This window comes from Thermobia domestica, chromosome 15, assembly GCF_964235325.1.
Source record: "Thermobia domestica chromosome 15, izTheDome1.hap1.1, whole genome shotgun sequence".
NCBI lineage: Eukaryota > Metazoa > Arthropoda > Insecta > Zygentoma > Lepismatidae > Thermobia > Thermobia domestica.
In genome coordinates this window covers 70,688,436-70,809,288 of record NC_137468.1, presented here as the reverse complement: position 1 = coordinate 70,809,288, position 120,853 = coordinate 70,688,436, and the positions used below count along the sequence as shown (strand labels likewise).

At 35.3% G+C, this 120,853-nt stretch overlaps 1 protein-coding gene across 1 annotated transcript; it reads left to right on the top strand.

Moving 5' to 3' along the window:
• Positions 1 to 23,260: 23,260 nt before the first annotated feature.
• Positions 23,261 to 110,078, top strand: Myo31DF (Unconventional myosin ID). Its single transcript, XM_081739810.1, has 18 exons — positions 23,261 to 23,463; positions 37,094 to 37,200; positions 40,276 to 40,471; positions 46,036 to 46,255; positions 51,851 to 52,066; positions 53,561 to 53,764; positions 58,949 to 59,147; positions 63,716 to 63,885; positions 68,055 to 68,164; positions 76,669 to 76,819; positions 79,825 to 80,069; positions 82,084 to 82,246; positions 86,733 to 86,899; positions 87,539 to 87,704; positions 96,513 to 96,668; positions 100,430 to 100,570; positions 101,881 to 102,029; positions 104,706 to 110,078. The coding sequence occupies exons 1-18, from the start codon at positions 23,375 to 23,377 to the stop codon at positions 104,893 to 104,895; spliced, it is 3,039 nt and encodes a 1,012-aa protein (XP_081595936.1). The 5' UTR covers positions 23,261 to 23,374; the 3' UTR covers positions 104,896 to 110,078.
• The last annotated feature ends 10,775 nt before the right edge of the window (positions 110,079 to 120,853 follow it).

Here is a 120,853-nt window from a genome sequence, read left to right as displayed (position 1 = left end):
GTTTACGGTATATTACAAACTATCAAGTAGTGATCAGGAATCAGAAAATTGTAATCCATCTACGCTATTATAACAATATATAAGAACTTGTTGATGCAATTAATACACATAATAAAGAAAATAATTTATTTATATCCCATGATACAACTAATAATATATGTCTAACAAGATATCCCGAAATTTAAATCCATACTTCTATACAGTTCTCACAAAGTGTTAATTTAATGCTTGGATTTGAACCGAAAAGTGATTTAAAAGATATGCAAATAGAACAATATAAACCTGAGGTACGATTAGGTTTACCGAATAGTTGAAAACCGTCTAAAATTTGATGGTTAACTGTGAAACGTTAAGTGCAATCTGATTAGTTGATCACTTTCATTTTAAAATTTGTTTGAAACTTTTTAGCTTTGGAATTTGCTTTGAAATTGTTTTGTTTGAAAAAAAAATGGTTGAAAATTTTAGTTAAAACTTTCAATTTGAAAATTTCTCGTTTTAATATTTTGTTTTTAAATTTTATTGTTTGACAAAAACTCGATTAAAATTTTTAATTTGATTTTTTTTTTTTAATTATGATTTGGGAATTTTTCGTTTGAAAATTATTTAGTGTGAAAAACTTTCGTTTAAAATTTTATTTTGAAAATTTATTCATTCATTGAAAACAAAATTTTTGTTTGAATGTCATGAACCTTTTAGTACAATGTTTACAATTTTCACCTGACGAATAACAAATCTCCTAGAGAACATTGATGAACTATTGTTTTTTTAACAATTTCTATTTTTTGTACAGGGGTGGTCCTAGGTACGCCTCCCAAAAATGTGTATCAATGACCCATGTCTTGGATTCCAATCGGCACACTTAGAATAAGGTCAATAACCTACTTGTAATATAAAATATTAGTTAAATTTTGGTAATTTTTAACTGCGGAAAGAAAATAAGTAGGATCAATCAAAATTTACAGTGGGTCCTAGAGAACATTTTACCAATTATTGCTTTTTGACCAGGTGTGATCCTAGGTACTCCTCTCAAAATTTACAATTATACAATATACCCAAGTCGTATATAAAAAGAATGAATCCCTATACTAGACCACGATAATAAAGACTTATCAAAGAGTATAAATTAGGTCAATCACCAACCACGTGACCGTAATAAAGTTTGACAATTTTTATACCCATAAAAGGGAACAAGATGAACCACCAAAATTTACAATGGGTCTTAGAGGTTATTTACCAATTCTTATATTTTGACAATTCCCAAATTGATGGGGTGGTCCTAAGTACCCCTCCCAAATTTTCAAAGGGATGCATGAATGTACCCATATCTTATGAAAGGGGATGTACTCCTATACACACTCATATAAGCACATAAGGTAAATACGACTTCATCAAAGAAGATAAATTAGGTCAAATCCTCCGAAATTTGCAATTTTTAACCCATTCAAGGGAACGATATGGATCACCCAAACTTACAGAGATACATACCCCGGTCCTATACTACCATACCAAATTTTCAATTTTTTTAATTTCCAAAATTTAATGGGATGGGTCAATGTGCCCCTCTCGAAATTCAGTGGGGAGCCAAGATACCCATATCTTATGAAAGGGAATTACCTCTATACAATCCATATAACCATATGAGGTAATAAGGCCTCATCAAAAGAATAAATTAGGTCAAAAAAAACTCCGAAATTTGGATATTTGACAATTTTTTATCCACGAAAGGGAATGAGATGGACCACCCAAACTTAGAGGTACATGCCGTAGTCCTATAGTACCATACCAAATTTTAAGTTTTGGCAATTTCCAAAATTTAATAGGGTTACTTCTACGTACCCCTGCGAAAATTCAGGAGGTAGGCCAAGGTATCCCTGCCAAAATTTAGAGGGGATGGTTCTATGCACTCCTGGCCATGGCACCTGGACCTGGGATTCAGGGACACAAAAGTTCGCCAGGGTGTATCAATTTCTACTGTCCCCAGGATCTAGAAGGTAAAGATGGGGGGAGGGGGCAGCCAGTACGCAGACTATGATAGTTATATATAAACTTTAAGAAATATATAAATAATAGCTTAAATTGTTTTGTCACTGAAAAAACTGGGGGCTTAGGCCTCCCGCCACTGACTGTCCCCATCTTGTTTTTTCCTGAAGTTCTTATTAAGTATAGGAAAGGTGCCGAATATCGGATACTGTTTGAAAAAAAAAAGAATAAAAACTTTACCAACACCAACAAATATGTTGATATAGCCTCTTCTAAATGTTCTGTTATCTTTGTAGATTACAATTTGGAAGTTGCGAAGGAATAAGGAAATATTAAAAGAACAATACACACACTTTAGTAGAAAGTGACATTTTTCTCAGTTCGAAAAAAGGTTGCCCAATATCGGGTAGTAAGAGATCTTAATATCGGACGGAAATTAAATGAGATGGATTTAAGGAAAACCACAATTGAAGAAGACTGTGCATTATTTTGAGTATATTACATGGTGTAAACATATACAAAACATAAAGTTGCAAAACATGTAGATTTAACTAAACGTTGTTCTACAAAATAGACTACTTTCTAAATATGTATGTACCTATGTAAATTTGTCTTAACTAAATATTGTTCTATGAAAACAGACAACTTTGTAAATATGCAGATTTACTGGTACTTAAACATTGTTCAACAAAAGACGCTACTTTCTAATAATGTAGATTTATTTGTAACTAAACGTTGTTCGAGTCATCTGTAGTAGGATCTAAAAAGAAGTTAAATTACTGGCAATAGTCACAAACAACACGTTTTTAAATCAGTGCTTGCACATAGTTTGTGTGTAGGGTGTGTGGCGAATTCGAGTCGAGTCAAAGGTAATTTTCTCGAGTCGAGTCCCGACCCGAGTCACTGTTTTTGAGGTCGAGTTTCGAGTCAAGTCGAGTTTGACATATAGCTCGCTTATTCAGCATGTTTTTAGCTCGTTTTGAAATCATGGCGTGAATAGACCGGAAAGCAAAAGCCATGAGAAATATAAGAAGTAATGTGGAATATTTTTGTTGTTGCTCACGAGAGGGGACACTGTTCGCATTTCGTCTCGTCTCGATAACGTGATGACAATAGGTTTTTATAACGAGACAGCCTCAAATGTCCTGAGCACTAATATAAGTCTATACTGTAGTTCTTACCATCAAGGCTGAGACCTACTCGGTCGAATTTTTGAGCACAAGCAGAAGCCAAACCCGGGCAGTGATGTCTATCGGCTCAACTGAGCGAACAGTTCGAGCCGGCTCGGTTCTGATGAAACATCGGCTCGGCTCAAGTGAGTCAATGGCTCGAGCCGGCTCGGTATAAGAGAGCCATAAGCTCGGCTCGATTCGGCTCAACTGTTGGCTCTGCTCAATTCTAAGTTCGGCCGATAGTGAATGAGCTGTGAGCCGAGCTGTTCGAGTTGAGTTGAGTTGATTTTGAGTTTAACGTCCCTTTCAGCAGTGAGACTATATGAGACGGGACCTACTGATTAACTAGGAATCCGAACCACATGAGCTCCCGCCGGGAATCAAACCCGGGTCTCCCACGTCACAGGCGCGTATACTAACCGCTTAGCCACGAAGGAGCTTCCTCATTATTGTCCAAAATTATTATAAACTTAAATGATTGTTGCTTCATTACATGTATGCTTTGAAATGTCGTAAGCAATAGGAGCTAAGGGAGGTTAAGTCCTCTAAGCACTAAACAAAAGAAACATTAATCTTATTCTTAATTATTACAATAATTTGGAAATGGAATGAAAATGAAGATACCTCGTCCAAATTTATGTTTATTCGTTTATTGAAGTTTAGATACCATTTTCAGCACCAAAGCTACACGAGACGTAAACCTGCAGTTTAAAGTGTAATCCGAACCACCGTAACCCATTCAAATTTTTCAAGGCCTCTCGCCGGAAATCAAACCCGTGTTCCAGTTCACCGAAAGCACGTGCGAAAGCCATTAGAGTAGTAGGAAGGGTCCAAAATTGTATCTGATCTATTAGTCATTTCTTGTATTCCTATCGTATCTTTAAATAATGCGTGTACACAAGACTCAAAATAATATCAAGTTTGCCCCACCACTTTTGTATGGAGAAAAATAAGTAATGCCATTCGTTTGTGCTACATTAGTGCTGGTTAGTGCCCAAATTTGAGCGTTAGTGCTGTTCAAACAACGCCGTTATAACGAAATTAATTTCCGTCAAGTTGGCCCCGCTTTTTTCCCTCATTGAGATACAATTCATTTTCTAACGCCAAACGTTTGTGCGACTTAGTGATGGTTAGTGCTCAAATATGAGGGTTAGTGCTGTTAAAATAACACCGTTATAACGAAATTAATTTCCGTCAAGTTGGCCCCGCTTTTTTCCCTAATTGAGATACAATTCATTTTCTAATTTCAAACGTTAGTGCTGGTTAGTGCCCAAATTTGAGCGTTATTGCTGTCCAAATAACGCCGATGTCCGTCAAGTGGGCCGGCACGTTTTAAGATGGCACATATTAAAAACATTACTCGTTTGTGCTTAAATGTGCTCTAGTTTTAATGTTTGTGAAACAAAACTAACGACGTTATTCACATTTCAAAAATCCCGTCCAACTTGACGTCAAGTTAGCCGGGACATATTTCTAGATTTTAAGATAGCACATATTTAAAGGCATTAATCGTTTGTGCTTCGTTTGTACTGAAATGTGCTCAAGTTTTAATGTTTCTGTAACGAAACTAACGACGTTATTTACCTTTTAAAAATCCCGACCAACTTGACGTCAAGTTCGCTGGGACAATTTTCTAATAAGTAAATTTCAATATCGTGATCATTTGAGTTAGTACAGGAAAGTGCTGCAGTTTCATTGCTATCGGAGTGAATTAAATACTGTTATTAAACTTTGAAATGTCCCAGCCAACTTGAAGTCATGTTGGCCGGAACAGTTTCCGAAAGCAGTTTTCAGTATGTCAATCATTTCTTCAACGTTTATCTCCAAAGTACTTGAATTTCATCGTTTGTGCACGAAAACTAACGGCGTTATTAAATACGTAACGAGAAACAAAATTGTAACATTCATAAGCTCAGGTGCGTGAAATTGGCCCCCGACTTCAAGCACAAACGATCAAAGTAATGTCATTGGTTAGTGCATCGTTTATGCTCGTTTGTACACAAAACCCCATCGTTTGTGCTGTATTAGTTCTACAGATATAAAGGAAAAACTGGTAGGGGGCCCAAATTCACACTGGAGCCCCGACTTCAAACACAAACATTCGAAGTAGTGCCGTTCGTTAGTGCACTGTTTGTGCTTCAAAAGTTCCTGAGTTATAATCCAGAAACTGAAAATAGAGTTGGAAACCGGAAACAAGTTTTTGCTATTTGATTTGAAATAAAATACCTTCGTTTCTTCCACATGTGAAGCAGAAACGATGGGATTAGTGTCATTGGTTAGTGCGTTGTTTGTGCATGAAACCGAATCGTTTGTGCTTTATCAGTTTCGGAAATATGAGCGAAAAACTATAGGGGGCTAGCTTGAACTTGACCCCCGAGTTGAAAATAGTGTCATTCGTTTTGTGCACGAAACTCCGTTTGTGGTTCAATGGTTCCTGAGTTATAAGCCAAAAACTAAAAACAAAGTTGGAAACTAGATGTAAATTTTCATTTATTTTGAAATGAAAAGATTTATTTCCTCCCACATGTAAAACCAGTGACGTATTTAAGATTTTGTTTCCGGGGGTGCACAATACATGAACAAGCACTTATATTTTTCCTTTTGGGTACTGCAAATTTTAATGAAGTTTTGCATATAACAAATTTATTTCGGGGGGCTTAAGCCCGATAGCCACCCCCCTAAATACGCCTCTGTGTAAAACAAAGATGGGATTAGTGTCATTGGTTAGTGCATTGTTTGTGGTTTATTAGTTTCGGTGATATAAGCGAAAAACTTTTAGGGGACTAAGTTCACCGTGACTCCCCGACTTAAAGCACAAACGATCAAAGTAGTTTCGCTCGTTAGTGCATCGTTTGTGCTCATTTGTGAATGAAACCCTCGTATGTACGTGATAGAAAAATCAATAAGGCAGTTTTGATATTGAAAAGAAAGTCATGAGTCCAGAATGCGTAGTAATCCCCACAGAAAAAACAGGAAGATCACGAAAAATAGTTCGCTTCAAAAATTCCTTTGATGTTCCAACTTGTTGCAAGTGATTGTAAATAAATACAGGTAGCTGGTTTGACGCTAACTTTAGCCGACAAAATCAAATCATAAGAAATAGTGAAATTCACTGGACTCTATTGACAGCAACTGGAAAACTGGATCTGAATACCCAATTTTCAGCTCTGGAACCGGGCAACCAATTCTCGATTCTGCATCCGGATACCCAATTCTCGGTGCTCTATTGTGACGTTCGATTCTGGATACTGGACCCGGGTACCCGATTCTCGGTTCCCAGTACAGGTATCCGATTCTCATTAGATTCAGAACCAGGTATCCCAGATTCGAAATTTTCTGGCCATTCTCGTACAGGAGTCAATTATCTTTTATAAGACATTGGTTCTACAATGATGCTCCCTTTCAGAATTTAAAAAGGGTACATGCTGCAGCCTAGCGGCCGTTATCGTGGGCCATTACACACGTAAGTGGATCATTACACACTTAATTATGATATCTCTCGCTACGTGTTTATTTGTGTGATAAAGTGTTTTGTGATTTTGACCTTATGAAATATTCCCAATACTGCAGTTGATTGCGTTATGTCGTCTATAAAGATAACCTAATTATATTCACTATACTTATAATATAGGCTAAGAAGAGTAGCTTTAAATTACATGATGTTTTGGTAGTTCGTTTCTGTTTACGTGATGTATATAGTTGAAAGTTGCCACACAACCTACGTTGCCAAATATCGGTTAGTACAGAGGTTCCAAATATCGGATAATACAGTAGATATTAGGGAACGGTATTGCTGATGTCGGTTATTACAGTTGACAGAAATCGCTCAAAGGAAGAAATGGGATTCTGAGGCTATGCTCCAGGTTGTTGTTGCCATCAAGGGAAAGAACATGGGGTTTCTCAAGGCATCCAAAATCTTCATTGTTTTGTTCACAGCCATATAAACATGACAAATGTAAACTATGGATACGATGTATGCAATGTCTTAAATGGGCGCACACGAGCTATATGCAGGCACTGATTCAAAGACGTGGAAATCCATTGTGATTATTGCCAGTAATTTAACTTTTTGCTAGATCCTACTACAGACGAATCGAACAACGTTTAGTTACAAATGAGTCTACATTATTAGAAAGTAGCTTCTTCTGTTGAACAATGTTTAAGTACCAGAAAATCTGCATATTTAGAAAGTTGTCTGTTTGATAGAACAATGTTTACTGTAAAGTAAATCTACATGTTGATAACGTCTACAATTTTGTAGAACAGTGTTAAGATAAATTTACATATGCACATATTTAGAAAGTAGTGTATTTTATAGAGCAACGTTTAGTTAGATCTACATTTTTTGCAACTTTACGTTTTGTTTACACCATGTAATATAATTCAAATAATGCAGTCTTCTCCACTACTAATTGCTTTTGTTCTTTTTCGTTATTTTTTATTTTAAAGTGTGAATTTGTCGGATGTGATTCAAGTGGGCAGCATGGTCTGTTTGACCTATAGTCATGAGTTGTGTTACAAGCTTATTATCGCGAAGTTTGTGCATTCCTTCTGTGCCTTTTTGCACAATATTAATGGCTATTGCTGCTATTAATTATTTTTCTTGAATGTGTTTTCCTTTGTCGTGAGTCCTTTTTGATCAAAAGGCTCGCTTTAACAAAACTACGTTTCACTGCCGTGATTCTTTAAATCGGTCAGTAGTGTAGAAAATGCAAGTCTAAGAAGAGTCCAAAGGGTGTAAATTAATAATTTCTGGACAGGTAAACGAAAAGGAGAGAAATTTTTACGTCTCTAAAATTATGGTAAGTGACCTATTTACACTGCATGTGTTGAGGTTTAAATGTGCCTTACTGAAGAATGGGTTGTCGATTAGTCCATTCATGTTGGTCCTTTCTGCTTATCTTTTGTGATTCTTGTCATCCTGTTGCTATTTTTTAATTTTTTTTCTCTTTGGAATTCCCCCCTCCCCCAAAAAAATGGTCGAGACGCGGTTTTATGATCCAATATTCTTGTTCACCTCTTTATCTTTTAGATTTAAGAATTTTTTCCTGTATTTTTGCTACTAGTAACAAATTTGCCAGAAAAAGCGATTTAATGCTCTGAATACCAGTTTCTTTATTCAATCGTTCTGGCTTTGAGAAATTGAAAGAAAAAGTTTACAATCATAGTTTTCATTACTTATGTAAAACTAATCCGATTTTTGAATTAATGGAATGGAAATTCTTGGAATGAGTAATTCTATAATTAAATGAATATTAGGTTGAGTCGAAAGTTCGTACTAAAAATTGGAAAAATGATTTATTGCCTTATTTTGCTTCTAATTAGCTAGGAGTGCAGGATATATGACTGTTTAAGGTTGAAATTAAACACTAGTGAATTTTTTAATAATCTTTTTGAATTTTGGAGTATTAACATTTTTGAAATTGTAGAACTTTAAGAGAATAGAATTTCTTTAGTCCGGTGAATTAGTAATTTGATTGGAAGATTTCTTTCTCCAGATTAATTATATACATTTTTAGGATGATTCAAAGGTTCGCATACTTTTTTTTAATTATTGCTATTATTGTGTTAGTTTGCATTTGATTGACTAGAGATCTCAAAGTTGATATGTATATTGAATTATTGGGTCGCTGAGATAGCCTTATTGAAATTTTTCCTAAATTTCCTAATATTAACTGCAATTTTGTTATAATTAGAAGTCAAGTAGTTTTGGGATTTATGAATTGTACAGAATTTGATTTTTTCCCTGGAATTTAATTTACTATTAGTAAAAATTGAAAATTAAAGCCCGGATTCATATAGTTTTTGAATTGGCGAGATTATTGTATTTTTGAATAGTTTTTGCCTTTTTAAAATTTTTGATCGGTGTATACACGGTTTATTAGTAGTTGCTTTATCACCTTTATATATGTTTGCTTTATTGATCATTTTTGGAATACTGAAGTTTATTAAATCGAGATTTAATAATAATAATAAAAAAGAGAATCTAAATTTATTAGCTTAATGTTTTTGAAATTTTTGAATGAAAGTTTAGAACCCGGATTCATATGTTAAATTTTTACTGAACCGAATTTCTAGTTTATTGAATTTTGTCTGCTTTGTTTTAACGGTGTATATATAGTCAACTAACGATTGACTGCATATTCACTACCACTGATTTGGTTATAATAAAATTGTTATATAAACATCTGAATAGTTGTGTTTTTCTTTGTATTTATTGATAAATATTTTTTGCATATCCGAATATTGGATCATATATATATATATATATATATATATATATATATATTGAAAGAGAACTCGGGCGAGACCTGTACTTCCCTCAATGCTCCGTCTGCCATTAGTTTTCCTCGAACGAGTCCGGAGGAATTATTCGATTTTGTTAATTTTGGTTTGATTAGATTGCTTCGGATTCTTTTGCGGTGACAGGTGGATAGGGGCGTTACAGACTTCATCACCCTTGAACTATCCGATCGATCTCAATTAAATTTTTAACATAGATAAGGTTTGCACCTGGGGTGGTTTTTATCATATGATTTTGATTGTAGAACTTAAGGAAGGTGAGGGAATGGGGGATATTTAAAATAAATAAAACCTATTGGGTCTTATGCATAGTCGTTCTGACGCGTTATTAGTACCATTCTAAAGAGTTCAACTAACACGTTTCTTGCAGTAGTCATTCCTTTAGTATGACGCTAATCATACGTCAAAACGACTGTGCATAAGGCCCAATAACTCTTGAACCACCCGGCCGATCTCGATCAAATTTTCAACATAGATGTGATTCAGAACTGGAAAGCTTTTTTTATATTTTCTCTTTGACGGTAGAAACTAGGGGCAAGGTATGTGAGGGTGATTAGAGAGAGAGAGAGAATAAATATGGTTGTATTTTTCATAGGGCCATGGTGGCTTAGTGGTAGAGCATTCACCTCTGGTCCATGGGGTCCTTGTTTCGATCCCAGCTTGCACAAAGTGAGATATGTGATGGAGAAACACCGTGTGCGTGGGTTTTCTCGGCGTTTTCCCGTTTCCTTCCACTTACTTCGTTCCAGGATTTTATTCATTTCATAGCCATTATCACCGTCTCCTTTACCTAGCCGACTTAGCGTGGGACGTCAAACTTAGAGATTGAATTTCATACATTCTTATTTTTCATACGGATACATTTTTCAAAACTACTGTATTTAACACGTGTTGTTTTTGTTTTCCTGATCTGTATATTTCGCGAGATATGTGATCGTTCTGGGACTGTGAAGACACACACACTCACATATTATATATATATATATATATATATATATATATATATATATATATATATATATATATATATATATATATATATATATATATATATATATATATATATATATATATATATATATATATATAGAGAGAGAGAGAGAGAGAGAGAGAGAGAGAGAGAGAGACTATATATTACGCTTGCAATTTCCATAAAAAGTTGCAAGTGTAATTCATAATTATTTTGTCAATTTACAAAATGTTTACAAATACAAAATCCCTACTTCCCAATATGGATTTAAATTGCTATACTAACAATCAGTATAGTCAGGTTTTCTAATTTTTTCACTTATTATAGCTATATTCTGATATAACCACCAATACCAGATTTCGGATACAGAACACACGCTTGGTTTGAATCGGGCTTTGGGAGTGGATCTTTAAAATTATGATTTTCTGATGTGTTGTAATAAAATAATATACATTTGTAGAAGTGTCAAAGCAAATATAAGGCCAAGGAGCAAATATATCGAATGATTTTTTTTTTTTTTTTTTTTTTTTTAATTATTAGCATCCTCTTCTTTGGTGCGAGACATCTGAGTTTGAATCTGAAAGTAAATCCGGTTGCTGAATACTGGGAATTTTCTGGAGGAGAAATACCAACAGACTTAGACTTGTAGGGTTTAAACCGGGCCGCGGTGCTCAGTGCTAGAACGTTTATCGCTGGTGCATGGGATCCTTGGTCCGATCCCAGCTCGCGCCAAGTGAACTTTGTAGTGGACAAACACCATGTGTGTGGGTTTTCTCGGAGTTCTGCCAGTTTCTTCACTCTACCCTTTCATTCATTTCTCATCATCACCATCTCCTTTAGCCTAGCCGTGGGACGTAAAACTTAAAGATATCATTTCATTGTAGAGTTTACGTCCCTTTCAGCAGCGAGGCTATATGAGACGGGACCTGCTGATTAATGTGAAATCTGAATGTCATGAGCTCCCGCCGCGAATAGAAGGCTAACTGAGTATGTAACAAGTAGTGACTATTTTATGAATGCATGTATCATATAAAAATTTCTTAAATCCTGATACTAAAATATTATTATTATTATTATTATTATTATTATTATTATTATTATTATTTTACATATTACTTGATATGCAAATTGCCTAACTGATAATGTTTATGAGAATTATTAAGTTTCTACAGGAGTGGAACTACTCTTCCCACCCTGGAAAAGCATAAATTCCTCTTCCACGCTACAAATAAAGCACTGTTTAGCACATATAGCTCTCGAAAAAGATGTTAAATTTTAAACCGGAAAGTAGAACTTTACATATTGTTTTTTCTGTAAAACAGATGATTGTTTAGCTTTACTGGAAAATGTTATTTTTGTGAAAAAACATTGAAAGTTGCAAAAAAAAAAAAAAAAAAAAAAAAGAGCAATGGAACGAATTAATTTCTTTACACGGGCCAAATAAGTTGTCATTTCTGAAGGAAACAGGTATGGCAGAAACAGAAAATAAACAGAAATCGAAACCTATCTTGGGCCAAGAGTCACAGAACAGTATGTTACGTTAAGAACATTTCCATTGATTTTGTCTTATGGCTAGAGGTGCTTAGAAGGTCAGTACAATATTGTCTGTTAACGGGTAAAAATTAACTGAAGGAAAGCGGTGGGGTGCTGACTGCCACAGCCAATTATTGGTGCTGATTGCCACGACTGGCGCTGATTGCCAATATCAAGGTGCTGACTGCCATGATGGCGTGCTGACTGCCACGAGCCTGAGAGAAAGTTGCTAGACGTAACATTACCGGACGCCAAGAAGCATGAAAGAAACTAGATGAACCTTAGGATCGTGTTGTTCAGACCAACACCTAACAAAGGTAAACACTACGTAAACACTCTGTATGTACACTCATGTTCAAAATTATTGTCGCATGACTATAAATATGTTGTTCTAGTAATATAATTTGATAACGAATTCGCCCGGTATTTCTTATAATGTTAGTATCTGTATAATCGGCAAAGACAAGTATGTGGTAAATTTCATGTCAAAAGAGTAGTAAATAAGAACAATAAAACGAAAATAAATTGTTCTTGTCCATTAGTTACATTTTATTTTACTCATTATGATTTTCGTATTTATAATTCTTGTCCTATGAAATTTACCACAAATATACATTTCCTGATTATACACATATCAGTATTAAAAGTACTCTGCAAAATTATCAAATTATATTCTTACAAGAAGACAGTTATAGATATGCGACAATAATTTTGGACATGAGTGTACTTCAGTTTTGTCACGGAGCGGTGCGTACAAAATTGGTACGATTTATGTATTCTCACTTGAAATCCCTACGTCAGCATGAACTGTGTACAGCTGCGCAAATTGTTTCGAGCAGCTCTTGAAAGTTCCATCAAAAAAAGCACTGCTGGCTGTCCCTCACAAGGGAAGTTCAGGATAAAGCACTCGCCTGGAGAGATACTAAGCATGTCATTTAAAGTCCCAATTCATGCTGATTATAACAAGCTAATAAAATTTCTGTCGGTTGAGAATGGTTCGAGATATTCAACTTGGAAGTTTATATGAGAAAATGAGGACATACGCATTTATACGCGTTAAGTACAACATAATTAGTAACGAATATTGACATACGAATTGAAAACTATCGGAAGTAACAGAAAAAAAAAGTGTTTCGCAATAACTAACGGGTTTGTTAGATACAATTAGTCATTACATTGTTCACAATAATCATAGGTTAGAGATGAAAAATGATCACTGTTGTTCTTCTGTTTTATGAAGAAATGACGCAGGCAAAATACTCTCTTGCACCATGAACATTTTATATGTGCAATTGCGTTGCATCCGTCAAGGGAACAGTTCACAGAACCAAAGCAAAAAGCAAATTCGACAAGTGATTCAAAAGTTATAGGCCTATAATTTGTTCGTAACCTGCCTTGTAGAACGCAAACTGAAAGAATTCAATGTATAGCGGTAATCGAAAGTGATTCGTATGGACACGAACTTTATTTGATTGTTTCGTTGGTACATTATAGCGTCCAGATGAAGAAGTTTCATACTATGTACAAATCTCCTGCCATCATCTTTGATTGATCGGAATCAAAACACATCAAATGGCTGCACAAATCGTGTGCAATTCTTTGGTATCTTCTCAACCATTAGGTCTTTGCCACCCGTCATGCAACTTGTAATGGACAATTTGTCTGTGAATGGACCCCAGTGATCAAGCAATAGCAAGTTCAAACCATCAGGCTTCGCCATGTGAGAGAGTACTTAACGCATTGAAACGTGCATCCACTCATTTTCTCATATAAACTTCTAAGCTGAATATCCCGAACAGTTCTCAATGTACAGGAGTTTTATTACCTGTTGTAATCAGCATGAATTGGTCCTTCAAATGACATGCTTATTTCTCTGCAGGCGAGTGCTTCTCCCAAACTTCCCTTGTCAGCTGGCTTCAGACCTTCATATCCATTAAATAATACAATAAAACAATTAGTATAAACAATGAAATGTGCAAATTGTACATATAACAGAAAAGACAATCCCCTTATAAACATCCAAGCGTATGTCGTTCCATTTAGTGAGCAACTTTGTAACTTATAAAATGCCACATAGATTTGCTGTGATGATTACTAAATTAATCCCTAATTATTCTCTACTAAATTAATTAATAATCATAAATTTAGTATGAGGGATTAATTCCTCTCTTTCCAAATACAGTTTCTCCCAGGCTCGTGGCAGTCAGCACGCCGTCGTGGCAGTCAGCACCTTCATATTTGCAATCAGCCACAGTCGTGGCAGTCAGCACCAATAATTGGCTGTGGCAGTCAGCACCCGTGGCAATCAGCACCTATCCAGGAAAGCAGAACAGAATACTACATTAGATCTTATCACTTACTAAACACCTGTGTAGTGCTCACTTTAAGTCAACATACAATCGAAATAAGGAATGGTTCCTGCCCGTTAGCAAATAACAGCTACTATTTTGTGAGCTGTTGGAGCAACCAACTGCACATACTGATAGAAGCTACTCCTACAAATAGAAGAGATTCAAATGCTTCAGGAAAAGTGAAAATATGCTTCGTAGCAATTGATTTCCGACTACTATGAAAAATTATAGTAGATGACCGCAGCGAGATTCGAACACGGACTCCCACGTTAGTGGTCCATGACTTGCGTCTGAGCAATGACTATTTGCTTGCTTTCGTCTGGTATGTCTGTGCATTTCGGGCACCACTTTTTAACACGAACATGAACATTGAAGCGAAATAAATAGAATGATATGATTAACAGTTTGAACTGTCCACTATTAAGGTCGGTGGGGCAATACTTACAAATTACTCAAACTGTATTTAATATGCAATCATTATTATACATTTCATTTTCATAAACTTGCTCTTATGATAACAATACCGATTTCCTAATTAAATTCAATGTATAGATAATGGGTTCTCAAACTTTTTGCAGTTGAGGCTCACCTCAACTACCAAAGTCTGAACGCGCCTCCTCTGTCAAAAATGGCATGCGTCCCTAAAAGAAATACTATCAATTTAATAAACTATGTTTCATTTATTAATTACTAATGGAAATATCTCATTGACACAGGTGATCTACATTGTACACACTGACTATACCTTTTAATGTTATTAGCCGGTGTTAATAATTATAAATTGTGGTAAGTCAGATATTTGTGTTAAAATTCAAAAATACAAGAGAGGGAATATACATTTAAAAAGCGACACATTATAAATGTTGAGCAAAGTCAATGGGATGTATGAGCTTGTTTTGAGTTTCACAATTTACTAAATCTCGGCAGATATTTTGAAATGACGAGACGCATCTTCAGGAGATTTAGTTTTGACCTAATTTGGATTTGTTCACCGCCATGGCTGAAAATCCGGTTTCGCAGAGATAAAAAGTTGCAAAAGGAAGGATCACTTGCAAGACCTTCTTTTTCTTAATTCGGGATACTCATTCTTCACTGAGCTCGAAAATTCAGGCAACGATATAGAGAGAAACTTGGTCTTCAATGTACTGTCTGAAGAGAGATCAATGAGATGTTTGTCTTCTCGGCTGGTGAAATTTGGTGGGTTCGCGACCCAGTTGTGTTGTGTGTTCTCTGTAAATACTTCTCAAATTGGACATAAAGTTGTGTTAAGAGGACATACTATTCTACAGAGATAAATAGAAGATCGTTAGTGACCATCTAATGAGCATATTTTAAGCCAAAGGTGAAAGTGTCATCCCTGATCGTATATGGAACAGAGGTGATACAAAGGCTTAGTCCACTATGTATTACTAAAGGAGAAGGTTGCAGACTCAAGTAGGCGTGTTGCATTATAAATAGGATCTTTTCTAAAACTCCTCGCGCCTCCCCTTAAAGCCTTTGGCGCCTCCTCAGGGGGGGCGTGCCGCACAGTTTGAAAATCCGTGGTACAGATAATTGTTGAGTTGATCTGATTTTTAGTTTAGCGTCCCTTTCAGCAGCGAATCTATATGAGACGGGACTTACTGATTAACGTGGAATCCGAACCTCATGAGCTCCCGTCGGTAATCGAACCAGGGTCTCCCACGCCAAAGGTATAGATAATTGTGTCTTACATAGCAGCTAATACTCTTGCTAGAAAGTATAAAATAACTAAACATTTGATGTAAATAAATGAGAAACCTAAGATATTTCAGATTACTGAAATTGCGATTTAATTCAATTTTAAGCAGTATACACCTGTATGATTGTTCAAGTTGCTTTATAAAGATGCAGATTACGAATTCTACTATTTTTTTCATTGAAATGAAATTCAATCTTTAAGTTTGACGCCCCACGATTAATCAGCTAGCAGGTAAAGGAGACTGTGATAATGGCTATAAAATGAATAAAATTCTGGAACGAAGGAAGTGGAAGAAACGGGAGAACGCCGAGAAAACCCACGCACACGGTGTTTCTCCACCACATATCTCACTTTGTGCAAGCTGGGATCGAAACAAGGACCCCATGCACCAGAGGTGAACGCTCTACCACTAAGCCATTGCGGCCCTATGAAAAATACAACCATATTTATTCTCTCTCTCTCTCTCTCTCTCTCTCTCTCTCTCTCTCTCTCTATCTATCTATCTATCTATCTATCTATCTATCTATCTATATATATATATATATATATATATATATATATATATATATATATATATATATATATATATATATATATATCCCCCTCACCAACTTCGCCCCTAGCTTCTACCGTCAAAGAGAAAATTTAAAAAAAAAAAAGAACTTTCCAATTCTGTCTCATCTATGCTGAAAATTTGATCGAGATCGGTCGGGTGGTTCAAGAGTTATTAGGTTTTATTTATTTTAAATATCCCCTATTCCCTCTTGTCCCTTAAGTTCTACCGTCAAAATGATATGATAAAAACCACCCCAGGTGCAAACCCTATCTATGTTGAAAATTTGATTGAGATCGATCGGGTAGTTCAAGAGTGATGAAGTCACAAAGACAGTTACTTTTATTTTCATTTTTTTTTTACATGTATCTCCCCCTCCTCGTCCTTTACGTTGTTTCGTCAAAGTGAAGTCCCGAACCTCATCTATGTTGAAAATTTAGTCGAGATCGGTCTGGTGGTTCAAGAATTATTTATTTAATTTATTTTTTCTATCTCTCCTCCTCCCCTCCCCGACGTTCTACCGTCAAAGTGAATAGCTAAAAACACTCCCAGGCCAGAACTGCATCTACATAAAAAATTTGGTCGAGATCGGTTGGGCGGTTGAAAAGATTAAGAGTCACAAATATAGTCACTTTCAATTTTATAATATACATACACTTGTATATAGGAATAGGTATCAGAAGCATGAATAATTTTAATTTTGGACGTATGGTTCCAAGTTGGTATTTAAATCAGAAATTTGTTCTTAATGAGTTTAGTTGAGTTGATTTGAAGTTTAACGTCCTTTTCAACAGTAAAGCTATATGAGACTGGACGTATTGATTAACGTAAAAACCGAACCACGTGAGCTCCCGCCGGGAATCAAAATCTGTTCTTATTATAAGAATGTTAGCATTCCTTATTTTAACATCTTCGTATAATTCGGCGAATAAATACGACTGAGCTTTCAAACGTAAGAGTTCATCTGATTTTGTCTTTTCAAGGACTTCAAAATAGAACTTTATATTAAAAAAAAACATCCCTATATTGAAAAAAAGGTTACTATACGCAGGCTCGAATCGCTTGCTCTTTGTCTCTAGAATTTCAACAGCATTATTACATACGATTGACCACAGAGGCAACTTACAAAAATGCATTGTGATATTGCTAATGGAATCGCTCCAAGCGCAGGTTTACACTGAGAGTTTTAAATTGCCATTTTCTGTCTTTTTCAATAATTCTAACTTAAAATATTGATTGATTTCGCATATTGGACTTTTGCAGCGTGAAGTGTGAATTGTATGCTCATCTCAAAAACACACTAATTTCTGTTCTTTGAATTCTACGTATTTGTGAATGATCGTAATACATGTGCAGCGTGTGGAGTCATTTTCTCTCAAATTTTCCTCGGAATATTCTACTCGTAATTATCTGACAGACTAAAGTTTCATAAGAATCAAAGTTTTTTGCTTATAATTTTCTTTTTTCCTTATAATTCTTAAAAATCATAAATAATTATTCATTACTACACTGCTTTGTTAAATAAAGTACAAAGAAGCAATAATAAATGAAGAAAACTGTTATTTATGAAAATGTGGAAGTTACAGTATATGGGAACTTTTTTTTTTTTTTAAAGGCGGATTACAGTACAGCCTTCAGACAGGAGGACAAGGAAATACATTGTATAATTATTAAAATACAGAACAATCATGTATGTACAGGACGTCTTGTAACCCTACAATTAACCTTCTACTCTAACCGGGAGTGGTTGAAATCAGGGGCGTCATTTAGGGGAGCAGGAGGGAGCAATTTTTCCCCCCAAGAGTTTGAGGAATACATATAGTCTACTTTAATCGATTGTCTACTAACATACTAGTACAAGACGTGAAAGTCTTATATCGGTGGCGCTCTTGCCCCCCTCAAGCGAAGTCTGAAATGATGCCCCTGGTTGAAATCAACCATTTCCGGTTTCAAAGTTTATTTCTATAGAACGAAAACGGTAACAGATAGCCACTAACAATTTTTAGAATCAATTTCACGTCTCGAGTAAACGTAACATCATCACCTGCGTCACTCTACTGAAATAGGTATCAAAAAGTGGTTTCTTGCAATCGATTAAGCGTCCCGAGAATATGTTTGGTAACTCTACCGCTAACCTTCTCTTCAGACCAGAAGTGGTAGAAATCAACCATTTCCAGTTTCAACCTTTATCACTACACAACAAAAGCGATAACAGATGAAAACAAACGGTTTTTCAATCTATTCAGCATCTCAAGAGAACTTTTAATCAACACCCGCAACACTCTACCGAAAACGGAAGTGGTTTGAATTTCCTAGTACTCTTGTTTCAATACTAATTTTTATAGGGCAAACATGGAACGTTAAACTGGTAAAGCAAAGACATTAGAAGAAATTGAGATACAATATTTTTAAATCTATTCAGCGTCCCAAGAATAGGTTCCGTCTCCTCCGTTAACTCTCCATGAAAATCGGAAATGGTAGGAATTGACCTTTTCCGGATCAAAGTTAATCTCATGGAACAACAACGAACATGAATAGCGACAAATGTTTGTTTTTCAGTCGATTCAACATTTCAAGGGAGCACATTAAAACCACCCACCCTACTCTATGCACTGGAAGGCGTTAAAATTTACTAGTACTTTCGGTTTCAATTTTCATTTTCATTGTGCAAAAATGGTATGAGATATCATGAAGCAGTTTTTTGCACTAGATTTAGCGTCTCGAGAATATATTCCATCGTTCATCAACTCTCTATTCAAACCGGAAGTGACAGAAACCAGCCGTCGCCGTCTTTAACGTTGATGGTCATAAAACTAAAACGGAAATAGATAGCGATAAAAAATTTTGCGATCGACTCACTGTCTCAAGACAGCATGCCATTACCATGTAGAACACTCTACCAAAAAGAAGAGGTTAAAGTTTATTAGTACTTCCGGTTTCAATACGTACTTCCATAGAGCAAAAACAGTAAGAGATATCGAAAGGCGGGTTTTAAGTGTCGTTCACATATTACGTAACGCGATTAAGGAGGAGGGAGGGATTCGGCCTTGTGTGACGAGGGGAGGGGGGTTTATGCCTTCATTACGTAACGATTTTTTTTCGCTTTAATTTTTATTTTTATTCTTAGATTTATATGCAAGCTTTTTAAACAAATAATTTTATTCAGTTCCTTTCTTTTTTATAAAAAAATATTTCTATTGTTTTCAAAAATTGCGAACGTATATAAAATAAATCTTCCAAAAAGGAATCGAAAACGCTACTAGACATCAACATGACTAGTGATGAACTCCGCGTGTACTGCAATAGAATAAAATTCCGTTTTGTGGCTATAGCCGCATTGCATTTACGGACACAAAGCTTTTCTGGAGTTAGTTGTCAGCGATCGTAAGCTCCACTTAAAAATTCCCTCTCGTTCTCACTCGTATCGCTATTTCTGAGAATATGATTCAAAACTTTTTTTTTCGTGAAATAATATTTTCTGCGACGGAATAATCCACGATTTGCAGAGCAAAATAAGATATTAAAAACCGAATTCGTCATATATTAATTTGTACTGAAGTTTTTGCTCTTCAGATTTAAATTTTCTTTGAGAAATCGAGTTTATTTGCGTTCTGTCAGTGATTTAGGAGAAGAATAATTTGAAAAACGGTGAATTGAAAATTAAAGTCCAAAGAAGATGCTCGAAAGCTTGTTCACAAACGAGATGATTCTACTCCCCCACATGTGCAATCACATCGAATCTGTGGTCGACGAGATCTTTGCATCGTCGGCATTGTCGAACTTCAAATACAGAAAGGAAATTGGATCCCGGAGGAAGAGATCGATGTCAATTCTTTAGATCCTGTTTCACCTGAAGCTTCCGGCAGTACTTCCTCCTTGCCAACATTTGGTGACCTAAAAGAATGTGTGCGATCTCCTTGAGAAAACGACAATATGTAATATCGAAGAATTAAGACTGATTAATTAAACAACCTATGGGGTTAAAATATTATTACGCTACTACTATTATCTAATACTTTGATTTGTTGGCAAAAAATACACTACACATTTATTCAGAATACAAGCATTTTGTAATAAAAGTTTTGCCATTAAAATTAGTTTTTTTTTAAATTGTAATAATCCCCAAGATAAGCAAAATTGGTGAAAAAAGTAAAATGAACAAACATTACATGACAAAAAGGGGAATGGTTCGGCCTTTCATTACGAAGTGTGAGAAGGGGGAGGGAGGGAGCAAAAATTGCTCAAAAATAGTGTTATGTAATATGTGAACGGACCCTAGACATACTCAACATCACAAAAAAGAGTTTTTTCTCGGCTTTTATCTAACTGTTCAAACCGGACGTGGTGAAAATCTACGATTTCCGGTTACGACATTCATCCCATAATGGATAAAATGGTAATAGCTATCGACAAGCAGTTTCTTTATATCAATTCAGTGCCGCAAGAATATGTTTCACATCTTCAGAGAGCCAAAACAGTAAGAGATAGTAACTAATGGCTTTTTGGTATGGATTCAGCCACTGGCGTCGTTAGCTTTTTAAATCTGGAGGGGGTCAGATGAATCAAAATCAAAATTCTCTTTCCGACCAAAGTTATATATATACACAAAGTAGTATAGTTTATTTAAATATATTTTACTAAAATCTGGTGGGACGCGTCCCCCCGACACCCCGTTAACGACGCCGGTGATTCAGCGTCCGAGGAACGTACTCCTCTAATGCAATCGCTCGTCATAGATTTAACACTTCAATTTTAAGTTATAGAATTCGCATAGTTTGGAATCTACTGTAGTTTCGCACTCTGAAACCAAGCTCATTCGTTACTACTAATAGACCCCTATTATTAGCTGAGGGAATACGGTGGCTCAATGGTAGAGTGCTGAATTTGTGCGAGGGCTCCGTGGTTTGACCCAGGTGGTGTGAGCTTGTGGTGGACAACATATCCGTGGTTCTCTCATTTCCTCCCACTTTTTCATTCCACCACTTATTTCATAATCATTCACGTTCATTAATCATCCGTCTCTTTTAACCTACAGCGCATAGCATGGAACGTTCAATTAGAAATTTAATTTAATTTGAACAGCGAAAGGTTTGGGTCATTTTTTTAAAAAAAATAGATCTATTAACACTAAAAGAAATCCTTTAAAGTTATAGCCCACAAAGGGTGGATAACTCGTGGTCACCGCATATCAGCGATTTGCGACATGTCGAACATCACATTTCAATGAATCTAAATGTGAAAATAATGACATTTATGCATTTTAACGGTGATTCATTTAAAATAAATATTTAATACGGCTACCAAATTGTCTAGCCCTACATATCTGTTAACATAAGCCTACGTTATACTTTGACTCTTTCCTCGAAATGTAAAGTAGGATGAGTAATAGTCGACCTACAATCAAACAATGATGCATGTGTCGTCACTGGTTAAAAGTGTCATCAACTGGACAGTGTTAGCAACTAAGTATTTTCGGCTCAAGGTTTGGCTCTTTCTGTAGTTTGTAGGATCGTATTGGATTTATTTCGTGGAATACATACATGTATATATATATACATATATATATATATATATATATATATATATATATATATATATATATATATATATATATATATATATATATATATATATATACAATCATATGGGATCTATTGAAAAATGTAGGATCTGTTTCTACGATTAGCGTACCTCCTACGTTTCATATGAAACGAGAAATGATAACACATACTTATATAAGAGCTGTAGATTAGAGTTATTAGATAAAGGTATTGACGTTAGCATTCTTAAATCAGTAGAAATGAAGATTAAAAATAAGAGTAAGAATTATTATTAGGATAGTTTATTATAACAGCTGTGTTAATTTCAAATATTTTTTTCTCCTTTTTAAGCGATCAGATTTTTTAAAGACCTGGAAGAAATGTGGATTTTGAGAAATTATCTTTATTTGCATAAATGAGAATAATAAATATAAAAGTGATTTTATTTTATTAAAAAAATAGTACGAGTGTTATCTACTATATCGGATGCGTGTAATACTCGTTTTTAAGATATTTAAACACATGATATTACTTTATTAACAATTAATAAATACCTCGGATTTTTTTAGCTTGCTATGAGGTATTTTGATAAAATGTTTTTCGTAAATTATTTTATACATATAATAAATGCAACAGATTCTCTTTAGCTAAATTGGAGAGATGATTAATGACTAACCCAGTTTGAATGGTGATCCAGATATCAATCAAGAACACTCAAAAAATAATTTTTAAAGATTTTATCTACTTGTTTGTATTTTCATTAATGCACGTACCTAGATAACATTACCATGTTACCTTGAACGTTATCTTGAGTTATATCTCAATATGATTAGTTTGCAACCTTGTGATGAACATCTTCCAGGTTCATAATGTATGTAAATTCAGTATGGCAACTTTATATTGGCGTTATTATATTTTCTTCATATTATGCTTTAATTCGCACAAATTCTTACAATAATTTCATACAGAAACTTCTGTACATATTTGCAGTGGTTGTTGACAAGATAAATTTCCACGAAATGTTTCAAAGTTATTTTTATGTTACTAATTTAATAGTTTTCAGTACTAGTAAAGTGTATATACTGCATCATGAGATACTATGGACGATGATCTCATTCTCAGGGACGAGCGATGCGATTATTTCGCGTCCGCTGCCTGGCTGCAGAGGAGAGTGCACTTGCGTGTAGTGGTGGTGGTGTTTTACATGTGTAGTGCATTGTAGTTTAGAGTTATTGCACTGCACAAGTGCACAATGGCGGGACAGGATGAAGTTGGTATTAGGGATTTTGTATTATTAGACGAAGTCAATCTTGACAATTTTGTGGAAAATTTACGTGTAAGGTATGTAATATAAGAATATGAGAATTCCAGTTGTATTTATTCAAATGGTCAGATGAGAAAAGTTTATATAAAATTTTAACTAAATCGTCCCTGACAATTCAAAGATAGGCCAATGTGATAATGTAAAAGTATTTGTAACTTGGGACACTGTTGTAGGTTTAATCTAAGTTGTACATGAGTTAACCTGGTATTATTAACCTATCAACGAAAGCGGACGTGTTGCTGTCAGTTTAGATATCAAAGGAAGTAACGTCTTAAGAGGGCGTGGCATAGAAAGCGAGGAAATGAATGAAATTCTTTAGTAAATTGAATTTATTGTAAAAGAAGTGGTATTTGAACATATTCCTGCTCCCAACTTTATTCCCCAGGGAATACTAATCCTTACGTAACAAGGAGTACACTTTTCAATAAAAGAAATAATAATAATATGGATGTTATGACAGAATTAAAATTATGTAACTGATTTGAGTGAAAGTGCTTATGTATGTATTTGTTTGTGGGTGATTCGAAGCGAAGAATCAGCTGAAATCACTGGAGCGGAAGTAAAATCCTGCATGCCTTGATGATTATAGCGTGTATGAGCATACAGTCAGAAATCCTGAGTTCGAATTTGAGGAATTAATTTTTCAAGCTTTAATATATATTTTATCTGAAAAGAGATTTCAGATGCTATAAGAAAGAAAAATTGTGGGAACTATTAAACAATCTACATAACAGAAGCTCACATGTATCCAGACAGACTGCGTTTCTGTGACGTAAACAGTTAACTCAAAGGGCACTGTTCAACTATACAAGGGCCGAGATTTGAATGATAGCTAAACTGCTGCAGATGGCGGCCCCAGTAAAAACCCTGGCATTTATTCCGAAGTTGGGCGTCCGCTTTCGTCAAGTTTTTTCGCTGTTATCTCCTTTCCACACTTTTTGCAATTTGTTATTAGGTTCATTAATCCGTGCTCTTCACAAACTTTTAAAAGATTTTGCTCGTTATCAACGTATTGCTTCACAAATGTTAAAACTGTTAGTTCATTGCCCTTGTACATTCGCCATGTTGATAACATAAATGCTCATTTCTTTCCCACAATGCAACTGTTCGGTTACCTTGCGCCAAGTAGTTCCCTCCGCCCGCCATATAGTCCCATGTTTATACCCGCTTGTATATAACAAATAAACAGGTTCTTCGAGACTCTTATATATTATCAAGCACACAAACGATCAAATTATCCACATCTTTCCTGTAAATTTTAAAAATTTCGCTGGAAACGGACGCCCAACTTTGGAATTTAACCCAAAACCCTCATGAATTTGTTTGAGCGCTGTATTACAACTTACCTGTTCTTATTTTCATATATCATACCTACAATTTCCCCTGTTTCATTTCCGGCCTTCACTGTTCACTTTTAATCACAAATATTTCTTTTTCTTGCTTCTTTCGCTCTTTCCGAGACTTATATACATCAGTATAGTATTACTGCGCAAAATTAGTATCTCGGAACTGTGAAGTATTGCAAGCTACACATTACTCATTAATGACTAAAACAATGCGGCCGATTAAATATCGTGTTCCTAAAGGTGAGGGTAAATTTACATTGAAGTTCCAACATCCGAGCGTGACGTGATGCCACGTGGTGTTTGATCCACTGTGCACGCATAACTTGATTGATAAAAAAGTGATTTACTTACGTTACAAGACATAGCGGACCGAACGAAGGAGTTAAAAGCCCCGCAGGGCTCGTTTTGTCCCACCTTGACCCCCATGATAATACAATAGCGTACATATCCTAAGTTAATTAATAACAGTGGGTTTGAAACACTGTCAGATTATGCTCTACTGCCACCAGTGTTGTCAGGTGGAGGGAAATTTCCCGCAAAACGGGAAATTAGCATTGCCGGGAATGCGGGAAATTATGTTTGAAAATGGGAATTTCTGTTAACTTCCTTTTCATGTCGTCTGTTTCTCGTTTCTTTTCTTCACCTCTTTGTACAGTCACAAACATAAATAAGTGGAGGTTGGAGCTATTATTTCTTATGGCTCAAACCTCCATTTATTTATGTTCGTGACTGTACATGGAGTAATACATGGATTCGAAGCGTCTTTGAAGGTCAAAAGAACCAGAACAGAAAGAGAGGTTTATAAGCATATCCAAATGGAACTGAGTGTTACTCGCGCCAATATCCATATTCTGCGAGAATGAAGGGAGAGAGGGTTTATGGCCCTTTGCTTAGTATATTGGTTATGGCCAGTCATTCACGGAATATTAGGGCGAAGAGAGGGAAAAGAGAAAAGAATATAATGTTTGGAAGTAGCACGCACATATATACACAAACACAATTTTTATCTCTATACCAAATAAATTACTGACAGAAAATAGGATAGCCCTATAATAGATTTCACCTCCCGCAGGAAATCATTTACTTCTGATTGATTATTCATAGTTATTTGATTTTAGTTTGAAATTATTAATATAGTTATTAATTAATTAATCATTAATATTAATGAAATAATTAACGATTAATATTCTTTCATGGCGGGAAACTTTGCAAGCGATCGGGAAATTTGAGAGCTTTGGGTGAGAAGTCTGTTATTCTGGATATGACAACACTGACTGCCACTTCACCTCATATTGCATCAATCCACGAACACACAGAGTCCACAATCTAACTTCCCCTTATTAATCACCCTATAATGATGACAATTTTAATGTTTGTTACTCTCATTATCATATTTAGTCTGATTCTGTTAATTTCTGCATACATTTTATCTTTCGGGGCCGCGGTCTGCGGCAGTTAAGCCTGAATAATTTAGGGTCATTAAATTAGTTCACAAAGAAAGAATTTGTAAGGAACATTGCTATTACTGCTGTATCGCTGGATCACTCGAAGTTCGAAAACAAAAAGAATATTATTTAGTTCCTCCCCTCAAAATACCAGGTTGTCACTCTGGCTCACTTGATAGTGATTATTGTTCGAAATACGTGTGCACTAATGGCATAAAACTAGTGCATCAAACACGAATTAACTTGTGCTAAATGACCACTAAAAAGCTATTTAACCAAGTGAGGGCAGGAGCGCAGAAGGGGGGAGGGGACAAGCGGCGGCAAGGGCTGCGTCCGCATCGAGCAGGCGCGTAAGTGGTGGTGGGTATTCGCATAAACGATGATAGTGGAAAAACACTTTATATGTCATAAAATGCATGGCTTGTGTGTTGCGCAGCTTTGGGGGAGATAGTAAATGCTTTCCCTAATTTTTCATAAGATACGATCTCTTCGTACACCTCACCTTAAATTTGACAGGCATACACTTTTTTAAATTGGGAAATTGTCACAAAGTAGAAGTTGATAAATGTTTATAGGACTCATGCAAATTTAGGTGGTTCAACCTGAACAGAACATTAATACACATTTTTGTAAATCACATACCTGTGATCAAAGTAAACCTTATAAATTTAGACCTTAAAACCTGATAGATAATCAATAAAACAAATTAATATAGAATAACAGAAATTTTATTGTAGACGTACCTCATAGTCGAAGACCATAGGTCTAGTCGAATAGTTTAAAGCTAGATGAAGTTTGTCGGTAAACCGTGAAACTTTTTTCGTATCTCAATATTTCTGCTTGTTAGTATTTGTTTTGCTAAAAATGTAGATGAAATTTTATACTGAAAGTTTTTGTAGTATCTGATAGTCCAGATTTTTATCTAATATCAACCCCCTAAATATGTACATAAATACGTAACAAAAATCGCTTAAAAATGTAAGAAATATGTAATATTATATAAGAATATGTAATATTACATATGTTACATATTTATGGAAACGTAATATTAACACACGTATGAGCAGGGTGGAAAAAAATCACGATTTTTTTAAAAAAAATCATTTTTGTTGATTTTTTTGATTTAAATCGATTTTTTTGATTTAAATCAAATCTTTCTCCTCGTAAATTACAAGTCGCGAACTGAAGAAAAAGCATTAGGAATTAGTATTAAATGCTAATTATGCCATTTAAGTGAAAGTATAAGGGTTGAATTTTGAATTAATCCCCAATTGTTAACCTATATCAATCACAAACAATGTTTCTTAACCCTTTTAAATTATGTTTTTTTATAAAAAAAAGGTAAATTATAAACTTTCAGTCAAGCAGCCACATCATCATCCCTATTTATCCTAGGATCATGATTCATACCTCATTCTCTTCAGAATAGAATAGCCTTTGAAACGGTAATATTCACATTTCCCTATCATGTCTCTGAAGCGGGAAATTTTGAAAGAAAATTGGATTTTTCTGATTTTTTTTTTCAAATTTTGACCCCCTTGTGTTAACGCACATATCTCAAAATCAACTGGGAAATTCTAAGGGGTGTACTAAATGTGTGTATAAAATTTCAAGCTATCTTAAATAGTCAGGGCGGGGAAAATATTTAACAATGAGCTAAGAACATCCCCACAATGCCCCAGATAAGCCGCATGTAATATAAAAATTTCCTCAGACATAAAAATTTGCACACTATTCTCTTCAGAATAAAAAAATTTTCAATCGTTCCATTCAAATGTCTCCATCGTGTATCTGGGGCGGGAAAATCACGAAAAAAAGGGATTTTCTGTTAAAAATATCCTTTTTTTTACTTTTTACCCCTCTGGACCAACGGTAGAGATCTGAAACACTGAACGAAAATCCGGACACTTGTTTTACGGTAGAGATCTGAAACACTGAAAAATGCTAAGGGGTGCATTGAATAATTGTACAAAATTTCAATCTTCTACATGCAAAAGTAGGCCCGCGAAAAATAATATCCCCCAAATACCCTAGATTCATGTATAAAACAGGATCTCAGTTAACAGTTTCCTGAAACATCCCAATTTTTCCTCGGATCATGGTTTGTTCATCATCTTCTTCAGAATAGAACAGCCTTTCAAACGGTACAATTCATATGTCTCCATCTGAATCGCGAAAAAAAAGCTATTTTGTTAAAAATATCTTTTTCTTTTACATTTTCCTCTCTAGACCCCCCCCCCCTCCGCTTCCTGTTTTCACGCAGAGATGTGAAAAATACTAAGGGGTGCACTGAACGAGTGTACAAAATTTCAGTCTTTTGAATGCACAATGTAAGCTCGCCCAAAAATTAGAATAATTGGCATAAAAAATATCTTTTTAAATATATGATGTCATCACACAGTATGTGTCGACGCAGAAAGGTGTGAAAGCATAAGTAACATGTTCTACAATGCTTCCAGTCTTAAAAAAACGAAGTAAAAAGGTTTATTGGTACTTTTTAAATCGAATAATGAAGATTCGATTTTTAATAGAATAAAAATAGGTAATATAATTTAAAAGGTTAAACATTAAGGAAAAGTACAGCAACGTTTATCAAAATGACATTTTTTTTTCACAAAAGTTACTGATATTTGGCTAGCTTGAGGCACGGAATACATAAATTTCGCCTTAAGTTATAAATCTTAAAAACAAAATCGGAGAGGAGGGATAGGACCCCTCTAAATACGCCCTATTATCTGGGAACAAACAAGCAGACGGGCACACGAAAGAATTTTCGTCTCAAATGTCGATGGTGATTTCCCCGTTGGAATAGTTAACGATTTAAAAACCCAAACCCATTTTACGAAGAGAAGAAAGCAGGATTGCTTCATTACCCGTTCAAAACGGGATCTTCCCTAATCATCCCGTGCGTGACACTTGTTTTCATACTATGCTGTACATACTGTACATTTGAGTCTCATTGTATTATGATTATTCACTTCCGTAACCGAAATAATAGAACAGAAACGGAATTTTACTTATTTTCACTTTAAATTATTTTATTTCGGAATTTGATTTAAATCAGCGATTTTTATTTAAAAAATCAAGTGATTTAAATCTTGATTTAAATCGTGATTTAAATCAGACTGATTTAAATCAATCCACCCTGCGTATGAGTATGCAATATTTAAACGAATTATAAAAAGGAAAATCTACTACACTTTATCCTGCTTAATGCAAGTCCCCCAATGAAGTGAAATGTTTGAACAGCTGAGACAGCCATACGTCACTGACGTGACTGATTGCAGGGTAATAAAAATTAGACGCGAATGAAGGAAGATGTGAATCGGCTAGAGAGAAACAGGAAAGCCCTGAGAAAAGCAATGCATACGGAATTTGTACGTCAGAAATCTCATGTGATGTGGTGTGGTTCAGTTTCAAATGTAGAATCTTTTACACTAAATGCGCATCCGTGACCACGGTACAATCTTGAAATAAGCAATTTAAGACGAAATGTGTTGTTTTATATATATTTAAGTTGCTGAGCTAAGATTGAAGAATATTTCCATTAATGAACGTTTTTAATTTCAAATAAAGTACTTACAAAAGATGTCCCTCCAGTTCAACTATGTGTTGTTGCACAATGGGCTACATGGTACATTTTCAAATGATCAGAAGTAAACTTTTGTCTGCGATCGGATAAAATATTCTTGTATGCAGAGAATGATCTCTCCACATCACATGAGGTAACAGGAGCGTATTTCAACAGGGGGATGTAGTTGGGGGAAATATCTTTAGGGAGGTTCTTGTTTCACCACTGAGAATCTCACATACTGCCAATAGGCTGTCGTAACCCGGGTTTCTTTCCAGCACTGCATTTAGTTTCTTTCGAACTTTTTCTCCTACATCTCCACAACCTTGTAGCAGTCTCTTTGCATCCTCTATGATTTCCATGGATTTCGAAAGAGGCCGCCCAACAGTGTCTAGCTTTTTAATGTTTGTAGGTCAGTTTCTGAGCAATACCCACTGACAGCAGACTCCGTTGAAAATGAATGAACAACAGGCTTAATTTTTTGAAAATGTTCATTGTAGTAATGTACTGCCTGTATCAAGTGCACAGGCTCCGGAGGAAGTGGCACGTCTGACAGTTGATCTCTGTAAACTTGAACACGTTGTGGCGCCTGAACAAACATTTTTTTCGTGGGAGAAACTAGTTGATTTACTTCGCAAAAGTTCTCTCTTACCTCCTCAGCAACACGCTGAAGAGCATGGGCCATACAGGTAAAATGAATTAAGTGAGGGTAAAAAACTGTAAGTGTTCTAGCCGCTTTTAACATGTACGCTGCACTGTCTGTATAGAGAACAAGGACTTTTCTTCCTGAACTCCTCCCGGCCACAACACTTTAAGACCATCGTTTACAAAGCGAGCAATCGTGGAATGATTCGTGCGTTCCAGCAATTCACTCGCAATGAGGTAGATGGAGCATCTTCACTTAACTTTCCAATCACCAAATTTGCTACATAACGTCCCAAAACGTCTGTTGTTTCATCCACAGAAATCCAAATATATGAACTACCTATTTCTGGCCTAATGGTATCTATAGCTTCCCTATAACAAACTTCGAGATCACACTTTCGAAGAGTGGATTCGTCAGGAATTCGACGCCTGCAGTACTTCTCCAGAAAAGCACGGTACTTTGGCACTTGAACTTTGTTCTAAGGAATTTGCTGCTATCTTTGCTTGGCACAAGTCTTTGAAAAACTCACTCACTGAAGTATCTTGATGCATTTGTGTCAAGATTTTTTTTTTTTTTTTTTTTTTTTTTTTTTTTTTTTTTTAAACTTCGACGGTCAATACAGAACACGCACGTTTTGCAACTGCAATACTGGAGTACTGCCCTCCTGTCTTCAGTTGAGCAGGCGAAGTTCCTTGAAAGCTTAGGTTACCTGCCATTGTCACCAGCTTCTTGGAACGAAGTATTGCAGAAATTCCTGGAAGCAAACTAGCATACAATTTTAACTTGAATTGCAGGATTTGCTTTCATCTTTTTTCCCGTCCGACCTTCGATAACAATCAAATAGACTTCATTTTAGGGATTTCCTGGTCAGTCGCCTGTCAGGCACGTGATCTGTCTTCCTCCAGAGTTGAGAATAAAGGGCGCTGCTAATGTATAAAATACCCCGGAGGGAGGATTTTTATTTGTTTCTTCTTATATTTCTTTTATCGGCGAAAACTCTGCAAAACATGGTTTGACAAATAAAAAAAAAGAGACACATTTCTCTTTCGGTAAAGAAACGAAAAGATAAACATGACAAAATTGAATCTAGATGCAAGCCTTGCACAGTTGGAGAGTTTATTTTATTTTTTTTTTTTTAATTTTAAATTAAAATTTCAGTAAACGCAAAGTTTTAAAACATTTTTATGTAACAAATATGTAGAAACCATAGAAGTATGTAATATTTGTCAAAATGTGTAAAAATATGTAATACGAAACGAGTTGAAGCACCCTACAGGTGTGAATCACAAACATTTAAGGATTTGACGAACCTACATATGAAGGAAAAAATATGTAATTACTTACAAATCCAGACATTACTGACAGATAACTATTAAACCCAACTGATATGCAACAACAATTTTAAACTTTGAAATTTTCTTACAATTCAGAGTATGAAATTGGGGACAAGTTATTCTGTGTATAATCTCATTGGCTGATTACTTTCAGATCTGTTTAACTTTTTTCAAAAGGTTTTTGAAAATATTTAGTTAGAAAGTTCTTCCACTCAGTGAAAAAAAAAAAAATTTAAAACTCTAACAAAACCATTTCTAAAGCGTCGCAGCAGTTCGGTTAGAAATCTGTCAAAACTGTATATGAAACCATTGAGTTTTCCGTAAACTAAGTGCTTTGTGTGATGAGCACAGTGGAAGGAAAATAAGTGAGAAAAATACGAATCAAGCTGTACAGGGTAGTCACTACTTTGCATTACAATTGCGTAGTAATAATTAACAGTTTGTAACGTAGTTTCTATGTTTACGGGTGTATAAATAAGTTTCTTAAACATTACCAGTGCATTTAAATAACTCCTAATGTCAGCTTAAAAGGGAAATCTGCCCTGGAATTAACAATCTACAACAATAGATGACAATGGGTAAGGAGATAGGCGGGTCTGTAAATTTACTATCCAGGTATTCACTTGGTGGAAGTGAGGTAAAACCTATGAAAAGCTCAACCAGGATGACGTCTAACAAATTCAAATCTGCAACATTTGGACTGCGAAGAAAACAACCACTATACACGAGCATACACTTGCTCGACTTGTAAATTGATAAGCTTTACTTGTAAAATCCTTCCCCCCCAAAAAAGCAATTATATCCTTATTTCGCAACTTCATATATAATCGGTATGTATGCACGAGGGGAAGTGTGTAAGCAGAACTAAATTAAAATCCAATGGAGGTATGCTAGTGGCCTAAGGGTCACGACATGAAAGGGGCGGTGGCGGGTATTGTTTGCTGTTACTGTAATTTAAAATACCTGGAGAAAATGTATCGGCTGATATTTATCCACCCCAAATCTTACACATACAAGATCTCCAGTATTAGTTACTTTACTTATTGCTGAGCAAGCGAAGAGGGTTAGAAGCCCCACAGGGTCCTTTTTCTTTCTTCTACCTTTATCACAATTTAGACAAACAAGGTACTCGGTTCTGGAGCCATGAAACGAGTTGGGGGAGATACTAAATTCCATCCATAATTAGTTCTGTACTCATCGATATGATCATATGATAAAGTCTTATCTTGGGTGAGGTCAAAACACACACAAATCGGAATTTAAAAAAAATACCATGCAAAGAATATATTACCCATGCAAAGAATATATATTACCCATGCAAAGAATTAACGTGAACCATTGAAATACACAAAAGTATTATCCAAGTTCTAGATATGTCAATAACCCATCACGTTATAATTTACATTAATTACGTATATTTTTGATACTTATTTTACCCGTAGGACAGAAGCAGGACCAATAAAGTTATGAAGGTATATACTGCAGTTGTATAGGATAGTTACTTTTTTCTTTCTTTCTTTACATACCCAAATCTGAGATGGAATTATGTGCCCATGCCCTATGAAAGAGAATGAGCCTCGCTACTAAACAATATAACCGTATAATATGATAAAGCAAAGACCAAACAGATAAAAAATCTCCAGATTTTAAATTTTTGGTTATGTTTTACCCGTAAAATGGAAGAAGTAAAACCAAGGAAACTTACAAAGGTATACTAGCTGAACCTGCACTCTCTACACACCCCACCACATCACTCCCATATTAGCATGAATATTCTTGTCATTTCCCACAAAATCTGTATGTCCCTTTACAGACACAAGTGAAGGACGTCTTGATAAAAATCGACAAAGGGTACCATAAAACGGAGATTTTTTTTTTCGATTATTTTTTCAATATCGCAGTTTGCAAGATTTGAGCCTACTTCTGGTTCGAATTTCTAATTCATGTGTGATCAGAGTTTTCTTCTTGAATGCAGTATGTAATAAGCAAATACATTACATACACAATTAATTATAATGTCAGTGATATATGATCATTGAGCAAAACACTCCAAACAATAAAGATTCATTTTATACTAAAGAAATTGTTATCCTTCGTTTTTCACTAATATTTGGCCATGAAACAAACGACTGAGAGCTATACAACCCATGTATACAAATATGTGGTGTAGGAATGTATAGCTCGTATGATATGATGCTTTACTTCGTTCAAATTTCAACACTTCCATTGTATCCCTTAAAATGTAATAATAAATGCCAGCCTTTTTTAAAGATTCAATAAGAACTGAACAATTTCAACAAAATTTGGAATCGATCAGTGAAAACGGCATCTTTCTAGAACCTATGATTCCCGAGAACTCATTGTCGAAACGATTGACCACAAATATATGAACTTTTCTAGCATTTTAAAATATACACTAGCTGAACCTGCACTCTCTACACAGAGCATCACTCACATATGAGCATGAATCTCCCTGTAATTCCTCACATCTGTATATGTCCCTTTACAGACACAAGTGAAAGACGTCTTGATAGAAATCGGCAAGAGATACCATAAATTGGAGATTTTTTTTATTACTTTTTCAATATCTCGCACCATTTGCAAGATTTGAGTCTACTTCCGGTTGGAGTTTTTAATTCATATATGATCAGTGTTTTCTTTCTTCTTGCATGCAGTATGTAATAAGCAAATACATTACATACACAATTGATTATAATGAGATATATGGTGTTCATTGGGCAAAACACTCCAAACAATGAAAATTTTTCTTAGATTGAAGAAATGGTTATCTTTCGTTTTTCAATATCATTTGGGCATGAAACAAATGCCTGAGAGATATGCAACCCCTGTATACAATTATGTTGTGTTGGAATGTATAGTGCGTAGGATATGGTGCTTTAATTTGCTTTTATAATTTCAACATCTCCAGTGTACCCGTAAAAATGTAATAAAGAAATAACGGCCTTTTTTAAAATATTCAATTAGAACTGGACAATCTATGCAAAATTTGCAATCGATCAGTGAAAACGTCATCTTTCTAGAGCCTGTAGTTTCCGAGATATTGTCGAAAGAGTTGGCCACAAACATATAAACGCCCAAAAACGTATAGTTTACAAGAACTCCATAGATGACAGCACAATTCATTTGCTTTAATTTTGGAGAAGGCTTATTAAAATACAAAGGCTTTGAACAATAATTTTAGAAAATAAACTTTATGAAAAAGATCTGTTTTATAAATAATTTATTTAAAGTACACATACTTTAAAATACTTGTCTTTGTAAAACTTGAAATCACAAATACCCGTAAATCAAAGGTTTGAAATCATCAGTTAGAGGTTGGAGCTCAGGCGCTTTTATTGCTGTTGTAGCATTTTAATAGATAGATATTCGAGTTCTAGAGAACATATACCGTTTTCTTCTTGACAATTCGTAAATTTAATGGATGGGTCGATATACCCTTTACAAACTTGAAGATCAGAGCATCAATGTATCGGTCATATCGAAGAGAATAGATCCCTGTACTGAACTATAACATGATAAAACCTCATCTTAGTAAACCTTGGGGCAATAGATTCAAAATATCGCCTCATGCTAATTCAAATTCCCGCCATATTACTTACATATATTTTAAACTTCTTTTAATAGAAGGATACAATGTGAATCAACCAAATTTACAAAGGTTTGTATTTGAGTCCTAGAGAACCTTCACCTATTTGTACTTTCTGACAGTTCCCAAACTTACACTAATCTTTAGTACCCCTCCCAAAATATAAGATGAGAGCATCAGTGTACCCATATCCTATGAAATGGACCACTATACCAATCATACAACAATAGGAGGTAATGAAGCCTCATCAAGGAGGATAAAATATGTCAAAACATCCGAAATTTGAATTTTTGATAATGTTTTACCCATAAAAAGAAACAAGATATACCAACCAAACTTACAAACGTACATTATTACCCCCAGTCCTACTCTACTGTACCAATTTTTTTTGTTCGGTAATTTCCAAAATTTAAGGGGTGGTACTATGTACCCCTACTAAAATTTAGGGGTAGGCCAAAATACCCCTGTCAAAATCAAGATAGAAATGACATCTATGATCAGGTCATGTGACCATCTTTCAGCCAACCATAGCTGAATGACCGATAACGCTATTCGTGCTATTTGTCTCATGAAAACTCACAGATTTCCGACGTGCGCCTTTTTTTTTTTTTCTTTTTAAATACCGGAATACGATTAAAAGTTTCAAACAAGGAACACAAAGAGATTAAACATATGCGTCTCTATTAGCTATTACTGTTTTGATACATTTAAGAAGTATTTTCAAGTATTATACTTTTCTGCACGGTCTTCTTTTACAACACCAATAATACATTCAACAGTATTCTGGAAATATAAATCTCGAAATCTAGGTAGGTAATACTACTTGGCTACCCGCTGAGAGAAAGACTGAATCTGACAATTATAATATGGTTGTTTAAAATATCTTACGATACTGATTTTGTGTGTATGTAGGTAGGTGTGTGAGTGTGTGTGTGTTTTGTTTGTTTGTTTGTTTGTTTTGTAAAAGTCTGAATCTGATACAGATTTAGGTGAGAACTGATACCTTGACCTCCTAAAGAGGCAATTTCTCATAGGAAGTTGTTGAAGGTTATGTGCAAGGTCGACTGAGAGAGTAACGTTTCTTGAAGTACTTTAACTAAAGGTACAAGAAAATGCTTTCAAAATAAATATAAAATGGTTCTTTTTTCAAGATTTTTAAATGCGAGAGTAACATAAACATTAGTATCCTGATTAAGAATGGAGAAATGTGTATTCTTCTTGTTTGATTACATTTATTTCGTTTTGTTACATGAAAACTATTATGTTTGCTTTGTTTTAAAATAAAGTAAATTGTTTTACAAAGTCCAAATATACTTTTTTGTTTGTTTGTTTGTTTACAGGAGTAAATAATTCATCAGTAAACTCAGGTACTTACTTTTCTCCTCTGAATTCGTATAGATTGTTCAAAAAATTATATTGAACATCGAATTTTCGCTGTCAACTGTCAGCATTCCAAGACTTAAGTAACGAACAGTATTTTTGGTGGAAATAAAGAATACGGAAAATACTTTTGTTTCTTCGTTTGTTTGTTACCTAAGTCTTGGAAATGCTGGGAGATAACAGCGAAAATTTGATGTTCAATATAAGTTTCTGAACGATCTATAAGAATTTGAAAGAATAAAAGTAAGTACCTTTGAGTTTAATGTTAAGACTGCTCTTCAAGTGGTTCACATTACAATAAATAATTTTAATTTTCAGGTTCACCGGGGGTAAAATTTACACATACATCGGGGAAGTTTGTGTTTCTGTTAATCCATATAGGACAGTCAACATTTATGGTGCCGATTATGTCTCTCAGTACAAAGGTATTGTGATTTTTTTCGTTACTTTTATGAATAATCTACGATAGTTGAAGACGATTGTACGTCTAAAACTTTGTCAACAATTTTGCTCTTGGTAATTTTTAAGGAGTTTGCTTTAGCAAAACTTTGATTTTATATATATAATATATGAGGCCATTCTAGAAGTCATGTCAACTATTTTTTTTTTCTCAAAAATGACAAAGAATTAAAAAAAAATCTGAAATATGCAAATGGAAGGTTAGTTCATATGTAAACATTACATGTAGGGAGATGGATGAACACACATACCACCATAAGGATATAGCACGAGAAGAGAAAAAAATTTGTTGTTCCAAAAGTGTTTCAGTTGCAACTGTATACAATAATACATTACAAACTACGTGCATTCCATGGCAGGAGTCTCCCCAAGAATTCACAAGATAGCAGGGACTCTTAAGATGTCACAGGTACGTGTTCCTGCCCTGTGCTGTTGCAATTGACAGTAAAACACGTTTGAAACGACAAATTTTTTTCGTCTTTTTTCTCGTCCTATATTTTTATGATAGTGTGTATGTTCACCCATCTCTCTACATATAATGTTGACATATGAACCAACCTTACACTTGCGTATTTCAGAATTATTTAATTCGTTACCATTTTCGAGAAAAAAAAAATAGTTGCCATAACTTTTGCAATGACCCTCGTCCCTCGTATATATATATATTTGGCTAGGATGTGGAGAGTCAAAGGTTAGGAATAGAGTTCATATTGATGGGGTGAATTCAAGTCGAAAGTGGCAAAAGTCAACTTTTTCCGGTTTTAACGTTGATCACTATAGTAAAAACGATAATAACGAGAATGCGATTTAGCGTTCCAAGAATGTTACATATCCACTCTCTATTTCCATTAAAACCGGAAGTAGAAATATACTACCATTTCCGGTTTCAGTATTGAGAAAATTTTACACCATACATATCAAATTCCTGCACACGATGCACATGCGACATTGCTATTTGTTTACTGTAATGGTTTGAAATGATTAATTATTAATCTAAGTGCAAAAATCCATACGAACATAAGCATGGTTCCTGCAAGCTGGAAAGTCAAGAAAACACGTTGAAAGTTAAGGAGAGTCGGGGGGGAAATGTGAAGTGTCTTCGGACTGACTTGGTTTGATAAATGGAGAACACTTATAAATGATAGAAATATCTTTCACGTAAAGCCATTGTGAATCATTGATGTTGCGATGAATTGGTAGTCTGGAATATGTGTAACTTACTACGTCACTTGCAGTGCTTATTCAGTGACTCTTTGACTCGTCGAGGAAAGTTCACTAAGATCATAGGATGTACAAAATTTCTGCTAAAGTGTGGGGCATCCGCTGGTTAGAAAATACCATTTCTTTTTCAGAGGGCATTGGAAATTTGAGACTACGTAATAAAACTTTAGCAACAAAGCCGCCAATACGAGATCTATAGAAACTTTAAAGAAGGCAACAATAGATGCATCTATAAAGTGCAAGTTGGCTTTCTGCAGAATAGTAACCATTTAATAACATGCCTTTTTGCGTAGATTTCAGACTTCAAGACCAATATCCCCATTTGCTTTGATACTGTAGTAGAGATGCAAGAGCTCGGAAAAAGACCGGCTTTTTTGAAAGAAAAAAAACTGTTTTTTCTGCTTCACTTTCTTTGCTGGGGAAATTTCGGGCTATTTTCAAAATCCTGCTTTAAATTGATAAGACAAACTTTGTTTCGCTTCTCTAAAAACACGAAAACTCATTTAATTAGTGGTTGATGTAGATGATAAAATAAAACCTCGAAAATAAACCTTGAATTTCAAAAACAATACCAAACAATTTTAATCCAAAAGCATTAACCAATGATATAATAAGAATTATTTAATCTCTTACATACAAAAATAAGTACATTTTATTAAAAATACACAAATAGCTAGCAAAATTGTATGTAGTATTTGTACTTCAAAATATCCCACACCCTTTTTTTGAAACAAAATTAAAGAATTTCTGAAACAAAACGCGTAAAGGTTGCACATCAAGAGGTTCATTTTGGCTGGTTCTGTACATTTTTGAAATTTTGCAGTTGTTTTAACTTCCGTATGCATTATAGGCAACATTTTTATTCTGAATTACAAATTATGAAAACAAGGAAAAAATTGTTAGTGATATATAGAATTTATTGTGCTATGTGTGAGAGTTCAAATAACATACTGACAAGCAATAATATGTTAACTGAATAAACACACAACACAACATAATATGGTCCCGGGTTCGATTCCTGGTGGGGATATTCGGTCAGAAAAATATAAAAGCCTTTTCAGGCTACCCATCCTAAGTAATGTTTTTCCTGGATTTTCGTCATTCATACCAGGAAAATGCCTGGATGGTACCTAACAAAGGTCCCAGACTGCTTCCTTCCTTCCTATTTGCTCGGGTAGTGTGATCGCTAAGGAATACCATCCCTCATGCCTGACGAGCTGAAATGGCCATAGTTACCGAGTGGCCAGAAATATGATCCTTATTTCCCTAAATATGCTCTGATTACATCCCTAGTAATAAAACAATTGTTCCGTTTATTTATTTATTTTGTAAATGCATTTATTTAGTTAAGTGTTGTAAGATAGACATAACATAGGAACATAAAAGTTGAAACAGCATCTTATTAATGTCCAGCCACAATTAATTTGTATATATTTGTATGACTAATAATTTCTTTCCTCTGGCTGTTATTTGTAAGGTACTAAAAATCGGGCAATGTATGAAGTGATAAGATGTAAATAATTTATTTATTGGAAGTACACGAAAAAATTTTAACTTTTCTTTCTTTGAGAGGCGTCCTCTACAAGCAAGAATAATTTTTTTCTAGATTATTCATCATTTAAGTCTGGCTTTTGGATGTCATTGAATATTTATTCACATTATTTTGAGTTAAATTTTGGTGCATTTTTCGCTTTTTTTTTTTTTTTTTTTTTTTTTTTTTTTTTTTTTTTTTTAACTTATGAGTGCCTCATTTACTTATTTCGCTGTTAAGTGCGTTAGATTTTCCTTATCCTTTTTCTAATTATTGTTTCTTCTTACAGGACGTGAGATTTTTGAAAATCCACCGCACATTTTTGCCATAGCAGATTCTGCGTATAAGGTAATGAAACAACAAGGAAAAGACACTTGTATCGTTATCAGCGGTGAGTCGGGAAGTGGGAAGACGGAAGCTTCCAAAATAATTATGAAATACATAGCTGCTGTCACGAACGTAGGTGGGCAACAGGAAATAGAAAGGTTGGTATTCTATGTAGCTTTATGTAAATGTTCACTTCAATGATATTCATATTAAAAAAAATAGTGTTTTACCGTAATTTGGTTCACTCTCTGTAGGTTTGTGTGTAGAAGAAAATATACCGTAAGTTTATAAGCAAGGTTTATGAATTCGTAATACACAGCTCTTCTGTACATTATCTAGGTAATAGATGACTTAAAAAAACTGAGCACACTTCATAGGAGAGTAGAATATCAACACAGTGCTAAAGAAAAACAAGAAGAAACTACGATATTATAAAAATGTTATTTCATAAAATAAAATGAGTCACGTATTTATGTCAAACTAACATACTTGTGTATTAGGGGTTTAAAGGAAAATACGTTGAAATGAGGTGTTCTTAGTTTTAATTTGATACATTTTAGTACTGATTATTTTTGTTTGTGTGATTTCTGATCATATATTTTATTTCAAACCTTTGTAAAGAACCATAGCTTTTCTGATCATATATTTTATTTCAAACCTTTGTACAGAACCATAGCTTTTCTGTAAATTTGTTCATATGAATTCTTAAATGGGTTAAACATTAGTTTCAGAAGTTCATGTTTTACGAGGAAAGAAATTAAACATTTTGAAAGCAGTTTTGCTTCAGGCTCATTGTTCCGAGCTTAATACTGTGGACATGTACTGTGTGTGTTTTTATGTTGTAATTCCTTTTCTTTTTTTTTCTTTTTTTTTTTTAATTTGTTTATTTCGGTAACTTAAAGTGCAGGCAATTGAGCAAAATACCAAATGTATCAAAAGGGCACGCAAGGCCATAGACCAAGTCTGTCGTGAGTAAAGGTACGAAAAAAAAAAAAATTGAAAGAGATTAAAGTTACTGAAAATAAGTGGTTGTGGATCTAAAGTGGTGAAATTTTTCCAATCATACGAGCCGTTTGGACTCCACACTGACAAGGTGCCCTAAAAGCAACGTTTCTAGTGCACCAGACTGTTCAAACGGAACACAAGAACACGCGAAAATGGCAAACGGTACGTCCACATTACTGTGTGAGGATTCGTTTCCCAGCAATGATGTATTGTTGATACGGTGAAGGTCCAAGGAAACTGGTGACATTGCTTTTTCTTATTTAACATTGAGCAACTTACCAATATGGAGCGTAAACGCACGGTGCGTTTGGAAGAGTTCCATTTTAGATTGAAAATGATTTTATTTCCAACAACCTCTCTGTTTCCATTTTTTCGTATCTTTGCTCAGAATGCAGTTGACCTATGGCTCCGGACTTTGATACACCTGGTATAAAAATAATAAAAATAAAATTAATACTTTATACTCAGGATAGAGCGATAATGGCGTAGTTGGTAAGTCGTTTTATGTACAGTTCGAAGCATAGAAAATGTTACAAAAAATTTAAGTCCAACTTAGAAACAAACTCATGCGCCGTGTGCTTATGCTTACACTTCTCATCGACTAGTTACTTCCGGTATTCAATCCAACTCACCCCCTCCTTCACCTCTCTGTCTAAAGCGGTGTGTGACGTAATGTACTCTTTCCGTTCAGACGGAAAAAGCAGGAACCAGTTTACAAGGTTTATCGCTCTAAAACCCTCTCTTTCCTTCGTTTGTTCTGAAATGCCTTTATAGAGCCTGAATAAAACAAAACGTCACAAAATGTTCTCATAGCTTCATAAGCACTCTTATTTGCATTCTTTCCCTTCTTCAAAGGCTGCATATCACATCAACCTAGGAAGATTCTCCTTGTGAATTCTATGGAAATTGTTAATCATGACAGTAGGTTTTGTGCTTCCCAAAGTCTGGAATGTGGGCGCAGAGCTCTAAAAACTACTGACAGAAAGTGTTATTAATTTCTTGTCAGTAATTGCAAGCAAATGTTCCAGTTGGCGTCATTTGGACAGGACAGAAGGGTGTAATTGCCCCCTCCCTTGAGCTTGAGAAATACATATTGTTTGATCAAATGTGTAGTAATATAATTTTAAAAGTTCGATCCAAGCTCGCGCCAAGTAAACTTTGTGGTGGACAAACATGGTGAGCGTGAGTTTTCCCATTTCCTCCCACTTTTTCACTTCCCCATTTCCTTCATTGCTTATCATCAGCGTCTCTTTTTTATTCTCCCCGTATAATCGTGGAACGGAAAACCTAAAGATTTCATTTCATTTTTTTACTAGTAAAAAAAATGAAACTTTTAAGTTGGCGGAGAATCTCCGTCCCGGACCCGGACAAAATCCAAAATGACGTTGCTTTTCACAGCAAACCTATATATTTACGATAACACTTGCTAGAGCGCTTACATTTGCTTTCAAGAGTCGAAGGTTTGATCCCAAGCCATAACAGTTCATGGATGACATTGAGAGAGAGAGATTCAAATATGAAGACAGAAAGGAATGATTTACATATACAAGTTTAGAATTGGAGAAAAATGATCGGACAGCATCCGTATTATGATAACAGTTGTGACTTTGTAAAACAGAAGAAGGAAAAGTTACGAACTGCGAGGATTACATCAGGAAGTTGTTGAATTAAGATAGAGAATTCTTTTTAGAGCATTAGATGATTACTAAGGGAGAGAAAGATGTTAAGATCTGGAGAATTAAGAATTTTAAAAATCTTTAGCTTCCGAACCACGAACCTTTTAGTTATTGATCCATGACTTTATACACTCAGCCACGGAGAATTCTATGTAGCTTGTCACATACTTTTCCTTTACCTACTAGAAAGGGATATTCCAAACGTTGACTCGATGGATGCGCCGTTCAGATGGGACGCAGACCTCTTGTAGCTTAGTTATAGGGTGTATAATGAACTTCCCCTTGTTCAGGAACACTTTTTTAAGTCAGTAAAATGTATTCTTATTGTGTTCATTAAGTTATATTTGATAGAACTATATGATAAAATAGTGCCAAATACTTTGCGTCGTTGTCTGTTACATGAAAGTTTAATGTAAGGAATTCCTATTTGGATGGTCTTAGGTTCGAATCCCGACCATTCTTATTGATTTTTCTTCTAGTCACTCTTGTTCCTAAGTTGGACTTAAATTTTTTGTAACATGTTCTATGCTTCGAACTGTACCAGTCTGCGATCCGAGTTCGATATCTGGTGGGGAATTGATTTCTTCTTGTTCTGCTATTATTTTAAAACGGCTTAGAGGTTCATCCAGCCTCTGTGAAATGGGAAAGGCTGGTAAAGGCGGCCACAGTATGGTGGTAGTTACATTATCTTCTGCTTGTACCGAAATCTAGAAAGTGCTGAGTTTACCTCCATCCAGTCCTTGGGCCTTGTATAACTTGTGCTTAATGGGGGCATCCTTTATGTTACCTTTATATCTGGGAACCAGTTAGAAGTTTTTTCATAAATATTTCTTGTTTATATCCCAGAACTTTGTTCATAAGATGCAACATATAAATAAATTAAAACAAGCAAATAAATGACTAAATGGAATAATTGGACTCATTGGAAAGCTAATAAGTGGAGTTATCAATAAATTCAAGTTAAAATTTACCTTTATTGTGTGCATACATTTAAGGCAACTAAAGAGTAGATGGCATATTAAAGAAAAGAAGAGGAGGAGCGAAGTAACTAATTTTAAATGGAAAATTAAACACAAGAGGTTAATCATTTGAAGCAACTGTGCAACCTTTACAGGAGCACAACATAATTTGTTGCAAGTTCGCACGTCCACGATCATAATTAATGTCAGTGACGTTTCCCTCGTCTGTAACGATGTTGTAAGGATAAAATGAAGCGTGTTAGATCATTTATTAGTGCATTACTTTAAATATTCATAGAATCTATTTTTATTATATCTTTTCTTCACGTATATTAACATTGTTACACCTTTTGTTCGTTTTAGATTTATATATTGGAATATTTGATGACATTTTGAACTCTAGAATTGTAGCTTTGAAGTTGTGTGCAAATAAGTGCTCTTACGTAATATGCTGCATACTCAATAAACTTCTTCGTTGGACAGGAGGGTGAAAATAGTATGGATGTCCATTTTTTATAGTGGGCATGCGAACTTGGCAACAAATTATGTCGTGCTGTTCTAATGGTTGTTGAGCTCCTTCGTGGCTAAGCGGTTAGCGCACGCGCCTTTGGCGTGGGAGGCCCGGGTTCGATTCCCGGCTGGAGCTCATGTGGTTCGGATTTCACGTTAATCAACAGGTCCACGTCTCATATAGCCTCGCTGTTGAACGGGACGTTAAACTCAAAATAAACTTAACTCTAATGGTTGTTATAACTTGGCAACAAATTATGTCGCGCTGTTCTAATGGTTGTTGTAACTTCAAACAATTAATCTCCCTTCTTACACTGTTTATTCTTCAGCTGACCTAAATGTGGAGATTACAAAGGTAGATTCACAGAAGCTTACTGATGGTTTACTCATCTGACTGTCGAGGGGTCCAAATATATATGTATACTATTTAAATTTTACTCTTACGACAAGGAACGTCAGAGAATTGAGATTTAGTTTAATGTATGTTGTAATTTACGAAGTCCTGACCAATAATTCTAATGAGAGAAATCGGTAGTTTTCTGATGCATATTATCAAAGTGTACAATGTTGAGAAGAGCCGTATGTTGTGGAAATTAGTTTAGGTCAAATTCTCTAAATGTACATAATACTAACCGTTTGTGTGTTCCTGAAGTGATAATCAATTTCACTCGTAATTCCTTCTCTCTCTCTCTCTCTCTCTCTCTCTCTCTCTCTCTCTATATATATATATATATATATATATATATATATATATATATATATATATATATATATATATATATAATATTTTCATAACATCGAATACCTTTCATTAGGATGTTTTCTAAACTACTTATAAAGATGTTAGGCTGTTCACATTTCAGGATATAGCAGCATTAACCAATATGTAAGGTCCAATGTGTTTGTGTATTTCACCATAAAGAAAACATTTTAATAGGTAGCATGGTGTAAATTTTGAAATGTGTTCTATACGTCCATAAAATTGCATGTATATGTAATTTTTATGATCTTGAGAAGAAACAGGAGACAAAGCTGCTTGTTAAAGTTAACTATATTTAATTAGTGTGATAGTACTTACAATCATATAAATCGAAATCGGATAGTCTACAGAAAAGATGAACAATCTAAGTTTTGTACATATCGCACTTTTAATGAGGATTTTGAAAACAGTAGATTGATTTTGACAAAATCTGATCTAAACTCATTTTGCATTAGTAGATTGTGGGCTCCTTTGAGATGTAGCTGTACATATTGTAGAGATACGTATGCATAATATTCGGTATAATAGCAGTATATGTAGAATGTTCGGTGGAAAATAGATTCCCAGATATAAAATACCTTAAAATATATATATATATATATATATGTTCTCTATTTTGCGTATTAAAAATAGTATTTGAACCTTATAGTGTAGTTACATAGTATTAAATTACATTAATTATTAAATCCATACACAGTTACTTTTTTTCCTTGTCTTTTGTGGCTACTGTCTCTCCTTTGTCCCTTTTTCTTTCCCTTTTATGTTGTATGATTTTCTTAAATACATAGTATGACATCAACTGTTATCCGTAGGGTGAAGAATGTGCTGCTTCAATCTAATTCGATTTTAGAAGCTTTCGGAAACGCAAAGACGAACCGCAATGATAATTCTTCACGATTCGGAAAATACATGGACATAAATTTCGACTTCAAAGGGGATCCTATCGGTGGACACATCAACAACTATCTTTTAGAGAAATCGAGAGTGATTGTTCAGCAGCCGGGGGAACGGAATTTCCACTCTTTTTATCAGGTAGGTTAAACATTTGTCGTCGGTAGTTAATGTTGTCACGAAATTTTATAATTTAAAAAGCATGAACAGTCTTAATAATGTAGTAGTACCAACCTTAGATTTTATTTTCAAGTTAAATCTGATTCTCATATTTAATTTATGAAATATAAAATACGGAAATAAGTTCAATTGTATACAATTGTATCTAAAGAATTAGATCACGATGTAACTGTTATACAATCATGTCTATGAATTTGTCTTATGCGCTTATGGCAGCTTTACTTACATAATTGAACTCATTGCAAAAGCTGGCACAGACATACTTCTTTCTTTCTAAATTCCTAAATTTGTTCTGGAACTTCTGGAGCCCGGATTCAGAATACTTTTATTACTGCACGTGGCTTTACGTCACGTCCACAGGTTTTTAGATTATCAACCTCAGCAAAGATCCTGATATAAAATATTAGGTAATTTCAAGAAAGAGGGAGTTATCTGGGAGTTCATGCAGTTTAGGAAGGTCATGGAGTGAGTTCAGCACAGCGGTACTCACATAAGATCTCTGTCCATCATCATCATCATCATGGACACAACGAAAAGTTGTACTCTTTTCAAGTTGAACACCGCCGAAACAATTGATGTTCGGCATAACCACTATATGACTAGTAAAGGACTACTAGTCATCAATATTCTGTCTCGGAGGTAACAATTCACCAACAGGAACTATATCAGGGTCGGAGCTGAGCAGTAATCAAAAGCATGCAATTGGACCATTCATCCTCGTCAGAACTTACCAGATATGTGTCAGAGAAATCTGTTTGTGCTAAGCTTTCCAAGTGCATAAGACAATACATTCACAGACACATAAATTCACATTCAAGAGTGGTAAAATTAAACTCTATTGAAACTTCCTTTAAGCTTAATTAATAAGATTTAATGAATAAACCGCAAGGATATAGCAACATGGTGGAGTGCTTGATCTGTGGCTTACGCCTACTGTTCGATCCTAGGAAAACAGTTTATAGTTCTTAAGTATAGTTATTTCAATAGCTCCAGACAGTTCAACATGATGCAGAGCTTGGGTTCTGGACTCCAAATTTATAGAGAAACAATGCCATTTAAGCCTATTTTGATCCCAGTTCAACATGCAATTCAACATGCAGATTTTTAAAAACCCAAACCGCCCACCCTTGATCGGTGGTTAAGTAATTGTAAGGTGATCTAGAATATTAAGCCCGGAGACATTACATATTAGATGAATTGTAATTATTTATTAGTAACTATTAGTAAATTCGATCAAAGCAATGAAAAATTTGCATATTATATATATATATATATATATATATATATATATATATATAGATAGATAGATAGATAGATATATAGACGACATACAGGTTAAGGGATATTTAGCTATTTTTATTTCATTTTATTTTCACCTAGATGTAGTTTTGCTTTTAAGCAAGCAGTATTTTCTTCGCAATTGACTATATACCAGCTTTATGCTGAATCCATCTATTTTCGATATCAACAACCAAGCAAAGAATGTATGATTAAGGCATAGCTTCTAACAAAACAAAGAAATGATAGGGAAAAGAAGCAAAAATAACAGCTCAGCTGAAATGCTTCTTTTTCTTCATGACATGCAATAACCAAAAAAGAAAGCTTACTTGATTTAAGCTCTAAATAACACATAGAGAATAGGTTAAAAAAAAGTCATGAAGGTAGATCTGTAAATTTTAAGACATGAATAAAAATAATAATTAAATTCATTGAATAATGAATAGGATATATATTACTAAGATAATTAGCAATAAATTTAGAAAATGAGAGAAGTGCAATACCAAGGTTATGAAGAACAAACCTGTGTTTTTGCGTTTTGGTTTGGGCAGCGAGATGGCCCTCTGCTTTAGCTACCAAAGATTCATCAAGATTAGACTAAATACTAATCTCCCTATTTTAAAAATCAAAACGTGAAAATGCCGGAGAAAGCATGGTTTAATAATGATAATATTATTAAATCAGTTAATATTAGTTAAAATCAACTTTGAAACAGGCTGTACCAGTCCAGCAACAGCAACATTATTCAGTATTACATGGAGCCACTACTTTATAGAAACTTAAAGGATTACATTATTATTATTATTATTATTATTATTATTATTATTATTATTATTATTATTATTATTATTATTATTATTATTATTATTATTATCATTATAATTATAATTATAATTATTATTATTAAAATGCAAAGAAGTGTGTCACAGTGTCGTTAGTCAGAACAAATCGGGAACCATGCCATAAAGTAGCATTTCTCAAATTTTTTTCTGGTTCACTTTTATTAAATCAGAATGTTTTACGGACCACACTACTCTTCTTCTCTTCGAAAGCAATATGTCTTTTTAAAACCATATATGAGTACATTTATTTACTTTTTTAAAAAATAATATTGATTAAAATTCCCTAATTTTATATTAGTATTAATAGAAAAAATAGGCTATCAAGAGTATTTTATAATTCATATAATATATAGTTAACACATTTAAAATTTTCAGCTAGTATGTGTTATTCGCAATTCACATAAATTTTTAAACTAATGTTAATCTAAGAGAACCACAAGGGTAACCCTTGAGAACCACAGTGTAAGAAACGCTGCTTTTTATAGATTGTTGTCAGTATACACATATGATGTTCATTTCATCGAAGGCTGTCTTGCAAGCTTGTGTTTCAGAATATATTGTTTAAGTAATCGAGTAGAAAAATATGTGAAGAAACATGGTTTCCAATTAGTTTGAAATCTACTGTACAGTGGGTTAAATAAATAAATAAATAAAAGGTCATTACATATCTTTTTCAAGTTCCATTTTGATCCATACGAAATTAAATCAAGAAATTTTCGTCGCTACAGTCAGATTTTTATTACAGTTCAAAATATTAAAATGTTTCACGTTCAGAGCATTCACCTCCGGTGCTTGGGGTCCCTGGTTCGATCCCAGCTCGCGCCGTGTGGACTTTGTGGTGGACAAACGCCGTGCTCGTGGGTTTTCTCAGGGTTCTCCCGTTTCCTCCCACTTTGTTCATTCCACCATCTCATTCATTTCTCATTATCATAGTCTCCTTTAGCCTAACCGGCTTAAACGTGGGACGTAAAACTTAAAGATTTCATGTCATTTCATGTTTCACTTTTATTATCCGTTAACAGAAAGAATGAGACATGTGCCAATGAATAATCTTATTGAGCTGAGTAAAATGGTATATCTAGTATAAAAGCTCGTACGTAGTTTTCAATAGTTTAATCTAAAAACTGGGGCTGTACAAGAACCACGCCACATTTTAAGATGAAACTGGTACTGAAGCATACCATCATCAGCCTCGTCAGTATGATTTAGCAAGACCACAGTAAACAGTATGGTTAATGAGATATGTCATACAATTATCAGTAACTAGTAAACTTCAGTTTCTGAAGTATACGGTTTCCCATAAAGAACTTAGAAATTTATAGATGAAACTAAGTAATTTACATATTTTTACAGTATTCTACCTGTGATTATGTTACTTAAATGCTCTCCACAACTCTGCAAGTACACTCTTGTTCTTTCAATGAAATTTCCCGTAACTTTTAGGCATACTTGCACCTCTGGTTTGGAAATTACACGCTGAATCTCTGCCTTGAGCTATGGAAGTGATCGTGCTTGGTTGGCGTACTCATGAGATTTCAAATACCTTCACAGAAAGAAATCACATGGTGTCAGATCACAAGATCTGGATTGCCAGTTCACGTCACTGTTACAAAAACTCACCCGGACAGGGAACTTTTCTCGGAACAAGTCCATGAAGTTCTTACCTGTTCACAAAATAGATGACGATCATGTGCTCTTCGGCGCTCCGTGCCTACTAAGTACAAAAACAATAGATGACAATTGTGTATCATTCAGTGCTCCTAATTTACTAGAACAGAAGTGGCGGGCATTCTAAAAGTTCTGTTATTTATGAGATGCTTGGCGGATCTAAGGGGGGGGGGGCTATAGGGGCTGTAGCCCGCCCCCCTTGACGCTCAGGTTATACTAGATAAAATGGGCTTCAATCCTGCTTTACACTGGATAAAACGGCAAAATATGGTTTAGCCCCTCCCTTGATCATATCCTGGATTCGCCCCTGTATATATATATGAAGCCTTGAAGTAAATTTCGATCTAAGTGCCATTTTCTGAAGTTTCGAGTTATAGAGTTATAACCGGAATGATGGTCTATGGGCCAAGCCAGTTTAAGTATATTCGGATCTAAGTGCCAAACCTGTGCGTAGTAGTCCAGATCATTGCCAATAGAATGCATGAGGTGTATGCGCACGGTACAAATTCTCCCTGGAGGAAAAACATCATTATCTCAAAACTGTTCAAATGGCACTTAGATTTTAATTTACTTAAGGTCTTCATACCTATATATATATATATATATATATATATATCATAAGGCGATAAGTATATAGAACTGAACAGAATGACACGCTTGAGGACAAACTGTCATACATAGGTTTCAAGAATGTTTTATGGCGCTAAGAAGTGGGTCGTTTGTTGCCAATCTGATACAAGTTGATAGTTTTTAATCTGCCGAAATAATTTATTTATTTATTGATCTACTATATGAAAAATATACATTATTACTAACAGGCTGTTTCTGTTCTTTGACATCTCCAAACTGTCATGCACATACTACTTGTAATATACAACTGCTCAGTATAATATGTCTGAAAAATGTGTTCCTTTTTATATTTTATTCATGTACTTTGTTTTAAATCTCTGCTCTGCATTGTGTATATGTAATGTAGGTATTAGTTTATTGTAAAAGTAGTTTTTAAATTCCAGTTATCTGTTCTTACCACAGATTTTAACGAAAAAATAAATGTGAATATTTATTTTACTCTCTTTTTGAAAGTTTTTGTTTCCTTCTCATCACTGGGTACTTCTCTTAAAAATTTTTGAAAAAATGTGACTATTATTTGGCATGTAAAACTAAAGTTACGTCATAAGGGTGAAAATTGTACGACTGGATCGGTACTCGGACCTGGGATCTTCGGCGTACCATCCTGATGCGTTAATCATTACGCTTCCTAAACAGGCGTATATTTCCTCACTCTTGAAATCGTTGTTCATTTACTCAGGCCACATAGTTTGTACCACATTCCTGAACCCGATATCAAGAGTAAGGGAGGAAGCGAGCTGGGTAGCGTAGTGGTTAACACATCGGCAAGGTACGTTGGAGGATCCCGGGTTTCAGTCTTGGTCCAATCATGCAGTTTTAACGCGTTATGTATCATTGAATTCGCACCTATAGAGAAATTGGTGTGTTAAGAATCGGCTGATTCCTCCCTTTTTGAGTATAATGTATAATACAACCATTGTAAATTTTAGCTACTTTGAGTTTTATATCATAATTTACAATATAATACATATCAGTTCGACTTTCTACTAAACCAACACCCTGAAAAAGACTTCAGAAATTAAGTTCCAATTAATTGGTGAGAAGAATTTAAAGACACAAAAGGCAAAACAAAATAATTATATAATTTAGAAAGATTGTAATAGTTACCAAATTTTTTACTATTTTTTCTCTTATCCAGTTACTTTATGGAGCAGGTGAAACGGAACTCAGTAAACTTGGTGTAAAGCGTGATGCAGAAGAGTATTACTACGTAAAACAAGGCAAAGCACATAAAGTAGACACAATTAGTGATAGATCAGATTACAAAAGTACAATGGCAGCGTTCAGAACTTTGGGCTTTACGAGTAGTGAAATCGATACAGTATGGAAAATAGTTGCTGCAATATTGCACTTGGTAAGTGATTAATTTTCTCACCAGATGATAATATATTATGTTTGTGGGATTCAGTTAAACAGTTAGTAGTTCTAAAATTGCTCACGAGATCTGTTCATATAAAATATTGGACAGTTTAAAATAACCAGAAAAGTTTTAGAAACAGGCTAATTCAATACCAGAAAGCAGTGATGATGATAATAATACCGTTAGAAATAGAGAATTAATTGGATTTAAGGCTCGGACAACGTAATTACAAAAATTTAGCTTGATACAGAATAAAATTCTTGTGTAGATGAACTTGTAGTGACTAAACATAACTTAGATTGTAGTTTAGAAGTCAAAAATTGTATTCATATATTCATAAACGTAATATTGTTACATGGTTTGAAAAAATTTTCTCCATTAAGCGAGCGTGCTATTATAATATGGATCTAGAATTTTGTTTCCCCTTTCCTTTCTGAGTTCAAATGTAAACCTAAGAATATTCATATATAATTTGAACTGTGTAAGTTACTTGTATTTGCAGGTATTTAAGTTCTTTTAGAATTGAAGTAAAATAAGAAGATATCAAATTTTTATTTTTCTTTCTTCGTGCATAGTTTCCTTAGTGTTAAAATTGTTATGAACGACAAAATTTGTTGAGTAAGCCATGTTGAAGTGGCATCCTTATCAGCAAGTTATAATTTGATTTATCAAATATTTTCATTCTAGAATAAACGGAGAAGTAATGTTGAAGGCAGTATCTCATAAAATAAATCACCAAATTAGAGCGTTTCAGCAGAAAAAAAAAAATACAATTTCTTGTCAATAATTTCGAACTGCAAACAGTTATTCAAGAACGTCTTCTATAGCTTAAGGAAGAGACTATTTTCGAGGACTCAAACAACTTTACTTTCATTTCGAAGTTATTGAGGAAGTAAATCCTATAAAATGGAAGCCATTATTGCCGACGACTTTACAGTCTATCATAAAAGTTCCAGGACAAAGTCGCGTTATAGCAGCAGGCATGCTCCACACCCCTTTACCACCCGGCAGCGTAACATATCAATATTAAATTCATTAGGGTAGAACACTTCCCGTGTTTTCCTTTTGATAGTTAAATGTCAGTATTTTAGGTGAAACTTCGAAGATGGTATTAAGTGACCTTTTAACTACCCTCTGCTCTGTAATTTTTTAAAATATTCTTTCTGATCGTGAAACATAAGAACATACACTTCTTACTGGCAAGGTCACTTTTTTCCGTTAATGAAAAATATTTTCATAACAGTATATCATTGCAAGTAGTGAAAACCTTTTTCAATTACGGAGTTAAGGAAGTTCCTTTTACTAATAAGAAGCAGTAACTCTTTTCATCTTTTAAGATCCCACCGATTAAGGTGCGATAGACTCACCAAAGATACTCAAAATATATTTTATATGGAAACAGAGGTACGTAAAATTATTATTAAGGTGTTCATGCCAAACTTAATGTATTAAAGTAGTGTTCACTTCCTTTAAAAACCTTATTTTCAGGGCAATATTACTTTTGGTTCTGAGAATGACGAGACCGTAATCAAAAATCCAGCAATTCTTGGGACTGTGTCTTCTCTTCTCAATGTGACAGAGGCTGATCTTAAGAAAGCTTTGTGTCATAGGGTTATTGCAGCTAGAGGGGAAGTGATGGAAAAGGCTCACACCGTCTCTGAAGCTGAATATGGTAGAAATGCATTTGCTAAGGTCAGTAGAAAATTATTGTAACTTTGTTCAGAACTACTAGAGTGAAGTTAATTGTAAGCATATCATGCGCTTCCACTATAACATTAAATAATTCAACTTACAAAGCACATCGAAATATTTAGATGGATAAGTTCGTTAGTGAATTCTCTGTGTCTGTCTGTCTGTTATTTGCACATGTTTTAATTTTGAGCCCTCCATTCGATAGAGCATCAAAAATTATCTAAAGAAGTGATGGAAATCTTCTCATCGCTCTTACTCTTTCCGAAATATTGCTAACAATGTGCCGATTTCCGGAGATTTAAGAAGCGATACCTTGGGAACCATAAGTCATAGAGAGATGATGTTGGTGTTGATCAATATCTAAGAGGATGGTGGGTGATAATTTTGGTACCAAATAGCAACCGGTGGCTACTGGTTATATCTGCGTTTTCAGTATATATGGTGACAAAAAGTGACAGCTCAATATAGCTAATTCAGTAGATCCCCTAATACGCAGATTCCAAATATGTAAGTATTGAATTTAATCAAGTAAATTTAATATAAAATTTCATATGAATTTCAAAAAGATTATTTAAATTCGTTCTAGCAATTCTGGAGCATTCTCAATTGGTTTTGTTTCTGTATTTGCTTTCAGTGAGTCCCGTTATTATTATTATTATTATTATTATTATTATTATTATTTTTTTTTTTTTTATTTTTTTTTTTTTTGAATAGAAAACTTAGTATAAGATTTTCACTTTTTAGAAGTTAAAAGTTTGTATAATATGGACGAAAATTAGAATATGAATTTTAAAAAATCAGAATAAACTGGGCAACTCATCTATACAAAGCTACTTACCGTATACAATTATAATAAAGCACATCCTTGTGAAAGTCAAAATACTTGAGAACACTTAAAAAAAAAATCACTGATACTTTAGATCAATCGTCAGTGTACAATAAAAGAGGAAGAAAGGAAGAAAATGCAAAAGAAAGAAAGGCCAACATGAAATAGTATTTTACTATATAATCGAAAGAAATAGTATTTTACTATATAATCACTTCGTAATGGATGCCATAGGATCCATTTTCAATATTTAAATGACAAAGATACACCTAACGTTCTTGTGTTTCTATATTCCACATGAAGACAAGGATGGGAAAAAAGTGAAGAGAACGAAACCATAAATAAATAATAATAAAGAAAATTGATGATATACTTCTAAATTAAACTGTAAATTATAACAATGTTTGATTGTTACATATTGAAATATAAAATTATAATAATGTAAGAATTAAAATTTACCCCAATAATTGTACAGTAATTCCCCAAATTAGTACAACTCTGATGATAAAGAAACGCAGTCAGCGCGTTTGAAATATCAAAATAAATAATACATGAATAAATCATCAAAAGTTATTTTATACTTAATCCTTACGTTTGTTATTATATAAACGGTTTCAAGACTTCGCCAGTACCACCTTCAGTGGGTGGTATTCCGCTAGGCTGCCAAACCTTCGGCATCATGGAGGGATTCTTTAGTCATACATACTCCATTACTAAATAAAAAGAAAACATAATACAGTTTTCCGCACTTTCAGATACAGAAGGTCAATTCACCGAAGGTGGCTAGTTTTACAGAGCTGATGATGAGCACAGCGTAGGAGAAGGAACCAGAAGTCAGTAGCCCGTGAATCCAGTAGTCACGTACAACGCTATGTGGAAGTTGTGGTGAACAGCTATTATGTATGTTAAAGTGACACCGTATTGGAAAGAGTACATATGTGCACTTTCCGATGCACAGTTCAGTGCGTCAGTGATTGTGAAAATGTGTGCGGCAAGGGGCAACAATATCAGCAGGCGTACAGTAGTAAGGATAAGCCGGTGCTGTAAAAGCACCGGGCCTAAATATCAAGATAAAGTCGTGAAAGTGAAAAGGAAACGGCTATGTCCTGCCAGGACACCACGCGTTGAGAAACATCAGGGCATCAGTTGTGAAGGAGAATCTACCCACCCAAAGCAACCTTGCCACCTCATGCAGGATATCACAGAGTACAGTGTATTGTATCATAAAGAACAATTTGGGACTGAGAAATCGTCATAAGGCGATGGGGCAAAAGTTATCACCAAGGTACACTCAAGAGAGATTCACGAACGCAAGAAAGTTGTATGAACAGTACCTCTCAGGTGACAAATGGCAGTAGATTGTCAATCTGGATAAAGCCTTGGATCTACCTTGATGACACCAATAAGCCCAGGGCCATTTTTTATTCACCATATGATGCGAAGGGCCGCGACAAGTTCGTCCGTGAATGTCGCGAGAAGTTTTCGAAAGGTTTCAGGTGGTGGCAGGTTTCTGCTCCCGTGGGAAGTTGCCAATGCATCGTGTGGATTCGAAGTTCAGGGTGAATGCAGCCTACTTTCAAACGAACATTATGGAACACTTATACACAACGCACATCCCGCAGTTGTATGACAGGGACACCCGGAAGGTGTGGGATCCACATGGACAAAGCATCCAGTCAGACTGCTCGCAGTTCTATCGCGTATTATCGGCGTATGGCCACGGAGACTGGTGTGTCTGTTATACCCTTCTCGTCCATACCTGTGGTCACCAGATGCGTCGCCGATGGATTTCTGCGCCTTGGGCTTCTGAAACAAGGCCTCCATCATAGCGGGACTCTGGAAAGCTTGTCAAGCGGTGTGGTCTACAATTCCCCTCACACTCCTTCGACGCGCACTGCTTCAGTGGAAATTGTGTTCCAGTGCTATAGTCCAGGCTCGTGGCCACCACATCGAGCACAACCGTTGGTGGAGGAAGGGATTGTCGTGAGCAGGTGAGCGCACAAACTTCGACCATCTTAGGTGAATTGACCTTCTGTAACGTGGGATGAGCCTTTTGAAAATCTCTTACTAGGTAGAACAGAATTTAACTACTATTAAGTATCCTGAAAATAAACTTTCGTACCTAGCTTTTCAAGTGGAACGTTCTAACTTTTTCGTCCTACATGACCTGAAAATGTAGAGTATTATGTCATAGGGTTTCTTTTCACATTCCAAACGTGGAGTTTTTACATAGTGAAGAATCTCTTCATCATGTCTTAAGTTTGGCAGTGTAGCGGAATACTACATGCTGAAGAAGGGACCAGGCAGAATCTTGAAACAGTTTGTGTTAAAACAAATGCACTGAAGATATGTTTGTCTTTTAAGCATTTGTGATTTGTTTTGAGAAAAAGAAACAATGGAAACTTCAATTTTTCCCCCGAAATCGACACAAGCAATTGTTCTTCTGTCTCCTGATTTAATATAACTGATACGTGAGAATATTTCTGTTCGTTTCTTCGATTCTGTCTACTTATTTTCTCGTACGACCAGTCTTTTTGTCTTAAGTTTCTACTGCTAATATGTATTAGTTTCTCAAGGGGATTGTTGGAGTAATATTTGGTCTAGGAATTAATTCGTGCGGTTTTACAAAAGATGGCGTAACTAGCTTATTGTCCCATAGTTTCCTTGATCCAAACATGCGTTGAAAACTACTGTCATTGAGCATCTTGTTTAGTATATGTCAGTTGCTTGAAGCGGAAACAACAACATTTTTTCTTCAACTGAAAATGGCGCATTTTGTGCCTGATAAAGTGTTTTTGCGGGGAGTTATTCTTCATTGCTTTAACATGAAGAAAAGTGCTACCGCAAGTCATCATATTTTAGTGGAAGTGTTTGGTGACCATGCTCTAGCTGAGCGAACGTGTCAGAAGTGGTTTGCACGGTTTAAAGGTGGTGATTTCAGCTTGGAAGACCAAAAGCAATTTGGACAGCCAAAAGAATTTGAAGATGAAGAATTGAGAGCATTGCTTGATCAGGATTCGTGTCAAACGCAGGACGAACTTGCAGAAGCATTTGGAGTTGAGCAAACAACAGTTTCCAAACGTCTCAAAGCCATAGGAATGATTCAAAAGATGTCTTATTGGGTTTCACATGAATTGAAAAGAAAGACGTTGAAAGAAGAAAAACCGTTTGCGAATTGCTGCTTCAAAGACAGAAAAGGAAGGGATTTTTGCATCGAATTGTAACTGGTGATGAGAAGTGGATTCATTACGAGAATCCTAAACGAAAAAAGGCCTGGGTGAAGCAAGGTGAACCAGGTCCTTCACAACCGAAACGAGATATTCATTGTGCAAAGGTTATGCTGTATATATGGTGGGATTTGAAACGTGTGGTGTACTATGAACTTCTGAAACTTGGTGAAACTATTAATGGACACCGCTATCGACAACAATTAATGCGTTTGAAGCAAGCTCTGGCCTGAAAACGACCAGAATGGAATAACAGGCATAATAAACTTATTTATCAAGATGATAACGCTCGACCACATGTCGGAAAACCGGTCAAAACCTATTTGGAAAATGTCGGATGGAAAGTGTTACTCCACCCGCCATATTCACCAGACACTGCTCCGTCTCACTACTACTTGATCGATTGCATGAATAACGATTTGATTGGACAGCGGTTCACTTCTTCAGAAAATATCGAAAAATGGATCTTTGATTAGATTGCGTCAAAAGATGAGGAATTCTTTCGACACGGAATCCGTAAAATGCCTGAAAGATGGGAGAAAGTAGTGGCTAGCGATGGACAATATTTTTGTTAACGTATTCATTTACTTTGTTTTTGAAATAAAGCTTCAATTTTTATTTAAAACCGCACGAATTAATTCCTAGACCAAATATTTAGCAAAAAAGCGAAGCACATGCTTATGTTTGAGAGTCGCTTTGTAGCCTGTAAAAACAAGTATGGAGGAATACAGTATTAAGTTTGTGTAATAAAATGTATCATGGTCAGGAGCTTAGAGTTGTGTGTTGATATATCTTGAGTTGAAATTGTTAGAGGGAACATGATTGTGAGATTATGTTGAAATCTAGACTAATTTGAAGTACGTAGATATAATATTAGCTAATTGTGAATTTAATGTAGAAGAAATAAACAGTAGGAGTAAAATCTGTCTGTTCAATTGGTAACATTGCAAATAGTCATTAAGTATTTATTTACATATTTTGAATTTTTCTGTATATAATTCATGTGGTGATGCTACTTAAGGTTACTATCAGACTTCCGTTTGTATAATTTTGTTTTGTTCTACTTACGGATAATTATGATGCTTCAGACGTTTGCAATGATTATAATAGTTGAAATAATTATTTTTGTAGGCTGTGTATGATAGACTATTTGCATGGATTGTGAAGAAGGTAAACGATGCCATAAATGTGGAAGAATCTGGTCACAAAACATATCGAGGCACTGTCATTGGTGTGCTCGATATCTACGGGTTTGAAGTGTTCGACAGAAATAGCTTTGAACAGTTCTGTATAAATTACTGCAATGAGAAACTTCAGCAATTATTCATTGGTGAGTGGAAGTTTATTATTATTATTATTATTATTATTATTATTATTATTATTATTATTATTTCTCTACTGATCAAACTAAGGTTTCATCTGAATTACCGAATTGAATTTTAATGCTCCAATTAGACAACTTACCAGAGAATGTCTTGTTGAAATTGGCCGATACAGTTTAGACAGTGCCGTCTGTGTTTGTCAGTAAATCGGAGTTAATTACTGAAAAATTCTTCATTACAATATGTAATGAAATGACATCGTTGTAGAAATTGGATGTCAGCGAATCCGGTATTACCGTAACCATTCAATAATATATGATGTAACCCAAACCTTAATTGTCATTTCTAAGCACTTGGATTAAATCTGATACACATATCAAGACTGCTTTGCGTGAGTTCAAAACCCAATATGTTACGCTTTGATTTCGACAGCTATGTTCTGTTTTTTTCGGTTCATTGAAAGAATGGGTGCTGTTTTATGAAAGGCTAAATTTCAGTTAAAATGTATGAAAAGTTCACCAATGTATGCATTGTAACGCACTAATTTTATGGGAAGCCTTATCATAAATTGTTCAGTGTACAGGTATTAATTCTAAGAGGAAAAAAGTTATACAAATCTGTTATCACTAACCTCACAGAGGTGTTGCTCTCTTTTAGTGAAGAATGATTCACTATACAGGGTTTTCATAAAGTCTGGACGGATTTAATTTGCTTATAATTTTCACGAAAATGCTCATAATGAAATCAAATAAAGTGCAAACGGTAGCGGAAGGATTAAATTTTTAGTTGGCAACACTGTTAGATAAGCGGCAACTCTGAACACGTTGAGAGAGGGAGAGGGAGGGCAAGGGTCAGTTTCTTACCAAATTCCATCCATTGTTGTTTCAATGTTGACTGTTAAAAGTAAGTTGTAAGCTGTATTGGTGTGTGTGTCTTTTAAAGAAATAAATAAATGAAAAACTCCTCTGAGAAGACTATTTTTTTTACCGTATCAAAGATGGCGTCGGTGAAAGAGAAACCGCAATGTGTTCTGTGGTACGCAAAGCTAAAATCACCAATTCTGGTGTGTCGAAAGTTCACCAAAGAATTCAAAAAGCCGGCACCGACTGAGAGTGCAATCCGAAAGTGGCATGCTAAGTTCTTGGAGACAGGAAGCGTCCTGGACCGTCCTCGAAGTGGGAGGCCGCCAACATCGCCTGCAACAGTGAGCAGGGTAAGGGAAAGCATCATCAACAGCCCACAGAAGTTGATTCCTAGACGGTCCATGGAACTCGGAATTCCACAGACAACCGTGTTTAAGATAGCCAAGAAGACGATCAAGGCCAAAGGTTACAAAATCAAGATAGTCCAGGATCTGCATGATGAAGATTTGGACATCCGGTTCAACTTCTGTGACGCCATGCTCAAGCAGTTGGAACATGGCGACGTTCTCCTTTCAGCCATCATGTTCTCAGATGAGGCAACCTTCCATGTCTCCGGGAAGGTTAACCGACACAACTGTCGCGTTTGGGGCACGGAAAACCCAAAGGAATGTGAGACACATGAGAGAGATAGCCCTAAAGTGAACGTTTGGTGCGCTGTGTCCTATGATCATCTGATTGGACCGTTCTTTTTTGAAAAAGAGACCGTGAATGGAGATTCGTACCTGGATATGTTGCAGAAATACCTCATTCCGGAACTGGAGGCACGTGGAATCCAGAACGACATCGTGTTCCAACAGGATGGGGCACCCCCTCACTATGCAATAAAGGTGAGACAGTTCCTTGACGAGAAATTCCCTAACCGATGGATTGGCCGCGGTGGCCCGACCGCTTGGCCGCCAAGATCACCCGACCTTACCCCCTGCGACTTCTGGCTTTGGGGTCATGTGAAAACGGAAGTTTATGCAAAGAAGCCAAGTGGTTTGGAGAACTTAAAGGACAAAATCAGGGCGTCTGTGGCTGGCATTTCGGATCAAACACGGTGGAACGCTGTGAGTGGATTCCAGCGCCGCCTACGCGAATGTGTGGACGTAAATGGCGCCCAGTTGGAGGTGTGGCGGTGAATGAACTGAGCTGGTGCAGATTACAGGTAAAAATTTAATCCTTCCGCTACCGTTTGCACTTTATTTGATTTCAATATGAGCATTTTTATGTAAATTATAAGCGAATTAAATCCGTCCATACTTTATGAAAACCCTGTATATGGAATATGAAGATCCTTCTCGCTGTTTGCTACTACAATATCTCGCTATCTACTGAGAATACTTAACACGGATTTTTAAAATTATGTGCATATTGAATCTAATCTAAGTACTTAAAACATTGCAGAGCATTGAGTTTCCTCGTGGCCATATGGTTTGCGTACACGTCTTCGGCGCGGGAGACAGGTTGGATTCCGGGTGGGAGCTAATGTTCCGATCCCACGTTAAGCTGTAGATCCAAATCTTATATGGCCTTGCTGGTGAAAGGGACGCTAAACCTCAACAAACCAAACCAAACATTGCAGAGCAAAGATTTTCATTAAAATACCTACTACTATGGTAATCTCACTGTTGTATGTGTGAAGTTTCAAATGATTGTGCAGAATATAGCATTGTATCTCGGATTCTTTTACTCTCTCCTGAAAAGAAAGGAGATTGATGTTTATGAAAATATAAATAATGTATGGATGATTGAGAAACCTCGAAGGAAACATAAGAAATGAAAATTGATTATGCGAGGGGGTAACTTCAAAAGTAATGGCCCACAATTTTTTTCTATATCCATGTTTTATTTTGTATATTTGCTCTTTTTATAGGTACATGCTTCAGTGACATTCATTTTTTAACTTACTCCCCTTTCCTTTATAAGCAGAACTTATTTTGGTTTCACAATTTCGTTATTCTTTCTAAAATTGTTGATTCTGGCCTCGTTTAATGTATTTTGAGGATTTTAGAGGTAGCAGATGGACTGGTACCAGGTCCTTATTGTAAAAGACGAAATAAATCCATAAATAATACACTAACAAAAGGGGATAAAAAATAAATTGTTCCCATTTGGGAACAGTGGGGTTAAATGAGTAAGTCAACTTGGAACTAGGGCCTGTATACCTGTATTTTAAAATTCTAGACGACGCATCGGAGCCACTGTTTAGCAACCAGTACAAGAGAGTAATCTTCTTCAAACTTAGTCTCGCTAAGGGAGTTTTTCAGTTTTCCAAAGATGGTAATCTGGTGACAACAGATCATTGACGCGTTTGTCAGCCATAACCATGTTATTCACACACTTTAAATTGTCAGCATTCGTGTAAGTCTGTTGTCTGCCGCTGCGTGGTAAGTCGTGAATATTGTCATGGCCATTCCCACCAGATGATTGGCTTCTCCATCGGCTAACGATACTGTGATCGACATCGTCATCTTTCTACATTCTTTTCAGTATTTTGTGTGTTCCCCTCCGTCTCGTTTTCATAGACGACTTCAGTTACACTACATTATTCCGACGAACATAAAGTGCAACTTCTATTTTGAAAGATATTAGAGAGCACCAGTGAGAGCGGGTTGAACTAAATAACAATAGAAGCATAAAGTATACGTCTATATGGTACACAATACCCAACATGTAGAGTAAATATAGGCACTTGCATTACTTTTGGAGGGACCCTGGTATTCATGAAACGTATCGTGAACACGCATATACAAGTGTATGTTGTAACAAATGCTTGGAGCTTTGTTGTGAAGATGTATAATTTTTGTATTTAATATTTTAAAATATTAGTTTTAGAAAATTCTTTCTTTTCCTTTCATTGACAGAAAAAAATAAAAGAATCTTAGATTTTATCAAATTTATGAATAAATTCTCAAAATAATTGACACTGGTGGTTCAGTAGTTAACAAGCAAAATTCATGCATGAGAACATTACGAGAATTAGTAGTTTCTCCGTGTTTTCGACACATTCAGTATATTGCCGAACCTATTTAATATTAGGTCCTAATAATTAGGATAACCTTAAAAACTTGTTTCGAGAAAATATTCTGCGTCGTCCTGGGCTCTCTTCCCTGTGAGGGTACAAAGCCTGGAATAAAATCCTTTCGAGTTATTACTTGGATTTTACTTTAATAAGTAGTTTCTGTCTTATAAAGGCTCAGTACCGGAAATATACATTAATCAGTCGAGAAAAGCATCATTTAAGTTTTCATTTACTCTTGTAATTCAGGACATTTATTCGGAATATCAGTTTTAGATATGTTATGAGTTCTATAACAATCTTAATTGATACTTAGGTACGAAGTATAATTGTGAATGAGAGCATCACGAATCATATGTTTAAAAGTTTTTCTAGTGTTTGAACTAAATCAATGATATGGGTATGAAATACCATTGTGGATGAATATCCAAAATAACGTGTTTTAATGTTGCGTTAGATCTTGCTTTATTTAGTATTCTTCTTGGTTGTACATGTTACGAGAGATTATGACCGTATGTAAAATACATATCTTCAATGCATTTACGTTTGTCGGGAGTTGGACGTTAGCCTTTAGAAATAATAATCTTTATTGTTAGTTGGATACCTTTACATTGCCTTATTAATAATAATACTTTTTACCTCTTACATGCAGAGCTTGTTCTGAAACAAGAGCAAGAGGAATACAGACGTGAAGGTATTCAGTGGCAAAACATTGAGTATTTTAATAACCAGATCATATGTGATTTGGTCGAAGAACAACATAAAGGCATCATAGCAATAATGGACGAGGCGTGCTTAAACGTGGGGAAGATAACGGATGAGGTAAGTTTAACCATCAATGAAAACTTTTTTCCTTCAATTATTGAGAAGTAAATTACTTCGGTATTCTAGACTATCAGGAAGAAAGCTAAACTCGCACATAGAAATACGTAACATTTTTTTTTCCTTTAAGCATTGTCAATGGCTACTGGAATTACGGTCTGGATTCCTCTAAAATGAAAAACAGGGAACGCTATCTTATAGTTCATGCATTTATTTACAATGCATTATAGTTAGGGCGCAAATAAATCGTGAAGACGGACCCAAAACCAAAGTACATTTGATGTATTTTTTTCGTACCATACATGCTCACATTAAAATATCAAATGCATGGCTGCGCTGTAGCTTTAAAAATAATAATAATGAAATAGGAGGAAAATTAATACTATCATACAAAATTGTTCTGTAGCAATCTAAAGGAATGAAAAGTCGTCTTTCATGTCGTCTTTTAGCATATGAGTAATTGATCCCACTAATTTTTCAGATCTCTTTCCCACCGTATATGCCTTCTGTATAAATCTTTACAGTGTTTAGTGAATTAATTAATTCATAAAAGTGCTAGTCACAAGCACAGGCTGAATGTTAGACAAAATGACTTTCTTAAAGATATTGTAAAAATTGGATGTTCTAAAGATCATTTGGCAAATCTTTGCTTCAATTTCAACAAAATTTATTTTATCTATTTCACCTATATTTATTTTATCTATATTATTGCTTAAATGCCTAATACCGCCTATTTCATTTTCTTCAAAATCATTATTTCATTGGCATAGTTACATAGATTTATTATTATTATTATTATTATTATTATTATTATTATTATTATTATTATTATTATTATTATTATTATTATTATTATTATTATTATTATTATTGCAATAAATTTTACAGTAACGAAGTAACTCATATCCTGATACATGCCAAAAATGTTACCGTGAGAATGAGAGCAAGCTGGTGCCACTTACAAGAACAAAACTAAACACGAACTAAGTTGCTCAAAATAAAAATACACCAAGTGAATTTGATCTGTATATTATTCCCTGATTTAAATATGCGCCGATCACACCTCTGGTACTAAAAGGATTTTTATAATTTTTAAAATTTATTTATTTATTTATTTATTAGTTGAAGTACCCGTTTTCGCACGGGGGGAAAGGTTTGTGAAAAGTATTTGAACCTCTTCCTTCATTAGGGATATGCGTTTCAATAAAAATGTAATGGCAAAAAGCCGTAAAATAATTTATTTTTGGCGGAAGTGTTTGAAACTCCGTACCCGTGTAGGATACGCCCATCAATCAAACTGACATCATTAAGAATTCAGCTTGAAGTAGATACCATGTTTCAAAATTCATTTCAAATGGGTCAGCCGGTTTTCCGTGATGCGATCTCAAACAACAAATATCGTCAATTTTATACATTATTTATTGGGGGTGGTGAAAGGGACGCTATTCATGATCTGGACTCGTAATTCCGAAGCCGGAACTTCCAAATAGTGACTTCTCATATACAGTCTTGTTTAAAAAACCTTGGCCACCCATCTGCAGGAAAATTAATATAACGCAAAAAATGAGATAGGAAAGTAAAGGCAATTTGCTAGAAGGAATGAAGAAATAGTAGTGAGAAAATATTGTTAATTTGCTTTCAGATTGAAATTGAATGGAGAATATGAATGAATGTTAGTAAAGTATAATTGGCGTATGTTTTTGAGTTGTTGCAATTTCCGGATTAGTATTGGTAATGCTAGAGGAAGAATTACCTTGTTTGTGAGATACAATTAATATATAAGCTGATTGTGGATTTTGGTCTAGGAAATTAAAGAACCTCACCGCGGTTGAAGTGTTTTCTAGTCATTGTCATTTTCTAGTCTAGTATTGAATTGATAACTTAGTCAAGGTCTAAGGCCAGAATTATTTCCAACAGTATTTGCAGCAGGCAAGTTTTAGTTGGAACGATCCTAAGAATTACCACTCTTGAGAGGATATGTACATCATCCTTATATTTATAAAGCCTTCTACTTCTATACATAATTTGAATTTGAGTTTGTGTTAAGTGTCCCTTTCAACAGCGAGGCTATGAGACGTGATGCTACAACTTAAGGTGGGATCCAAACCACATGAGCTCCTGCCAGGAATCGAACCCAGGTCTCGAACGCCAAAGGCCCTCTGCTAAACGTTTAGCCACGAGGGAGCCCCATTTGTACATAAGTAGAAATGAGTCGAATAGATATTATTTACTTTTGTTATTTTATGATCCTCATTTCAAGACAAATTCTAAAAATGTACTTTAATATAGAAAACGTGAATAACTGCATGACTGGACCGGAGTCCCCCGTATCTTCGGCTTACCGTACCAATGAGTTAACCAGTACGTAACCCAATCCGCTCCCTGAACAGCCGTATATTCTTTGCAGAGTCAGTACTCAACAACTCAGACTAATATATGATTGTTCAGGAAGCGGACTAGGTATCGTAGTGGTTAACACATCGGCACCGTAAACCGAAGACTCGGAACTTTTTTTTTTTTTTTTTTTTTTTAACTCTTTGTACGTGGATTCTTTTAGAAGTAGCCGACCTGACGTATAGTGGTAGCAGTTTTTTCAAAAACATTACTATGGTCGAAAGTACCAACCTTATAAAGCTTAAGATTGAAGACTCTACGTTGTTTAGTATTTGTTTGGTAGTCATCAGTAGTGAACACTGTCAGTGAATTTGTAAACATGGAAAAAAAAACGGGTTCATCATTATGTGATATAATACTTTCCTTTGAAAGGCCTCAATCCAACTAAAATCAGAGCCGAGCTAGATTGTACTCTGAGAGAAGTCTGCTCTTCGTTTACAACAGTAAAATATTGGGTTGCAGAGTTCAAACGAGGCCGTATGAGCTGCAAAGAGGAACATCGCAGTGGTCAACTAAATGGGGTGATCACACCGAATAAGGTGAAGAAACTGCAAAAAATGGTATTGGGATACCCTCGACTGAAAGTGTGCGAACTAGTAGACATGGTAGGCATTTCAAAAAGTGCTGTATATCGCATATTGACTGAAAATTTGGACATAAGAAAGCTGTGCACGAGATGGCCATAGCGTTTACTAACAATGAGGAAAGAGAGAAAAAACGCCGCTTTGTGAGGATGTTTCGAATATTTGGCGATGTTTCACAGCAATAAGGCAGAGTTTTGCGTCGATTCATAACCGTGAATGAAACATGGATCCATCACCTTACACCTGAGACGAATGAACAGTCAAACCAATGAACTGAAAGGAGAGAATCGGCATCAAAGAAGGGGAACATAGTTCCATCTGCTAGCAAGGTCATTGGGGTCAGTTTGGAATGCGCGTGATATAATTTTGTTTGATTATCTTCAAAGAGGAAAGACAATCAACGGCGAGTATTATGGAAACTTTCTGCAGCGTTTGAGTGATGAAATCAAGAAAAATCGACCCCATTTGGTGAAAAATTAACTGTTGGTTCATGACATCCGTTATCGCGATGACCAAAATCAATGAGTTAAAATTCAAATTGCTTCCTCACCCACCTTGTTCGCCAGATTTACCTCCTTCGGTTTATTTTCTCTTTCCAAACTTGAAAAATGGCTCTGTGGTAAAAGATTCTCCAACAATGAAGAGGTGGAGTCCTCTGTTAATGGCTGTTTTGAAGATCTCGACGGTTCTCACTATAAAGAGGGTATCGAGGCTATTGAACATCGCTGGAAAAAGTGTATCGAGCTCTCTATGTTGAGAAATAAAGGTAATTTTTCTCGAAGTTTTTGTGTTCTTGGTTAAGTTAGGTACTTTTGGGACTACCTTCGTACTTCATTCAGTTCGCGCTTAGTGGAATTACCTCGATTTATTGTATATAATCTAAAATTGTACTATGTTGCGAGAACACAACATTTTAGAGAGAGATGTGTTGCCAATTTTGTTTTTATAAAAGACGTATAAAAGACTTTAGTTTCATTAACTTTATTAGACAAATATCTCATCACAATTGTAAGATGTGTTGATAAAACAAAAATGTAGACGTTTTAAAGTAATATCATGACTTCATTTATTATGTTTGATTGATCACTTTGATACGTTACTCTGACACTTTCTTCCAGTACTTTTTTTTATTTCTTTTTATTTCTTCCAGTAATTTCTTTATTAACAAGTACGTTGATGTTCTCATTTCAGATGTTACTCGAAGCAATGGACAAGAAACTTGCATCCCATAAGCATTATACAAGTAGGCAAACTAATCCAACAGACAAGGAAGTCAAACATAAAGTAGAATTTAGAATCAGGTAACATCCTTAGGTGGAATTTAGAATCTTCATTTAATTAATGACGTGTTGCTAGTTTTTTAAGGTGTTGCTAATAATATGTATAATAGAATTATGAGTAAACCTTCCTTCTAGTCTAATGGCTAGCGCACCTCACTTTTGTGTATGTTCCGAGCGGAAGAATAAACACATCTGTTGGTTCCCGTCTGATAGCCTTAGCCGTAAAGGGGCACTAAACTTGTATAAACGAACAAACAAAGAATTGAGAAATTTGAATTGGATTGAATTTGAGTTCACCTTCCCGTTCAGCAACGAGGCTACAAGAAACTTGATCCTACAACTTAACGTGGGATCCAAACCATATGTGCTACCACCGGGAATCGAACCCGAACCTCTCGCGCGAAGGCGTGTACGCTATCCATATAGCCACGAATGAGTTCAAGAATTGGAGAGTAAATCACAAATTACGTAAGTGGTAATTCTCGAAATGAAATTTTTTGAAAGAAACTTTAATATTGTTGTTAGAAAGAGGATACGATAATCTGTTGTGTGTTCATCGTTAGGAAAAATGATGGGGAAAAAATTACGAAAAACACGCTACGATGTGTGACAGGGATACGTAAGAAAAGATTGGAGCGTCACTAATCTAGTCCGTTATAAATTTCCTTGTTATACTTCCTGATGTGTTTTTGTCTTTGCTTGGATAAGCAGAGTTGAATGCTAAAATACATTGACTGTGCTTACTTGTGTTCGGAAAGCAATAGAGGTAAGAGTTTCTCTTACTATGATTGGCTTTCTTGCGCTTCGATATGATAATACAAAAGAAAGGGAACACATACACAGAAATAAATTCCAATTTCTACCTATTGCATTTAATTCTTCGAATCGGATGTTTCATCTTGCGCTTTATGCAAGGAATTATTTAATCCTGAGAGCGGTACTTTTGATGAATAAGTGAATAACATGAAAAACCACAAATTCGGTATTGAATACTTCAATCGAGATAATAATAAAAAAATCCGTCTTTAAGTATAAATAATACTACATGTAAAGTGAGATTGAAACATTTGCTTCGAGAGAAAGAAAAAAAAAAAGAATATATGAACTGACTCGAATTGTTATATGAATAAATCAAGAAAGAAAAAAAAAACTAATTTTCGATTTCTCGTACATCATATTCTCTATAGATGCAAATTGAATTAAATTAAGGGAAAAATGTGCAAGTGATCCTGTTTCCGGCTTTTGGAGGAAACGGCCGATTTTTTTTCGTACATATCCTTTATAGGTACGAAACCCGGAATCTGCTCCGGCTCACTAAGTTTTTCCGTCTTTGAATATAATTGAATTATCATCTATAGGGGATATACTGTAGCAAAAAACCGGTTGTTTCGTTAATTTGTCATATCATACCGAATTAAATTGTCATGGATGTTCATTAGTATAAACAGAGGACTGTTCAAACAGAACATGAACTGTATTACAGTCTATGTGATTTGAAAGACTGAACACCAATCTCAAGTTTATTTATTTATTTATTTATTTATTTTTTAAGCAGTGTTGGAGAGGAGAACTTAAGTGTTTAGGAGCCAGGATCGCAAAAAACCTGGGTTGGATCATATCGTGGCCGATGCCATTTCTGGCTGACGGAAATTTGACTCATGAATTGTAAAAATGATAATACAATCTTAGAAGTATCTTTAAATAGAAGTATTTATGTTTGTTGTTCGGTAACTTCTAAAGTAGAGTGAAACTTAATTTGAATAAACTATATATAACAATGGTAACACACTTATATATGAACTGCAATATGGTAAATGTTCGTTTAGAAATGTTTATCCTAGCTAATATCTAATACTGGCTTTTAAGTGCGTTTTTTAAGTTCTTCAAGGCAAGCATAAAGATAAATTTAGCTAAAGAAAACTGTTAAAGCATGTGATTAAGTAATTTTCCATAGTTTTAGTTTTCAAGTAATTTTCCTTTCGTTTATTAACCAAAGAAGAGTGGAGGAAATGTTCTTAAAGCCAAGTTGAATATTTGCTAAGGAATTTAATTTATAGACTAGTAAAGATAGTTTGAAGAGATTTGTTTTAAATGAATATGCTAATAAGAACTCCTCCTGCTTTTCTTTTTTCTTAAGTCTTAAGATATGATAAAGGTTGAAATCATGCATTATCCGGATACAGTCACTCTTGGTAAGAAACCGTATGTAATATCTAATCGAGTTAATAAGTTCGTTCAATATAGTCAAGTAAATTATCGAACAGATTAAATTAACTTTACTCACTCAATGTTCTTTGTAGTTGCCAAACTGTTCGTAGCTTCTAGTTATTTCGAAAAGCAGCACGGCTTTGATAGAAAAATCCCACATATTTTTAGAGCATCAAATTCTTGTGGTATTACGTAGCATGGTAAATATTAATGAAATAGGATTCTTATTCGTACGATTTTTTAAGGTGGTAGAAAAGAAATCAATTTTTCATATAACGAAAAAGCTAGCATTAAATACATACTGTTGTTGGTATTCTACACTCACGAACCATTTTGTTGTAAATCTTCCAGGAATTTCAGTTTCTTATAAATCCTGGGTCAAATTTAAAATGAAAATAACGAACCACCAAGCACCAAGTCAGCCATGTGTATGCGCAGTTAATTAGTTCGTGAGTATAGAATATCACTAGACGGAAGTCTTGGGTAAGATCTAAAATAAAAAACGAACGCTTCCATTTAAACCAGGGTTGGGAAAAACCCAGGTTTTTTTTTTTTTTTTGTAAAAAAAAAAACGAGCCTAGTGGGTTTCATTGGGCAAAATTGGGTTTTATTGGATAATATTGGGTTTTATTAAATTTTGTGCGTATATTTAAAGTCATATTCCTACCTAATATACCATTTAAGCATATATGTTCTACTGTACACATGAACTATGGATTTCCCTTGTGGAACCGCAGTAGTTCACGTCTGGCGCGAGTTCCTAGTTCGATCCCAGCTTCCTCCAAGTGCGTTTTGTGATCGACAAACATTGTGTGCGTGGGTTTTCTTGTTTCCTACCACTTTCGTCATGCCACCATTATTATCCATATCATCACAGTCTCCCTTAGCTCTGGCGCATAATCATGAAACATTGAACTAAACTTAGAAATAACAAAAAAGAAAGAAAAAATAATGCACAAGGAATCTGTGAAGTCCCATGCGCGTTTCGTGGGACACACTTTGCACCATTGACACTTGATAATATTTCGATTTCTAAAAAGAAGGAAGTACAAAATTTTCTAGAGTAACAAAGAAGTGGATAATTTTATGTAATACAGAGTAGGAATAAAATCCCCTCTTACACGTATAATTTAAATCCCTGAGCCAGCCGTCCTGGGTTTCACTCAAAACACGTCAGGCAAATACTGGGATAGTACCTGAAGTTCAGGAGCCAGAGATAAAAAAAAATGGCTTTATTGAATGGGTGTTGTTCTTTTAAAAAGATATTAAAAAGTTTGTTTTAAAAAATGAAATGTTGGAATGTTTTTTTCCAATTTTCAGTTGCCAGTTTGATTTCTTACAATAGATTTTTCAACTAAAGGGGTTTTGTGACATGCAATAATTTACTGTGCTTTACATACTCCATCAGATACGCAAGAAGAATTAGGGACTTCCACGATCTGATTGCCGTTAGTGTTGAAGAGATAGAGGTGTATCTACAGTAGTTTCCTTTTTCAAGTGAAGTGTTCTCGATTTGTAATTAACTGATATGGAGAAAGACATTTTATCTGCTTATATTAAAACACAAGTATGTAACAAAAACAAAGGAAATGTAGTCGCATTACTTTCGATTCCATACTCTCTGAAGTGCCGTTCTTTGCACGGGAAGAATTAGGTTAAAGGAAAATGAGTCTTCTCTCCCCCTTAGGATACGCGTATCAATGAAAGTGTAGTAAGATACTCTATTTCTGGAATGAATTTTTAACCCCCTTCTCCCTTAGGATACGCCCTTTAAGGAGTTCCCTTATTTTTAGCGCGGTATTAATGTACCGAATTTCATCTTCCTAACTTGCTCACGAGACTGTAATTTTGGCAGAAGTTTTGAATCTCCCTTTACTTCCATTACGATGTGCCCTTTAATCAAAGTAACACAATAAATAAATAAATAAATAAATAAATAATGAACTATGTTCCAAAATTCATTTCAAACTGTTCAACTGTTTCCCCGTGACGCGATCACAAACAAGCAACATCGCTTTCAATGGAAACAATGGAATTATGAAAAATCACCCCCTCCTCTTAAAACGAAAATTTTCAAAAACGTTGCAGCACATGCTAACTTATTTTTAATGAGGAGTTTATATACCTAGTTTCATCTTCCTAACTTGGCGGGCTCGTGACATACTGCACTTTTTTTTAATATGAATTTTGAACTTCCTCTACTCCTTCTCCTAGGATGCGCCGTTGAATCATAGTAATATAAAAGTCCCATCTCAGGGTTGGTACTAACTATTGTATGTTCAAAAATTCATTGCAAACTGGTTAACCATTTCCCCGTGTGTTGCATCAGAAACAACAGGCAACATTGCTTTCAAATTACGGAAAATGCTCCCCTCCCCACTTAAAATCGAAAGTCTCAAAAACACTGGGACACGGGTCCATTTACTTCTAATGGGAAATTTACATAAAAATTGTCATCTTCCTAACTTGACAGTATCGTGAGATACTAAGATTTTCGCATAGATTTTGACCCTCCGCTCCCCCATATAACACGTATTGTAATCAAAGTAACCTGCTTGAGGTACATGAAAACTACATCCAAAACTTCATTCCAAACGGTTTAACCGTTTTCCTGTGTTGCGTGCATAAACAAGATTCTTTTTATTTTTATATAATAGATTACAGTTGAACAGTGTTACGGCGAATTTGATAGAGCGCAAACAAAATGCATTATGAATGATTCCCAGACTTTTTTGTTTTCAATGGTATTCTGCTCTGGTGGTAAATACATATTTTAAGCCAATGTTGCAATTAGACATATACTAAGAAGCACGATTAAAGAAAATAATCATAGTCATATTAAGATTATTATTTCAGTTCGAGTTTTGAAGTATATTTTTTGAGGTGGGTTTTTTTGGATTTTGTTCTGGGTTTTACCCCCCCCCCCCAAAAAAAAAAAAAACACTGAGGAATTTTGGGCTGGGGAAAATTCCAACAACCCTGATCTAAACACAGTCAGGTCGGCGATGTGGGTATGTAATTTATTAGCTTGTGAGTATGGAATACCAATAAAAGTATGTATGTATATTGTACTAGCTTCTTTATATAAAAAGTTATTTTTTTTCTACGACCCGTAAGAATATTGTAAGGGCTAGTAATTATATTTCATTAATATTTACGTTAGTAAGTAACTATTTGTTTGGGTACTGAAAGAAACACGCAAATCGGTAAAAGTTAATTTAAATAAATTGTCTGTACATTCTGTAGTTACGTTGAACAGATAACATGGTCGTGACGAATTTATATTGAGCTTTGCTGGTAAAGATTAAAATGGATATTTGTAAATAAATGGTTCAATGTAAGAGATGCTTTGTCTGTAATATCATTGTTAGAGTCCAGATTTGTATGTAATATCAACCCCCTAAATATGTACATAAATATGCAACAAAAATCGCTTAAAAATGTAAGAAATATGTAATATTATATGTGTTACAAATTTATGAAAACGTAATATTAACACGCGTATGGGTATGCAATATTTAAACGAATTACGAAAATAAAAAGGAAAATCTACCACACTTTATCCTGCTTAATGCAAGTCCCCCAATGAAGTGAAATGCTTGAACAGCTGAGATAGCCATACGTCACTGACGTGACTGATTGCAGGATAATAAAAATCAGACGCGAATGAAGGAAGATGTGAATCAGCTAGAGATAAACAGGAAAACCCCGAGAAAAGTAATGCATACGGAATTTGTACGTCAGAAATCTCATGTGGTGTGTGATGTGGTCCCGTTTCAAATCTAGAAGTTTTTACACTAAATGCGCATCCGTTACCACGGCCCAATCTTGAAATGAATTATACGCAATATACAAATTTAAATACTAAAAGCAACTTAAGACGAAATGTATTGTTTTATATATATTTATTTCATGCAGGGAAAAGCAGTCCTATATCTTTTAAACAACACCAGCTGAACTAAGATTGAAGAATATTTCCACTAATGAACATTTTTGATTTGAAATAAAGTACTACTTACAAAAGATGTGCCTGTAGTTCAAATGTGTGTTGTTGCACAATGGGTTACAAAGTACATTTCCGAATGATCAGAAGTAAAATTTTGTCTGCGATCGGATAAAATATTCTTGTATGCAGAGAATGATCTCTCCACATCACATGAGGTAACAGGAGCGTATTTCAACGCGGGGATGTAGTTGGTGAAAATATCTTCAGGGGGGTTCTTGTTTCACCACTGAGAATCTCATTGCCAATAGACTGTCGTAACCCAGGTTTCTTTCCAGCACTGCATTTAGTTTCTTTCGAACTTTTTCTCCTACATCTCAACACACATCTTGCAGCAGTCTCTTTGCATCCTCTATGATTTCCATGGATTCCAAAAGACGCCGCCCAACAGTCTCTAGCATTTTAATGCTTGTAGGTAGCCAACCAAAATTATTGTCTATGTATGCGATATTGCACGCTACTTTTGAGTCATTAAACAGTTTCTGAGCAATGCCAACTGACACAGCAGACTCCGATGAAAGTGAATGAACAACAGGCTTATTTTTTGAAAATGTTCATTGTAGAAACGTACTGTCATTATGTAAGTGCCCCATAGCGTTAGCACTGGCTCCAGAGGAAGTGACACGTCTGGCAGTTGATCTCTGTAAACTTGAACATGTTTTGGCGCCTTAACAAATATTTTTTTCGTGGAAGAAAGTAGTTGATTTACTTCGCAAAAGTTGTCTCTTACCTCTTTAGCAACACGCTGAAGAGCATGGGCCATACAGGTGAAATGAATTAAGTGAGGGTAAAAAACTGTAAGTGCTCTAGCCGCTTTTAACATGTACGCTGCACTGTCTGTATAGAGAAGACGGACTTTTTCTTCCTGAACACCTCCCGGCCACAACATTCTAAGACCATCGTTTACAAAGCGAGCAATCGTGGAATGATTCGTGCGTTCCAGCAATTTACTCGGAATAAGATAGGATTTAGATGGAGCAGCTTCACTTAAGTTTCCAATCACTAAATTTGCTACATAACGTCCCAAAACGTCTGTTTCGTCCACAGAAATCGAAATATATATATATATATATATATATATGAACTACCTATTTCTGCCTTAGTGGTATCTATAGCTTTCCTATAACAAACTTCGAGATAACACTTTCGAGGAGTGAATTCGACGCCCGCAGTACTTCTCCAGAAAAGCACGGTATTTTGGCACTTGAACTTCGTTCCAAGGAATGTTTGCTGCTATCATTGCTTGGCACAAGTCTTTGAAAAACTCACTCACTGAAGTATCTTGATTCATTTGTGTCAAAAGTACTTGTTTTTTTGCAGTTCGCAATTTTTTATTTCTTGCATGGAGTACACTTTGTACATGTTGTTCTGAGATTTCATTGAATATTTTAAATCACACACTTGGCATAACACCATTTTACCGTCCGTAGTAAACGCATCATCAATAGTTACCCACGACCGCAATTTCGTGGATAAGGTTGAGGCATCCGGAGCATTTCTAACTTCGACGGTCAATACAGAACACGTACATTTTGCAACTGCAATACTAGAGTACTATCATTCAGTTGAACAAGCGAAGTCCTTTGAAAGCTTAGGTTACCTGCTATGATTGCCATTGTCGCCAGCTTCTTAGAACTAACTCTTGCAGTAAATTCCTGGAAGCACACTAGCATACAGTTTTAACTTGAATTGCAGGATTTGCTTTCATCTTTTTTCCCGTCCGACCTGCGATAACAATCAAATAGACTTCATTTTAGGAATTTCCTGGCCAGTCGCCTGTCAGGCACGTGATCTTTCTTCCTCCAGAGTTGAGAATAAAGGGCGCTGCTAATGTACCCCGGAGGAAGGATTTTTACTTGTTTCTTCTTATATTTCTTTTGTTATCGGCGAAAATTCTGCGAAACATGGTTTGACAAATAAATAAAAAAAAAAAGATATATTTCTCTTTCGGTAAAGAAACGAAAAGATAAACATGATAAAATTGAACCTAGATGCAAGCCTTGCACAGTTGGAGAGTTTATTTTTTTATTTTAAATTAAAATTTCAGTAAACGCAAAATTTTAAGACAGTTTTATGTAAAAAATATGTAAAAACCATAGAAATATATTGATCAAAATATGTAAAAATTTGTAATATGAAACTTGAGTTGAAGCACCCTACAGGTGTGAATCACAAACATTTAAGGATTTGACGAACCTACATATGAAGGAAAAAATATGTAATTACATACAAATCCGGACATTAATCATTGTCACTGTAATACAGTGTAAACATACAGCCAAATAATTGAGTTTTTTCTTTCTTTTATTTGCAGACATTATGCAGGAGATGTGGTATACGGTATAATTGGATTTTTAGATAAGAACAAAGACACACTATTCCAAGACTTTAAACGGCTTCTGTACAACTCTAGAAATGATACAATAAAATCAATGTGGCCAGATGGTGCAATGGATGTTACCAAGGTAAATTACTTTACCACTATCAATGTAGTTTATAATGTACATAATACAGGTTGTTTATAAGGTACATTCTGTGATGAGATACACTTCCTTAAAGCATACAGAATGTGTCTTCCTTCCATATTCTTCATATAATCTTATAATGTAGTTTTTCTTATTTTGAATTTCATTTAAATATACCGGTATTTTATATCGTTGTATGTAATATAAAATCGTCCACCGTAATGTTTAGTTCTGCGCTGACAGTTGAAACGATTTTGAGTTTTATCCGAATTTCACGATTTTGAGTTTTATCCGAATTTCACGATCATCTCAAAGAGAATGTAAGTTTTAAAACTGGCAGATGAAAATTAATATAGAACTGGTCGAAGTTATGTAGTAACATTTAATAGCCATTTTTAACTGAAGTAGAGGAGTGACTTCGTATATATCTCAAATTATTTTTCTTAAGAATAAAGTTATTAATAGTTTGCATTTACACGTGTCAATAAGTATCAAAAGTGTACAGTTTATGCCATAACTGTACACAACAGATGACTATTACTGCAGAACTCTCAGAGAACTTTGAAGAGATAGTACACTTTAAATGTTGAGTTTTCAGGTTATAATTAACACAAATCGAAATTAAATTGAACTCATAACGTTTATCTTTAATATTGAAGCCAACGTTCCTCAAATTGGGCTCGCGGACCACAGGTGGTCCTCAAGATCTGCCACTGATCCCTTTTGATGGATCTTTAGTCAGAAAGAAAATTCAAGTGAAGTGCGTGTCATAAACTATAGTTAAAAATATAAAATAGCTATACAAATAATAGATTAAACAGTTTAATAAGATAAAGACCATAAAATTGAAATATTACAGTGTGTGTGTTACAAAATAGTATTTATGGCCTTCAATTATCAAAAATCTATTAATTTACTTTTATGAATACGAATACAAAATTAAAGATATTTTAATTAATATTATTTTAAAAATATAAATATATTGATATATGCTCAGAATGTTAAAAATGCAAGTGTCACGTGTACACCACGTGAGAGAGTTTGGTTTGTATCTCGTGATATTTTATTTCTTCAGAAGGGATATTAAAATAGAGATGAAATTTACTCTTGGGACGCTTGATTGATTGCAGAAAATCGCTTCTTTCTGTCTGTTATCGTTTTTATTCTGTAACGAATATGGTTAAAATCAGAAATGGTTGATTTCTGCTACTTCCGGTTTTAGTAGAAAGTTAAGGATGAAAGAACTGTATTCTTGAGACGGGTAATAAATTACAGAGAACTGCTTCTCCTATCTATTACCGTTTTTGCTCTATAGTGATCAACGTACAAAACCGGAAATGGTTTATTTCTACCTTTTCCCGTTTCGATATGGTTTTCATCAATGAAGCTGATTCATATCCTTTGATTCTCTACGTTCTGACAAATTTGGTAGTGATGCATTAAGTAGTTATTCATTTTTGTCTCCCTAACTGGCGGACGGACAAAGTAAATATATGAAGAAAGAATTTTTGGTAAACTAAACTGCTTAATTATGAACTTGGTTTCGAAGGGAGTAAGTAAAACACTCAACAGTGGTCAGCACTTGAACAAGATTTAGAAACGCGTTTTTGAGCAATTCATCTGCAATATAGCGCAGTAATTACTGTGAACAAGTGTTAAACTTACATAATATTTTAATTAAAAGACTAGCTGAACCTGCGCTGTCTACTCAGCGCATCGTTCTGTTATGACTATGAATATCCTTCCCACTGTGCATATCTCCTTACTCAAGCAAGTAAAGGATAGGTGACTCACAAAGGAAGTGAATTGCTATGTATATATGTTTGAGTGAGTTTGTAGAAAATTTATAGAAGTAGCACGATATCAAGTGAAAATATTTTTCTAATTATATTCGTGCGAATACGCCTCATTGCGTCTCTTGAGGCCTTTGAAGTTGTCAGCATGTAATAGGTTTTGCCATTCGGATTTAAGCAAAGTGCCTGCAATGCCCGTCAACCCGCCATACGTAACTTCTCAACTGGTTGCCTAACACCGTAGTTTCGGCCTGCAATAATGTTAATCTTATGAGCTCAAAACGAACTCTAAAGTGTTGAATAGAACCGAATGAAAACTGGACAATCTACATAAAATTTGGAATCGACCGGCGAAAACAGTACGTTTCTAGCACTTGTGGTTTTCGAGATCTCATTGTCGAAAGGCTTGCGGACAAACAAATATAAACCTAGCATTTTAATATATAGATCCTACGAGTGCGGAAGGCCCCCTTTTTCGTCCAAATCCATGGGGATTTTGTTGTTGACAACATCCTGTACGTAGGTTTTCTCATTTCTACCCACCATTTTCATTCTACGAAAACAGTCTTCAATAATTAATCAGTTACATTTGCATTTACCTTGTGTTCTTTAGCCAGGAAGAGATAATCACTAGAAGTTTTTTTAAAAAAAAAAAAATCAATTTCATTTTATGTAGTCGATCTCAAAATTATTTGTAAAACAATTGACAATTGCTTTATATACATACCATATAGCTTTCTTCCAGTTCCAGTTACCTCCCTTACGGGAGATTTATATATAAAGGAAGTCCCGGCCTTAGAGCCCTGTGGACTGTTTCACTAATATTGTTTGAAATGAAAATTGTTTAAAATAAAATTGTGTATTAAGATGGCTCGTGCCAAAATGGCCGAATTAGCCTGTTTTAATTATAATTGTTTTTCACACTGTTAATGTAATATGGAAGGATAAGCGGCTCATGAACATATTGAAATTGAAGCACTGTATATTAAAATTGTAACAAATAACAAAATTGTCAAAGATATTGAAATGTAAATAGTATAAATTGAATAAAAACTGAGAGCAAAGCTCCTCAGTACTTAGTGTTTACAGCGCCATCTCTTATCCCCTATAGCTTTCTTGCAAACATATTCGATAAATGAAACGAATTTTCATTGTAATGCATTTGTATTCCATTGTTGTAAATTTTATTTTATTTATTTATTTTTATATTAGACGACAAAAAGGCCTCAAACCGCAGGCACATTGTTCAAGAATTCGATGATTGCCTTGGTGAAGAACTTGACATCCAAGGAGCCGTACTACGTACGTTGCATTAAGCCAAATGATCACAAATCACCTTCCATATTTGATGAAGAAAGAATACGACACCAGGTCAACTACTTGGGCTTGATTGAGAATGTAAGAGTTAGACGAGCAGGATTTTGTTATAGGCAACGATACGATAGGTTTTTGAAGAGGTAAGTATTTTTACAGCATTTTTCCATGGTGCAATAGTTCCAGGGATTAATTTTAACTTCGCAATTACTTTCAGCTTGAATTTAATTTGTGTCTGGTTTCTGTTCTCAGTACATAAGTATATACTTAAATTGTCTTCAGTATGTTCCTTATTAACACCATAGCTATAGGAGACCGAACCTTCTGCTTAATGTAGGATCCGAATCACTACTTGCCTTTGCATTCCCGCCCCGGAAATTAAATCCAAGGCCATCTACACAAAAAACACACGCATTACCCACTTGGCTCCGAAGTGGCACATGGGATGTCTTGATAATATACCTAGGTGTAAGGTTTACGATCATTTAGGTAATTATTTTTAGAAAGATATTCAATTTCTTATACAATGGTGTGGCTGGGGAAGGAAATACATCATGTCTAGAAATAAAAATTTAGTTTATAGCTGGCGTAGCAAACTGTATTGACGCAAGCTTAAGGCTCATGAATTAAACTATAAATCGCCTCAATGCATAGTAATGATCTGAAGAGAATAACCTTCAATAGAATTGAACAAACGACTTCCTATTTTTATATTCGAATGTCAAAAGAAGTTAACTGATGTCTGATATTTTGTTTCTGTTTCTTAATTTGTTTACAGTTCTGTATTCGGTAACCATTTCATTTTTATGTACAATATTGTTTTGCCATAGTTTTTCAGTTACAGAAGGAACCTAATTTGATTATTGTTTGTTGATTCACCGAGGATCTACAGAACTGAGTCTCCATCTTTTCATGTGTAGCCCAAATCTAAATACGTATTTTTTTTCTCTCTTATGTGAAACGAGTCTAGTAGTTTTTTTAGTCAAAACTTCGTGACGTCCTCTAAGAAGGATAATAAACGTTTTTAGGAAATATTGGTTGATATGTTTCAAAATATAAGTGAGGCAAAGATCAGAGAAACTTGTGAAGAAAAGGTTGCGTACGTACGATAAAATGGGTCTTTAACATAAATAAACAAATAAAAGGACCCAACATATATGAGTGTGCAAATTTAATATCGTGGGATAAGGAAAACAGGAGTTTTGTAGTAATGCTTTAAACATAAACTAAAATCCTGGCACAACAGTGCTTAGGGGCCAGTGTCTATCAGTCGGCTTGTGACACTTTCCTTTGGGATGATGTGGGTGATGTGTAGTTAGCACATCGGCTCCCCTCACCGTTAATGTTACCTTTTTAAGACCTTCCAGGTAGTCCGTAATTATGTCTGGATGGACACCATCCGATGAGTACGAGCGATCATCCAGCTTTCCTCTGAGCAAACCCGACAGTGCTTGACTTCGCAGATTTCATGAGAAGCGGTATTTCAACGCGGCTAAGGTGGTGTTTGAGAGTTTTCATCCTGTGTAACTTTGAATAATCGAGAAAAAACCTAGAGGCAGGTTAAGAAAGTATTCGTAATGTTGAGTCAACTATCTAGTATTAGATGTACTACCTAATTCGTACTTGCTTTCTGAAAGTTTAATATACTCATCGTCTTGAAGGTGAAACATAAAATAGATTTTAAGGACCAAAAGAAAAGTGAAATAAAGCATCACCTTATGGCATCCATGAACTGGATTATATTTGAAAAGGATTCTGTCGGTGAAACTCTTCTGTATTTCGATGTCCTCTTCCGCTAAGCTTTTTGCAACTACTGTTTTAACAAGCTAAATAGGTCATTTTAAAAAAAAAAAGTCCTTTTAACTTACGTTGCATTTGGTTTTTTCTTTCTTTCTTTCTTTCTTTTTTTTTAAAAAAAAAAACAAAACTCCCAACAGACGTAAAATTTAAAGAGAAATTTCGTAAAATACACAAAAGTGAGGAGTATATACTATTTTTGAGTACCTGTGAAAAATGTGTAGAGAAAAATTGTAATGTCAACAATTCTAAATGGTAATTGCTTGACTATAATCACCTATGTCACTAGAAAATTTAGTTAATATAATAATTAAATGTCAAATGTGCAAACTTGAAAAACAATATAACTTCTTTATTTAGGTACAAAATGATCTCTCAGTATACATGGCCCAATTTCCACGGAGGAAGTGATAAGGATGGAACCAGAATTCTGCTGGAAGAGCATGGATTTTCAAATGATGTGATGTATGGTAATACCAAAATATTCATCCGATCCCCTAGAACAATTTTTGCATTAGAGCAGGTAATTGTTTCATTTTTAAGAATGTACTTATACATTTACTAAAGGTGCTACTGCTGTGATATTCATTAAATGCCATTACTTGGTAGTTAGCGCTGATTGTATTTTTGGAAAGCAATTGAAAATTACATTATACAAAGTCTTCGGCAAAGGCTTAACCAATTTAATCATCACATCTTCATACGCATTCTGCCATTATTGACAGATCATTTGCCGCCAACTGATAAGCTTCTATGTACCTCCTCTTCACATAGAAATTTTCTTTTCTAATTCTACCTATCGATCCCATCCTCTTGCCCGTCTCTTTATCTTATCACCATACCTTCTTGTACACCCGTTATAATAGTTACTTTATGGCTAATATGCCAACCAGTTTCCCCCCCCCCCCCCTCTTTTCAGTTGAACGTAAAATTGTTTTCTCCTATTGTTTCTAACACTTCCCGATTCGTTTTCTTTCGACAATTTAATATGTAAAAGGAAAGTTTATTTTTATTATTTATTTAATATATAACGCAAAACAAAAAGAAGGAAATTATGACATTGTATTCTTCGCTCGCTTACTTTCTCATGAACCTATCAGTTACTGCTACATATTAACAATTCAGTTTCCTTGTGCCTCAATGGCTGAAATTGTCGTCCTTTGTGTGGGAGACTCGAATTCGATCTCCATTGGTAGTGTGTGTGATCCTGATTTCAGGTTAAACTGTTGGCCCACGTTTCAGAGAGTCTCCGTACATTAATATGCATACAAATGTGTCACTAATAGTGTATCATAGAGATTGTATGATCAGCTGACTTCTAACACTCATCGTTTTATGGTTTCTAAAGAAGTCAGAAGGCTATTGGAGAAGTTTTTTACCTGCATTAGAATTTAAATGTTATCGAATTTATATATTACTTGCTTTAGAACGCACAATAAAGTGCATATGTGGAATGGGTACTTAAAATTCAAACAAACTTTTCTTTTCCTCTATGTTTTACACAAAAATAGTGTAATTGTTGATGTGCTTGTATAAGGCTTACCATTAAGAACGTACAAACTTTGAAATCGAGTTCTTGCAACACTAATTGGATTTAGTAGATTAAATTGTGACATCTGTCTGCAGTGGGTTGTGGTAAATTAGTGGGAAGAGATTCTCAGTTCATCAACGCTTAAACATTATTTGAATTTACCATATTACACTATTATTTTAAAACACATTTTTCTGACCAGAACAAAATAAAGTGTTTTAAAATGTTATTGTGATTATCCAGAACTATGGAGTATATTTATTACACTATTATTGCACAAAACTTTCCCCAGATGCGTTCTGTTGAGAAATTGTGTGAACTGGCCGCCCAGATCATGTGATCCCTTCTCCCTGTATTAGTTTCTGTAGTATTATCTCAGGCCTACGAGAAAAAGCCATGAACAATTCGTGATCTAAAAAGGAACATTAAAAGCACCATTGCGAATTTACCACGCAATATGTGTGCAAAAGTGGAGCAAAATTGGACCTTCAGAATCCGTGTCGCCAACGAAGAAGAGAGAACATTTAAACATTACTAATGTGTTAAAAACAAAATGTCACTGATCACTTTTTATAATAATAATAATAATAATAATAATAATAATAGTTTTCTTATTTTAAAGTTTCGATGTTATCATTGATAATTGAACGCATAGCATACGAAACGGTATCAGTTTTAACGTTTTAAATACTATTATATTTTTATAACTAAACTTTCCAAATCAAACGAAAGACCATTCATTATTATTATTATTATTATTATTATTATTATTATTATTATTATTATTATTATTATTATTATTATTATTATTATTATTATTATTAGTTTTCAGATCAAGCGAAAGACCATTCTAGATATTTTATTATTATTATATATTTTACGAACTTTAACTAGGTGTGACAACCATCATAAGATTTAAAATGTAATAAGTGGTACTACTTCACAGTCGCCTTTTTTATTAGACCCTATTTTCACAACAGTACATAAGATAATTTAGTATTCTGGTTTGAAATAAATATGTTAAGCAGCTGAAAATCTAATTGAGTTACTTACACGTATGAGTAAAACTACAGGTCAGAGAGTGGACTGGATATCTCGTAGTTGCTAACATGGCACTGCAAATAGAAAGCCAGTTTCAATTTCTAATCCAGTCACACTTCTTTCGCTCTGAACTTCCGTTGAATTTGCACCTATAGCGGATATAACATGAAGAAAGAAAAAAAATATTCTAAATAAAATCTAATTTGAATGTCATTAGTGTTTATCAATGTAGATAGTGGCTTGCCGCAGCACAAGAGAAGTTGTGAAATATGGTTCTGTGGTCAGAACAACTAAGCACCGACCACAGGACTCAATAGCATAGTGTTTAGCTCACCTACACGGTAGGCTGGACACTCGGTTTTAATTGTATTCTCCAGTTGCACTTTTGGCTCTTGAATTTTCAAGATAAGACGCATTTAGTCTTTGTAATACTGAACATAATAATGATTGCAGAGGAAAAAACTTTACAACTGGCATAATGGAAATTTCGTCTATGTTGAGTGGTTAATTAATTCAATCGTCTGTTTTATTCTGTAACTATTTGACATTATCAGACTAAATAAGGATCACAATTGTAGTATTGAAAAATATTGAAAATTCACGCGAATATTTAACTGAGGATGTTTTACTTCTGTTTAATTGATAAATGACTTTCTTTCGCATCGTCAGTACTTTAGTAAGGGTAAGGCGTATTTCATGAAAGAAGAAAAGGTCCTTCTCCCAGATGAAATAATTGGCAAAATTGTGGCTTAATTAGCCGTATTAATTAAATTAAAAGCACAAACACGCACACACTGGTGACAGAAGTGCATCATATTTTCCTTCTATAGAAAAATAGTTATTTACTCGTATGATTATAGATATTTGTATATGTATCCATAAATGTATCTATAGATTTACAAACTTTTATCTAATTTAAAACGTCTATAGTCCTTTTTTGTTTTTACGTTGTATCTATGAAATTGCTTTACAGCATGATTATCTACTGTCTGCTGCAATTATTTGAAACTTTCTCGAGTGCAGCAAATATTTTATACTTCATATATATATATATTTAATCTTTACAGATATACTGTGGGATCGAAGTGACCTTCGTTTTGCGCTGAAAGGTGGGTCTTTGCCCTCTTCAGCTGTAATCTTGAATATTTTTCCTCTTAGGTAGCTTGTTATTTTTGAGATCGACCGTTTACCTTTCCCCTAAATTTAATTTTGAAAGTTTGTATTGTAGTACCCGAGTTCTAGCGACTTTTTAAAATAGCTAGTTCAAGTTGTTTATCTTCCAGTGTACTAATTTGTTGTATTTTTCATGTATGTTTCCTCTCTTTCTTTAACGTTATACTTTCCTAATGGATATATATATATAAATGTTATTACGATAGAAATTACATATTGTAGTACGATGTATTTCATGTCTAGTTTACATCATGCCAAAATTTGTCTAAAGAGAAATTAAAGTGGAACCGTATTCGGTTCAGTCAAAATTTATTATATTCACTAGCACCTCTCGTTTTAAAAAGTTCTCCATTGTTAGTATGTTATTCATTATCCAGTATCGCCCTTGTCATATCGAAATGTTCCATAAATTAATATTTGTATCTATCATATATTTTTCCATTGTAGATAACTTTATTATTTGTTTAGTCCAGAAATTATTTTTCTGTCTCCAAAAGCGTAGTTTAATGTTGAAGTGAAATACGCAATATCTTCCATTAACATTGTTTTATCAGCTATAGTGTGTAATTCTGTTTCAAGTTTTTTATATACTCTTGATATCATACTAGTATTCATCTTCCTTGATTGCAACATTCGTTCTGTGTACTTGTATTCAGATAGGAATTTTGATTGAGCTCTTCCCGCTGATAGTGCACCTTTAATGCACATGGTCCCTGGTTTGATTCCCAGTGGGAGAGCACAAAAAATTTAATTTCACGATCATTCAGTTTCAACAATCATCCGTCTCCTTTAACCTAAAGTGCATAACTGTGAGACGTTAAACTAAAATTTTATTTCACTTCACGAATTTTGATTAATACGATTTTCTTGTGCAATTCGAGTTTGCACGTATAATTCATGTAATTCATAAATTCGTAATTTAAACCTTTTATATCCTCTTTAGTTTTCCCAATTATCTCTGCTGATGTTTGATTTAATGTTACCGTTACCAGTTAATCATTTTCAGTCCTCGATGTGAATAAATCCATGTGATGTGTTACATATTTTTGGAATTTTCCGTTCAGTTTTGAGTTTTTATATGTAATTTGCCGTTTAGTACCTTTTTTTGATGCTCGTTAGTTGTTAGTTAATATTGCATGTACAGTATTATTTGAGCAAGTTGTTGTTTGTGTGTGTGTGTGTGTGTGTGTGTGAAGGTGTTTGTCGAGTGAGAAGGGAGTAAGTTTAAATAATGTAATATTAAAAATTTGTCTTGGCTTTCCAGGCTCGAAGTGCATTAATTCCTGGAATAGTAATCTTACTTCAGAAAGTATGGCGTGGAACAGTTTGCAGAATGAAATACAAAAAAATGAAGGCTGCTCTTCGTATTATGGAGTACTACAGGAGATACAAGAGGAGAGCGTACATCCAAAAGCTGCAGCAAACCTTCAAGTACGTTTTTGTAAAATTGTTGATAAGATTTATGTTTTAGCTGATTCCCTCTTTTTTTTCTCTCTCTCTCTCTCTGATTTTCTATATGTGAGCGTCGGCTAAAGTTTAGCTTGTTTTGATAGACAATAAAAGGAGATGGATTAAATAATTATTTAATATTGAATAAAAGACAAACTTCCGAGTGAAAACAATATATGAAATTGAGAGCATAATTACGTAAAGGTAAGTAATAGAATGAAATACTTCGTAAGTTCTCCAAGTCGTCGTTACCACCACCACAACCATCATCATAATTAGTAGTAATATTAGTAGTTTATAGCTCCATGATTATGCTCCAAGGCTAAGGAAGACAATGATGATGAGATGGATGATAATGATTGAATGAAGAAAGTAGGTAGAAACGGGAGAAATGATTATTTCTTCTTCGTATTTTTAATTATTTGGTCAACTTACTTAGAATATAACGAGACGTTGTAGTGGATAGGCATGTTTCCACCGTCCAGACAGAACATACGAGTTACTGAATTTTTATTGGATGCTTCTCTATTAAAATCGCGCCTTCTATTGAGAAATGAAAATATTAGTAGAAAAAAAATAGAGATTTGTGTTTCGTTGTACTTATTTTTATTTTCTTTGCAGAAATGCAAGTTCAATGAAGGACTATGGTAGATCACTTCCGTGGCCAGATCCACCTTATACGTTACGGAAAGAGGTACCGAAGTTGAAATACATCTATGAACGCTGGCGTGCGTGGATGATACTGAGAAAATTCCCAAAGGAAGAATTGCCTCAGCTAAAGTTAAAGGTTAGTTAAAGTTTTCAGTACCTAAATGTGATATGAGCTAGCAAGGTGCCAAAAATTGTGATTGTACAGGGTGAGCACAGAAACAGTCCCAGGTTTCAAATTAGTGTAAATTTAATATGCGAAGGAATATTTTGCTGAAATTTTGAACAGTGATACATAAACTCCAAAAGTTTTTGTAGCAATAATTGAAATCACAAACACTCGGTGTGCGCGCCACTTGTAACGCGGGAAATATCGAGGCGGTAATCTAGCTCCAACCACACGTTGTGAAGCATATCCGGTGTGATGGAGTGGACAGCATCACTGATATGTTCTTGGAGATCGTTCAGTGCATACACTTTGTCCTTCACAAATCCCCACAGAAAGAAGTCACAAACAGTGAGGTCAGGTGATCTTGGAGGCCACTTGCAAAGAACTTGATCATTGACTCCAGAGCGCCCTATCCATCGGTTTGGGAGGTTCTCGTTTAGAAACCTGCGTACAGCACGATGCCAGTGTGGCGGCGCTCCATCTTGTAGAACGAAGTCTTCTATCTCTGCATTACGAAGTTGCGGAGTCAACCAGTTACGTAGCAATACTAAGTAACTTTCACCTGTAATTGTTTGTTCCTGAAAGAAGAACGGACCGTGTACCCGACGCTCTGATACTGCACAAAAAAAAACATTGATTTTCGGTGAGTCACGTTCCACATTTACAGTTGCATGAGAATTCTGGGTTCCCCATATCCTTACATTGTGTCTATTCGCCTTTCCACTTAAGTGAAATGTCGCCTCATCGCTGAAAATGATCGTCAGAAAGTTTTCGTCGTCCTCCATGAAATTTTGCATAGTCTCACAAAACTCACGGCGCTTTACCTTGTCTTGTGGGTATAACTTCTGAACCAACTGCAGTCGGTACGGGTAACACCGCAAACGCTTGCGTAAGATCTTGCATACTGTTGTTTGCGGCATCTGCAACTCTCTGCTAGCTTTACGTATAGACTTCTGTGGGCTATGTACGAAGGCTGCTCTTGTATGTTCATCGCAAAAAGATTAACGAATGCTGTAGTTCCTCGAGAACATAATCACATTTTATCTCAGCGTGGGATTGGAGTACGGACATCTACTGGATATAATAAATAGCAGTAAAGAGGCATGAATCATCCATTCCTAATTGATAGAGACGTTCACATTACTTATAGTAATTCCAAAACAATTGTTTAATTTAAAAATAAACGCACGACTTGCCGTAAAAACTTACTGAAATCATGAAGCTTATTTCAAAGCTAATACATTGAATAGAATATTCTTACCTCATGTACCCAATACGGTAAACTATCACTTTATTGGATACGGTTATTTATAAGTTATGTTTGTTATAAGTTATTTATAATGATAACTAGTTGAACCCGCGCTCTTTACACAGCGCATTATTCACATATGAGCATGAATCTCTTTGTCATTCCTCACAACATATATACATGTCACTTTACAGACACAAGTGAAAGACTCCTTGATAAAAATCGGCAGGGATACCATAGAGGAGAGATTTTTTCAATATCTCGCATCGTTTGCAAGATTCGAGCGTATTTCCGGTTGGAGTTTCCAATTCATGTATGATCAGTGTTTTCTTTCTTCTTGCATGTAGTATGTAATAAGCAAATACATTACATACACAATTAATTATAATGTCAGTGATATATGGTTTTCAACGGGCAGAACACTTCAAACAATGAAGATTCGTCTTACCAGGGATGATATCGAAACTGCACCTTGAATTGGAAGACATTCTATTTATTTCCTTGTAGGACTTCTCGAGCAAGTTCCAAAACAGGTGTTCGTTTCGTGCCCGAAAGTGACCCCGCCTTTGCAGGGGCTAAAATATATAGATCATTTTGACCTATTTTCTATAGCAGGTGTACATAAAGTACGTTGCTACCCCTAAAAGTTGAAACCTATGCTAAAACGCCGAAACACCTGTTTCATCATTTTAAAAGCATAATTTAACGATGTGAAAATATTTGTCCCAGTGTCTCCGCAGGGTCCCAGGTGGGGTCCAACTCAAAATTTTCAATTGAAAAGAGGGACAAGTAGCATATCGTTTGAAAGCTAGTGTTAAAAGAAAAACGATAACAGAAGTCTCACAGCTCTAATCAAACTCTGTGCGAAATGGCGGAAGATTCAAAATTTGAAAACAGTCTGCAGGTAACAGTGCATGGCCACCACTAGAAATCCAAAACTGTGATACAGGTGTCAAAATTCTAAAACACGTGTTTCATTATTTGAAAAGTGCTATTTATCGAAATGATAATGTTTACCCCATGGTCCGCGCTGGGTCCCAGGTGGGGTCCAACTCAAAATTGGCAATTGAAAAGGGGGCCAATTAGCATATCGTTTGGAAGCTAGTGTTAAAAGAAAAACGATAACAGCAGTTTCACAGCTGAATGCAATCTCTGTATGAAATAGCGGAAGATTCAAAATTTGAAAACAGTCTGCAGCTAACAGTGCATGGCCTCCACTAGAATTCCAAAACTGTGATACAGGTGTCAAAATTGTAAAACATGTGTTACAGTATTTAAAACGTGCAATTTATCTAAATGAAAATGTTTGCCCCAGGGACCTCGTAGAGTCCTATACGGAGTCTACCTCGAAGTTTTCATTTGGAAAATCTTCAAAAAAGTATATCGTTTATAAGCCATCGTTCTTCAACTTTCCAACGACCTGTCTGGTAGAAGCAGTCTAGAAGACACGGCTTCGTGGAATATTGTTTGCTGAAGCTTGGCTTTTGTTCTGGTCTATGTGTGAGAGCCACGTAAGTCACACGCCACGGTCGTAGCAACGTGGTAGCTACCAGGACTGTATCTTTGTTATGCAGGTACGAGGTCCATATGCATGACGATCACTCTACGGCGTGATAGTGAGGCTTGAGTGTCTCGTGGAGGAGTGCGGCCATGCTATTGTTCATGAAGAAGTGATAAAAACACAGTGGTTGGAGACACCAACTGCACTGAATAAGACTCTTCTCCATGCAGTGTTCGTCGTCCGAAATTGAACATGTCGAGAAAGCTGGATCCTTTGTGTAGAAACTGAAAGACAAGTCTCTCACTGACTGGTTACTAAAATCATCAGGAAGGTCGATATATCCACATTTTCCGAAAGCGTACTTGATCATATCTTGGAATCTGGATGATTCCAACTGATATCGTGTTACTCCAATCCAGTGAGCACTGGAATACCGATTTGTCATGTCTAGCTTGTCTCCAAGTCCTTCATTCCGAACATGCTTGTGGGCACGGTTCACCATCATTTTTCTGTAAAGAATATATCACATCGAATGGCTGTCCATAGGAAGAACTGCCTGGAGTGATTGTTCCTGGATGTAAGTCAGGACACTCTTGATACAAGTCCGGATCTCTCATGATGGCTGCGTCGTCCTTCAACAAAAGACACGGAGTTGCAACGTCTCGAACAAGATGTGGCAGGTATTCCTTTAATATTGCCTTTGTCATCATTCCTGACTTGTTGGCTCTGATTATGACTCCAGGAATCTGAGGGATTTTACATTGGACCCTTGATCCAAATTTCCCGGATGGTTCGCGGAGCACAATGACAGTCGGGCCCACGAGCTTTTCTGATGCCGAAATCGCTTCCTGGACTGTGTAAGAATGTCACTTTTGATTCGCATCTTACTTTCGACATCTTTTACTCCACGCTGAGTTAGAGTTCGTGGTGTTAGTAATTCATAATTGAATCCACTTTGATCAAGATTCACAATTTGATCAAGGTTGTAGTTATCCTCTTCAGTCTCCCACCTGATTTGTTGAATATAGCTGTCGAATTTGTTTGAACGTTCCAGTGCTTTTGTGCTGGCTGCCATTGTCATGATTTTTGTGATTTTCCTGGAACCCCAGTTCATTTCTCTCAATAGTCGGCGGATCCAGAATCGGGATGCCTTGAAACCAGTAACCCCTAGCTTCCACGATTGTTCCAAGGCTTCCACGGCAATGCCTTCTTCAGTGATCCTGAAAAAAATTCGGAGCAGCGCGTTTATTTTTGCACCATGCTTTGACAGATTCTCGGAGTTCTGCTAGCTTGGTCCGCTAGGATCCTTGTCCAGGAATAATTTCATCCGAATGATGTCACTTGTACAGATGTCAACTCTTGCTACACGTTTCACATCCTTGAGTTTGCAACCACTGGATGCGTTGTTATAAGCTGCTACAGTATGTCTCAATTTCGTTTCATTTCATGATCTCCAAAATGTGGTTTCCTGAGAAGGATTTGGTTCCAGGTAGTCGTAATCAGGATCGTCTTCGGTACCCGAAGCAGTTCCTTGTTGACTTGATGCCGTGTCCAAGGGCTGGAATTGAGTATTATCTTCGAACGTAACATAATCGTCTACGGTCATTGTAATGTCCTGGAGAACATAGTTTGTCACCATCAACTTGATGAGCTTGTGAACCTTCTTTGCAATCTAAAGAATCAATTTTCTAGGTGTAAGTCAACGTTATTGCAAATTGACTAACACAACTTTTCATTCAAGCTAATCACAGGCTATAAGTCAGGGTTACTGGCTTTCTAAATTCGTCATTGCAAACGTTCAATGTATAGAAATGAAAACGTATGTCCTGGAGTCCCTATATGCGGGCAGCGGTCAAACTACACATTTTCAAATGGGTTAAGTAGTATTTTCTTTCAAAGTTTCTCAAAACAGACAGCGTAAGGAACCAATCATTCGTCTCTATGCCAATCCTGTGCAAAATGGTGTAATGGTGGGGTGTTTACACTACGTCTACATGCTGAATCTTAAAGTTCATGACCACATCTTACACCTAAAGCTTTGAAACAATTGTCGAACTATGTGGTTCTTCACATCAAAACGACACTTGTAAATGCAAAACAGCCATGCGGTCTAGAGGTTTCTAGTTCGCTTCTACCAGACGGGCTGTCGGTAAGTTGTAGCTGGATAGCTTTCAAACGATATGCTACTTGCCCCTCTTTTCAATTCCCAATTTTGAGTTGGACCCCACCTGGGACCCTGCGGGGACTATGGGGTAAACATTATCATTTCGATAAATAGCACTTTTCAAATAATGAAACACGTGTTTTAGAATTTTGACACCTGTTTCACCGTTTTGAAATTCTAGTGGTGGCCATGCACTGTTACCTGCAGACTGTTTTCAAATTTTGAATCTTCCGCCATTTCGCACAAAGTTTGTATTGAGCTGTGAGACTTCTGCTATCGTTTTTGTTTTAACACTAGCTTTCAAACGATATGCTACTTGCCCCTCTTTTCAATTGGAAATTTTGAGTTGGAACCCACCTGGGACCCTGCGGAGACCCTGGGGCAAATATTTTCATCTCGTTAAATTATGCTTTTAAAATGATGAAACAGGTGTTTCGGCGTTTTAGTATAGGTTTCAACTTTTAGGGGTAGCAACGTACTTTATGTACACCTGCTATAGAAAATAGGTCAAAATGTTCTATATATTTTAGCCCCTGCAAAGGCGGGGTTACTTCCGGGCAAGAAACGAATACCTGTTTTGGAACTTGCTCGAGATCTCCTATCAGGAAATATATAGAATGTCTTCCAATTCAAGGTGCAGTTTCGATATCATCCCTGGTTAGACTAGAGAAATGGTTATCCTTCGTTTTTTCTTATTTGGCCATGAAACAAACACCGGAGAGATATACTAATCCCATATACAAATGTGTGGTGTTGGAATGTATAACTCATAGGATATTATACTTTTTTAAAAAATTTCAACACTTTCAGTGTACACCTGAAAAATGTAACAAAGAAGTAACGGCCATTTTTTAAACATTCAATTAGAACTGAACAATCTACATAAAATTTGCAATCGATCAGTGAAAACTGCATCTTTCTAGAACCTATGGTTATCAAGAACTCACTGTCGAAAGGGTTGACCACAAACATATAAACCGGACATTTTAATATATAGATAATAATAGTGGGTGCATAGTGTTGAGCCTTAATGTTTAATGCCTACGCCTTGATTACTTTTTAGACCCGTTGATTTATATAACCGGGAATTATTTTCTTTTTTCTTTGAACTAAGGTAGAATAATGTTATTTTACTGAGCTCTTAGAGTCTAGTTAAATGTTCCTTGCTTTTTCAAAATAAATTTGTATTATGTATGAGTTTAATATTATTTAAATTCAATTATTAAATATTAAAATTAAATATAACAAAATTTAATTTTCATGAAGTAAGGGACATTTAAGTAGAGTTGAAGGAAGAAATTAGTAAAATTAAATCATTAAAATCCAAGTTCATTTCAAAATGAACAGCAAAATATTTCTTATAAATCAATTAGCTAAAAAAACATAGATTGCGCAGACATTCAACACCCATTAAGAATACAGTCGCAATATGTAGAGTGGAAAGTTCGTATCAGTTCATTTTCGTCTTACGAACTTGTTTTGAGCTTCGTGGACTTTTCGTGTCTTTAATACAGGAGAATAGAGGTTCGATATCCTGTGGAGGATGTATGGTTGGGGATCCCACATTAAATTTAAGTTCATATTTGGATTGGATTGAAATTTAGCATATCCTTCAGCAGCGAGGCTGTATGAGATGTGGAGCTATAGCATAACTTAGAATCCGAACCATACGCGCTTTCGCCGGGAATCGAACTCGAGTCTTCTGCGCCGAAGATGCATACATTAACCATAGAGCTACGAGGGAGCTCACTTAGGTCCACATGTAACATAGTCTCGGTGCTTTAAAGGGACGTTAAACACAAGCAAACAAACCTTGTCTTGTACTTAATATATACTATTGGGATAGTAGAAGTAGTAAAATAATGAGACACGTTGTTTTGTGTTTGTAAGAGCTAATTACATTGTATTGTTGCCTCGATCAAAGAACCAGGAATTATAACATGTTCGATTTGTGGTTAATGTATGTTACAATCTAAAGAGAAGAATGTTAGATACATTACTATTTAATTAATAATAAAACTAACTTCATTTATCATTGAAAAGTTTGCTCTGCTCGGGAAAATTTTCACATGATAAATATAGTTAAAGGCACAATAGTTAGTTTTCTTATCAATGTGTTACAAAGATCTGTGGCAGGGATGACCAACCTTTTTATGTTTGAGAGTTACTTTTCATTTGAGAAATCACTGGCGGTCTACTTATTCGTTCACTAGCCCGTCAGAGGAACTGATAAAACAATAATAGTGATCGATACAGACAGTATAACACAGACCATCGCGGACTACCTCTCACAATTTTGCCGGTCAACTGGTAGACCACGACTGAAACATTTGCTATCCCTGATTTATGGGAACAGTAATAAGCCTGTTCATGTTTAGCCATAGAACTTAGGGAAATATAAGATAGAAGAGAGATTTCCTGTTGGTTATGATTTCATGTGTAGACCAATACGTTTACATTAAAATGTAATAGACTGTATTTTATGTAAATTGTACTAAGTGAATAAGAAAACTTGTTATCTGGATATTTGTGTGATTAATGACTTAATATTTCGACTAAATCCCTTACTGTGGAAGAAGGTGCCAAATTTCTTCAAATTCTTTATCTTGAAAGTCGAGTCTTTGAGTCATTTTATATTAGGCCTAAATATGGTTTAAATTTCGTCAAAGAATGTCTTGATAAACGGTGGTTCGTGTCTTACCTACAGTTTCATTTATTTGGATCATGTGTATAGTCCATATTATAATAAACTACAATGTTTTCATTAGAACTTGTGCCTGCTACATACAGAATTTTTTCATCTCAAATTACATCAGGAAAATGCCGAAATATTAAGTGAGATAAATTGTTTATTGTGTAGAAGTTTGGTAATTGAGCGCATCATCTTCTGCATTTTATTGGAAATGATACCTGGTAAAATGAACTATATTTACCTGTACGTTCAACGAAGGCAGTTTTTGCTTTTCCACAAATTAAAATATAAATTGCCATAAAAGAAAAGAAGCGAAGAAGAAATTATACAAATGCAAGATACTCGCACTGACCTGTAAGTAGAAGTTTTTATCCTGATGAAGTCCGTAGTAAAGGAAGTGATCGAAATATTGATGAAGTCTTTAACGATGTAACAATATAGATAACAAATTTTAATATTTACACAGGTTTACATTAAGTTACTCAAGTTTCGAAAGCTCTAGTAAACTTGATGAATAAACTTGCTTGAATTACACATCTATCCTTCGTGTTTGTCCTTACTCTGGTGAAGAACAAGATTTCTGTCCCTTAACTTCTTTAGTCTTCGCAGAGCTCCTTCGTGGCTAAGCGGTTAGCGTACGCGCCTTTGGCTTGGGAGACCCGGGTTCGATTCCCGGCAAGAGCTCATGTGGTTCGGATTCCATGTTAATCAGTAGGTCTACGTCTCATATAGCCTCCCTGCTGAACGGTTAAACTCAACAACTCAATTCATTGAGTCTTCGGTATTCTTTTGCCTTGGCATGTCAAAACAAGCTCAAGAGAAGTTAAAGGACACATGATAGCTCAGTGGTAGAGAGCTTACCTCTGGTGCGTGGGTTCCCTGGTTCGATCTTCGGCCAAGTAAGTTAGTGATGGACAAAATCGTGTTCGTAGTTTTTTCGGTATACTTCTATTTCCTCCTGCATTGTCATTCCACCAATTCTTCCATCATCGCTCACTTGCCTCTGTCTTCCTTAGCCTAAAGGGCACAATCGTGGGATGTTAAAATGAAAATTTTCATTTGCAAGAAACGTTAACAAGTAATATACTTCGTGGTTTTGTAATTTTAAAAAGTTTCTTCTAATAGTAAGTCTTATTTTCTTAGAAAATAGTAAGTCTTTATTTTCTTTGTAGATTTCAGCTGCCTCCGTGTTGAATGGAAAGCGACCAAATTGGGGTCAGTCAAGGAAATGGGAAGGTAACTACTTGGCTAGAAATGAAGAAAATTCTCAGGCCTCTGCGTTTATTTCTAGTGTAAATTCAATGAGAAAGACAGAAAAGTTCCACACGGTAAGTGTTTTTATTGTATTTTGTCACTTGATACATTGTGAAAAAAAGTAGAATAATTAATTTTAAAACAGTTTAAATATTTCCTTAATAACAGGAATCTTCATTGAAGAAAAATTTCTGCTAGCAGGGAAGTTCACAGTAATCAACGTGAATTTTGTATACAAAATCTATCCAATGAGTTTCAATTTTTAACTTTTCGTATTTCAGTTTCAAATTATGTGTATAATAGAGTTTCGAGTGTGAGTCAGTCTCACAGAATAGTTAACAATAAATAAGGTTTCGGTAACCAACTTGATTTATTTAATAATATTTTGTATGTACTAATTTGCCTACATTCCAAAATTATTATGCATTTATTAGTTATTGCATTATTTAAAGCTTAACCAATTTTGCTAGACTTAGAAAGTAGAGTTTCCATCTCCCAGCATTACACTACAGTAGCTTCTTGTTCTCCTGATTGTCCTTTTCTTTTTAACGGATTTTTTTCTTTCTTTCTTTTTTGCATCTCTTTGTTGTTTGTGTCTCTTGGCTTACGGTTAATGTTACAACTCTAGATATGTTTCGCATTGATATTCAAACCCGAATTCAAGTGACTTAAGAGTCTTCATCCCGACGAAATTAAAATACCGCTAATTTTACAGTAATTATGTGATATCTTCCAATAGATAAAAGATAATTGAAATATGGAACAAGAGCGCCCTAGACAATATTATTTTGCGTGAGGTACCGTTATCACAAGTCACCTAGCGGCTTTCCGTTTCCAGCTTTTTAGAAACGCGAAAATAAATGCCGATTTTCAAAATGGCTCGAAATCGAAAGCAGATAAGTGAGTTGTGATAACGGTTTCTCATGTAAATTAATATTGTCTAGGGCGCTCTTGTTCCATATTTCAATTATCTTTTATCTATTTGAAGATATCACATAATTACTGTAAAATTAGCGGTATTTTAATTTCGCCGGGATGAAGACTCTTAACAGAGTGATGCCTTGAAAGAGGAAGCTGGAATGCACCTTGTGAAAGTCTAATATGAAGCGGTCTAATATGATTCCTCAGTCGGTGGGACGGCGATCTCCACAATCAGTATTTATCAGTCAGGGGCGGAAATGGTTCTGTCTCATTTCAATAGTTCGTCTTCTTACTTCAAGCTGTGACTCAGCTGCTGACATAGGGCGATCCAGAGACACTGGTTGCTTCATAGAGCTCTAGAACCCTGAAGAGAAAGTGGAGGAGATTTGGATTATTTTATCAATATAGCTACGCATCATAATTCGCCCTGCTCAGGAAGTGAACAGACGTGATTTTTAAAATAATCAAAGATCGACCCAGTGGTACTTTAGGCTGTTTAAATAAATTGTGACCTTTCGTTATAAGCAGCTCTTGCATGTAGCCACGGATACCTTTCCCCTCTAAGCATATTAAGAAATTACGCAATGGCATCTTATTAGTGCATACTGTAACCGACAAGCAGTCCTAATTGAATTGTACGTCATTGGAACCTGTCTCTGTTCTAGTCGAAGCTTATAGTCAACTGTACACTAATCGAGACGTCATTATTTACTTTGATCTTCAAATGTCAGCGAAGAACAACTAAGATAAGCTCTACGACCAACATGTAATTGATGTTAAACGAATTAAAAGAAACTGAATGGCGTTCTTAGGTCTACCCTTCCTATATTCTTACCTTTCGTGTATCTGAGCTCCCATCATTGAACTTGAGAAAGGATTCATGAATTAATGTTACTGAGAAAGTTTCCGCTACTGACGCACGCAGACTGTTACAGTCTACCCATTCTTTTGCAGTTAGTTGTACTTCGGTAGTCCTGCAACCAAATCTCAAGGTATCTAGACAGTCGAGGTCTCTTCCAAACTACTCAGTCTACCCAGACGGTAGATATAGGTACACGGATTAGTTCCAAACTCCCATTTACACCTGCGTCGATGTAGATAGCGCATCCTCCTCAACTGGTGCCAAAGAGCATTGGAAACAGAACTCCGAGTTTTGATTCTCATACCAAATCGGTTGGGACTCTAGTTCTTTATGGGACCCGTGACCCCTTCCAAGGAGTCATTTTACCAAAAAGAAAATCCCAAAGAGTAAAATCTGCTAGCCTTCTTGCTGATAAAAAGCCTAAATTTTTTAGTCTACGTGGCAGTCTTCATCATAATGATTCATCTCTTTCTTGCTATATGGTGGTGGATAACCTTGATCAATTTATTTTCATTGAGAAGAAGAAAAAAACAAGTTCATTTCAATCTTAACACCCTTCTCAACCTTGATGGTTTTATTCCAGTGGAATTCAAATGGCTTTTTCAGTCATTTCGAATTCAAGCACCTGCTCCGTACCATTCGTTCTGTCCTCTTTTGCTTTCAGGAAACTCATTTTACTCCAACACATTAGTTTGTCATTTCGGGTTATAGTCTCTATAGGCATTTCAAAGTTACGTATGGCCGTTCTGCAGGAAGTGACAGTTGTTGTCGTGGAACACCTACCATTCCTCACTCCTGCATCTTCAAAGTAGCTTACAGGTCGTTGCCGTTCGAGTTTTTCTCCAACAGCCAATTACCTTTTCGCAGTATTTATATTACTTGTCATGATCACTTCACAATACATGATCTGGAACAACTTTATCGCCAGCTACCACGACCTGTAGTTCATGTTGGTGATTTTAATGCTTACTATCGCTTGTGAAATTCACCTCTGACAGAGGTTCGAGGTCGAGAAATTACTGCCTTTCTTGACATGCTTCATCTTTTACTTAATGATGGCAGTCCTACGTACTTTACCATTGCCACAAGCACCGTATCGCACATGGATCATTCCATTTGTAGGCCGCAATTAACTGTTCTCACCTGGAGTGTTCATCCTGACTTGTGTGGTGGTGACCATTTATCCATAGTCCTTCATGGTCTGCGAACACTCACCAGTCTACTTACAATTTGTGTCGTGCGGATTGGGCTCAATTCTCCCAAACTTTACTTTTGGCTATGTTCCCACCTCTCTATTGATGAACATACTGCCTTATTTCGGCAAAGTTTGCTGGCAGTTGCTGATTCTTCTATTTCTTCTTGCGTACCAAATCATTACCGAATTCCTTGGTAGTCCCCTGGTAGTTGTCATCCTATTTTTGTGCGACGTCGTGCTTTCTCTGATTTACATGTTTTTCAACTGATTATAATTTGGCACAGTTTCGTCAGCTTCGTGCTCGATTCCGACACCTGATTCACCAGGATAAACGTCGTAGTTGGCATGAATTTGTCTCCACGTTAACTACCTGTATTTCGATGACTGCTGTTTGGTCCAAAATTCGCCGTTTGCAACACTAATATACCGCTGTGTCCCAGCTCTCCTCGTTAATGACAAATAGAAAATTAATTAGGTAGTTATTTTGCGACTGTCTCTAGCTCTACCCATTCTTAACCGAACTTCCTTAGCTACAAACAGCAAGCTGAACGACCCTTCTAATCACCCTTTTACTGCTAAAGAACTAGATTATGTCCTTTCAGCTACTAAGGATGTTGCTCCAGGTTCTGATTGCATACTATGTTACGTCATCTAGCCGGTCGTGATAAAGCTTCTCTATTGGCATTATTTAATCGTGTCTGGCTTTATGATCATGTTCCGGTAGTCTGACGAGAGGCTTATATTCTTTCTTTTTTAAAACATGGTAAAGTATCAATTGTAGTTCCAGCTATGGGCCTATTGTTCTTTCTAACTGTCTGCAAAGATACTAAGTTAAATTATGTTCGCTGGTCTTTCAGGTCCTGTTTTCTTCATTCATCCGAAAAACTAACAGGTATAACAAGAGTGCCGACAGAGTACTGTTAGTCACAGAACACTGCATTTATAAGCTGGATAACAAGAAATTCAAACCAATGAAGAAGGGAATTCCTGTTTCGGAGGTGAGATATAATGTTACTAAACCTTAAAGTTAGAAATTTTTAATAGATTTAGGAATATAGTATAAGTTTTATATGTAGTAAAGCTCGGAAAACGTCTCACTAAATTTTGAAATGTTTCATGGTCAAGAGTTTTTTTTTTTTTTTTTTTTTTTTTCAGAATTTTCGAAAATATAATTGGCACCAGCACAACTGTTAGTTCTTCTAGTAACACGATAGCTTCTTCACTTGTAGATCACTTTTATTTTTACTTTCATAGATAGATTTTATCACTACATACACTCGTGACTGATTGCTGCACTATGACTACCGTGGCAAGTGCATAATGAGAATTGAAACGTAGTTCAGAATTGATGCATACTAATTTTTTTTAAAAAAATCGTTGATAATACAATTCCCACTTGTTGAGGTTGCCTTCATCCAAGTTTAACTTTCGTGTCTTCGTTATATATTAATATACTTATTTCTTTCAATCCGAGATGGTTTTCTTAATGATTTTGACTTTGATATAATAATTGAACATCCCTACATGTTTGGAAAGTGTAAAATTGAAGAATCTTGAACTTTAGAATCTCTTGGTATGTGTTCCTTGCTTCTAGTGTCAATATTTGTCTTGGGCACAGCAAAAATGAGCCACTACAGACATATAGGAATAAACTCCTATATGTACACAATTCTCAACAAAATGTCCTCGGTAGTCTATAGTGGCTAGCACGAGGTCTTGGATTCTATTGAGAGAATCTTGAAATTCGAACTCATTACGATAGTTCGGATTCCTCCATCAACTGTAAGTCCACGACTCGTATGGCCTTGTTGCTAAAAAAAATCGCTTACATCTAACCAGATTAACAGAATTCACTTTATAGTCCGGATTATGTTTCTTCATATTAATTGGAGATTTATAACTTGTTTTATTTAGATACCTTATAATTTTGCCCCAACAATAATAGGAATCCATTCATTACTAAGATTACCGTTAAGTCCAAAGCTAGTTTTCTCACTTTTTCTAACGTTTCCCGAGTTTATAATATATATTTCCTAATTCAAAAATAATTTTTATTTTTGATTTTACATAAAAATTTGTTCGAAGTAATCTCAAAGATACAGATTTATGAGGAATTCGCATCTTGTCATAGAATTCAACAGTGATTATGAAAGTACCTAGCAATCCTTCAGTACACCTAGAACTGATTAATCGAACACAAAATGCAACAGTTGCAGCTTTCTTTTATTTGGTGTGCTCTCAATATATATTGTGTATGGAAGGTATACTCATTATGTATTTATTTTAACTTTATTATCATTACTTTCAGATAACAGGTTTGAGTTGCAGTCCAGGCAAGGATCAGCTAATTATAGTGCATTCTAACAAAGGAAATGACTTAATAGTCTCATTGGAAGCTGGAGAGAATCAAGATAGAGTTGGAGAATTGGTTGGTGTTCTTACCAACCGATACAGACAGTAAGTTTTAATTGTGAATTTGGTATAGGTTAATATGTAGTTGAGCGTTTTCTCCTGTGAAAATCTCATTCAATAGTGATTAGTAAATAATGACCAAAAAATAATTAGGTACAAGGGTACAAAAATGAATCTTAACCCTTCACTCCGGCGCTGAAAGAAATAGCCCAGCTAGAAAGAGCGTGGACATTTAACGATTTTTTTTTTAAAAAATGTGAATTAAACTGTTATTTAAATACTAAAAATTAACATTCCTTTTGTTGGTATGCTTTAGATTACAATAAACCACAAAGAAGAAAAAAAAATGAACTGTCCATATTTCAGAAGAATTTGGTGGGGGAAGGGATGACAAGAAAGTAAAAAATAAATAGTAAAAAATCTCTGAATTAGCCAAGTTTTTTTCCAAAGATGCATTTTTGTTCACGTTGAAAATTAACACAGAATTTAGCATAGATCAACATTGTAAAGTGCCGACTGAATTATCTTTACTCTCTTATTAACTATATTATATGTACGATGTAAACAAAGATTATTTATTATTAGTTACTACTGAAGTTTCAAATTCAATCACTGAGTTTCGAAGAGATTAAAATGCAATAATGTAAACACTTGTAAATTTTTATTATGAAACGTAAGACTGAAATACTTGAAATACTATGGGCTGAATTTTATCGTAATTCGGGCAATACCCGATATGGAGGCTACTCTATGTGGTACAGTAAATTATGAACAGAAAATGACTTCGACTTTTCAACAAAAAATCATTTAAATAGTTCATTAAAGTTACGATCTCCGTGAACAGCTTTCCACACACAGATAAGCGTACGACCGTGTCTGCTACTGTGTACAAGTACAAATACTAAATATAGCTAGTAATGCAAGTTATATTAGATGCACTCAACATACAAAGAGATACACTCACTAAGTTCGCACAAGAGGGCAAATACTAATTGCTGAAGTGCAATCGGAAATATTCACATTATTTTAACTTAATAATACGTATTTCCATTCATTTGAAGAGAAACTGGTGTCACAAATCCACATAAAACAATACAAACTTCACGAAGCCATGAAGACCGCATACGGAAATCTAACCATTATTTGACCTTTTATATATATATATATATTCTGTTTGTGTCTGATGAAGAGGACGTTAGGTCCTTGAAACTGTAACATTGTAAGTATAGTTTTTAATATATTTCATTCTGCTCTGGTCAGAACTGTGTTTTATTTGTTACTCTACTTATCCAGAGCCATGGAGTTTGTTCATATATTTTCTCATGTAGAGGATACAAATTACATATTCTGAATTTCATACTTATAACCTATAACAATGAAGGAATGATGCTGATTATGATGTGTGGTTGTTTCTGACATGGCAGCATACAGTTAATACTTGCTCATGGCTCAATAATGACAGAGGCCTTCTGTTTTCTGGATATGAAATTCTCAGAATTTCATAAATGTTTTACGATATGTATCCGTGTCACTCACAAAACGGTAAAGACAGGTGTCGTATTGAACCAGGCTAACGTGTCCAAGATCTGGTTCATCTAGATACTTCAACAATTTGTAGGAAGCTGAACGCACAGTGAGTAACATAATCGTAGCATGCAGTGATTAGACGAGATCCTGATACTGCGATATTTTTTCCGAGGATGTGTCCCGAGAAGTGCTTAATTACCTAATTAGGCAGAAACCATGGTTGATTTGATTGATTTTGAGTTTTACGTCCCGTTCAGCAGCGAGGCTATATGAGACGTGGACCTACTGATTAACGTGGAATCCGAACCACATGAGCTCCCGCCGGGAATTGAACCCGGGTCTCCCGCGCCAAAGGCGCGTACCAGAAACCATGGTGTTGTCCTTTAATCCAGCTAGCATGAACCTTGCAGACTAGATTATGTGGTGGTGAAGGTCATGTTCTGTACGAGATGATTGTGCACCCAAGGTGTGTTCATCTGCCAACTGCATCTGATTGCGAACAAAAATAAATCAGCTTTCTGCAAATTAAGGAATCGCTCAATTTCCATTCCCTTCCTTAGTTGAGACGGAATTTACATTTGTCATAAATATAGGTAGGGTAATCTGCCAGAAATAGAAATTTTAATAATAATAACCAGATGTTCAATCATTTAAGAAGTTTCTCTTGTAAGAAGTATATAGTGGCCCCGCGTAGCGTAGTTGCTAATGTTCTCGCCTTTGGTGCGAACGGTTCCAGGTTCGTTTCCCATTGGGACACTTGGTCGAAAAAGTGTAAAAGCTTTTTTCAGGCCAGACATCCTGAGTGAGATTTTCCTGGGTTTTCCTCATTCACACCAGCAAATGTCGGGATGGTACCTAACATACGTATTCCAGACCGCTTCCTTCCTTCCCCAGTCTTTCTTCCTTCTCTTTCCTGGGGTAGCGTGATCACCGAGGGATGTCATCCCTCATATGTGAGGGGCTAACATAGTCATAGACGCCGAAAACCCAGAAATCTAAATCCTAATACTAATCTACTCAGATTCTAGTTCTGTGGTTTGCAAAGATTTCAAACAGCCAAAACTTTATTTTCACATATGTAAGAAATTGAGATTAGAAAAAAAAAAAAAAGCGTGTTAAATCTTTCTGTAGAGTACAAACTTCTTAAACATTTGCTTAATGATTTTATCAATACTATTGTCTTGTTTATTGCAGGTTACGTAACTCTGAGCTGCCAGTCAATGTTCATAATAAGTTTTCCTGTATGTTGGGCAACAAAAGTAAGACTTTGAGTGTTGAAGTCACACCAGAAGTTCATATAGCAACCTTCAGAAAGGAAGGCGACCGTATAGTGTATGCTTTACCTCCAAGTTTTGCAACGCCATCAATTAAGAACAGTCATTAAACGCTAGGTGGTAATATTGGGTGGATAAGCATGATACGATAACTTTGTTTTATCGTATTTGTCATTATGTAATAATTACACATTATATATAAAACCGTAAAAAGGTTGTGCAGAATGTATCTTACATTCTGAAAATTCAGTGTTTCCAAATTTACTAAAAATTGTTTATAATTAGTGTGAATGTCTAATTACCAATGAAGGGCAAAGATATCAAATAAAAGATACCAATACAGATACATTAAAATTGATAAATAAAAAAGAATTAAACAACTAAAAACTTGTTAAAGAAATGTGAAATATCCAAATGTGAGTTGTATAGTAATAGCTTGAAATGTAAGCTAGAGGAAAACTTGTATAATGGGTGCTTAGAAAGTATATTATGGTTACTGCTGATACAGTAAAGTACTTAAACAAAATACTATTTTAAGTACTTACGCTGACTATTTATATACCAGTGTCAAAGATTTAGAATTACACATGTTTATTTACCCCTCCCATAAGTGATATGTTAGGCATAGTGAAATAGTTTTTTTGTTTTCTGCTCGTTTTAAAAGTGTTACTTAATTGAATACTAATACAAGTAATCATAATATTTTTTCCTGGAAGTTCTGTTGTTCTTCAGTAGTGAAATTATTGATATTAGTACCAATACTTCATCAATGTGATACGCACTATAACTTGGTCAACATTTTATAATTGGCCATTTTTAAGGCTAAAGTGAGCAATAATGCTTCCCCGCCCCATCCCTTCCTTTCATTTGAAGTTTTATTTCGGGTAGACTTCTGAAGAAAATATCAAGATTGTAGTACACACTTGCCACTTTGTCATCTTCCATGGAATTGAAGAATTTCCGGAGCTTAAGTCTATTCTTTAATTTGAGCTCTGGAAATTTTACTAACCTCTTTTTGAGCTAGAAAAATTCTTCTTACTATTTACGCACTAAATGAAATTTTATTTAAAGCTATTATATGAAAAATTTTAACTGACACTGAAAAAAATAACAATTCTTCCACTATTTTTGCAGTGTTAATTAACATTTTTCATATAATGACCGTAATAAAATTTCATTTAGTGTGTAAATAGTAAGAAGAATTTTTGAAACTCAAGTTTAAAATTAAAAGTCGTTTCAAATACCAGGAAGAAGACAATGGCAAGTAAATAGAATCTGATATTTTCTTAAGAGGTGAAGCTTCCAGTGTAATGAATGGAAATATTAGGTGGAATTCAAATAAAACTACACAAGGTATGTAAAGCATTTATTTTGTATACAGTATGTGTTTGCATAAAGAAAATGAAAAACTTAACATATTATGGAATAACTAAAAAAAAAATGGGGGGTCCATCTGCTTCACTTTGCTTTTCTACTTCTATATTCAGATGTTGCTCTTCAAGATCTCACAAGCAGGTAATGAGCGAAACATAAATATATCTTACGTAAGGGCATTAATAACTGAATCGAAATGTTAATACTATGAACAAACCGGATACGTAGTATTTATAAAACAAACCGAAAGAGTATCAAAAGTTTGAGTTGATTTTAATATTCAGTGTATAGATTGTGAACATCGCTTTAAAAAGAAGTACTTCAAAACGAGAAATAACGACAATGAATGTTCCATAAAATGAATTGCTTGGACATATATTTACAGTTCAGTTTATGGGATACTGATAGTTCTCTTCTTATTTTATTTATTATTTTTATTGCGTATTTTACATTAATAAGTATAACTTGACAGCCAGTGAAAAGTCAGTATTATATTAAAGCATTTTCACGTAAATCATAATCTGTTTGTGTATGTATATATATATATTTTTTATACCACAAAGTGAATTATGTACGTCATTCCGTAGAACGGAATTGTTTCATACGAAGTATTTAATATTGAGTTAATATAAAGATTGTTACTTAAGGTTTTGATGTGAAACTCAAGTTGACTAATCGAGTGAAATTTCAATCTGTGTTAAATACAAATGACAGTACATAGATTTTTAAAGAACATAAAATTGTATTTTATTCAGTTTTTCGATTTTATGTAGTTTTATATACATGAAAAATTGTAGTCCAAGTCCACGTGTTATTAATAAAGACACGGACCCATGACAGATAATTATTGAAGAGAATTTTCAAGTTTTTTTGGTGGACTTACGTGCGAAAATGTATTATGTAAATTTATTGTTTTAAAGAAGAGAGCCCCTAGAGACAAGGGTCATCCCAAAAGTAACGCTTTCTCAGGTGTAAAAATTTTACGTGAAGGAGGAAAATTTGGAAAGTTCGTGTGAAAGAAGATACACATATTAGTACCAAAGATAAGGCTAAAGCAGGACTGTATGGGCTTGGGACATTACCAACCACCCAATTTTGGCAATGATCTGTGACTTTTCCTTTGACATGTGGGGTCGAATGTTATTTTAGTAAAAAAACAACTCTCCAGAAGAATGTGATTTCTTCCTCGTCGAATAACTTCCCTCAACCGTTAAATGAATGTTTCCATACCATTATCTCCGGAATCAGTCACCTGACCATTAAGTCCAGTATGGTTACACGAAAGTTCTGTTTAATCTTCTTCGCAGAACTTCATCATCCATCTTCTCATATGGTAATGCCAATTGTCTCTTCCCATATGTCACGCGCAGCCAGCTATGGATCTCCGGAGCTCAGCAAGCTCTTTTTGCCAGAACTTGATCTTAGCTCTGCGTTTTTCTCCGATATTGTTCTTCAGTTATCTGAAAAAAAAAAGTTGTTGATATTAATATCATGTATGTGTGAAAAGTTACAATGTAATCCGATAAAAATATTAGAATTATTACAGTGAAGGCAATACTTTTGGAATAAGCCTTGTGTGTTTATTTCTATCGAGTGTAAATACTTGAGTTAAAACATCTGATAAGGAAACAGACTCGAATCGGAATACTTTTTGCTGATAAAATCTTATTCTTAATAATATAGTGAGCTGTTCATAGTTGCTACGAACAGTGCATACCCATCTCATGTGTATTATATGAGTATCTTATTACGAACTGGCAAAATTTAAATGCGGTTGTGGGGAGAGAGAGAGAAAGAAAGAAAGAAAGAAAAAAAAAATAATGCAGTTGTCTCTAATTTACTGAAGATTTCTCAAGTTAGCGAATGTTTTCGATATATTGACAAAAGATCCATCAGATTGGTATGCTCTTTTACTATCGATTCTAGTAATTACGTATAAAAGTTTATTCTTGTTTCACGTAAAATCACATAAGGTTGACAAGATAAGGTCGGTTTCCTTGTGGCTAAATGAGCGTTCATACCCGGGTTCAATTCCCAGTGGGAGTTTTGAGGTTCAGACCCCACGTTAAACTTGTAGATCCACGCCATACAAGAAAAACTGAGTATTACTTTGGATCATACTGTAAGTAGCATGTCTCCTTTCACGTAGCCACCGTCCTGAGAGATTAAACCGAAATTAGTGAGTTAATTATCCTCTCAAGACCATTGACGGTAAGTTACTTAATGATATATTAACATATATAATTTGAAAATCGTAATCGTCGAAACGTGGTGGCAAAGACAACTTTTGTATACCAAAAGAAAAAGATAACATTTACACTGCTTCAAAAACGAGGTTTCATTATTGCGTTGTAATAATTACTATGGGAGCTAGAATAACATTGAAATCCCATGCAGTTTAAGGAAAAATGCTGGTGTCACGCCAGTTTTTAGGCTTCCTTTTTTTCTAACCTTGCAATGAGAACAATGAATATGTATTGGGCTATTGATGTACATTGACATTTACATTAGAAGCCTACAGTAAAATGGGGTGGGTGTTTTTTTTTTTTTTTTTTTTTTTTTCATCGAAATCCATGGTTTAATCGTCACATTCATAATCCACCATTTTTTTTTTTAAGTGCACGATACCTTATTTGTGTTTGTATGTAAGCTACTGTTTCTTGCTACTGATAATTTAAAATATTTCTCCAAGAGTGCTAATGTTTCCTATTAATAGTACATTTATTTACAGCGTATACTAACATATCTGTGTATAGGTTATTAATGTGAATTTAACCTGAGAGAAAAAGAACAAGATAATGGATGAAGTAGATACTTACAAATACTATTTGTATGAGTAATATTGAGAAAAAAATTATTATTTTGAATATCGCCCATTTAACCAGAAAATGAACGAAAGAAAGGTAAAATTAAATATTAAAATGGTGAGTACAGTATTAATAATGAACGAAGAACCTGAATTTTGAATTTCTTGTTGCATTTAACTTAGAGTTAATTGTTGAAAGACTCAGAAAGAAAAGTGCTTTCATTATCACGTATTAAGTTTTCTCTCTTGTTTACCTGGAATAACATAACTTTATTAAATTGAGAACAGTCCGAAAGACTAAATAATTAAATTGTTATGCATGTGACAATTCGCTGACTTGCGTTTGAAAGTATATTTGAAGATAAATAAATTGTATTTGCATATATTATTCAAAGAAACAATTAACAGACTGTTGAAGTGCCATTCAAACTTAATTCCCACGCATTACAACTAAAATGTTCTATAATAATTTCGAAATGAATGAAATGTTAATTGATGATAAGAACAATGTGGGCTTCTACAACTCAGGTTACCATCGCAATGTGTTTTATATATTTTTTAGTGACTGTACAGAATCGAAAAGAGCTAATTATATGTTACAACACTAATTGTGGTGCTTGATAATAATTATAAAAATTATATCGAAACTTAATAACAAAGGTGCTTATCTGTTTATATTTTATATCTTTGTGCCAGTTTCTTGAAAAAAAAAATGTATTATATGTAAGGGAGTTGGTAATGTACCGTGGGTATTTAAATTTATTGAAAATGAAATTAATGAATCAGTAAATTGACTGTGATACAATGTATGAAAGAGTAGGTTTTGATGGTAGTGCAAATCCTTTTATAATTCTGTTTTTCATTAAGTCTATTTACAGAAAGTAAATGAATTATTTTGACATTTTTTTTGTGATAAAGTGTGCCTTTTGTAGTAGAGATACTAGTTTGTACAAACATTACAAATGTAGAAAAGTTTATTATTTGTGACTAGATTTAATTTACATTATGGACATAAATATGAAATGAACTAGTACCTTTTATCGTCATTGATTGCTGTAAATATTTAATTATGTATTATTAAAATACGACAGCAATAAAAGAGCTAATCAATAATGTGATTTTTCATGATAAAGGTATAAATACGTGTACAATATTCTGCCCTTTTTTGTACCACATTTCAGTCAAACCTTATGAATACAATACAAAAAAAGTGATAATTACTTTTTGATATTTTAATTGCGCCTTTCTTCTCAAGGCGTGTTTTATATTCATCTGTAAGCTTTGACTCGATGGAGTTAGTACAAAAGTATCCAAATTAAAAAAAAAAAAAAAAAAAAAGTGTAGTGTTTGATGTGTAAAAAATCTAGCACATACTGCAATAAGAGCTCAGTCGGCAAACTAAGTCCTGTTGTTTAAAGAAGCCATCAAAGAAATGGCATAAGCCTTTTTCGTCTTGGTTTGGAAAATCAACAAATTACAAAGCTATGCAAAATTAATATGTCAAATTCCCATAACCTTAATTTAAAAGCGGGGCACGATCTTTCAGTGGTGGAACGCGCACCTCTGGTTTTGGAGACCTTGGTTTGATTCCAGTTTGTGAGTATTTGGTGAACATATCGTGACCGTGCATTTTCTCAAGTTCCTTCCGCACTCGCATTTCACCAATTCTATCATTGTTTGTCCCCTTTAATGTACAGAGTGTAAACGTGAGACATAAAACTGTTCTATTTTTTCCTTAATTGAAACTAAGAGAAACTATAAACAAATGCGTATAACCTCCCTGCTCTTCGATTACTTTATTAAGATGGAAGTTCATTACTTTCTGATTCAGGTATCCATTCTCATGTATTATAAATGGTGGACCGGCACAAATCATAGTATTCGACCGTAGAACCACACTCAATAAGCCAGCTTCCCCACCGGTTACTTTCGTGATATACGAGGTAAACACACAGCCGCTTTTCCCAATATGTGAAGAAATATAAGCTAAGTGACGTGACTTGACAGTTTTTATTGTACTTATATATACTGTTCAAACTGCCTCCCACAATTTTCAATGCACAAGGTATTTCTCTTCAGTACTGATTTGGAAATATGACACAACCAGGGATTGGCATCCAATCTCTCGAATGATTGTTCTATTAGCAGGTAAATCAAATCCTGAGATTGGCCGGAAAACAGTCTTTGACGGTGCCCCACATGAAGAAATCTCATGAACAGAGTGGTCTATCTGTCGTACTACGACGACCAGTCCATTCATGAAATGATCCTAGAAATGCCTCACAACAACACCGAAGCGAGACGATGCTCCATCTTGTTGCCACATGAACTGAATGTTTTGTAACGAGGGTTATTTTCAACTTCTGAAATGACAGCTTCCTGCAATATCTGAAGGTAGATGTTACTGGCAAGTTTCTTCAAGAAAAGATTGGTCTCATAACACCACCACTCTAAATGCTACCTCACAAGTTAGACAGTGACACCAAGGATCTTAACTTTTCTGTCACTATTTCTTGTGGCCTAGTATCACTCCAATAAACACAATTGTCTGTTTACGCGAGCATTCGTCTTGAATGAGGGCCTCATCTGCGCACAAAGTTAGTTTTCGGAAGTATCAGTTTCGTTCCGATTGAGAAACCACTCACATAACACACCGGTCCGGATTACATTCGTGCAACGCGTACAGAAGCTTTGGCTGGTAGGGTTTCATCTTCAACGCTTTTAACGTGTTCCTGAAAGAGGAAGTGTCATTCCCAGGTCACATGCGCGGCTTCTGGTATTTTCCACGGGTTAGATACGAATTCGGAGGAACGAGTTCAGTTTCCTTCATTTCGTTCATGTCTTAGTCATCCGCTTCGCAATAGATTATACACAGAATATGTAGTCTCGAATCGTTGGTTCAAATTTCTCTGGTTTGACGCGATGATGGTTCCACATCTGCAAATCTTCAGAAATCTACTGTCACCACATTTCTCTTCGGCACAACTTCACTCCGTAAACAACTCCTATACAAAACACTTACGAGAACATGGTTACTAGTCTCAGCCACACCGAGATAGACAAGACAGTGCCAGTTCAAGTATTAAAAAAAAAAAAAAAAAAAAAAAAAAAAAAAAAAAAAAAGCCCGCTAATAGTTCACTTATTTCTTTCCTTTCCTTAGTTCCTTTTGGGAAAGCGACGTTGTGGCCACCCAGTGTATTTAAAAACTTCTAGAACTTAATGTATAACGTCTTGCTTCATTTTATCTCCATTGCCATCTTTACGAAGACACTTATTTGTCGGGTGGGGAGGGTTGCATGCTATAGTGAAATTTAGCTATGTCGGGAGTAAGTCACTACTAGAAGGACCACCCCTACCTATGAATCTAAGTGGAATAGTCAGACGAAGAGTGTTCTGGAAGACAGTTCTCCAGTAGCCAAGTTGGCGGAAATCATAGTGATTGGTACAAATTTGACAGTAGTTCCAAGCGTGGTCAGAATGACCTGAACGGCTGGAATACTGCGGGGTGGTAGGCAACGGTAAACCACTCTACATTTCTCAAGTTCACTTGACAGCAGAAAGAGAACAAACGTACAATGGTCTTTCGCAGGTCAAAATATAGTTTCGGAAGTAAAATATCCCCATTCGGATTTCCGGAAGGGAATTGGCTGGAGAAGGACTATTGGACGAAAAAGTAACAGGTGGAGAAGATAGATAGGGAAAGAGACAAACAAGAGCGAAAGGTTTAGGATAGGAACATGGAATGTAAGTACCATGTTACAGGGAGAGAAATTAGAAAAAGGAAATGAAGCAAAATAATCTAGATTTGGTAGGAGTTTGTAAACTTAGATGGGAAAGTAATGGAGAGGGTGGTCATAATGGTGTAGGAATAATTCTTGGTAAACGCTTAAAAGGGAAGGTAGTAAAAGTAGAATTTGTTGGTGATAGAGTTATGGCATTAAAACTTAAAGGAGAAAAAACACCATTGATATAGACATGCACCGACGAATGAGAAAATAGAAGAAATTATAGACAGGGAGAAGAGGGGTGCAAGCATAATTGTAATGGGAAATCATAATTTAGTGAAAAGAAAGAAGGTAATGTCGTAGGCAAATACGGTTTAGGCGAAAGAAATAAAAGGGGAAAGTGACTGGTCAATTTCTGTACATACAGGTCTCTAATAATTATGAATACGTGGTTCAATCAGCGCAAAAGAAGATATACATAGAAATCCTCAACAGACGGCGGATGATATCAGATACACTATGTTATGATTCAGGATAAGTATCAGAATAGTTTGAACGCAAAGATCCCTCCCGAGGCCGATATTTTCTCTGATCATAACCTTGTGCTGGCCGAAATATGTATTCAACTGACAAATGTAGACAGAAGAAAAGTAGGCAACAAGATGTTGAATACTGAAAAGTTGGAAAACGAGGAAGTAAGAAATCTTTTCGTTGAGAAAATTTTCGAAAAAAAATACACAAGGAAAGGATAGGTGGTGCAGTAACAGACGGTGGGAGCACATTAAACTTTGCATACAGCAGGCGGCAAAAGAAGTAGTAGGTTACTACGAGCACAAAATGGCTAAGAAACCATCGGTTACAGAGCAGATGTTGCAGAAAATAAGGGAAAAAAAGACGTGGAAACAGGTTGATACAGAAGAGAGCAGAAAGATGTACAGGAAGTTAAACAACGAGTTGCGAAGGAAAACATAAAGCAAGGGAAGAATTTTACAAAAGAAAATGCGAGGACAGAGAAATTAGAAAGAGTTGGGAAATATGAGGAAATGGCCAAGGAGGTTAAATCTATGGAACTTCGGTGGAAACAAGGGGGTATCACGATGGCAATAGAAAATAAGGATGGAAAACTAGAGAGAGGTGAAGTCTTAGGAAGATGGAAAGAATATGTTGAGGACTTTATGAAAGTAGGGCTAGAGCGTGTGGCCTAGCGAGGATGATAAACGGTTTAGTATTCTTCGGTATGAGTTTGAAAAAGCTATATCCGAGATTGGGAATGGAAAGACAACCAAATAGATAATATACCAATCGATTCATTAAAAATATAAGAGACACGGGCAAGAAAGAATTTTTCCGACCTCTGCATTGAAATATATGAAACCGGAGAGTAGCCAAAGACTTCGTGAAGTCCATCATGATACAGATGGCTAAGAAATGAAATCCAGAGAGATGTAAGGATTATAGAACTATTAGTCTCATGTCTCACGCGGCAAAATGTTCTGAAGAGAAGGTTGTATGGAAGAACAAATAAAGGTGAGGAGAAACAGTTCGAGTTCAGGAGAGGTAAGGGCAAAAAAGATGCAATTGGATTATTAAAGGTAATCGGTGAAAGGTTTACAGAAAAGAGAAGAGGTGTATATGATATTTATTAATGTAGAAAAGGCTGACCACATGAATTGGAATTGTTGGAAGTTCTGAAAAAGTGGTTGGAATGGGAAGATCGAAGACTCATAAGAAACATATATGAACCAAGAAGTAAGTGTTAGAATAGGTAAGGAAATGACCGAGGAGAGCACAATTGGAAGGGAAAGATGCTATATTCCGCCAACAATATTTAATATCTATCTAGAAGAGAAAGTAAAAAAGAACCTATATAATGAAGATGACATTTCAATAGGAGGTAGAATGATTGGATGTAACACGGTTTGCAGATACGGTGCTTGTTGCGGAATCTAAAGAGAAAATCAATAAGATGTTAGAAAACTTATTGAAGAACTGTGAAGAATATGGGATGAAAAAAGTGTGAAAAAGACAGGCCATAGTGATTGGAACGAAGCGGTCGGTGTCAAGTATGAGGAGAGAAAATACAAGATGTGGCTATTAATATCCAGAACTGACGTCACAGCACGAAACCGATCACTCGCCCGAGAGAGGCGCTGCTGGTATCCGGAAGGTAGTACATCTGCACATGCTCCCCGAAGCGCGCGCCAGTTGGAATAGAATAGAATAGAATATTTTATTGTCATTAAGCTTTACAAGCAATAGACAACGTCCGAATGAAATATACATATAGATACAGATACAGATATATATATATATATATATATATATATATATATATATATATATATATATATATATATATATATATAAAATAATCCTTACATACAGACAATCAGTTATTGGTTAATATTATTATGAGTCAACCTAATAATATTTGAAATAAAGTGATACTGCAAACTAGGACACAATGTCTTGACATTCAGTAAATTCATGAATCGAGTAAAATGGATTCGTTATTAACCAGTCATATAACTTTTTCTTAAAAATCTTAAATGGCAGCTGTTGTATGGAGGATGTTAGTTTATTAAATAGCTTTGGTCCTATAACTAAATAACTATTTTTGATCTTCGATAATCTAGTGAAGGGTATATCAATTTTCTTACATAATCTAGTATTATATGTATGTACTTCATCTCTGAGTGTCATATTTGCCAGGTTTTGCTTAGTGTAGAGTAGCACTTGATAAATATATACATTAACTACTGTCATTATCTTAAGCCTGATAAATAGTGGTTTACAGTGTTCTTTATCATGTGTTCCAACAATAATCCTAATGGCTTTCTTTTGCAAAACTAGAACATCATGTGCTTGGCTACTGTTACCCCAAAGCAAAATCCCATATCCAATTATGCTGTGAAAAAATGCAAAATATGAATTCCTCAGATACTCATAAGGAACTGTATCTCTCAATTTTCTTAACAGAAAGAGCACTCGGGAGAGCTTTGTACATACATATTTGACATGTTGTTCCCAGGTTAGTTGGCTGTCTATACGTATACCAAGAAATTTAACCTCAGTTACATCATAGCTTCCCTTATCATTGCATTGATTGAGACTAAAGGTTACTTTTTTTGTTTTATCTTGATTTAGCACAAAACCATTTCTTTTAAACCAGGTCGCTGCCTCTCTTAATGCAGCTTGAGCTTCTATATACACTTCTTCAAAGCTTGTATTTATGTTAAGTAGTGTAGTGTCATCCGCGTATAGAATTGATGTGGTATTAGTATTTAGAGGCAAATCATTTATCATTATTAAAAATAGTACCGGACCCAGAACAGAACCCTGCGGTACCCCATATTTCACTTCTAAGATGTTTGAATGCATGTTGTTAACACTGACTATCTGTTTACGTTCCTTTAAATAGGATTTTACAAAGTTTAAACTGCTACTGTGGAATCCGTAATACGCTAACTTATCACAAGCTGGAAACAAGAGCTTGGCTGGGAAAGACGTGTGGAAACATACCTGTCGCAGTGTTCATGTCGAAGTGATAAAGTGATGTGGAAGTGCAGAAATGAAGCAAAGGGTGAAATCAAATTCTGCTTCAAGCTGGGCAAAAGTGCGACAGAAACACATGCAATGTTGAAGCAAGTGTATGGTGAGCAAGCTTTATCCCTTTCCCGCACACGTTTTCGGAACGGGCGAGAAAGTGTTGAAGATGACGCCCACACCGGAAGGCCGATTTCCATGCGTACGCCTGAAACAATTGAGAAAGTTCGCGAGTTTGTAATATCGGATCGGCTACTGACTATTCGAATACTGGCCAGTGAACTGAACATCGACAAAGAAATGATTCGCCAAATTCTGATGCAAGACCTAGGGAACGTGGTGTGTTCCAGATTTGTTCCGCACTGTTTATCGGACGAACAAAAGCAATTCTGAATGGACGCGTGTGGTGAACTCATCGACAACGCTGACGCTGACCCTGCTTTCCTGGATTCGGTAGTAACGGGTGACGAATCTTATTGCTATCAATACGACCCTGAAACCAAGAGACAGAGCACAGAATGACGGTCTGCCATCTCCCCTAAACAGAAAAGGTTTCGATTTCAAAAATCAAAGGTCAAAGTCATGTTAATCGCTTTCTTCGATAGTGAAGAACGTATTCATCATGAATTTGTTTTACCTGGCACGACTGTTACAGGACAGTATTACGCAGATGTTCTTGCCCGACTTCGACAAAGAATTCGCAGAGTGAGTCCCCATTTTCAACAAAATGGGAGTTGGTTTCTGTTGCACGACAAGCCCGCCCCCACATTGCGTTGCCAGTGAAGCGGTGTTTGGCCAAGCATGAGGTCGTGGAGCGGCATTATCCGCCACCCTCTCCTGACTTGGCCCCCGCAGGCTTTTTTTCCCCCACAACTCAAAATTGTGATAAAAGAAACACGGTTTGTGGATGTTGAAGACAAGAAGCGCGTGACGTCACATTGAAGCGCCTTCCGAAAGAGGACTTTAAAAGTTGTTTCCACAACTTGTACAGCCGAGCACAGAAGTGTATTACGGCAGGTGAGGATTACTTCGAAACATATTAAAAGGGTACTTTTTTTTTTTTTTTTACATCATCTGTTCTGGTGTTGTTAGAGCAGTCCTGGAAGTTAATAGCCACATCTTGTAGAATAGGTGTCTAGTTTTCGATACTTGGGTAGTACTATTAATAATGGTATGAAGTGTGAAGGTGAAATAAAAGCAAAGATAGGAATGGCGAAAGAAGCCTTTCGGAGGAAGAAAATACTATTTTGTGGGACCTTGATTAAAGAGTTGAGAAAAGAATATTCATAAAATGCTTCGTGTGGAGTATTGTACTATATGGGTCAGAAACATAGACATTACGCAAAAATTGTAAAAAAAAAAACTACTGGAAGCTTTCGAAATGTGGGTGTGGAGAAGAATGAAGATAATTAGTTGGGCCGAGCGGAAGACGAATGAGAGGTTGTTAGAAATGGTGGGAGAGAGGAAGAGTTTTAGACATTAAGAAGTGGAAGAGAAACTGGTTAGAATATTGGCTAAGAAGAAACTGTATCATAAGGGACATGTTAGAGGATATGGTGGCAGGAAAGAGAGGGAGGGGGCAAAGAAAACTACAATTAGGATAGCGAGTCCGAGCTCTAACCATGCAATTCTGAGCATGTGCCTCATTTGAGATTAGTGAACTTGAGCCCTATTGTGAATAGTGAGCTCCATCCATAAAGTGATAATCTCTGCTTCGTTGTATATATGTTGGGGTGCGCAAGCGTTGTAAACAGCAGAAATGCTCAACATCTTAATTAGCACGTTCTCGAATTATCTAGAGGTATTGATGAGAAACACTGAAAGATGTCTCATGGGACTTGTGTTCCAGTATCCTAATTTCAGGTTATGATCAGAATCTGAATCCTGAGCAATTGTTCGTAAAGAAATGCAGCTGCATTCGTCTAAAGTGGCTTGGAAGCTGGAACCTCGGATGAGCAAAATTGTCTATCTATCTAAAAAAAAAAAAAAAAAAAAAAAAATGAATTTGGGTTTTCTTCAAATTCGGTCACTTTTTACCGAGAGCCGGGGTTAAGTTTTTCACCGAAACTGGTTTCGCCTAGTACAAAACTGAACCGTTGTTTAAAAATCAAAACCGGTTTTAGATACAAAATCTAACTATTTTCTCAAAAATTTTCAAAAATCGGTTTCGGTTTTCTATAGATTTTTCTGCCCACCACTACTAGTAACATGATTTAGTCTGCTTCATCTTACGTATCGCAAAAGGCGAACATCTTTAGTTATATCAAATCATGAGCGCTCAAAAGGGTGTGAAAAGGTACCCCCGAATCTGTATTGAGCAAGAGATTTAGGCCTAAGAACATCGACATTTACAAATCTATTCTTTAGGAAACTTTTTTAAAGGTGTGGCTTAAATACGACGTAATACATAGGCAGATTTTTACAACACGTCTACATTAAACTTATCGGAAATGGTCAATTCTTGAAGTAGAAATCAACAGGTCGGGTACTGATCCTATTTGTGCAAGCCCGATCTAGTCATCCAGTAATTATGGGCAGTACCGGATCTAGAAATCTCCCCCTTCCGCAAGAATATTTTAAAGGGCCCCTTCTATATTCACTACTTTTTTAATAGTACATTTTATGAAATATTCTTAGTGTTCTATTGTCCACGGTACAGAAATTCAAATATTCACGTTTCACAAGAAATCCAACCTCCTCGACTTCATGTCTGCAAACTCCCATCTCTCTTTTCAATGGTCGAAGCCTCTCGTGGTTGGTTGCCAATATTCCCGTGTCGCTTATTCTCTCCGGTGTCATTGAACATCGTAAATAGCTGTTGATTCTCTTTAAGACTGAGAATAACCTTTCAGTGCAAGCCAGTCACGAGTAAGGCAAGAGTAGTCAAAACTTTAGGATAACTTGGAACAATAGTATTAAACTCGACGTATAGTAATACCGCCAATTCAAGAACAGTATTGAACTTTCAAATACGGTTTTTAAGTCCAGTGTGAAGGAAAGTAATTGCAATGGCAGCAACGGGCCAATGTCTTGCTGGTACTTCTTTTGTAGGTTTTCAGCCGTAACTATAATTTCTTCGCTGAAAACTTCACAAGTACTGGCGGGAATATAATTACAAATTCATCAAGAATTATCTGTAACGATGTAAAACGGTTCTCTATTTCATTGTACTCGATATCTAGAAGTCTATTGTAAACATTAGCCCTGAAGCAAGCTTCTGTGCCCGAAAACCATTGATCTACCAGTTCATCGAAATGATTTTTTTCACTTTGGGTTGTCTTTTCCCTATGAACACAGAGTTGACTTTCCACTTCGCAGCAACAGCTATGGCCTCTTGTTTTATATAATGGTATTCTTCTCTCATTTTCTTCAATTTCTCTCGGATTTCTTCAAGAGTACCTAAAGCTTCAATTTGTTTAGTTTGGAGAAGTTGCGATGCGATGTTTAGTTGTGAAAATATTTTTGACAGCACCAGTCAGAAACACAAAATCGAAGGAACCCAGGACTTTCGTCTATCACTGCTTCTGATGTCTCGTTAGCCTTCTTACTTGTCAGTGAAAGTTTTCGAAGAGTTTTTATTACATCAGCATACCTTAACCTGATAGCTACAATGGGCTGATACCATGATGCCCATCTGATTGGATTTATCTTTTTCAAACTGACATCTGATTCTCCTGTCAATGATGACAGAATATCTCACGTATTTATAGATTGGCGAAAAAAAAACGAATTCTAGAGCATTGTAAAGTAACTGGCAACTTCTTTTAAACCTTTGACGGCATCATTAATGACAAGGTTTAGGTTATGTACTGCGCAGTGAATAAATATAACTCGTTCCTCAATTTCTTGAAGTCTCTTCTGAACCTGAGTAAGCACCACTCATCACAGCAGCGCCATTATATCCCTGCCTTTTGCACTTTTTCACAGACCATCCCAATTTCTCCAAATGACTTAGCACTAGAGTTGTAAGTCTGGATGCAGTTGGATTTCTTCCATGTAAAAGTCCTAAAAGCATTTCTTCAATCTCAACCTGTCTAGAAACTTCGTTTCCTAAGCTATTTGTTACTTCTGTGAAATTTACATAGCGAACATTGAAATTCATTTAATCTTTCTTTGATAAATCTTGAGTCGTATCAATGATTAATGAGAAAACTCCCACTCTTTTAATTTCCTTCAACAAATTAGCTTCTAAGTTGGAAGACAGGCAATGGATGATTTGATTTTGAATATCATGGCTGAGATACTTTGACTGAGGACCTTTGGGTAGATTAATTAGTGAAACTAAGAGACATCTCGTGCGTCGTTGTCAGTCCTGGTAGCTTATTAACTTGGTTCAAGTAAGTAAACTATTGTGAAAATATCACTCTTTTTTCAAGTGTTTTAAAAATTAGTATCTACAGGCATGGTGTAGGGGAACCCATGAAAGCCCTTGGGCCCCTTAGGGTCTAGGTCCCCCGCACCGCGGGGTCTTGCGATTTATAGATCCGACACTGGCTATTGGCCAGTCTTGGGAAGTAACGTAACGCAAGTAACGTGTTACTTTTAAATAACGATTCATAGTAACTCATTACATTTTTCCACGTTACAAATATTTAAATAATGTCCCTAGTTTGCGT

What these genes read in the sequence shown, in the direction of transcription:
- Myo31DF (XM_081739810.1), top strand. Translation starts at nt 23,375, where the DNA reads ATGGCGGGACAGGATGAAGTTGGTATTAGGGATTTTGTATTATTAGAC. An exon ending in CAATTTTTGCATTAGAGCAG is followed by an intron (nt 82,247 to 86,732) that starts GTAATTGTTTCA and finishes TTGGCTTTCCAG; the next exon opens with GCTCGAAGTGCATTAATTCC. An exon ending in AAGCTGCAGCAAACCTTCAA is followed by an intron (nt 86,900 to 87,538) that starts GTACGTTTTTGT and finishes TTTTCTTTGCAG; the next exon opens with AAATGCAAGTTCAATGAAGG.